This window comes from Enoplosus armatus, chromosome 2, assembly GCF_043641665.1.
Source record: "Enoplosus armatus isolate fEnoArm2 chromosome 2, fEnoArm2.hap1, whole genome shotgun sequence".
NCBI classification, from domain to species: domain Eukaryota; kingdom Metazoa; phylum Chordata; class Actinopteri; order Centrarchiformes; family Enoplosidae; genus Enoplosus; species Enoplosus armatus.
Window position 1 is genome coordinate 2,135,687 of NC_092181.1, and position 110,529 is coordinate 2,246,215.

The following is a 110,529-nucleotide window of genomic DNA, read 5'->3' on the forward strand; positions in this document are numbered from 1 at the left end:
CTGAATTGGAGCCCTAACAGTCCTTATTTTCAGTCCTCGGTTCTCGGTGTCTTGTTGGTAAAAGGGTGATGGACGACATTAAAGAACAGTAATTTAAGCATTTAGAGGTGTGACGTGCCTTCAGGCACAACATGTAGCAGAGAATACAAATGGAAAAATCATGAAGTCAAATATTTTGCGCCTAACACAACTTAATTACACTCAACAGTCAGAGGCATTTCTTTCTAACCTTCTATACAGATACTGAAATCTAAAGTCTATTCATCTGTGCATGTGCTTGACTCCCATTTAACAACAACAGCCCCTGCACCATTTCTCTGATGTTGTATGATTTGACTTGGTATTTTGTTATCCCATAGGGGAATGTCTCTGTCAGGTAATTGCGTACATAAAAAAGCAGCAGTTCAACAAAAAGTACTTAAAAAGAATACAAATCACTGTTGATGAATAAACAGAACTATATACCAATTAAAATAAAGAAATGTCAATGTGCATTAAAAGGAAAAATAGCTGCAGGAACAAAAGAATTTCCAGTTCTCAGTCGCCCTCCAGTGATGAGGAAATTGACTTTAGGAAAACATTTTGCAGCAGTCGATGCGTCACAGAAGCTGGACTGTTTTACACCCCGAGTCTCTGAATGTTGCTGACAATATTGATTGACCTGTACATGTTTTCTTTTTCCCCGAATACTCTCAAAATCATGGTTAAAAAAATGGAATCTCTATTTCTTCTTGCACGCACGTGTTCGTAATGATCAGCTTATTGTCTCTGAAAACTCCAGATATTTATAGACACAGAACCTGATTTGCTTGATGCTTAATGAGCATGGTTGAAAGGACAATGGTTCAACCTGAAATCAAAGCACATTTGGCAGAACCTCACAATAAGTATATAAGTAGGCCTGCAGCCCGATTCTCCAGAATCAGAGCCTTGTGCATGCAGAGGCACAAGGCTCACAAATTCCCACACATACATGTGATCGTCGAGGTGAGCGGTCAAAGTCATCAGTACTGTGCATGTGATGGATGGTATTAATAAAGGAATGGACAGCAATGTTCATCTATGCAGAGGTACAGAGTCACACTGCCGCCATTCATCATGACGGCTGAATATTACCACTTAACTGTAGATGGTGCTGCCGCATGGTGCAGGCCGTAATTCTGCTCTTAGGTCGGTGGGCTGGTGTGAAAGACTGGCAGAGCAACCCTTAAAATATGTCCCTGTTCAGACGACGGTGGCGCTTGATTCATAGTCACAGCCAGCATCATTGTACTATGAGCCTGAGGCAGCAGAAAGCAGAAACACAAATACTACCCTGTTTGTTTTGGTGACGTGGATTGAACACTGCCCTGCAGCTGATTTATGATAAAGTAGACAAACGGCACAAAAACTCATATTTTCACATTAGTATTTTAATTCCAAAATCATTAGTTAGTGATCTATAAAATACAAACACCCAGATCTGTGGGTAATTCCAGTTTCATTTGTGTGCTTATGAATAAAGTTGGGGTTAACATAACTTACTATGGCTGATCTACAGTACCTCACATTGTGGAAGAACGCTTGAACATAAGAACATGCAGGTATACACAGTCGTTATCTGGGGTCGCTCGGAGTCTGTGGCTGTCTTTCTATAAACGTGCCCTTGGATGAATGTGCAAGGCTTAATAGGATGCTCAAGACAGGATCGTTGGCAGGTTGTTGACATCAGTACCATTCCCACGCTACTATACTGCCCCCCGGAGGACACATATTGTAAGGCAACATGACTTGACATGTCAACAGAGCAGGCACAGCACAGAGAACGCATTGTATCACTCAACCAAGGTCAAACTTATCATTGGATAATAACTACAAAGAGTCACAAAACATTACAGACTGCCATCAATGTGAATTCTAAACACCTGAAAACATTTCCATTTTTACTCTTTAGAACATGTTTTAGTATGCAGCATGTGTTTCTACGCAGCAGGTTAGTCGGTAGGAGTCCTGGGATTTTAATAAAGTGCCTTATAAAACAGAGTAGCATCCTGAGTCAAAGTCAGACACGCATTCAGCTAAACAGATGGAAATGCTACATGTACACTTGTACAGTACAGCAGTTCTCAACAGGCATCTCTATTCAAACAGTAAGACCTTTCAGAGATCAAGTGGTCATACAGAAGTCCACTGGGAAAACTAAAAAAGACGCACTGCCAAATGTAGCTTCATCAGGATTTCAACAGTCTGCTCTCCCCGCTTCACAGTTTCCCCACAAACTCCCATCTTACTTAAAAAACACGAGACGAACAAGCTTGGTCCTCTTCTCCAAAACGTGACGACAAGAGGATCGGAATGAAGTAAAGGACAATCAGGTCAAATCTAAAAGACATTTTAACCAGCTAGTACGTTAATTTCCAGTTCTAAAACATTAATTTAGTGAAGAAAAAGCAAACAAATAATCGACTCTTGTTAAATTCAGGGTGGATCACACTTGGTCACCGCTGTTGGGAATGATCACTATGCAATTACATAACAGCTTGTTCAGTCATGCTTTTGCAATGGCTTTTGTGGAAATATCATAGATCGGAAAGAATGGCACTCATGACAAGGCTACACTGTGTTTGTTTGCACTTTGTATTTCTACTAAATCATAAACTATTTATTTGCCTAATATGACACATAAAAAGTGTTATTGAGGACTGATAGCAAACATGTTCCTGGCACAAACCTTTTAAGTTCAACAATCATTAAACACTGGTGTGGGCTCTGAAGGTGCTGTACACCACTGCTGAACTGGGCTTAAGTACTGCTGAGATTAAAACAGAAATCACAAAATCTGATCTGGAATTAGTCAACATTTAGTCTATCGTCAACATGACAGATGAATTACTAAATCTCTATACTATTCATCCTGTCACGTAACTAATCATACCTGAAATTATACTGGACAACTACGTTAAACATCTGCTGAGGCTCATAACCCAATTACAGTACCTTGTACTTAGCACTTATATTTAGCATCTTCATCAGTTTATTCTAGTATTCCAGAAGTTGGTGCTAATAATCAAAATCATTTCGCTTCTAGCCGTGAGATAAGAGGTAGAGCAAAAGGAGAAGGAAAACATGCACAAGCCCATAATAAACTGTACGTGGCTCCCATTCTTCCCCTCGTTTCTTGTAAATGCGAAGAGCAGAGCGATGATGGGGTGTTGTGAGCGGCAGCGTTGCAGAGTGGCTGGTCACAGAGCGCGCTCAGGAGATGATGCGAATGCCGAAGTACTTCTTGAGCTGTTCGAGGAAGATGAAGGTGAGTACTGTGTGAGGAATCAAGCGGATCCCTGCGGGAACGAGACCCTGCAACAAAACGTTGGCATTAGATTACATCTGTCAATTTAAAGCTACTATGCCTAATAAGTACTTTAGCATGAAACAGGTACTTTATCATTAAGATGGATTGCCCGCTACTGTAAATGCAGGTCATTTATCATACTTGACATAGCACCGGCATGCTTTTAATGTCAAGTACAAGTTTGCTGTCAAAAATCATGTTGAAGTGATTTGACAGATTTATTGTTGATATTTTTTCCATTGTTAAAAGTAAGAAAGAAAGTTATTTGGAGCTACACCAGAAATGCTTCTTTAGCATAAGTGAGTGTATATGTGGTTGATTGACAGCTGAGCTGGTAGAGGAGTTGTGCACAATGTAAACAAATTTGCACTGGTAACTGCTTTACAAGCCACCGTCTTCTGTTAGCAGTGGAGCTGAAGAAAAGGAATCATGCCATTTAGCATCTAAATCATCAAAATTTTACAATTGCAGGTACATTGCTCACAGTGCTGCTATATAGCCTGGTCTGCAACATTAGCAGTGTTTGTTTGGTAGCTTGTTCAACAAGAAAACATATGTGTCCATGCTTGTAGATAAGCTTAAAAGGGCAATGAGGACAAATAGGTGTGTACTTAAAGTATGACAGGCGCGAAATTATGAACTATCACAGACCTTCACAGGCTTCGACCTCTGGACCAGAATTCATCTCTCAATTTTTTTTTGTACCTTTCGTACAATTATGATATTCAATGGCATGTTTGAGCACGTTCTAGAAGATATATTTATAGTATTCTAGTAAGATGTATTGCCCTTGGTTGTTATTGACTACTAGTTAGCTACTGTTGTGCCCCTCAGTTATGTAGTTAAATGTCACCTTTGCACCATTGTCAATGGGCATTTGGTCCAGCTTTGCCATTTTATTTATTATTAAAATATTTTCTAAAATTTTAAGAAGACAGCACTCAGTTTCTTTTGAACTTTCAAATTTTGTATGAAATTACAGTCAGATTCATTGGGGTTTTTTTTAATGGTTTTATCCAGGGCAGAGGACTGCTTTGCTGCAGCCAGCAAACAGCTTTAACTGGTCAGTGTGACTCAAATCATACGAGGGTGATGATCCCGACAGTGAGCCAAATAACTGATATGATGAAGTTTAAGTACCTGTCACAAGATCCTCTGATTAAAAGTAGCACTAAATAGCCACAGTGCTGTTAATGTCGAGTATCAAGGAATGCTTTCTTTACCTTGTAAAATGCCAGCGGACCCAGCTTGGCAGTTTCTCGTAAGCAATGTGTCACCCCCTAAAAAGAGAGAAGGACACTGGATTAGAATGAACACTGAGAAATGAAGAAGTTGGATACACACCAACAGAGGGATGCAATGATTAGAAGAGACAAAGAGGTCCACTCACTGTGTACTCTCCCTTTGAGCTCATCAGCCTCGTCTTTAGTACATCCAGAGGTTGACACAAGAACGTAGCACAGCCTCCCTGCAGAGGAACAGTTCATCAGTTCCCTGTAAACTGTACACTGACTCAAACAGGCCTCCAGGGCACACAAATAAAACCTAATACTTACAGCAATGAAGCTGGAAAGAAAGTGTGTGAGCATGTTATCTCCCATCATGCCTGTTCCCAACACGAGCTGCTTGGCCTGGTCATAACACGCCAACTAAAAGGTGGGAAAAATAAAAGGGAGATGTGACATTTTAACGAATAATCTGTGTTGATGTCTTTACTATCTCTTCACTACATAAAGCTGACTGAAGCCCCAATCTTTGATTCTCAACCCAGCTTGACTTCCAGAAAACTGTGTAATGAGCCTCAGAAAATCATGCCAGTACGACTGGCCTCATAAAATTACCTCACTGTGTGCCACCCCTATCATAATGACCAACAAAAACTCCAGTACCCACAATCCCTCACTGCTTTCATAGGTTGTGAAACGTGGCTCAGAGGTCTTCTGGAAGCCGAGAAATCCGCTTTTTAATATAATTTGTGCAGTTGGCAGTCACATGACATTGGTCAAGTACATAACTGGCCTTTATGTATTCAGCAAAAAGCAATGCAATAAGTCAAAAACATAGCACAAATATCCACCTGCCAGTGTCAAATTTAAGGATTTTCCTTTTTAACAATACAAAGATAAACTGACTGGATTATTTAGCATATTGGGTGGTAAGAAATATTTTGAATTAAGACCTCTGTTTAAGAAAAAACACCTATAAACACACGGATCAATCAGGAGACATTCAACAGTACATTTTTTGTTTTACTGTTGTATCAAAACAGTTTGTCACCATAAGTGATATAATAAAATATAAGTCAACATCTTTTTCACATCGTGTACTTTGGTAGTGTCACTCTCCAGATCCTGTTTCTGCAGTCATGTGTCTTAAAGGTCTAGTGATGAATATTGAAGCAGATGAGACTAATGGTTCTGTTGCACTTGTTGTGTAAGATGGATTAGTGGATAGTACAGTATAAAAATGAAGAAAGACGTTGCTCTTCACTGGCCTGAGAATCCCTTTGGTCTCTCCAATACCTGCAGCCATTTAAAAGGACTGTTTAAGATATACACATTTTAGACCTGTGATGCCAAAACAATATTCCTGAAAAGTCCCTGATCATAAATCAGCTTATAACCTAGTACTGCGACTTGCCTGTCCCACAGTGACCATCGCTCCTCTGCTGGAGGCCATGGTGGCTCCTGAGAACAGTCTCCTCACACCCTCTGTGGGACAGGACACAGGTCAGAGGTCAGACATGATGCCACCCTGCGCTTTACATGAAGTTCCACACTGAACGATACTCTGCCTGGGATTTACCTTCTCTGAAGACTCTGAAGAGCCCATCGATGGCATGTTTGTAGCTGAAAACAAGACCCAAAACATTCAGGGTTAAACTATTTAGATTTAGAACATCTAAACTGAAAACTTTTAGCTGAGTAAGTTACAACACTCACTTTCTCCTCAGTTCTGGTGGCAGTTTCATGTCATTCTGCATCCTAGAAGCAATAGTTCAGATCTTTTGAATCCACTACTTGCTATGCTCACGCCAGGGCAGGAAAACCAACCACAGGCGGTTTGCTTGTTTAGAATAAATACATTGTGTATATGCTGATGAGAATTTGAATTGTCATGGCATGTTACCTGACGTTCACCATGTCTGCCGGCGTGCCAACAAACCCACCAGTGAAACCTGTTGGCAGACAAATCCTGTATGGGTGATACTGCACATGGACATGTGTGTGTGAGCGAGAGGGAGAGGGGAGAAGAGGAGCAGAATGTGTGTGTGTGTGTGTGTGTGTGTGTTCCCACCTCCGAAGGCTCCCAGCAGGACCTTCTGGTAAAAGGGCATGGGGCCCTGGCTTGTGCTGCCCATCATGTCCCTCACTGTCTCATAGATGGCAAATCTGGTGAGGGAATAGGACATCTGAGAGGGGAGAGAAGAAATAAAAAGAATGAGTCTAGCAGAGGGCTGTATCCTATCTCCCCACTATTTAACTTTTCTTTTTTAGCCACTAGGAGGAGCCTCTGGCAACAACCAATCGAATATCAAAAAAAGTTTCCAGTCATGTTGAATCTCCTGCAACATTTACAGACCGGTACACACTGCTATCCTCCTACACTTTATAAAACCATCCTATATATTATTATTATCATCAATATCTATACCAGTCAGTGTCTACCTCTTTCTAATCTATACAATCACCCTGTAGGTTATGAAAAAGGATACTAACATCATACATGAGTGTATGAGATGATCATATTTCTATTCAGTGTGTTTGACTACAAGAGAATGAACGTACCCTGGTCTTAGTTAAGGATCTACACACAGACTGCTGACTGCAGAGAGCCATCAGCAAACCCATTTAACAAAAAAGATGGGACGTCTATTAACATTAATGTGGTCAAACTAAGAACAATATGCTGTTTCAGTGTGGATGAAACCCTTCAAACTAAAAATTAAAACGAATGAGTCTGATATCTCCGGTAGAAGAAGTCTCTATGGTAATTGACTCCATTCTTGCGTCTGTCCACCTTTAGCCTTATTTTAGTATTATCATCTGTTTCAATATAGTTTTATCTGTTGTCCTCAATGGGACTTAGCTGGTTAAATAGAAAATCAAATGACAAACTAACGAACACAGAAACACACACAGGCTACAGACACACATACCTGTCTACAAAGGGAGGCAGAAAGGCCGTTGTAAAGAGCCAGCACCCCGTCACTCTTCACCACATGAACAGCCATCCCCACCATCCTCATCTTCACCTCCTGCTGTGTCTGCAGGTGCACCTGGAACAACAGTCATGTAGTAGCATTGATATCATTTTCAATATCAAGTTAGGCACTGCAGTGACATAATAAAGAAAACAAACCTGCAGACGCAGACGATGCGTGCTCCTGTTGGGGCTAACATAGCAGCTTCGTTTTTGTTCCTTCTTGTGGGGTAACGCAGACACCAGCTCACATATTTAGCCAACTAAATGTGTCAAAGGGCTAAAAGGGGTACTCCACTGATTTAGTACTGCACTTTCATTAATGTTCCATAAACAGTGGATCCTACACTTCCCACAATGTAACTCAATACCATCTTTAATTAGACCCCTGCTGCCTTTCAAACTCCACACATCCAGTATGTAACACAGACTTTCTCTTAAAAAATAATCACAGAGGATATCATACAACTGTGTCCACAGAGTTGAACAAACCATGATGAGTAAACTGACCTTCATGTGTCAAATCGGTGGAGGAATGTTTATAATTACCATACACACATTTTCTACATGTCTTAACCCCTGTTAATGTGTGTGTGTGTGTGTGTGTGTGTGTGTGTGTGTGTGTGTGTGTGTGTGTGTGTGTGTGTGTGTTGTCCTTGTCAGAGGAGGTCAGCAACTCTACAATGTGACCTTTGTCCTCTGTTCTAATCAGTATTTGAGTTTGAAGGCCACTAAGCCCTTCAAAACAATGTTTTTCCTGCCTCATCACCAGCCTTTACTAAAGGGATGCTCATCATTCTTTCAGTCATTTTGTCAAGTTTTTGTTCCATCTGTTCAATCACTGGCAAGATTGACCCTGTCGGTCTACACCTACACACTGGTTTCCGCAGAAACCAAGTCAGACAGCCAAGTTACACATTTAGTCCAAATGATGCGCGGACTAGAAAATTGTCTTAACTTCATATTTTTCTGACAAATTTTCTCTCAAAATGTCTGTCCTGTGATTTCAGTGTACACAGTTCTGTCAAAATGAAAACTATCATGCTAGCAGCTCTGTGGGCTTCTATGTAGGCACAGTTGTGCTTTGAGCTGAATGCTAACATTAGCGTGCTAACATGCAGATTTTTAGCAGGTGTAATGTTTACCATGTTCATCCAGTTAGTTCAGCATGTTAGCATGCTAACACTTGCTAATTAGCACTAAACACTAAATACAACTGAGGCTGATGGGGATGTTATTAGTTTTGCAGGTGTTTGGTCATGAAGCAATGTGTTTGACAAATTAAAATACTGACCTGATGATGGCGCTAGATGAAAAGTTAAGGGATCACCAAAGTTATTATAATTCATGCAAAGGAGGACCAAATTTTGTGCTAATCCAGTCAGTAGATGTTGAAATATGTAACTGGATGGACTGAAAACTTTGACCTCTGGGTGGTACCAGATGTAAATTCAGGGGATCACCCAGACATTAGGATTCATCCTCTGGGGAACGTGATGTCTGTACAAAAGTTGTTGACATATTTCAGTGATGGACCATCCAAAAGACAGGAAACTAGCACTAAAATCTCACAAATGTCACTCTTCTAACATTGTTTTTGATAACTGGGCACAATCTATTTCTGAGTCAGGTTTCACACTGAGGAAAAAAAAAGATTTTTACAATAATTTTAGGGACTTTAATCTGGATGTGGACAGAATTGAGGGCAACTCTGCTGTAACTCTGGTATTTCCCTTAAAGCTCTAATAATGGGAACCAAAACGTGTAAAAATGTGTTAAGACAATGTCGTATTGAGCCACATGCAAGCTAATGTGCAGGTGCACGCACACACACTGGTGAAATATTACACCCAGATGAGTTGAAGTGTTGCCTTTTTAGGTGAGGTCAGACAAATCTTGTTCACTGCTGTATCAGTTCAGGTCAACAATAGAGCAGCTTATCTGGTGGTGTAATGGATGTCTGGGTTAACACAAAAGAGGAAATGACTAGGCAATCTTAGCCATGTGATGTGTGTGTTTGGTCAAGCCCTGCTTCCCTGCTGAAAACCACATTCATATATTCTCTCCTCTAAATTACACTCCAGTCCTTCTAGATTTAGAGCATCTAAGGCTGTTCGCTTGAACAGCGATGTGGTAAGTGTGCAGCATCATGAAGCCATTCACTTTTTAAGCTTTGGAAGCTGTTGCTTCAAAGTCACCATCTGCCAATGTTTGAAAAATGCTTCATGAATGAGGAAGGATCTATGGATCATCATCATCATCATCATCATCAGGAGCAGCTCAGCTTAAAAGGTAAACTGTGTGCTAGTTGTTTCATGTCATTCTACAGTGGGTTGCTTTCATGGGAATCACAGTAACTTTACTCAACTGATGCATTTTGGATCATCCAAAGTTATATTACACAAGGGTAAAAAAACAAATGTGGTATTTAGGCTGCATGTATCTGGTTGATACATTCATATTATTGTTCATCACCTTTCAGTAGAATCATCTGGTGATGATTAAACCCCACCACGGCATCATTTTACAAATCTCTGTTGCCCAAATGAATGATTCTATGCAAGCTGTCATTAAAAATTAACAAAATTAGTTACAGAAGTTTTTGTTTTAAACATATGAAAAGCTTGGTCTCATGTAATACGTGACAGTGGAGCACCGATAATTGCTCTGAACATCAGTTTTATTATTTTCTACGAGATTTTTTTCATACGTTTGTGATATTTATCGTAAAACCATCCTTGTTAATATTGTGATAATGATTTCAGCCACATCACACTGTCCATACTGCACAGATATTAACACTGGTTTATTCAGGATGCTAACAAGTATATATAGATAAAAGCACTTTTGTAACCTGTGCTGTATATGTGATTGTTGTTTTTTTCCCCCTTTTTCATAGTTTGCAAATGTCGTTTGATGAAAGTCTTGTGCAAAAACGGGTCAGTTCTATCAGTTCTAGAGGTTGTTTTCAATACTACAAGTAGGTAATGGGGTCACACGGGTCAACAAAATGAAAAAGGACTTCATGAACATTGGAGCAACTTCAGTCCTCTACCACTATAATTGCATATGGCCAACCAGCACGTTAGAGCAGAAATGAAGCACTCCAGAGGACAGTTTTCTACTGCAATGTGGTGATTACCGGCCTTGTCCACATAATCACACACCACATGACTTCCTGAGGACCAGTTAGTGTTATCAGAGTCATGTGCTGCTGTCTTCAACGCAACCAAAGGAGGGGTACAAGTAAAGCGATTAAGGATTTTGGCATTGGGCAGAGGATGTGCTGTTTACTTCCATGTGCAGCAAGGCAACTATTCACAAGAATGAACATGCATGACCACAACTGCGACACACACACACACACACACACACACACACACACACACACACACACACCTGCTGCCAGGCGATGACAGGCTGCTTATGGAGGGGAAACACACATCTTCCCTCTGGTCAGTGTGATCTTATGAATGACCACCATATTATATTCATGTCACTAAAACACCGACTACTACATGTAAAACCAATGCTACATTGAGACATTCTGTGTACTTTAACTTTTACTTCCTATTACTTTGCACAAATGATTAACAGCTGTCACTTGCCAAAACCTGTGCCCTATATTTTAACTGCCTTGAACATCCTTACCCGCCTTACAGCTATGCCCTGGGAGTCATGTGATCCCTCAGAGTATGGCAAGGGCACTAAAAGTCCACTGCAGCTACGGAAAGTCGTCGGGAGGTAAATAACAGCAGTCTCGCCTGTCCTCTATGACCACTGCTGGAAACAGCTGTTGCCTGGTGTTCAGGCCTGCACTCCTCTGCACCCCTGCGGTGGGTTTCACACCGACTGTTCCCTACAACCCCTCTCACCTTGACGAGATCCAGAGGATGCGTGCAGCAGGCGGCCCCGCAGGACGCCAGCCCACCGAAATACCACCGGGACATCCGTTTCTCGGTCATGGTTCCGTGCTCTGCAGTAGTCGTCAGATGCAGCCTTAGCGGTGTTTCCTTCCTCCCAGTCCGCCTCGACACGCTGCCCCCCCTCCTCCGTCGGCTTCCTGGCCTGCAGGCTGCAGCTGGCAGTAGCTTGTGGTCTACAGGACACGGGTAACCTCGTTAATCTTCAAACATTTCGATAAGAGATTGAGCCACGGACCGGGGGACTTTGGGCTCGAGCAGCATCGCGCACACTCACGCCACATGACGTGCGTGTATGCATGTAAAATACTTAGTGTGTGTGTGCGTGAGTGAGTGCACTGTCTGCTGTGTTTCAAGCCAAGATGTGCGGCGCAATAGCAAGCAGCTGTAGACGCAGGAGAAGAGCGCAGCCAATTGCCACCGTGGACCGTGGAGCTGCCTACCCGCCCCGGGCCCCGAGATCCAAAGGTCGACAGCGGTGTAGAAAATGCTAAGAGCTCGGAGCAGCCCAAACTCACACGGCCCACTTTCACCACAGCTAACTGACATGCGGGGTTTTAAAGCGGTACACACCCTCCCTGCAGCTGTGCACAGGGCCGAGATCCGCTCTGTCTCTTTAAGAGCACAATGGGCGACTTTCTCAAAGCAAGCACAAACTTCAGTCAGTTAACCAGGAAATAATCGTTTTGGTAAGATTACTCACAACATGTGTCTAGATGTAACGTCATGACTGTAGACTGTACATAGAAAAATCAGTGGTGTTATTTGAAGGTTAAATTGGAAATTTAACAGACATGAGACAGAAATAAAGGAGCCTACATACTCACTCCAGATTATTAGGAAAATGAATAAATAGTAAAAAAAAATAATAATAATAATAACAAAAGTCATTATTGTATTGATCTACATCCTAAAATCAGAAAGAAAAGAAAATCAATCACCCAAAATTGGTGTGGCGTCATCAAGGGGGCGGAGCAAAGTTGAAACTGCTGCACAGCAAGTGAGATCTGTGAAATCTCTAACTTCTTTAATGCTTAAAATTGTCATGTGAATAACATTTGCCAAATTTAAAATGAATTAAATTACATAAAGCACATAATAACTGTGAATGCCTCACATTTCTTAACTGGTTAATATCTCCATAATTCATTCTTCAGGTCATTCTTCACATCTTTAGCTTGCTAGTTGTTAGCTTAGTTTCATCTTGCTGTGTGGGAAACAGTTTCAGATGCTATCCAAGACACACACATCAGTCTTCATGTTTGAAGCTTTTTCTCATTTAAAAATGAAACACAATGTCTGAGAATACTTAATAAAGCATAAATCTTACATTTGTGTGGCTGGTTTTCATCAGCCACTTTCTTTTTCTTAAAGGATTTTAGTCAGGATACTAAAATTCACAACTGCCTGTACAAAGCCCAAAGGATGCTATAAAATCCTAGCTCATGCCAACCACAGCCTGCTCACCCTGCTGTTTGTCTGTCTGGCCGGACCAGTACATGGCCGGCACCTTAACTGCTAGGCCCCCAGGATGCCCCACGCTTTCCTAAACTGACTCCTGTGCAGTGGTTGTGACAGTTGGCTTGTGTGACTTGTTTGCTGACAGTGGGGGCTTATTCGGGCTGTAAGGACTCGACGTTATATACGTTAAGCAAACAATAAGCTGGAAGCTGCAGAGTGTTGATTCTCGATTGATTCTTTGAATTCAGTGTTAATATCAGAAATATTACGTGCAATGATATTATATGATATAATGATATAAGACATACAGATAAATGAGATGAATCCTATATGTAGGTTTCTTTGTTAGACTCATGAATAGTGTCATTCATGAATATCCACACACTGAAAATACACAGTGTCGCAGTGTTTAAATCACAAAGGCTTTAATCAGGAAAGTTACAGACTTGTTTGTTCTCTTCCAAGAAAGAGGAACTTTTGGCACAGTCCAGAGAGCAGCAGGCCTTTGCATGCCGTCCTTTTGCCCTATGCCCTTAAAAACATGTCTAAATCTGTTCTCCTGTGTTGTGCAGACTTAGCAGGGCAGCTGCAGGCAGGACTACATGGAGACACTGTTGGATATATGTTCCTTTTCTTCAGTGACTGTTGGCACCATGCTGTGTCAGTTTTTTGTAATAATGTCTTATTATTTAACACAGAGAACTCACACCTAAAACCTCTGGATCACTCTGAACAAAATGATAGCAGTTCAACTAGGCACATAGACATGTACTGGCATGTTGGAGAATTACAGCGGTTATACAACGTAATATTAGCGCCTCATCCAAAAACAACTAAGAAGTAATGAAACCCTTACCTTAATCACAGTTGCAAATGTGCAACATTGGTGGGCCATATTGTTCAATTTTGAGAGGTGTAACATGAGGCAACTCGCAGGGCTCTTAAGAGGCCAAATCAGCCATTCCCAAAGTCATAATGTCAAGTACTGTCAAATACTGAATGACAGACATACAGTATAAGGGGTTGACAAAAGCTGCAAACTGGCACTCAAATGTATGGCACTCATATTGGTATCCATGTTTGATAAAGTTAACTTAATTCGAATACATGGCTCTATCTGTAGTGTTTACATTGTCTCGTCCAATACCTGTACAGGTATATGTAAATCAGGGATCAACTTGCTTTGCCCGAGGGCCACATTTGCAAGATGACACGAGGCCAGGGGCCAGTTAATAAACAGACATTAATAAGCCTCAGGCCTTTCTGCCAGAAAGCCTTTCTAACATGTGGTTAACGTTTTCACATGGGACACGAACAGCTGTCTCCTGGGTGAAAGTCGTGTCTTTCTGTCTTTCTTTCACTCGCGTCCCCCGAGCAGGTCAGGTCTACTTGAACTTCTTGAAACCAAGTGTCACCGCTTCTGCGCACTGCACAGTTCGCTGATAGGCTAATATGCAACTTCACTACTCCAAAGTAACAGCTTGGACATTATTGAACATTTACTAATTTGTATAAACATACAAAACAATTCTCAGTGTGAAACAATTTATTTTCATTGTGAATTAGAAAATGGTCGGCGGGCCACCCAGCACCCTATCGCGGACCAGATTTGGCCCATGAGCCGCAAGTTGAGTATCACTGACGTAAATGATCAGTGTTGCAGTGGGTGTCATGATATGTGACGGTTCAAGTTAGAGAGCACATCAGTTACTTAGTGTTTACTGCCCCCAAGTGTATCATGCCTGCTGTCACCACTCGTTGTGGTTAAATAATGGATTGGGAAAACAAAAAAAGATGGCAGCAAACACATCTCTGGTAGATAATAAATGAGATATCTAGAAGAAGAAGGGAATAATCCTGCATTTCATAGTCTTTGAAAACATGACAGGGGGTACACGGATAGTATTAATTCTGCACATAAACACAGAATCCATTCCATCACAGGGGCTTTGTATCTACTGTCTAAAGAAAAACAGTAGTAGTGGGATGCAAACATGTGTATTTATTGTGCCAAGTGAGTATAAATCATACAAAAGACAGTCAATACAAAAGTAAAGGTGGAAATGTCACACTTACTGTACATGTACTAAATAATGTACACTGTATACTGTTATTAAGTCAACTGCGAGGTGGCTAAAGCAAGATGAAACATTATAAGACTGGCTACATCTCTAGACTATGCAATTCTAACCCTGACCACAGCCAACCCTTTTTGTTATGTAGTAAGTGAAAGTCTAAAGACTACTTTTATTTAACGGTGAGAATTTGTAAACTACAGACATAAAGTCAGAGAACAGATCAAAAATGTAAACGCACAGTGACAAATTATTTTTGTTAAACAAAATTCACAAAACTACTGCTACTAGAAATAATAATATTACATAAACATTGAGAATAATTTCCCATTTGTAGGCAAAAGTAACAAGCTTTAAAACTTAGACAACAGGGGTGTGTAAACTGACATCAATAAAAAGGGTATACAGTACAAATAAATATTGCAGAACCACAGTAAAAAATACATGTAAATAAAGAAATAAATGAAAAAAGAAAAAATAAATTATGAAGAATACGTTTGCTCGGAAACCCCAGATACTCAGAAACCTTCATGAAAAGTAAACAAACAAGCATCGCTCTGACTGCCCACATGTTTTCAGAGAACACACATGTACACTGGCCGTCTGTACACAGATCGCCCACACACACACACACACACACACAAACACAAGCAGAGGCAGAGTGGAATTTGAGAAATGTAAGTCACACACATTAGTAAACCTCGAAACATCTAAAATCCTCCCACAATTCATGTCAACTCCCACTCTAAGCTGTTTAACAAGATAAATTCTATTAGAAACCCTTCGCTATGTAGTTTATCATGTAAATATATTAATAAATGTGAAACCATAATTTATCAAAGTGTAATGAAATCCACATTATAATTTAAAGAAGCATACACTAACTCCGGTTTATAAGATGTACAACACCATACAGGCTGAATATCCTCTAATAGATAGTGTGTCTGACGAGGTTGTGACCTCCGTGTTTGTTTGTATCTCACACGTCCAATAAATAATAAAATCATCTCATACAAAAGATTTTTCCTGCTGCTTCACCTCTCCTGCTGCCCCTGTATGCGGGTTGTCCTTCGCTGCCCCGCCAAAAACAGGCAGCGCTCTTCCTCCTGGCGGGGAGGAGCCGACATGTAGCAGAGCGCCCCCCACCAGGAGAAGCACGCAGGCCCCCCAGCCCAGGTACAGCGCTGGCCCCAGCTCTCTCTTTAAAGGCGCTGCAACGTTCGGGTCATAGAAGTCCCTGATGATTGCATAAGCAGTCCAACAGATGGGTATCAAGTAGGCCAGGCCAGCCACAAGGAAGAGCACCCCTGATATCCGGGCCAGGCGAGCCTTGGATGCCTGGTTACCGTCACCCATGCAGTGAGTACACTTGGCCCCGGCCACCCCGAGTATGAGAGCCAGCAGGCAGAGGAGCAGGGAGAGAACAATGAGGCCCCGGGCAGCTTGGGCGGACGTGGGCAGGGCCAGGGTGGAGTCGTAGGTCTTGCACTGGATGTGGCCTGTGGTCTGAGACAGGCAGTTCATCCACAGTCCCTCCCACAACACCTGGGCGATCACCAGCTCTCCACCCACGAAGGCGGACACACGCCACAGAGGAGCCGCGCACACCAACGCCCCGCACACCCAACCCAGCACAGCCAACACCAAGCCCAGCAGCTGAAGACCTGTTGATGCCATGGTCGCTGAAGACACTTCAGAGTGCTCTCAACGTCAAAAAAGATGTTCCTTAGAAAAACCTCAGTCCAGATTTTTTTCTTGTGTTTCTCACTAGGAGGTTACTGCGAGTTGAGCGCTCAGTCAATGAAAGTCAAGTCTCCCCACAGTCATTCAGTGAGACGTCCAGTGATGGTGAGTTGTTGAGACGAGCCCCCTAGGTTTGTACTGTTAAGATTGACAGAGTTTTCAGAAAATCTACGTTATAAAAGCACATTTTAAATCAACTTGTTAAGTAATTATAGATCTGAGCTAATGGCATGGCAGTTAGCATGATTAATAAGGATTAATAATGTGCAATATAACAGCAAAGTAAGAAAAAATTGTAAAAATAAACTTAAGTTTTCTTCAATTCAGCACTCAATTCCACAGTTCCAGCAAAAACTGTATAAGCTCTATAAAACTTACCTTTCAATCATTAATCAAGCAGTCAGACGTCCACAGGCGTGACGATCCTCTGTGTGTTTCTTGGTGGTGGAGCCGTGTGATGTGAGCAGTTGGTGTCTTTCTCCTGTTATGACTGGCCAGTTTGTCTCTCTGGATCTCATACACAGGGGTGTAGGAGGGCAGCAGTGTGTAATACTGCATACTAAATACACTCACACACGCAGCTAGTTATGTATGAAAAAAAAATGACAGTACAAGGACACTTTGTTACAGACATTGTTGATTGCTACCATGTTGTCATTTCTTGGAGTTGGAGTAGTCAGAATGAGGCAATGGATGGAGCCGAGGAGGAGTGGGTGTCGTAATAAAGTACAAAACTGGCCTCTCAGATTGTAACAAATTATAAAAAATGTATTGATTATTCTGACTATTTTAGTGACCTAAACTGTGTGCACACTTTCAGGTGAGTAAATTAAACGTTGCTCTCTGGAGCCACTAGATGGGATTAGATAGACTGCCACCATTTCCACACTGGCTTCAGCGTTCCCTTGTTTTCGGCTCTTGGGTGCAGTGTTCTCATTATTTGCATTTCGCTCGTTGCACAAAGAGGCGTGCCTGTAATCGGCTGCCTGGCAGGATGCCTGACAGCACTGAGGCAGCAGAGAGTTTGGAATCAAAGTGCATTTGGCTTTTGATTTCTGCAATGCAGGCTGACGGGCCAAACCTGTTGACATTTTTCCATACCATCCTTTCTCACAATGTGACACAACTGGTTAAGTAAAGAAACAAAAAACTACCTTTGGATCAACTAGCTTGAAAACAGCATTTGATCCAATCTATTTGTTGCTGAGCACACCTCTGGTTTCATTCTGGTTTAAACCGAGGGAGCGGGTGTAAATGAGCAACTGTTTGACATATAAACTTTATAAGGTAATAATATGTCAGTGTCAAACTTTTACGGAAAAATAATGCTGACAAGCATCCAGACTTGCCACCTCACATACGGCCCAGGATTAAAGGGCTCTGCAGCGGCTGATCGCCACCAAGCATCGTTAATATCGGCGAGATGAGATGCCTCTGCAGAGCCCACGGGATACTAAAGGTCAGCACTTGTTGTTGCTGTCTGGCAAACGATGAAGAGGGATTCGCTATCTTGTCAACTACAGAACAGCTGCTGTCATGTGATACATGTTATAAACATAAAACTACAGACACTGCATCTGTGAATTTGCTCTTGATTCTTTCTTTCTTTGGCACATCCCCCTATCGCTCCCTTGGCACTATTTCTTTGCACTATAACTTTACAGTTAGTGGGTTAGTATGTTGTACAGTATGTGTGTACTTTGTAAATATGGTATAGGTTGTGTTGCAACTTTATTTCTTTATTCTACCTTGTTCTGTTTATTTTTATACGTATATTTTTCAATTCAATTATACAATAAATGTCTTCTTCATACAGTTTCTCTGTGTGCAACATGGAGGGGCGACAACTGCATTTCATTGTGCAATCCTGTATCATGTAATGCCAAAGAAAATGAACCTTGATTATCAGTGACTCATATTGTTGACTGGATCTCTACAAAAGGTGATATGCTGCCAAGTCTCCTTTAAGAGTGTGTGCGAGAAAGAGAAAGGGAGAGAGTTTCGTTTTTCTGGAAACCACTGAGGCAGAGAGAGGGAGGAATAACTGACTCACAGAAGTACAGACGTACTGTGATCTGGGAGAAAAGTTTAAGACACGCACAGACAGTGTTTCCTGGTGTTTCTTTCTCTACAACAAGATGGGTCTAAGCTCAGCTGAGGGTGAGTGTCTTTACTTGTGTGTAGGCACGCATGCAGGCTTACATTCCTTATGTGAGTTCACCCGAAACCCAAGAATTCAAACTGTTTCACTGTGTTTTTGTCCACAGACTCCGTGTCTCCAGTTATCAACGACCTGAGGATTGTCCTGCTGGGGAAGACTGGATCGGGAAAGAGTGCAACAGGGAACACCATCCTGGGATGGAAGGCTTTTGCCACAGACATTTCTCCATCTTCTGTGACAGAGGCATGTAAAAAAGAGACCGGCCACTTTGATGAAAGAACTGTGACTGTCGTCGACACCCCTGGGGTCTTCGACACGTCGGCCACGGAAGTCCAGTTGAAGAGTGAAATAGAGAACTGTATCATGCTTTCTGTCCCAGGACCCCATATATTCCTGCTGGTGATCAGTCTGGGTGTGCGGTTCACAGAGGACGAGAAGAACGCCGTCAAGTGGATCAAGAACAACTTTGGTGAGGAAGCCTCTAAGTATATACTGGTGCTTTTCACCAGGGGAGATGAGCTCAAGGAGAAGTCCATTGAGACGTATTTAGACAAAAGTTCTGAACTCAGGGAGCTCATCAGTGGCTGTGCAGCTGGGTACACTGTGTTTGACAACACTTGCATGGAAAATCGCACTCAGGTGGCTGATCTGTTTGAAAAGATAGACAATATAGTGCAGTTAAATGGTGACCATTACACCAGCAGGATATACAAAGAGGCCCAGAGAAAGATGCACTCGCAGGAATGGTGGAGGAAGTTGGGAGACACTATGAACACTGTAGGTAATCAGCTGATTGTGGCATCTGTCCCTGTAGCTGGTGGTGCTGCAGTAGCAGAGGAAGTAGCAGTTGCATCTATGAGACCGCTTTTAATGCTCGCAGGTGCAGGCATTTCTAAAGCCATCGGGTGGTGGATGAAACCTAAAACAAACAACAGCTAAGTCGTGTCAAGCCATGACCCTTCAAGCAAACTTGGAAAGTCATTCCATTTATTGCTTATTCATACATGAGCTCAAAGCCCACAAGCTTCATATTTGACTTTTGTCGTCAAGATTTGATTGCATTTTGTCATTTCATCCATGTACATTCATACATATTAGTCACAGCTTGCCTGCTTTGAATAATAAATGAACCTATTACGCCAAATCTTTTAAATATTGATGCTGTACACTCGCACATTTTGTGTGGAGAACACTATCGTAACTTTTCTATACTATTTGTAAGAATGAAATAAAACAATGTGATGACAACAACAAAAAGTGTTTTTCTGTGATGTTGTATCAAAATCTTTACAACATGGAAACCCCAGTTCTGAAAGCAGGAATTCCCACAAAAGCTTCCAGGGCTCCACACTGTTGCTTGTTTGAGATTAACCCAGTCAGGGTGAATTGATAGAGTAAACTGGTACTGACTGAATCACTGTAGGTCTGATCTAAAAACAAAAAAAGAGATATATTTAGCTATTTTCCTCTGGAGTTAGTGGAGACGAAAACAAAGCTGAGAGGACAGTGAATGTTGGACTTACGTTAGCCGGGTGGCCAGAAACAGAACTCCATCATATTCTCATTTTTGAATTCTCACATGGCTCGTTGCTTGACCTTTTCACCCCATCTCTCTCAATCTGGAGCATCTAAATACACAATTTACACAGTTCAAAACTGAAACCAGGGAATGCGTACTTAGATAGATAGATAGATAGATAGATAGATAGATAGATGGATAGATAGATGGATAGATGGAAAAGCAATATTGTTTTTTGTATTTTTACAGAGGCAAAATAGCAGGTTTATTGTAGAGTTTAACTAACAAAATTATTTTTCACATTTCATCTGATAATGGAAATATATACATGTTTATTTCTGTGTTTCTAAACTTCACTGATGTCATAAAAAATACAATGAATTGCTTTTTTGTGCTTTCGTGAGTTAAATGAGCAGGTCGACACCTATCTCATGTCTATATGGTTTATATGAAGCTCTATATCTATTGACATGACAGATGCAAATCTGAATTATTTTTACATGTGTAATGAAAATACTCTCTTTAACTTACCTACTAAGAATAGTTCATTTTTATTCATTTCTTTTTTTCTTTCCCGTTGTGTATTACCATTATGTATGAAGACTTAATGACACAGTACCTTGTACTATTGTCACTGCAGATTTGGGTTATACAGTCTGAAACAAGCTAACCAGTGATTAGTGCATTTAAGTGCATACACCCACATTTTCACATTACTGAAGGTATCAGCGATTTAGTGTTTGAACAACTTCCTTTGTCACTGTGTTGTAGATAGCATGTACTGGCAGGGATGGCAGTATAGTGAGGGGTTGCTCTGTTAAGAATGTTTCCTCACTTAAGTGTGATCGGTCGGGCGGACATTTACCATTGTCTCTCATTTCCTTTCGGGAAGTGAACTCGTAATGTTACTAATAATAAAGCATGGAAACGCCACGTCATACTTTAAATAATGAACAGTAATTAACCTGCATGAATATCACATTTGACCAATCATCATGATTTATGAAAGTATAAATTGTGCAAAAATATATTTACAAACTTGATGACAGTTCTAACATTATTTATTATGGTTTCGAAATGGTTCTCATAAGTAGAATTCATGATGTGGGTTTCATATAGAAGCTCCAAATAATAAATGAGTGAAAAGAAAACAAGCATTTCATTACGTTTGTTTACTGTCAGCATTAAATTCACATGCTTCTGCTATGTTGTGTCAAAACGTTTGGAAGCACAATGCAGAAAAGGCCAAAACAACATCATTCACTGATTAGTTTCAAACAGTAAATAGTAGCGTGTGCAATACTAATACTGTTCATTCAGTGTCACATACTGCAGACGGATCAACATGTCCTTGGCTCTAGCCTTCGCCTAGTTATACTGGAACATCTGCTTTGGCTTTGCATCTTATGCCCTTCCATATGCAAATGGCAGCTAAACCACATAACATTCCCAGGACGAGCGCAGGAGCTCCTAGAGCCAAAGCCACTGTGGTGCCAGCTCCCACTGCTATAACCACCCCAGCTGCCACCAACACAACAGCAGCAGCCGAGGCCACGCGTATGTTCTTTCTTCTAAGCTTTTTCTCCTTTTCTCTCTCTTTCTCTTTCTTCTCCCTCTCTGCATCCCACATTTTCTTCTCCTCCTCTTTCTTCTCTTTCTCCTCTTGTTTTCTCTGCTCCTCCTCCTCTCTCAGCTTCCTCTGGGCTTTCTCGTACATCTCATTGGTGTAGTGTTTCCCCCCGTTATCCTGGATCATTTCCTTGATCATGGTGATCAGCTCTTTGACCTGCACTTGGTCGTCCACGTCCTTGTTATTGAAGGCATGGTATCTGCGTCCAAATGTAATTGAGAGTCTTCGCAGCTCCTTGCACTCTTTCAGAGCATTGTCAGCTTTAGCCTGATCTTTACATGTAAACAGCATGATAGTGTACATGGAGGCATCGTCTCCAAAGTTATCCTGGATCCACTTCACAGCATTTCTTTCCTCCTCTGTGAACCTTACTCCGAGCCTGATCACCAGTAGGAAGGCGTGAGGGCCGGGCACAGACATCTTGACACACTCCTCTATTCTGGTTTTTAATTCTTCCTCTGTGATGGCTGTGTCAAACAGACCTGGAGTGTCAGTCACCCGGACCAAAGTCCCGTCCACCTCCCCGGTCTGTGTCTCACAGTGCGTGGTCACAGACACAGGGCTTGGGTCCTCTTTGAAGGCAGCTCTCCCAAGGATGGTGTTTCCTGTCGCACTCTTCCCTGATCCTGTCTTGCCCACCAGGACAATCCTCAACCCTCCAGACAAATCCAGAGCTGTAAAAGCAGAAGCAAAATGAATGTATAGAACAAGGCACATCAGTCTTTTGTCTGAGTCACCACTGGGTTGCCTAGGTTTTGAAAGACCTATTAGATATAAACCTCCCTCCAGAATCTCTTTGAAGGTACTCTGTTAAGTTTTTGACCACTAGATGCACTACGGAGCAATGCTTTTATGTGTTGTGCGCACGCATGAGGACGCACATGAACGTTATTCCACTGATCGACATTTGGCGGCAGCAAGGTGCAAAGAAGTGAAGCAATGCTGCAAAGCTCGCAAACATGGATGTAAACCATAGATGTATTCAGAGAGCTGGATACAACGCCGCCAGTCAGTCGTACTGCCAATTTTCCTCAGGTGGCCAACTGCAGTACTGCAACTTTAAAAAATCCCCTGCGGCTCAAAGAGTTTTGTAAAAGAGTAAAAATGTTGACAGACCACTTCAAACATGAAAAAACATTTATTGTTAATCTATCTATTTTTAAAACTTGTAAACCATTTCCCAGAGCCTAGAAAAGATATTTTTATGTTTGTGTATGTAAAGTCTATGGGCCGAATTGGACCAGGCAGGCGGGGCCGGTGGGAGAAACATGAATGCGTACGTGCAGCAGCAAATCAGGAAAAACCAAAACTCTTTTGTTTATGTGCTGGGAGAGCTATTTTCATTCAAATGACTGCGACTGTATCCACTTCTTATAATACATTTATGATGTAAACGTTGCTCAATTTAAAATATTAATATTTTATATTTATAAGTAAGGAAACACATTCAACACATCTGCTAGACCTCAAGGATACACAAAGCGTGTTTTGTGAGAAGCCCTGAATGTAAACAGCTTTAATCCCTCAGGAAGAGCATTCAACAACTTACTCTCTGGGAAAAAGTTGCAACTAGAATCAAAATCTGTAAATAAACCATTTATTAACATTTACAACCACAGACTTATGTTTTATTGTAGTGGAGGAGCCATTTTACTAACTGACTAAGCAACACTGATCATTCTAGTCCATAGATGTTAGAAAGGCATTAATAAAGGATCTTGTTTCTGATAAGCCATCAAAATAGAGCAGCTTCAAAGAACTAGTAATAGTAGAGAAGAATAAACACCAGGAAAAGGTATTTTTCACAACCTAAAACCCCAAATGTGTTACTGATCTAAAAGCAATAATAAACCATATATTAACATAAATAAAGTCGTTAGTTTAACTTATGACGCCTTTATAAAGTGTTAATTACCAGAAAGTGGCTAACCGATATATTCATGTCTAATTATACTGAGTGGCTTCATGAGAGAGACAATGAATGAACATACCGTCAAAGTTATTCAGGCCACACCCATCAGACCGAGGTAGAGTTTTCTGCTTCTTTTCTCGCAGTGGGATTGCTGTGATATGAAATTATGCCATTGAGACACAAGAGAAAATTAGACTATGAGTCACTGACATCATTATCAAGGTCTACATTGTTTTCTATCTCCCTCTTTCCAGCGTCACAGTTTTACAGTAAGTGTCATCTTGCAGTAATCAAAGGATCAATGCTGTTTGTTTTTTAACAGATAGTCTTGTCTTACCTTCAGCCATTACTTCGGATTTTCCTTTTCCAGTTCCCAAGTGGCCAAATGCGTTGTTCCAGCCCTGAGTAGTGGACTTGGACACGCTCTGTGGCTTGACTTTAGACATTAGTTATGTGGGAAACTTCTGGAAGCCTGGCCTATGCACAGGGCGCTTCCTATTTCCTTGTATTGTCTTTAGTTTACTTCTGAAAATGTGCATCCCCACAGAGTCTGTCCACCAAAAGGTTTGTGTATGTATGGCTGGTATGTTTTAGAAAGTGTAACAGCAACATGAGAACAGCATTTAGGCTCCTTAACTGATAAACATTAGGTTATCTTACTATAAACATATAATGCGGCCTTGTTGTTTAAAACAAGAAAACCTCGCATCCTCCCATTGTTGATGTCTCCTCCCATCAAAACTAAAACCAGTATGCTTTGGTTCAGTTAAATCCATTCAATAGCTTGAATATATCAGTACAGTGCCAACAAACTAGTAATGGATAACTTTTTGAAATAGGTAGACCCATCTGCCCTCAGATGTATATTTGACTTCTCTCGTATGGTTGATATTTGGTGTCCTGACTGAGCTCCAATCTTACTTTTAAAATGGGACTTGTTTGTTTAAAATGAGGATCATGTATCTCCACATTTCTTTCTGTGAAACTACAGCCTAGTCTGACTCACATATGAATAAATTGTCAACTTGCAAAAAGCCACCGAAGCTATGGCATGAAACAAAAAAAACAAAAAAGTAAATAAATGAAATTAGCGGAGCAGTAAACTGAAGTTCAGACTTTATTGAAAATATGTCCACACAATCACATAGAGAAACTGATGTATGTAGCGCATTCCTTATTCCCAGTGACAAACAAAGCATGAACACTGACATCTCAGTTTAAGACTAAGTTAACAGGCATCTTAGTAGAGGCAAGGAGGCCTTCTTGTTTCAGGCTTAGCCAATACTTATTGCCGTTTCCATATTTTCTTTTTGTCACCGGTCCCATAACTATGTAAACATATCTGTTGTGCAATTATAACGTTGAGTGAGTGCAAAGGTTCCGCCCATTACGATGGCAGCAAGTGGGGGGTAAACCATTCCTGCTCCAATGGTTCCCACAGTAGTAAGACCTAAGACCACTTTACACCAAGCAATCCTATTCTCCTCCGCTCTGATCCTCTCTTCCTCTTCCCTCTTTCTCTGCTCTTCCTCCTGTTCCCTCCTTTTCCTCTCCTCCTCGAGTTTCCTCTGGGCTGTCCGGTACATGTCATTGGTGTAGTGGCCTCCTCCATTGGACTTCACCATTTTCTCTATCTTCTCTAGAAGACCTCTGACCTGGACCCGGCTTTGTTTCTTGTCATTGATGAGTGAATGGTATCTTCCTCCGCACTGGTTTATCAGTCTTTGTAGATGTTTGCTCTCTGCCACAAAGTCTTCCACAGATTTACCCCCTAACAAATCAGCATGAGTAAACAGGACTATGGTATATATGGAAGAATCTGAGCCAAAATTATCCTGGATCCACTTCACAGCTGCCCTCTCCTCTCCGGTGAATCTTGACTTCAGACTGATCACTAACAGAAAAGCATGGGGTCCAGGAAGCGACTGTTCAATACACTCCTGAATGTTTACTTTCAGCTCGTCTTGTGTTTTGTTTGTGTCAAACAGTCCCGGGGTGTCGATGACAACAATGTTCCTGTCATCACCGTTTGCCTCTTCTCTGTGACAGCCTTTGGTCACAGACTCAGGTGACATTTCCTCTTGAAAGGCATTTCGACGCCACAGGATGGTGTTTCCTGAAGCACTCTTTCCTGTTCCAGTTTTTCCAACCAGAATGAGTCTCAGTTCTTTCAGATGTTCAGAACCTGTGGACAATTAATAAAACACGGGTGTCAATAATTAACATAGTTGATTTCAGGAGGTGTGTGTGTGTGTGTGTGTGTTTAAATGTTAAAATATTTCCAATCATTTGTTAAGAATTCCCATTCCCTGCACTGGCTGGTGTAGGTTTGTGATGAAAGTTAGCTGAAAGTGCTAACCCACCAGTGCTTTAATTACAGAGGCCTATATAGCAAGGCACAAATAATAAAAAAGTGAAATTAGTTTGTGAAAGATAAATAGAAGAGTAAAATACTGCAAATTAAATTTGTATTTATTTTATCAATAGATTTATAGATGTATTCAGTTACATTTTTGACTTGTCTAATTTTGTCCATTTAAGGGATCCAGTTCTTTTGTTCTTCTCTCATGACACACCTGCAGTGCCAGTGACGTTGCTTCCTTTTGTATCACGTACCTTTGTGTTGATGTTGGCAGTGAGCAGTCTGACCCCACAATGTGACCAGCACAAGCAGGGTGCAACCTGGGATCCAAGCGTTTCCTCGCAACATCTCTGTTACAGCAATCTCTGTCAAAAACTTCACCAAAAAAAGAGAAAATCTATCAAAACAGGTAGAAATTACATGTTTAAACGGAATTGAGCTCTCTGATATGTCGACAGGCAGAGAGATTGTTATATAGCACACTGCTCAGAACACACCCACCCAAAAACACATCACTGGATTTACTTTCATTTCCCTAAAACAGAACTTAAACCAATGACAGAGACCCAGTGAGCAGGCTGAAAGAGGAGGGAGCCATCCACTGGTGGCAGGAGGAATGGCATGTGTGTGTGTGTGTGTGCTGTTTTGTTTCCATCATCTGACTGGGCTTTTTTTTCTTCACTGAAACCACATAACATAATATAACCAATAAACAACACACACAAATAAATACATACTGAAAGGGTCTCTTTTACCACTCATGCATCTCAAAGATTTGTATTTGCATTTATGAATGAGGAGCTTTGCCAAAATAATTAGATTGTTTATGAGAAATTCAACATCACTGTTTATAAAAACCAATGGAAATTTAACATTTTCTAATGTAAAAATGTGACAAGTTCTCAATTATAGTATTAATCCAGGCATTTAAGTGGGACACAAATTTATAATACAAGAAAAGAACTAAACATTTTTATCTCTATAATTATATCTCTATAATTTATATCTCTATTGCAAAATTGACAGGAATTACAGTCAATGTTAAATTTAAGTCTAAGAAATTCTGAGGCTGAGGGATGGGGAAATAATTATTTTATATATAATTTCTCCTTAAAGGGGATGGATTACTTTCAAACATTAGTTTCTGATAAATGTGTTTCACATGTACATCAGTGTTAGAGGAATGCAAGAATAGATAAATGAGAAGATGAGAAGATAAATACCACTCCCACGTCTGTCCGTTAAATCCATGCTAGTTACAGCCAGAAGAAGAAGGTTAGCTTATCTTAGCATAAAGACTGGAAACAGGGTTACAATTCACGATTCTCATCTGCATACAACTAACAAACAGGGGCGCATCGTCAGGAGAGGCAAACCAGGCGAATGTTTGGGCCCCCCTAAAGTAATGTGCCGCAAGACATCTAGTCTGCCGGAAATGCAGAAGAAGAAGAAGGAGAAGAAGAAGAAGAAGAAGAAGAAGACTGGCAGTGGGCTATTAGTTTTAGAAAGTTAACTGTCAGCGCAGCACAATGCAAAGAGCATACCTCTCTGGTCACCAGAAACAAAAGAAAAAATGAGAAGACGATACTTCTTTGCATGGGGGCCCCCAGAGTCTAGGTTCGCCACTGCTAACAAACTGACCTTGTGTCCTCCTTCAGGTACTGGACTTGTGCCTGTGCATTACACCATTGTTCTTTGTGTTATATTTCCGTCTTCCCTACATTTTTCGGTCGACTAATGTTCATCTCTTTAAGGACATGTCTGCTTGTACTCAATTTTGTTCTACCATTTACTCTTTTTGAAATATCTTTTTAAAATATTAAGCTGTGACGTATTAAAATGTTTTATTCACCTTTTACACACATACTAACAAACAGACATACACTTCTTACGCTTCAGATGTACTACAACTAGCTCACTTTAATGGATACTGAGTAGCTACACTTTCAAAAATACAGCTTCAAACCATTGCAGAATACTGCCTTTTTCAGAAAGATGTATATAAAATAAGAATTCCAACTTAGCACCACGTCGTGTTTATGTACACATAGATTTTACACTTCAGATGACTACTTTTATTGCCACTACTGTTTCAATTGTTTTCACTCCTTACAGGTTACAGGTGACAGGTTGTATTTCCTTGTAAAAAATTAAAAATTAAAAATTAAAAAAAAGGCCAGATTTAAATGCATTCTTTTGCAATGGTTTTAAATTGTATTTCTGAGAGTGTAGTTACTCAGTTACACCACAAGAGGGATCTACTAACTTGAGATCTAGTTGTAGTGTTTAGGACCTGTCTCCTTTTGAACTGGTTTTGGTAGGCTGTTCAATAGCAGAGTGTTTAGAGCACAAGTCAACACACCTTGTGGGAACTGCAGGGTTGGTGGTTTGACTCTGGAGTGTTACATAGTGCTTCACATTTCACATTTCTTGCTGTATGCATTACATCTGTGGACATACAAAACACTTTCCAAGCTGATGTAGGCCTATTGAAAAATAAACAGACAGTGAATACCACGACTCTTAAACTGAACTTAACACACTTTATTCGAGAATATTGAGAGTCCACAATCAATTTTATACAGAAAAGAATTCAAGAGAAATTAGGACACGAAGCACATTCTAAATTCTCAAACATCAATTTCATCTTATTTTTTTACATGTTGATCACTGCATCTTACAGTAGTAGAATCTACTGAATGCCATTTAATAAGTATATTTTTTCAAGCACTTTTTTAAAAGTACATTTTAGGTTTATGCCGATATTAGACACAATAGAGAGAGGACATGAGATGAGGGGAGAATGAGATGGGGAACGACGTTCAACAAAGGTTCCCAGCTGGAGGTGAGGCGAGAATGTTGCCAGTCAATGTCACTGTAATTGCACAGAGGATTTGCCAGCATAATATGACCAGCACAAGCAGGGTGCAACCTGGGATCCAAGGTTCTCCTCATATCATCTCTATAACTGTAATCTCTGCAAAAACCCTGTGAAAAGATAAAGATTAAAGTTTAAACCTCCTAAGACCTGGCATCCACATGCGTGGACATCACATTTTGGGTTGTCTATACCTTAATACTTAATTCTGCTTAACGGGGGCCCGATGTCCACAAACGAGTGAGAAAGATGATGCCTAGTTTTTATACTTATCGGGTCCCAATAAGCCTAAATTGCAAAGAGAAATTAAAAATGCATACCAAGCAAGAGCTTGGGTCTTAGGAGGTTAACTCTAAATGCAAAGTAAATAATGTCAATCCAATTACAATTAAACATTACAATTAGAATGAAAATAGAAATGAACTAAAAATTGCCCTAAATATGTAGGCAAAGCATTCTTCTTACATTACAGCAAAATATATACATTTAACTTACCTGTGCAAGTGTTTCCTCAGCTGTCCTATCTTATCAGAGCCTGTTATAGCACAACAGCCAGAACACACCCAACTGTCTAATAACAATCATGCTAGGCTGTTTAAGTTTCAGGTTTCACTACAGAATCACTACGTTTTGTTTCATTTTCTGGGAAAACAGTACTGTTTGCATTTAGGGCAAACAGCCGCTGAGCAGGTCAAACCAGAAGAGAGGAGGGAGCCATCCACCGGTGGCAGGTGCCTGCGTGTGTTTGTGTGTTCCATCGCTATAATTTCAAATCTCTGTCATCTAATTGCGTGACAAGCCAACTGCCTCCGTCCGTCCTTATCTCCTCGACATGATCTCGCCCCCAGCTGCTGTGAACTAGTGACTGATTGGACTGTTGACAAACACAACTCTTCGTATACTAGGTGTCGACGGGCTAACATTACCACCTCGTGTTTAAAGTCACAGAAAGTTAGGACATGATGTGATGACAGCAGCAGTGGACGCTCTGATCCTACTGGTCCTGTGCATTCAACATCAGGAGATCTGAAATGATAGCAGAGGAGGTGAGGTGAGGATACGTTTACATATTTGTAGACAAGCCTTGTCCTGGATGAGACCTTTACAAACTGGCCAGACAAGTCAAGTTCATTTGTATGTGTATCTGGTATATGTGTCTCTTTTTAGATATCCATAATAGCATTTGTCCAAGTCAAAATTGTATTGTCACAAATAGTATTGTATCTACAACTTTGATTGTACCAGTCGAACAAAATTTAAATCCTTAAAAAGTATAAGTGGCTGTTGTAACATTTGATAGTTTGACTGGCAGAGACGAGCATTTCTCCTGGTAGAAATTATATTCTCATTAGTCGGAATGGCAGTTGGAGATATCTGCAATGACATTCTTACTAGCAGAAAATACATTTCAAGATATCTGTAATTCAATTCTTCCTAGTCAAAAAGAACATTTCAGATATCCACAATGACATTCTTCCTGGGACAAATGTCGTCACTTCATGGTCTATTCATCATTCATCAACTCAAATAAATTCAACTGAGTCAACTCAAATAGATTAAATTAACTGAAATAAATGTAATTTAATTTGAATAAATCAACTCAAATATATTTGATTGTGTCAACTTAATTAAATTGAATCAACTCAAAAACAACATTTTATCAACTGAAATAAATTAAATTAAATCAACTCAAATTAATTAGAGTGAGTCAACTCAATCACACTTATTGGATTCAAACATATCTGTAATGCCATTTCCACTAGTCACACTGTGTTTTGAATATTCAAAATGATATTATGGATATGGTTTTTCATTTTAGATATCTGAAATTATAATTATGACTAGTAACAACTGAATTGTAGATATCTCAAATGGGAACTGCTGCAGATATCCAGAATGTTCATTCTAGATATCAAAAATGTAATTGTGGAAATCTGAAATTGAAAGCGCAATACACATGAATGGCAAAAGTGATGTAATCTGTCCTAGGAAGAATGACGTTGTGGATATCTGAAATGACAATTGTGGATGGAAACGTTCCAGATATCCATAATGTAATTTTGAATATCCAAAATACATTTAAACTAGTAAACATGGCATTACAGATATTCACAAATGTAAAAACTTAGATGGCCTAGAAACAAGTTTGTCTGTGCAAAACCAAACATCCACAATGTGTGAATAACAAAATGCAAAGCAATGTGAGGGGTTTGTAGAAGTGGGGGCTTATGATTGTGAACAATTGCTCCAGTGAAGGACAAGGATGAGCAGAAAAACAGCATCACGTTTCAGTAGTCCATGCTTAGAAGCAAGCCTGTTATCCTTTGTGTGTGTGTGTGTGAGTGTGTGTGTGTGTGTGTGTGAGTGTGTGTGTGTGTGTGTGTGTGTGTGTGCATGTACCTGTATGTGTGTGTCAGAAACAAGACAGACAGAACAGCAGGAACGTATGTGAATCCTCCCACGTGCAAGCAGAGGCAGGCGCATCTGTTCAAGTGTTTGGCTGTGTGTGTTTGTGTGTGTGTTTGTGTGTGTGTGTGTGTGTGTGTGTGTGTGTGTGTGTGTGCGCAGTGATTGCATATGACAAAGAACAAGACAACAAGTGCCCCCGCACGTGCAGTAAAGTCGTTGTGGCCACACGGGAGTGAAAATGGCAGCAGTTTCCTGCAATGTGAACTTCTTGGCACGCGACAGCAGAAAGGCAAAGTCCAGACTGCCTCACCACAGAGACAGAAAACACAAACAATCAATCAAACAATGTTCAATTTACCAAATCATTTCCATGAAACATATTTTCACTTGCAAAATGTTTCTCTCATCATCAATCCTTTGTTGGTATTACATTTTCACAGATTATTGTTGCCAAAACATAACATTTCTACACAGTGAAGGACAACAACATCACCTGTACTGTACGTGACAGATAAATAGCTATCAGTATGTCAAGAAACAATAACTCATCAGAAACATCAGCGGCTTTGTCCAGCTTGTTATTGGATTCGGGGACGTTCACCACCTTATTATCAGACATAGTGTTAAACGTTCACCAAACACATTGCTTAGTCTTCAGCCTAAAGGTCTTCACTCTTTTACTGTTTAAAAATGCTAGGCATGAAAGCCAAGCAGCCAGACAGAGTTATGTTTGAACGAAATAACAGTCTTATATTACAGGACTAGCCAGCTCTGCGGTTCTACATGGACCATTAAGTGGTGAGGATGCTGACTTTTGGCCTTGGATGTGTAGCTTTAGTCTCAGTGTTTTCCAATCCAAGCCATCAAATGCATATTAGACCACTTTTAGAGTTTTCTCGTTCTGGCGACATTAAAAGTTCAGCCAGAAAAGGCGTTTTAAAGCTGCTTGGAATGAGAAGCCTGTTTTTGTCTACCTCTGTCTGAAATCAAGGACCCATTGTTTCAAAAAACATTGTGGTAAACGTGCCCGTTATCATTGCATAGCCCATGTAGGAGAGCAGAAAGATTAGAAGGCGTAGCAACTGTAACTAAGGGGGCCGGGGGCTTAGTGAACAGTCGATTTCCATTTCTTTCTGATAAAATATTATTCTTTTTGGTGAGTTATAAGACCTGTTGTTGTTTGAAGACTCCAAAGCAGCCGTATGGGGAACCGCTTTCACCATTTATCCCTTGAATGGCATGATAGAAGAAAATGTTATAGGTCTATAGCCCATTGAATATTCAGTTTTAATGGATATTAGCCTGATTCTTCAATACATGTGTTGTTAGGAGCAATTCCTTTTTCTCAAAAAAGAGGTTTTGTATGTGGTCCCTGATCTCTCTGAGCCTCGGCACAGACATTGTTCTGAGGCTTTCAGGCGTCATGACTCACATATCCACACCACACATCTTTACAATGGTACCCAATTAGAGCTCTGTGAGCAAGGAAACTACTCTCTCACATGTTTTCTTTTTCAAGGAAAATACACATGGGATCACGGCAACAACATGGTGTGATTATCACATTTAATGCGTAAAGAAGAGGTTTGAGAGTTAGCACTACTTGTAGGAGGCAGCGTGGGAAGGGTGTTATTAATCCATTTATTACTGAAGCAGTGTCATTTCATTTAGCTTGTTACAAATGGGCACACAGGAGAAAAAACTGCCAGTAGGTAGGGCTCATGTGAGGTCTGTTGTAAATGTAACATGTGAATGGTGAAGTCAAAAGCAATGCCCATGGAAACACATGTACAATACCTCCAGCATGAGGAACTACAAAGAGGCTGATGTGTGCAAGGTGTCCTTGTAACTTTGATTTCTCACACAGTATTTCATCTAGCTTGGTGAATGGAGTTGCATGCTGGTTGTCATGTCTTGGTGCTACCCTGCTTCACTTTGGGAGATGAGATGTAGACACCCTCCCATCCATTCTCCCTCATGACCGTAGACTGTATAATAGAAGTGGACGCAGCCACCGTGACGTTCCCCATTGGTTTGTGGACTACTGTTTTGAAGCCTTGAGTTGGACGCCATCTTGTCTTTTTGTAACCAGAAGTGACCATATTTGGACGAGAGGGTGGAGGTGGGGATCTGAGAACTCGAAGACAATATGAACACCTACCTATACCAGCAACCTGACCTACCTGGCTACGCCCTGCGGTAGCAACTTGACAATCACGAAGTAGCCGTGACATAAAGCATACCCTGCTTTATCGCCCATTTTATTCTAAATGGGACCATAATTTACAAAATGAACATCATGCTGTATTGAAGAAGACTTGCAACCAGCGATTGAGACCATAAACACATTAGGAAAATGTTTACTGAGGTAATAAATCAAGTGAGAGGTAGGGTCATTTTCTCATAGACTTCTATACAATCTAATTTCTTTTTGCAACCAGTGCAGTCGCCCTCTGCTGGCCATTAGAAAGAATGCAGGTTTAAGGCACTTCCACGTTGGCTTCAGTTTTCATACGGAGGTTGGTGATTGCTCATGACTAACGCTTTTTCCGATGGCTTCCTCAGCAAAATCAAGAAGGAGTGGACAATCATCATGGACGTGAAAGCTAAATAAGTTGTGTGGACTCATAGTTCTGGCATTAAGGGCCCATAGAGAGGTCGTTTATAGAGTAGCGTAGGATGGGAAGGTATATGCCAATCGGAAACCTCCAGCTTTGTTTAGGATGTGTATGATTCAGGCTGTGGACTTCTGGCAATCACGACTCCAGCATAACACACACACACATACACACACACACACACACACACACAGGAAAATAGAAAAGTGTAGGCGAGAGAAAGAGTTGCTGTCTAATAGATTCCTGAATATAGGTTATGCAATAGTCATACAATAATCAAATCAAGTTCCTGACTCAACATCCTCCCACTTCCCCCTTCACAGTTGTGTGAGTGCACACACACACACACACACACACACACACACACAGAGAGACATAGATAGATAGATAGATAAACAAGCCATTATGCTATTAAAAAATATTTTATTTTGACAACATCATCTCAAGTGCATGTATTTAGACAACGATAATACACGATGCTATGCTTAAGTGAATATCAGTGCTGTAAAAAAACTTGGTCTCATACTCTATTGTCCCTCACTGAATCTGACATTTTTCCAGCGCTTTGCCTGGTTTTGTTGCTTTATGTGGCCCGATGACTTGTCGGAGATCCGTGCTAAAACTAGGCCGGCGGGCCAGCGGGTACAATGCGCCGCAGGGATCGTCGCGCCGCGGGGTCTGCCCCTCCCTCCCCGGCACACGGCCTGTCCGCATTGCCTGGTACGAACGGAGGGAGACTTTGCGGTGCTGTGACGGGCCAGTTTCAGTCGGAAGCCCGCCTCGCTTTGCCAAAGTCTCAAAGAGTTTCTCTAGATTTGTGTTGTCCTTGGCAGAGGTTTCAAAATAGGCACAGTCATCGCCGAGGGCTCGGAGCACCTCTGCCTTAGATATCCCTCTCTCAGACTCCAGGAGATCCACCTTGTTGGCGCAGACCACCAAGGGAACCTGCGGCTGTGCGCACTGCTCTGGCACGGAGGATTTGGTGAGCTTGGATTTAGCTGCCAGGATCTCCGTTCGCAGGTTGCATAACTCTTCCAATGAGCTCCGGTCATCTAGACTGAATACTAGAAGGAAAATGTCTCCTGCAAAAATGTCAAAATGGAAAATAAATCAGTTATTTAATGATTTAATATTGTTCAAGGGAGATGCATTCACGCATGCACCTATCACTTGCAGCTATTCTTCTGTTATGAACAAAGAAAAGAAAAAACTGGCAAGCAATTTCAAGTTTGTGCAGGACAGAGAAAACTGAGCCAATACGCACCAGTGAGGATAGACAGCCGTCGCTTGGCTGGGAAATCCCTTTCCCTGGACGCGTCCAGGATGTCAATTTGGTAGGTCTCTCCGCGGATACGAAACAGTTTCCTTAGGAAATCCTCGGAGGTTGGATTGTACTCCTCCACAAATCCGTCCCGAAGGTATCTTCTTAGGATGGAGGTCTTGCCGACCCGTGGCGCACCAAGAACCACGATGCGCTTACAGTTCTGCCGCTTGGTGGAGTGAAGGGGGTCTTGTCGGTGCTCTTGGCCAATCTTGGGCTGCCGGGTTTGACCGTGGAGAACCAGAGCTGCAAGCTGATCCAGTGGGGATCTCTTGCAGGGGTGGCTGCTGTTGGCAGTGGACAGTTGCCTTACGGCTGCCCCTGAGCGCGTCTTCTTCTCCTGTTTCCACTGAGACGTGGCCACTTTAAGTATCCCCAAGCCCGCTTTAATTCCCGACGAACTCAGGTGTTGCGACGCGTTTTTGTAAGCCAGTAAGACTTTGGAGGACCCGGCACACTGCTCATCCATATTACCATGAAACTGGGGACCGTTTGCGGTGGAGCAGCTGAGCTGGTGCGGAGCAGGGATGGAGGTGGTCTGTGCGCCGGTAGAGACGCTGCCCATTTCCATCGTCGCAAGATGGTTGTGGCCCGTGGTTCCGCGCAACAAAGTGGGCAGAATCTGTGGTCTGACGTTGTATAGTCACTACTCAAGCTTGTCTTTGGCTGATGTCAGTTGTCTTTATATAGGCCATCCTCAACCCCGTGGTTCACCCGCGTCATTCTGATTGGCAGAAGGGGTCGTTGTGTTCTTCAGCAGAACACCGTGAAGGCTGTACCACACTTTGATCTTCTGATATATAACACCTCAACATGTTTCTGAAGCCCCCTGATAACTTGAAGTGTGCGACAAATATGATTCTATGCGTAATTGATCATTGTTGTTGTTGTTGTTGTTGTTGTTAGCCCATGTAGTAGGCTACCTACATTTAAGTCTAGTCAAGTCAGTTTTATTGATATAGCCCAATGTCACAAATCACAAATTTGCCTCAGGGAGCTTTACAATCTGAAGACAGCATCCTCTGTCCTTCAGATACGGAAAAACGCCCCCAGACTCAGAGGAGGGACCCCTCTCCCTGGACGGACAGACAGGCAGTAGTCGTCGTGTGTACTGAATAGAAGAACATAATAAAACTAAAGTATGGGCAGTCATTTAGTAAACTTATTGTACTTTTGTTTTTTTATTCCAAATAGTCTCACTTCATGTAAAGAAAATGTCTGCTTGATTTTGTTCTGTCTCAATATCGAAGACCTGACAGCTGTATAGTGATAGCCTGTCAAATATCTGTTGAGTTGTCTCTTGAATAGCTAATTAAAAACCTACATCGCTATGCTCGTGTGCCCTTTCTTCTGCTTTCCTCATACAGTAGGCTAGAAACTCACATTTGTGCCAGATGTTTTATTTAATTTTCTTATTTATTCATTTCTTTTGTCTTATTGTTGTTCCCTTTCTTATCACTTCAGGGTTAGGAAACGTTAAGAAAGAAAGAAAGAAAGAAAGAGTCTTTGGTCGTCCATTGTTTTGGGGCGTCCGTTGCCTTGGTTACGGTTAGAGAACCCATAGGCTAACTGTTACTTGAAGCGGAAGTTAGCTTGGTTAGCACTGCTAACTAACGCTACACTAGTTGTCCGTGACTGCTGCTTTCACTGTGGTTAGACCAAATGAGCCGCGGCGAGTCACCGGAGAAGGAGTTGAGACCTTTAAGTCACTCAGGTCAGTTACAGCCGTCTGTGTCTGTCTTTCACCTGTCTGTCTCTTCCCCTCCTTTTTAACTGTAACTAACGTTAAGCGTTTACTGGGACCTCTCCACCTGTGTTAGGAAGTGAAAAGCCTGCTATATGAAAGCTAAAGCTAACCTAACCCTTTTTATATAGTGGTGGAAGAAGTACTCAGATGTTTTACTTCAGTAAAAATAGCAATACCACAGCACAAAAAGTCCTGCGTTCAAAAAATGTAGCTTGCTCAATTAAAAGTACAGAAATATTAGCATCAAAATATACTTAAAGTATCAAAAGTAAAAGTACTCGTTATGCAGACTGGCCCATTTCAGAATAAAATATATTATTGGATTATAATTATTGATGCAATAATGGCTGCATCACTGTACTGCTGCAGCTGATAGAGGTGGGACTACTTTTAGTAATTTAAAAAAAATTAAGAAACTGCCAAGGGCATCTCTTGCCAACAGCAAAGCAAAGCTCTTGTCTGAAATAATGAACTGAGTCTGTGAAAGAAAACATGGAGGAAGTGAAGTGAAACACACACAGAAGCCGAGGACTAATAATTGTTGTGGTCATGGAAACTAACTAAACTAATCAGGCACTGTTGGATTAAGAGAAATTAATAGAGTTGCATAACCATGTCATTGCTCTAGCGTAATCTCTTTGCCTGTGTATGTGAGCACTTATGTTCTTTGCTCACAATGAAGTAGAACATGTTTTTAAAATGTTAAAATCAGGGCCTCACTAATAAGCAACATTAATCATTATAATCTGTGTGTGTAGAAATTACAGAGAGAGAGAGGCAGAGAGAGAGAGACTATACTTATTGTAGCAGCCAGTACAAAACATAGCATTACGCAAACACACACACACACACACACACACTGCTGTCATTTTCTCGGCTCTCCTCCAGAGATCAAGACGCTAAAAACAGAGGATTTGTGCATCTCGGATGATGACCAGTCCAAGATCCCTACTCTTAAAGGAGGGGGTACCCAGGCTCTGGCCTTTCACCCACAGGACCTCAATAAAGTAAACCCACTCAATCCATATACATTATTTACCATTAGTTGGAGAATTACTCCAAATAAAATACAAATCATGTGCATGTGGCATCAAGGTACTTCCATTTTAAAGAGTTGCACGTGTAACTGAGTTTGTGATTATGACTGCAGCTTCTTATACCAAAGCCACCCAAGGGCCTTCAAAAACCAGTGCTGATGGCTAGTGTGCGCAAGAGACAGCCAGCTGATGAAGTTAGAAATGCTGTGCGAGGGGCAGCGGCACATCCAGTGAATCTGGGCCCTAACTCTCAACCTCTGGACTGCACAGGTTAGTTGTATTCCATGGACAAAAACATACTGCTTATTGAAAGTTTTCCTGTGGCTATAAAGAGATCCTCGTCCTAATACGCATCCTTAAGGATAAAATTGCCATTTTTTCTGTCCCTATACTTTCAGGGTCAGAAGGGCTTCGGTTTGATGACCAAGGGACGGTTCTTCCACACAGCATCCTGGGTAGTTTAGAGGATTTCAGGAGTTATCTGGAGGCTAAAGGGGAGACAGAGGTGAATTCAGAAAAAATATATAATAGGAATACATGAAAGGAACATTAATTTACAGTATTTAAAACGTATCAAACCAAAAGCTGCCCATGTTCTGTAAATTAACAAATCCTATAGAAGCACCTTAACGGTGCAGCATTAGTCACTTCTGGTTCCATCTATCCACCCTCCACCATCCAGTTGGTGAAGCGAATACCAAAGTCCCAGAGAGATCTGCCATCTGAGGCCCCAGGGAGGCATCACTCTGAGGCTGTCGAGGATGGGCGTGGGATCCCCTCAGGCCTCAGAAACATCCAGAGTAATGCCCTGCAGCACTGGGATACACATATGACGCAGCGCAGACGGCAGCAGGGCTTCTTAGCTGGTGAGCTGATTAGAGAGCACAGTAACCTGCACTGGAAAGAGATCAGATTGTATCATTATTACAGCCTTAACCTGTATACAACTGCAGGGATGTGAGAGAAGCCACAATTAGCTTGCTTACCTGCATTTTTATTAACATTAACAATAGACCAGTACAACAACAGGCATTATGTTATTAAAGAAAACATACTTCAACCTGAATAAGGTCTTTATAAATGAACAAACCTTATGCATGCATGATCTAAGATGAGGTTTCTCCTCTTTAGCAAATTAAAGAGCAAGATATTTGCTTATTTTAAAACAAGTATTTGATTTCCGACCTATGCATTAACGTCTCATCTCTGCCTATCTATCTCTCCATTCATCTGCTGCTCTATTCAACTCTTTCAAGACTTGCTGGACAGGCCAGTCGAAAACTTATTGATGAACCAAGCTAACCGTTTCAGAGAAACTCAGGAGCAGAGGGAATTGTTAAACCAAGTCATGCCACTCGTCCACTCTGGATATGTATGACACTTTGCTTTCTCTGGTCTACAGTGTCTTTAGTCGTCTGTCATACTCATATCTCATATTTGTTTTAGTTCTACAATGACTAAAATCTCTAAAGTTCTGTTATCACTTCGTCATTCATGTGTGTCTTTACTTCTATGTCTCAGGGTTACCGTGTGGGCAGTGAGTTTTGGAGTCTCCCCCAGCATTATGGAGATGAAATGAGTGGCATCACAGCCACTCTGACTCAGACGGAGCAGGGCAGACGGGAAGCTGTCACACATGTAGGACAACCGAGCAGCATACGCCAAGAATCAGGTACACACAGACACCCACAGTATGCCGTGTCCCAATTTCTCCCTTCAGCCTTGTTCCTGACCCTGTTCCCTCTCGTTGTGCATTCACATGAAACATAGTGGTGTCGCAAATAAAGAAAAAATTGCTCTGTGAAATCATTTGGGGCGATTACTCTAAACTCATACAGACCTGTATTCTCTCTGTGGGAATTTGTTTCATCCTCTAGGGATAATTTGTGCTGAAACTCTGCGTCCAGCCTCTCGGACTTGGGACCAGAGTGCATACCTGCAGCACCGGTGCCAGGAGCTCGGAGAGGTTCTACGGGACATGGACATCAAAAAGCCGGTAACACAAATTTAGTCAACACATGCTGCTTTCCAGACTTAGGCTTTGGCTTAGTAGCACTTCAAATTAATACAGTGGGTCCTATTGTACCTTTGCAATAGGCCCCCTGCTCCTTCTGATTTGCTGTTTTAAACTCTGATATGTCCTAATGAGTAGTTAAAAGGTAAAAGGTTTTTAACTAGAGCTAGTGCAATAGACAGGCATAATTGCTGATACATTAGTATCAGGTCAAATGCCTGTTGATATTAATCTACCTTCATCAGGCAAATTTTAGATCCCATATAGATTTTTATCAGCTCTGCTTTATGTAGGATCTAAGTAAACGTATAAACATGTCGAAGTTAGAGGTGTTCATTACTTTTGGGTATATTGGTGATTGTATGATGCAACACCATTAGATCTGTAATGTATGTTGCCCCCAGGGTATCTACTGGAGTATTTATCTAATCCAGGAGTTTTCAAAGTTTACCACTGTTGGCCCCCCATCAAAATCAAGATAACTGCACCCCACCTATTTTAGCCTTTATGTGTTTATAGTTTGGCAAATTGGCACCATTAAAAATGTGGCAAATTATCTATTAGCAATTCCTGTTTGCAATGTACCAACAACTGTACAGACAATACATGATTTCTAAGCACATTTATTGATCTTTGTTTGAGATGGACATTAGGATACTGATATCACAACTAAGTGTAAGTCATACTGAACCTAAAAACATGGGTATTATGTCTGTGTGTTCAGATTTGACTCAGAGAAGGGGTGCTATTTTTGATGCAAATTGTGGCAATTGGGCAGTAAGGGTAAGGGCTATATTAATGCCTTCATTGCCTCCATGGGCAGTGTGTCACAGCAACTGCTGACTGTGTTGGTGAGCGGGCCAAATCTGCAGTCTAAACTACAACAATTAACTTCCCCTTGTTTTCAAAACACTGGCACCAAACACCCGTCCCTTCACCTCCCTCAGCACCTCTCTTGCAACTCTCCCTTGCCCCTCTGGGGAGGCACGCCTTCCAGATTGAAAACCTCTGATCTAACCTGAAAGCTGTGGCGCCGCTATCCAAATCATACATTATTCACATTACAAGAACCTAATTTCATATGCACAGCACAGCTCTAGATTGGGCATTCTTTGTTTCAACGTGAAAAACTTCATTATTGGACCGCTTGTTGTCCAACCACACATCCCACTGAAGCTGCTCACACCCTCAGGACACTCTGTCTCTAGCTGCTAGCTGCTCATGATCAGTCTGTATCTTCACAAGCTGCCTGAGATCATCCAGTCTTGGGCACACTGTTCTGGGTTTTTTGTACGAGCACATGTACACGCACGCCCACACAAATCCACATATGCATTCAGGCACACGGGCATAAACACACACAAAAACTATTCACGTACCGTTGTGCAAATATGTGCTTCCATAAACATGTCTGTCTGTTCACATATATGCTAACACAGAGACAATACAGTTATGAAATCTGGAGCGTGTCCAGCCATAGAGTAGCACAGCTGAGATCCGTGGGGTGACAGATCCCAAAAAAGGGACCAAACGTGCTCTTTCTGCATTACAATTACTAAACCCTTAGAGCCAGTTCCCATTTAATCCTATTAACACCATAAGTAACAGGTGCTGATTATGGGTAGGTTTATTCAAATTTGATTTTTTTTCTGGTCTCACTTGGGACCCCCCCCCTTCCTCCTCCTCTCCTTCTCTCGCTCCCTCTTTCCCACACACACACACACACACACACACACACACGTGTGACGTAAGAGAAAACAGTAGCAGTGTGTTCTGTCGTGCTGGAGGCTAATGCGATGCGGAGGTGATTTTGGGATCTGAAGTACCTTCTGACAAACACAGAGAGACAGATCGTCCTTGTCCATGGCTTTGTGACATACTTGTAAAGGGAGAGAGAGATGCTGGGGACAGGGAGGGGTTATTAAGAGAGAAAAGGAGAGAGAGGAAGGTAGTAAGTAGTAAGGGAGGAAGGCGAGAAAGGAAAGCCAGCCTTCAATGTTACTTAAAAGCATGGAGAAGTTTAAACTACAGAAGGAGGGAGGGGGAGAGCAATAGATTGCATTTGCATTGTTTGTTTCACAAAGCCTATCACATAATATAGCTGTCCTCACTAATAAGTTCATGGCAGCATTCAGATGCGTAATATTGTTAGGGGAAGGTACATAAAACTTTAGAACAAAATATGAATGTAAACGTTTCACTCAAACAATTGAGAACTGGACAGTGTGTTCCACGACATCCCGTCCTGAATTTTGTCCTCTCTGGCTTGTGGCCGTACTTTCTGGATGTGAGTGGACAGGACATGCATATCTATTGATGTTGGAATGGACTTCCTGACCAGTGTCTCTTTGATTACAGGACATCTCTAGACTGGAGGTGATTGGCTCTGGCAAGCCATTCACTTCTGCCACAGTGTGTCGTAGTCCCTTACTGGAGAAGGAGGAAGAGGAGAAAGAGCACAAGAAGATGAAGAAGGAGACCCTGTGAGCAAAACAAAACAGCTTGCTCTGCTTCACTCATTTATTAGATATTTGCCACATTACCAAACCAAAGTCCAACTTTTTCTAGACTGAATAATTCAAAAGCAAGCCTGCAATGCTGCCCTTTTTCAAAGGCGTATCCACAAGTCATTTATTCAATGGTGCATCCAACTCTAATTAAGTCGGGAAATGCCATGTGACCGCGTTGTGTTTACAGTTTATTAGCTCAATCGCTGCTAAACATATTTCATCCAAACTGTAATGGAGATAATGGAAACCCGGCAAAACTCCACTGTTTGTTTGTCCTGCTGTGTCATTGTCTTCCACAGTGATCCACTGGCACAGTATGATGATGTTCGGTCAGATGCTCTGCTAATTCCTGCCTTGAGGTTCTGTGGTCAGCTTGCTAGCTGGACTGGAAACTCCACCACTAACCAGGTACAGAAAGGCCTTTACACAGTATGTTGGTCGTCAAGTATAAATTTCAAACCATGACTTACGTAAGTTCTCAAATATTATTACTTACCTCAGACATTTTTCCTTGTTTCCCCTTATCCCCTTTTAATGCAAAGTAAACACTTCCTCCATGTTTACCTGTTAAATAAATTCATTATAGTGTCCATTTTCGCAGCACTAATTCCATCAGTACTTTGTTTCCCCAAACGATGGTAAGCCACCATGAATGAAACTCTCTCCATAAATTTCATATTAAAAGCCCCTGCAGCCGTCCCTTTATAGGTTGGCTCTTGTGAAAAAAAAATCAGGAAGTGTTAGGTTTAGCTGGCTGTAGCTCAACATTGATCAGGAGTACAGCAAAGAAGAAACGACTGGAATCCATTAGCGTTTGAAAACATTATTTCAATTAAAAATACAAACTGAGAGCAGCAGAGTGGCAAGTATAACATGACTCTGCTGGTGTGCTGATGGAATTAGTGCTGCAGAAATGGACATTATATGGAATTTACCATGCAAGCTGTTGTTGTAGGCTCCAGGTAATTTCACCCCCTTCAATGTTTTTCTACCCGGCCTTTATCAGTGACCTATATTTGTTCGTGCTGGCTATTATTTGAGACTCTTGACATTATTTGAAAACCGGCTTTAATATGAGAATTTACACATACACACACAGTTTGTGTCTTACAGGTGACAGCTGTCCTAATCTGTGTATATGCAGCACACGTACTACACACACATTGATAAACAGATGGCTCACTCTCCAACCCTCATTTGATCAGGGAGAAGTAGGAATCAGTAAAATAATCATCTTTGAGGCCCTGACTGGAGAAAGAGTCTCATCCCACCTGGAGCTGCACAATGAGGGCATCACAGCCATCTTCTACAGCTGGCAGCAGCTTCCCGTGCCACACAGCTTTCCTAACCTGCGAACACAAACAAAGAGTCTGCACTTCTACTTCAACTCCTCCTCTGGTACACACAAACATAATCAGACACCTGCTGCCTCCACTCTTACGTCATACACTGTTTGTAACCATGTCAGCCCATCATACTGTGTCTTTCAACCAGTACTCAAGCCAACTTTCTGCGTTCCATTTTGCTTCCCCTCCCGTCCAGGTGTGATCCTTCCAGGTGACACCCAGCGGGTGGAGTTCATATTTAAGTCAGAGGGGCCAGGCATCAAAACTGAACTGTGGCAGCTCAACACCCACCCTGTGCTGCTGCGAGGAGCCTCCATGCAGGTCACTTTGAGGGGTGTGGCTCTGTACCAGGACAAAACCGCAGACCAGAGGCTTTTCATAGAGGTGGTGTAGAATTAAACTGCGTCTGCAAGTGAGACAGAAAGACGTATGGACATATGGCACTTTTCATAAACAGAAACCCTTTTTTTGTCTGTTTTTCTGTTCTGTGTGCCCGAACAGATGGAGCTGGAAAAGAGAGTGATGGTAAAACTGTGTCGTTCGGTTGTGTATGAGGTGTTGCGGGGGGTCCACACCCCAGAGAGACCCAGCTCTCCTGCAGAACTCTATGTCACTGAAGAGCAAGAGTTTTTTAGGAAAAACCCCAAGGTAAAACCAAACAGGTCCAGGTGTGATCCTTCCACATCCACATTTCCTTACCACATCTCACACTTTTCTTAGTGATCAGTGAAGTTGTGTGTGTTTTTTGTACAAACCCTCTGTAGCACGTCAGTGTTGCCTAAAGAAAATGATCATATAACAAATTACATCTTTGTACCATATGTATTTTGTGACACATTGCTCATACATCAGAGCGGCCCGATTTCATGTGCCACTGGTGTATCAGACATTCTTCTTTGTACAGCGTGCTTTTGTTCATGTTTGGCTCAGACTGACTCTCAGTCACACCACCTCATTCAGTCTGAGATGACCCGTTAATGGACCCATTCATTGTGTTGGTCTTTTTGACATTTCACTGGCTGTAGCCACAGGTATGATCAGCCCATTATGGCTGCCTCTTCCCAACCTGGATTTTATGTTAGTCCCTATTCATTTTGTACTCTACAGTTATATTATTGCCATAATTCATGGTAGCTCATTAGCTAATAATAGATCATAACTGCTAATATCTTAAACCAGTCACTGTTGCCGCTACACTGTACAAAAGAGGATATGTTGCCATGGCAGTGCAATAGGAACCTGGCTTTAACTGGGTTAATTGGGAGGCTGATTCAGTGGGTCTAGTAAATGTGGAGCATGACTGTCTTAAAAGCTATAATAGCATTAGACATGGAAGGGAATGGCTAGCAACAACAGTGGAAAGTGTAACCAAACATTGATAGGGAAATATTATCTGTTATTATAGGTCATCTTAGTCACATCTGTCATTACCACCTATCAGGATAATTACAGCTCTCTTGGCTTTTCACATGGTCACATTGTATCACCACAAAGGGTGGCACACATATTTCTTCTTTTCCCTTGAGGAGTGATGATTAAAAATGATGACATGTATCACAGTTGTTAAAGGAGGATAACTCTCAGATTATCAGCCTGTGTCGCGTGACACAAATTTCTCGTCATGGGAGTCTCGTGGTCACATGTTTATACTTTCATTACTGCTCCATACATGGCTTTAGTTGCAGTACCTTCATCAGCCAGTGGAGGACCTAAAGACGCTGTGGAAAGAAGTGAATCCAGGACATGCCTGGGACCTCTCTGTTGATACACTCCGACAGGTAGAGACATTATGTAGTGCTATATGCTATAGTGCTAAGAAAGTGCATGTAGCAGTAAATATGTAATGTTATACTGTGATGATGCCTCAAACACATAACATATTTGTCCATTCATCTGTTCATCTACTTAAGGTTGTGCTGTCTCTGCCCGAGCATGAGTCGGCGCAGGAGAAGAGCCTAGCCCAGCTCAACTCTCTGCTTCTGCAGCTTTCTGAACCCTCTGAGCAGAAACACCACCGTCTAACTGCAGCTGCTGTAGGGTGAGGCATAAACACTCATGAGTCATGCTGTAACTCCATCATAGCATCTTGGCTCACCCACACTCCACACCTGCACAGTGAAGTAAGCCTACAGGTTATGGTGGTGTGTGGTGCCCCCTGCAGGCAGCAGCTGTGGAGGGAACTGCTGGACATGATGGCTGTTGAGGCCATGGGGCTCAGGAACCTGCTGGGCCTTCCAGAGAGAGACACACGGATCGATAAAAAGGAGAAATCCACAATCTCTGATGCTGGTGAGACTCACAAACTTTCACTCAGACATAGATTGTCGAAGTATGGAATTCGTGCTGCATACTTTTACTTCATACTGAGTTTCTACATCACAGATGTGGCTGATAACAAAGATGAGAAGAGTGAGAAAAAGGGAGGAGCAGCTGCTAAAGAGGAGAGGAGTGGGGTGAGGTCCAGATTTAAAGGTGACAACAAAGGAGAGTCCAAGTCAGCAACGACTGAAAAAGTGGAGGTGAGGGGGGGGGGGTTTGTGTAACTCACTTGCATTTGTCAATAAATAACAATAAAACAATAAAATGGTTTGCCACTCAGTGGCAACAAATTCAACAGTGTTTTGATTATGAGCATGAATGAAGCATCGTGTTTTGTAAGACATTACATACACATCACTTCAGCTGACTTTCAGCTGATCCAACCATGAGTCACCTTCATCACTTCAAACAAGCTATCAGTTCATCATTCATTCATCTGACTTTCAACAAGACAGCTCTTGTTTTCTTGTTACTACTGACTGCCTCCACACAACCCGGCCACCTACTGCCTGCGTCTCAGTAATGCATATTACTGCATACAGTATTATGTTCTATGGGCTAGCTTCTTGAAACACTGTATTAAAATGTCATGGTGTGTGTGTGCTGGCTTCTGCTCTCCACTGAGTCTTGATTTCATTTATAGGAGGAGCACCTGTGCCACTAAGTACGACCAATATTTTTGTATTCTTGACTAATTCAAACTCCTTTGTATATACATATTTGTGGGCACATGTGTGCCTTCCTTTGTGTGTGTATGTGTACATGATGTGCTAACCATCTCATATGTAGTGTTAAACCAGCCATTCCACATTCAGCCTTTCAGCTAAATGTAGGAGTCTATAATGCTCTCCATCCAGTGTTTTCTCCCCCAGAGAAGTCATTACAGTAGCTTAGCAATAGAATATGGTAGTGGCCATTCATGCTTTTTGCAGTGTGACTGGTCGGGTGAGATAACGAGTCAAAAACGTCACTTAGCACCCATTCATTTTATTGCAGATGATTGTTTTCCTGCTCCCATACACCACGAACCAGTCCTCATTATACCCAGCCACTTTGTATCGTCCGTATCTGAATTTCAGCAACTTCTCATCGTCAGCGAAGGGATTGAGAACCCCGTGAGGATGCTGACTGTGTTGTTCAAATATAGACGAGATGCTGTGTCCTGGTGGCTCAGTTGGTCATCACATAAACAATGTTCTGGGTGTGAATCTGGCCTGGGACCTGTACCATCTCTCTTCAAATGGTTCATGTCTCCATTGTCAGCCATCAAAGGCCAAAGAAAAAAGCGCAATTTAGAAGTAGAATAGAGACACGGTCTTGTTTGTACGACTGTATATTTTGCTGAGTGATTTTCTCCTCTGTGTGATGGTTGAGTCATACGTAAGGTACAGCCTATTACTCACAGGGTACCATGGTAACAGAACACTGTGTGAAAATGTGCACCTGCTCTCCAATTGGGTGCCCAGGGTGTGAATTAATAGCACCTGGACCAGTCCAAGCCATCTGTGATAACACACACACACACACACAGCTATACGTTAACTCAAACAGTACCAGTACAGGACATCCAATATATTAAACACCATGAAATATGTGGGAGGTCGTTTTCCATGACGTAAGATGCATACAACCACTCACCAGCCTCAAACTCATTGTGTGTGCGTGCTCAGTCATTCATCAGTAATTTATAGTAATATCTTTCTCTCTGTCTAACCCCGTCTGTCTTCTATCTGTCCACTCTGTGTGCAGGACAGCAAAAAGAAGGGGAAAAGAAGGGATGAAGTGGGGAAACACACTAGGGAAAAGCTGACTGACACCCATCCAGAGAGCGTCGGTCAACAACCTCCTGATGACCAAAATGTAGAGCCGGAGCTGGTGGACATTTATACAAGGCTCCTGCACAAAAAGGCGAGTCTTTATTAATTATCTGTCCATACAGTTTTTTAGAGGGGCGCTCCACAGTTTACTCGTCATGAGGACTAACCTACGACTCCACCTGTGAAAACGGTTGTATAATATCTGCTTTGTCTCTGGAGGAGTTTTTAACAGAAAACCTGGATTACAAACTGGAAGTGTGGAATTTGAAAGAAGTGGGCATTTTGGGGAGGGGGTACAAATGAAAGACACTATCCAGTTTATGGGAAATGTAGGATCCATACTAGGGATTAAAAGTCAGGATGGCCTCTGCTGCTTTCATTTTGACCATTCTTTTTTTTTTTTTAAATCGGTCTCTCGTGAGTCCCCCAACTTGATGGGGGTGCAACACTGAATCACTCCAGTACCCTTTTAAGGCCTCCCACAGTCCTATGTACATCCTATGATACATTAATCCATATATTTATCTATCTGGCAGGTTTATACTCTGATGGAAGACCTGGTGGACAGCCTGTGTGACGTGATGGATGAGCTTAAGGAGGGAGATGAACAGGGCACACACACCACCAACACATGAGGGGCTGACAGGAGCCCACTGAATATAAACACAGCTAAATGTGATGAAAACGTGTCACATAAGGTTATCAAATCTATGTTTTTGTATCTGTTTTTGTTGTGAACTCAATAAACATAGTGTTCTTCTGGCACAGTGGGCCTGGAGTAATATTCACTCTGTCTCATTCACTCTTCCACACTCACATCAGCGGATGATAGTAGGTTAACAGTACCGCTGACTCTGCAAACGACGCGCCCCCGTCCCTGCCTCTCGTTTTACGCTCCCCGTTGTGACCGCGCTGTGCGTGCGTGGCCTGCCATGGGTGCCGTGTGCGTGTGTGGATGAGGCTGCCGGAGTGAGAGAGGGGAGTGAGTGAGCCGTGTGCTGTGGCTTATCCTTGTCCTATGCGGATTTCACCACTGACTGGCTGCCCGAGCGGCTCGCTTCATCCAGGGTAGGCCGGGTTTTAGACGCTAGACTTTCCCATTCACGGGTTCCCCCAAAACCCCTCACTGTTCGGCTCCTCTCTCGCGGTTTTTTCTCCCGGGTATAGGTGCCGGGGGATCATCGTGGTTGCCCTGCTTTGGCGGATCCCGGCGGAGGGGATATAATCGGGACGTGGAGAGGAGGCAGCAGGGAGGCGAGGATGCCCAGTGGACAAGGCGGGAGATGAGCGATGGGCAAGGTAAACGGCGTGTTGTTGAAATGTCCGGAGGTCGGTCTGTCCCTTGGCTTTTTCTCGGCCAATAATTCTCATTATATGTGGGTAGGCTACATATACATGCAGTCCACAATGCATTGGGCTATGTTGCCGACCTATATGTAACTCCTGTGGTGTAGCCCTGCACGGGGATCTGTGCTACACATGGCAACCCGCACAGGGAGTCCACCGCAGGAGTGTGTGTGAATGTGTGGGGAGGTTGGGTAATGTATTATGCAGACCCACCATGGGCGCCCTCCTCCTCCCCATCGCCACCTGAAACGTACAGTACACCTGCCGCCAGCACGCATGCGCATCCATAAGCGTGGACGACGGGGTGACGTAGGTTCTCTGTGTTTGAGCAATTTGACGCATGAGACCGGACCATGTCAGTTCAGAAACTGCTGTGACAAAGGTTGAGATTCACCTGATTAGGGACTACAGCTGATGTCACCCTGGAGTCGAGCGTCACGACTTGAGTTGATGATTTCATCCAGTGCCTCTTGTTGGTGTTGGTCCTTCTCCATTTAGTGACTGTGGCTCAGAGTGAATCTGTTTAAGTTGTTAAACCCACATGAGTCATTTGAATGTAGAGTTTCTAGCTGTGGATCAGGAAATGTGCCCAGTAAAACCACCGTTGTGTCCACGGAGTTGTTGCATTATTCACAGAGCAGCTCCACACTTTGTCCCTGGATGACTTCATCACCACCACAGTCTGTGTCTGTGCTGCATGAGCCTCGGATCAAATGCACACATTCAAACTGAGCTGGATGATATGCTTGCTGTAATATATTCACTTTTTCTTAAGTCGCTTATTGGCCTGTCAAATAAGCTTATTAAAATGAATGTTAGTGTTGTTTCTATCTGATGTGGCCTGGACTGGTGGGAGAGGATGGCAGTGTAGATAGTACAAGTCAGCAGGGGTGGAAAGTAACTAAGTACATTTACTCAGGTAAATTGTGGTGTGAGAAAACTGTGAGATACTTGTACTTTACGTGAGTATTTCCAGTTGATGGTACTTTATACTTTTACTCCACTAAATTTACTTAACAGCTATTATTTTACATAAACACATCATCAGTTTGTAAAATATGATGCATTGATGGAATAATAAATTGCTGACAGGCCAGTCTTCGTAATGAATGCTTTTGCTTCTGATACTTTGATAACATTTTGTTGCTGATGCTTCTACACCTTTACATAAGTACAACTGTGTAATGGAGTATTTTTACAGTGTTGGATTGCTTTTAATTAGATAAATGATTTGAATACTTCCTCCACCACTATCTGTCAAATAGTGACTGTTAGCAGTGTGGGGGGCCAGCAGCACATGTGTGGTCCAGGCCTCACAATAATGCAGAAATGGGGAAATTCCTTTGTTACCAGTGTGGATGTATTTTGAATTTGGGATTATAACTGCACATGAATAGCAACATAAATTCCTCTCTTTCACACACTCTCACTGAACTGCTTCCATCACCTGGGATTCCTTCCTCTGGTCCTCTCAGTTTTCTATCTATATTTATGAAAGATCCTATTGCACTCAATGTGAATTATCTGTTGTGGTCTGAGAGTCAGATAAAGGGATAAAAGGAGCAATAGAGTCAAACACCTTATACAGTAGACAGCAGCAGCCTTTAATAACCTTTGTGTGTGTGTGTCTGTATCCGAACACAAAGCTGAAGATGATTTTGCAGAAAGGTGATACTAGTTGAAGTTGCTGAGCTTCACTTTCTTCTTTATGCCCTTCATTCTCTCTCTCTCTCTCTTTCTGTCTGTGTCTCTTGCACATGCACAAACACTCTCGGACTCACCCTCCTCTCAGAGTGATCTGTCTGTGTCCCTGCTGTGTGCATCTCAGTTCCACTGTGCTTCTGCTGATGTTGGCTTTTCGGCCGGATGAGGCATCCTGTGACTTGTCTCAGCGTGGCAGCCTTTTGTGAACTGTGATGGAGCAGCAGTGGACAGTGACAGTTGAAACAATTTAAAAAGAATGCACAAGAGACTTTAAAAAGTCAGTAATTGTTAAATATAATTATTATTGTTTGTAGTCATGATTGTAGCAGTAGCAGTCTATTAATAATGTTCTTGCTGAACTAGCTTACTGGGCACAAGCTTAAGGGCCCAGGGGACCCGTAAGACTGTTATTCATTTTGTTTTCCCTTGGAAAGTAAAAGGGTTCAGTCAAACGTAGGGGAGTCCTGATCACATTTTTTGCATCTGATCCCAGTTCTTTAATACTGAGCCATACTGGGTCTGATCCATTGTTTATTTTCTATTATATTTTTGTTAATTTTTTCAAATGTTTGTTCAAATGGTAAACTAATAATAAAATGATGAATAATACAAGCAATTTAAATGTGTGGATGATTTCCCCTTCATCTCCAGTATGACATGAAATAATTTCAGGTGAAGCAGCTCTTTTAAATTCTGGTTAACCTGCAAAATGTTGCTTAACAAGATGCCAGAAAAATGTAACAAATACTGGGAGCTGAGGGAAAGCCTTTTTACGGGTCTGTGCCCAGGAGCCCTTTTGTCTCATAATCCGAATGTGGCATAAAATGAATAAAAACAAAGTAAAATACATCAGATTATGACATTATTGCGTAACCATTACTGCAAAACAGGATTTAGTTTCCATTCTCCTCACTCTTGTGAGTCATTATTATTACATCATCAAATAAAAAATACACTGCACACTTAATGAAATATTCATTGATATACCAAAACAGCATGTTATTGTATTATCTAGTAATTTGTTAAACAAATGATTTTCATCCCAGTATTCAAGCCATACAGAGAGTTTTTTAATACTTTTCTAGTAGACATTATAGCCCGTCTAATGCTGGATTTTGTTAAGGCCAATACCAATATCGATATTTGAATTTAAAACATCCGATGACAATATGTCTGCCAATATTTGTCTTTTACATAAACACAAAATATAAACAAGCATTTCTGATAAGGAACCCCTACATTTTTAATGAATTCTGAGCAAGTTTTGTACTTAGTGGCCAACTTACGCAGATAACAAGATATACTGTATGTGATAAGCTAATATTGTCCGATGACACTATTGATTGTTACAGACTTTGTAGTGGTTTAGTCTTGAATAAAACACTTTTGTCTTTTGTTCAGAAAATTATCAGAAACACAGAAACAAGTGACTAAAGTATGTACAGACAAAACTCTCCTTGGAGATTTTGTTAGATGCAGATGATGCACTCAGGCACTCAGGAAGAAAATCTTAAGAAACAGAACAGAGATCAGAAGGATGGTCGATCTGAAAAGTATCACTGTCTTTAACAATCTGGCAGTTTAGTGAGCCGACGACTGGTGAGAAGAGGTTTAGTTGACTGAGGTCACCCTAGTTCAGCTTTGGTCGAGTGAGTTAAGTATGTTTTGTGTCACCGACAGCTTCGTCACAGGCAGAGGGAGAAGTATCACAGAAACCCTTAATGATCAATTCCCTTGTGTCCTCTCTGAAATATGAATTTGGAAGAGAAAATGGGTTGTGTGTGTGTGTGTGTGTGTGTCTGTGTGCGCACAGGCAGCTGCATATGTGTGTGTGTGTGTGTTGGCCTGAATAAAATAAGCTACCAAGAAGCTTCATCAGACAGCTGAGTGCCAGAGCTTTTGTGTGACCTACTTCCTGAGTGGGCACCAATTATGAGCCGCTCATTCAGTCTCTATCATCAGTCATTGTTTATACTGTTTATTGTTTTCATATTTGACGTAAATAGCAAAGAAATGAGTCAGTGAGTGCATGCCTTTACCTTGACTCATTGCTTTTAGCCACGCTAGCGACTCCCAATGGATGGCAATGTCGTTCATGTTTCCCTCAGGATGGTCCGTAATAACTTTAGTGGTCCCATAACGTATCATATAGCGCCACCATCAGATCAAAACTTCAACTCGTCCAATACTTTGATTTATGACCAAATACCTGCTAAACGAATGGCATTCCCATCTGCCTCAGCTATAGTTTGTGTTCAGTGCTGATTAGCAAATGTTAGCATGCTAATGTGCTAAACTAAGATGGTGAACATGGTGAACATTATACCTGCTTAACATCAGCATGTTAGCATTGTCATTATGAGTCAGAAATCATAGAAAAAAAGACGCCTCTTAAAAATCCAGAACTTGCGTTTTTAAGTTTCCTTCCGTATCAGAGTGATCCAGTGTTAGCTGTCTGTACAGACATGGGTACATCCTAAACAGTAACTGCTAATAGATAATTCAGCAGACTTTTAATGGTGCCAGTTTGCCAAAATGTAAACCAATATAGAGTGAAAATAACAGGGCTCAAGTTGTAGCCCATGGCATTACTCACTGAATCCAGAGCAACATTGTGCTTACTGTTTATGGGATTTGTAGTTCCAAACATTACTGAGCCTCAGAGTGTGTTTTTAGTCATATACTGTCTTTATCTCTTTCTTACAGGGGCGTCCTGTAACTCCTGACAGAGAAGAGGAGCCTTCATTGCCATAGCTGCCGCTCCTCTCCTCTCCTCCAGTCCACGTTCCCCTTTTCACCCCCACTCCTCACCTGTTGAGCGTTTGTTTTTCACGTTCTATCCCTACTCATCCTCCACAACCTGTCGCCATGACAACCTCAGCCCTGCGCCGGCAGGTGAAGAATATTGTGCACAACTATTCAGAAGCGGAGATCAAGGTATTATAGATGAACTGCGCTTTCTCCAAGTGTCATTGATGTGCAGCAGCTTTTATGTGTGAGGAAGGGTAAACTCCTTTAAATGCACTGATGTTGAGTCATACCAGATCAAAACACGTCTGAACAAAACTCTCTACTGACTTGACTTGGAACTTCTCTGTTGTAAATATGCTTTGACGCTTGTAATCTCTCACGTTTTGATGGTACTGCTACTCTGGATGAGAAAGGACGTTATTGGCGTGATGATTATGTAAGCATGAGGTATGTGTGATGTGTAGGTTCGCGAGGCCACCTCCAACGATCCATGGGGCCCGTCCTCGTCTCTCATGTCAGAGATCGCTGACCTGACCTTCAATGTGGTGGCGTTTGCTGAGGTCATGGGGATGGTGTGGAAACGCCTCAACGACAGTGGCAAGAACTGGAGACATGTCTACAAGGTGACCTCATGAAAGACACACGTTTCTGTTTCATATAGCTTACTTTAGTACGAACTGTTTCTTTAGCTTCCCTCTTCCCTCCCTTCACCTTTCCCTTTTTAATCATTTATTTAACATTTCTCCTTCACACTTCTGTCTGCTGCTCCGGCCTTGTCCTTTGTTCACATGTTTGTCTGAAAACCTCAGCCACTTTTCAGATGGTTTGCCGTGAGTATTTGTGCAGACATTCATGATCGCCAGAGGATGACATTGCCGCTAGCGTGGCTGTAGACTCTTAGCCTTGTTATGCCATGGTTTCCTGTATCCATCTCATTGCACATATCCCTATACAGCAGTTCTATTTAAAAACACTCATGTATTCTGTCTATATATAACTGAGATATAACGAAATTGGAGTATCAGTGTGGTAATCAGCATTTGCCTCCAGGCGCTGACTCTGTTGGATTACCTGCTGAAGACAGGATCAGAGAGAGTGGCCCAACAGTGCCGTGAGAACGCATTTACTATTCAGGTACTGGACTGACACTAGAACCTCAGCAATCTGAAAGCATCAGGAATAGAGTTGGTTTATTGTTTATTGATCATTTGGATCTTCACTAGTTGTTACCTTGACAATCACTACTCTTCCCAGGGTTCATATTCATGAAACAATACAGTATAATCAAAAAAACAACAATAAAATTACATTCAAACATTGAACAAAACAATTAACAAATAAAAAAAATGAAAGAATACTTATTTTTTACTGGATTCTTGAGATTAAAATTGTCATTTTCAGAAAACTATCATTTCTTAATATATACTCTGAATGTATTTATTTCATTTGATATATACACTGAATTTATGTTTTTTTTCTGATCGCTGGAGATCCGATTATTGACATTTTCCTACATGTTCATAACCACAGCTTCAATTGTGCATTGTTTTAAAAGAAAAAAGAATCTGATCTCTTAAAGATTGTGAAAATGTCTTTTGTCGATGTGTGGTTCAGACGCTACGTGACTTCCAGTATGTGGACCGCGACGGCAGAGACCAGGGGGCCAATGTGAGGGAAAAAGCACGCCAACTGGTGTGTCTCCTCCGGGACGAGGAGCGGCTCCGCCAGGAGAGGAGTCAAGCCCTAAAGACCAAGGAGCGAATGGCTGGAGGAGGCAGCGGAGGAGGAGGAGGAGGAGGCGGAGGAGGCGGAGGGGGCGGGGGCGGGGGTGTGTATGGAGGTATCCCCCCATCTTACCACCCAGGCAGGCGAACAAGCCAGCCCAGCATGGCTGTGCTGTACGGGGAGGAGTTCAGCCGCTCCAGAGGCTCTCCTTCCTCCTTTAACTGTGAGTATTGTGGGTATTTAAACCTGCAATAACAGATTTTTTTGCTACTTGGGGACAGTGGAAACAAGGCAGTGAACACAACATTGACACATCATCACCTTTTAACTTGATGGCGAACTAGCAAACAGTTGCTTATTTACACATCCAGCAGTTACAGAGCAACATTATTATTCAAATCCAATATGCTCTCTCTTTTAGCTCTAAATGCTCCACTGTGTTCACCAGCTAGTCGCTAACTGTGTCTGTCTGCTGTTTGGTGCTGGACAGGTAGTGTACTGTGGGCTTTTATAGCCCCGTTTGTGACTGTCTCATCCCCTGCCTGGGAAACAGTTGGGAAACCACAAAAATGAAAACAACATTGTTTGATTGAAGCGTTAACTTGTATTCAGGCTGACCCTTCGTAAAATGCATTTTATGCTGTAGTCCAGCTCTTTGCACGATCCACCACATAGATTATCAATACTGCAGCGTAGGCCAGAAAATATTCAAATCAGCCCCACACTTCCTGTGCTCCCCACGTCAATCTGACCATTATTGCTTCCTCCCTCAAACTCCCTCACTTGTTCCCTCTGCAGCCTCGTCTTCGTCTCCTCGCGCCGCCTCAGACCTGGAGCAGGCTCGACCCCAGACCAGCGGGGAGGAGGAGCTGCAGCTCCAGCTGGCCTTAGCCATGAGCAGGGAGGAGAGTCAGAAGGTAAAACAACACACACACACACATTATGGTAATGCGTAATCTCCTTGAGCTCCTCTAGTGTGACAGTGTACACGCTCTTGTCTCATTGCAACATGATGATTAAAATAACGAATATTGTGTTACAAACATTCTGAACATTCGCCCCCTTCATCCAGCTAGCCCTTCCTTCCCCTGTTACCATAGAGATGGATGAAGACATACAGCTACAGCTTGCTTTAAGTCTTAGCAAAAAAGGAGCATGAGCAGGTACACACACACACACACACACAGAAACACACCTCACTCCTTACATTCGGTGTCCACATTTATTAACCCTCTAGTGTCTTTCTGTGTATTTGATGATGCGGCTAAAATGCGTCTCTGTGGCCATCTAATCACTTTCTTCCTAACTTTCCTTCCTTAGTTTCCTTCCTCTCCAGGACCTCTGCTGTATCTGGCTCGCAAACTGTTCAGATTTTGTTCTCATCATCTCTCCTCCTTTAGCAGTGCTCCAATTTCCACTCTCTCTCTCTCTCTTTTCTCACACAAGTAATGTTCAAACTCCAAACCAGCCTCTGCTCTTTGTCAACTAAATATTTCAACAGCACAAAAAAGCCACCAGTGCTGCCTTTGTTTTCGCTGGGCCAAAACCACAGACTGTTTCACTAACGCTGGGGTGTATGTGAGTGTGTGTGGAGATAATGTTGATGATGTCATGATGGCGCCCCTGCAGGAGCAGTGCTGTCGCCAAGGAGACGAGTCTTTGTTACAGAAGGCCCTGGATGAGAGCAGGAGAGAGAGCCAGTCAGGGACACAGGAGGAGGTGAGTTTAAAAACTTGTGTGTGCGCTGTACTGTATGTGTGTGTTTGTGTGTGTGTGTGTGTGTGTGTGTGTGTGTGTGTGTGTGTGTGTGTGTGTGTGGGTGCATGCATGGAACATGAGTGTGTGTTTGCATGGAGAGGTGGGCGGGTGCATTTGTAGGTGGTTGCTGGCAGGCATTTAGAGACTGAAGTGGAGTTTATAGTGCAGACTGTGATGGGGAGGGAAACAGGACGAAAAGACGTAGATCAGCATAATGAGGGAGGTTTGAGAGAAAAAATGCAAGAGAGCTGAGAGAGGAGGAAGAGGTGCCTGCTGAATGATAATGACTTTGTCTTGTCTAACCTTGAGCTCAGCATGACATTTTCCTGAGAGCATACTCCTTATCTTGTAGCGCACCAGCTCCCTCACTCATTGGCCTGATAACAAGCCAATCAGAGTCACCAGCCTCCTTAAGTAAAGGTCCCCATGGCTTGTAATTAGATATATTATGTTGCTTATTGTAGAAATCCTAGTACTTTCAAGTGCTGCATAGAAGAAAAAAAAGCATGGAAATAAAATTGAGCTTCTCAATGGCTCTCTGACATATTCACGAGGTCAGACACACGTCATAGATCATCATGTCTTGTGTCATCACACGTTCAGAAACGACATGTCATTTGTGGCCCTTAGTACAATTTACAATGGCTGTCACAAGATTCAACCCATGGTTCCCAACCTTTTTCTTAAAAAGGACCCAGACGACCCACACTGCCCCCCACTGCCCCCCACCCACATACAACTACAAAAAAGGGAAAAAAGTAGCCTACTTCTTTTGAAATATCTTTATGTGCATGCAAAGTGTGGTAAATACAATTTCAATTAACAATACTTCAAAACAGTATTAGGTGCCCATTTTTTTCATGTACTTATTATGTGCTATGAAATGAAATGAATGAATGAATGAAATTGCCTGATAATGTCACCACTATTCTTACTGTATATGACTCCACATGAGCAGTTCTTATGTTCTCACGTTTCCAAAAACCCACTTAACATGTCAACAGAATGCATGATGAGCATAACACGCTCACATGATGATGTCAACCTCGCATATGTTAACACATCCTGTGATATGTGAAAGATATTCTCTCATGTGAAAGTTCTTGTTTGTGTTTAAATCACCAAAAGGCTTATAACTGATGAATTAAGGCTGCTGCTGTGTTTTGGTTTTAATTATATCGACAGTTTGTCTATACTGCACTGTGTGTGCACCTAGTAAGGATCCCTCAAATGTGGATGTCAGAGCGTTGTAACAGTGGTACCATATGTGCAGGGCATTTCAAAGTTTTCTGAACAGACAGCAGTGCAAATGAGATGCTGCTCTGCCAACTGCTGCAGAATAATCCAACAGAGTCCAGATGCAACCCGAAAAACTGTTTCTGAATTACCTCAAGCACCTTTCACAGCATTATGTCGTGTAATCTCGTTGCAGACATACACACAACACCAAACAAAAGATAAATATCTGCCAAGCTGAAAGTCTAAATAGTGTGTCACATGTATTTTATATCATCACAGTGACTGCGTCAGTTCCCATACCGTCCTCCACAGCAAAGATAGGTTTTGTTTGCATGGTTCAAAAACCCAGCCACTAACACAAACCTGAGTTTGGCAAAGATTCACAGAAAGCCTTCTTGCTCCCTCTGTAGTCAGCCATGCTGGACCTGGTGGACATATTTGGCCCCTCATCTGATGCCCCACCTCCGCCTAGTGACCCTTGGAACTCTGCCCAACCCAGTTGTGATGTCACCTCTGACCCCTGGGACTCTGTAGGTGGGTGGCTCATCGCAGACATGCCTACACATCCACACACACACACACACACACACACACACAAAGAACAATGTGATGCTAGACCTACTTTGCCATCTCTTCGTGTCTTCTCAGATCCTGTGAGTTTGTGTGTTTTAACCGCTTCACACTGAGGTTCGTGTTTTTTTCCGTCTGTCTCTCTTCACAGCAGTCCACTCCAGCACTCCTGTGATTGGTAGCCCTTGGACGGCCCCTCCCTCATCCTCCAACGCCTCCAATCCTTGGGCTCCATGCGCCGACTCACACACAGACCCCTGGGAAGCAGCGCCTGTCTCCTCCAGCCCTGTCAATCATGAGTGGGACAGCCCAACAGACGGAGGTACCTTTCACGAACACCAGCCTCATCAAAAAGCGTGTACATTGTAGTTTTCAGTGTCGGCCCAAATATTTGAGATTTTTCAGTTTTCAATTTGCCATGCAGGTGGTGATGGGACAGATCCGTTCAGTGAACAGGAAGAGGAGAAGCCTAAACAAGAGGTCCCTCAAGTGTCCTCCCCTCAACCTGCTAGTCCCACAGGTAGCGTAGTACAAGACTGCCAGACATACTGTGGATTGTACTGTTAATTTGGATCTTACAGAAGCAATACGTCTCCTGCATTGACAGTGGTTAGAAAGAACACAATCTTGATCCAGCGTGAGCCCGTGGACAGCTGGTAGACTGACTACAATATAACTTAGTGTATGTACACAGTGCAGTAAACCACCAAAGGTAGTTTTATTAATTTACATTCAGCATGTATTGTAATGCATTAAATGTCTCAGGGATGGACACAGTAACAAGAACACTTGTACAATTTAATGTAATCTAATACTACAGTGCTGTAACAAATGCCTGTATTACCTTTGAGAGACTTGTAATATTACATTTTATTTCAAACTGGTTTTAAACAAACATTGTTTTGGTGTTTTTGACAGCATTGCAGTGGCTGGACAAAATGAGGAGAACACCTTACAAAGTACTGCAGTGAAGTACCAAAAACACAAACTACAAACACAACGCCTCGCTGAACCAGTCGTAACAAAAACTGATTATAAGCATCTCACAGGCAGTTAATTTACAACTATAGTTGCATAGTTTTGCAGATTGCATTGTAATGTACAGGAAGGAATCCTTGTCATTGCATCCACTTGCTACCTCTTATCTTAAACAGATGGGTGACAAAAAGCCTGAATAAAAGAATGAAGAAACATAACAAATTCATAAGCTTCCTTGTAGGGTGCGAGGGATCACTGAGTGGCAACGTGTTAGACAGCACCCTCCACCACCTTCATCAAAACACCAAATGAGTGACAAGGAGCAATGAAGCCGCTTCCTTTAATCGTCACCCATGCGGCATACAACATCACACTGCATCATATCCTCTCACTTTTTTCTTTTCCTGATGCAGACGCAGAGCTGTTTGGGGTAAAGGCAGACGCTGACCCATTTGCTGAAGCAGATTCTAAGCCCGATCCGTTTGGGACTGACCCTCCGGTGAAGCCCCAAGTCAACGGACGAGAGTCGGCCAGCCCAGAGATGTTTGACCTGTCCCGGCTAGCACCCCCGCTCAGCGCCCCGCCTACACGTGTGTGTCGAACCCCAGAGGCCTTCCTGGGACCTACGGGGGCCTCCCTGGTCAATTTAGATGCTCTGATACCCTCCAACCCCCCGAGCAAGATGCAGAACAACCCCTTCCTCTCAGGTAACAAACAGCTTTTCAAGAACTCACATGCTGTACTTACAGAAACATTGTTGTGATATTACTCAAAAGTTTTCCCAATTCTGTCTCCGCAGGTCTGAGTGCGCCGTCTCCCACCAACCCCTTCCACTGCGACCAGCCACGCCTCACCCTCAACCAAATGCGACCATCCTCTACATCCCCACTGCCCCCCCACATGCTCTCCTACAGCCCGTCGCTGCCCCTCCCCCTGCACCACCATCCGCCCATCCTCCCCTCCTCTCTCACGCAACCTCCTGCCGGACTCCTGGACCTTCCCTCCAACCTCCCACAGCCCCTGCTCCCCCTTTCTCCACGTCCGGCGCACCGCACCCAGTCACAGACACAGACACACAGCCACAACCCCTTCCTCTGAGACTCCCGCGTCTTGTTCAGACTCTGGCCTGCAGAGGGAGACGACCGGATGGACTCTTTTTGGATGAATCTATGCTGACTACAATGAGACTAGTTTAAATTAGCCTGAACTGGACTGCGGATCCTGGTCTGATTGTGCACACTTGAAGCGGATCAATCTTGGACTGGATGTATTTGTGTCTGTCTAAAAGACACATCAGCTGCTAAATAACCTGAACTCTTGAAGAAAAGCGAACTCACGCGCACACACACACACACACACACACACACACACACACACACACACACACTCAGGACACAAACATGCACACACCATCAAACTGACAGGGTGTATCTCAACAGTCCCTTCGATGCCTTTTTTCCCATCAACAGTGACAACTCCGAGCACCCTTCGACCACAGAGACAGACCTGCTCCTTTAGAAGACTGGGTTGAAGCCACATGCTTTGATTGTCCACCAAGATTCACAAGGATTCTTACCGCTGCTGCTTCACCGACGAAAGCATGAATGCATCCCACCCCCGAAACTCCAAACTATTCTGTCCTGCTGAGCACCTGACATGAGTTCTTCAACTAAATCCTCTTTAACTGATGAGTCAAATAGTATCTTGAGCTTCAATGGCATGATTGAATCACTGGAGAAGGCCCACATGTGCGTTACTGTCAGATTCAAGACTTCATGCCTTCAGCAGTGTTCAAGAACTAATTGACTCAGGTATTCCTTCCCACATATACACGATGATATCTTTTCTGCATTGCCTTGTTACCTTGCAAGCTCAGTAGCTAGCATCTGGTCCTAAGTTAGTCACGTTATTTGTCCTTTAAGGCAAGCAGCCCCAAAGGGATCCAGGTGGATTCAAAACTGGACTAAACCAGCCTAAACTAGACCTCACTGTCTCAATCTGGACCTAAACTGATCACTGATTGTACCCTATCGGACCCGCGTGCCTGTCTCTACAGCTGACCCACAATGCATTCCCGGCTGGTTAATATTGGCGCCATTGAGGAGGACCTCAGGGAGACCGCTCTGTCCCTCCTCCAATGAGATTCAAGCTTAGTGAATGGAAAGGCATTTGTCTACAGATAAAAAAAAAAACACAGGGAGATCAATGAGTTTATTTCAGCATAAAAATGAGGGATGAAGAGATAAAGGAGGAGGGAAGGAAAGATGAAGATAGAATAAGGTAAAGTGATTAACTGATGTGTTGAGCAGTAGCTCCTCTCCTCTGCTCCTCGTTCACGTCTGTGTTGGGAACAAAAGAATCAGACAAGACGAGATGTTTGCTCATCACTGCACTGAACCTGGACTTGAATGTGAAATGCCTGCCTAAAGATACACACAGGCTTAGTACATATGTATTCAACAGAATGATACCTATAAAGTATTATGAAATATTATACCAATAAATGAATGGTGTTTGCATTATAATTTATGAAGTGTTCATATGATTGATGAGTTATTCATTCATTTTTTTCATCCATTACAGATACAGATAATTGCTGCGTACACTTGCACAGCACACATTGGCTGCAGCTCAGCAAAAGTGACACAGTCTCACTTTAAGGGACCACTAGAGGGTAGTGTTGACACAGTGCACAACTGTTTTTGCAGCCTGCAGGTTTTCTTTTCAGCTGTTCTGGTCATAAACGATTATTTTACACCTGGAATACAAAATGCATACAATTGTACGTCTGTTAGTGAAGCAAACCAGCAGTCAGCACACTTTAGGTCCCAAGAAGTAGTGCTGTAGACAACAGCTATACCACAGTGATTACTGTTGAGTTGTTGCACTGTAACAGGTGATGTCCAGTCGTGTGTGTGTGTGTGTGTTTTCTTTTATCCAGCCAAACACTACAGCACTACATTTTTCTTTCTAGCAGGTAAGTAAAAAATATGTTCACATCTAGCATTTCTTACATTAAAGAGAAGCCCAGTATCTTGTAAAACTGCTCTTAAGACATTTATTAAATCAGACTAACGTTTCGGTCCCTGGGACCATGGAAGTTGGGCTTATAGTTTCCCAGATACCTTGTAATGTTCATGGCAGTATGGCCAATTGTTGTGGAGATTTCTTCCTTCCTGCTGTGGCCCCTGTAGCCACCCACAGCTCATAACCTACAGTGTGTCTCCTGTCTGTGTGTGTGTTGCTGCACAAGATACATTAAAACGACCACAAACTCACTCAAAGGGTCAAATATGCACAATTCCCAAAGCGAAACTAAATGAATGAAGGAAATCCAATCATTCCCATAGCTCTAGACACACTCACACACACTTCCCCTCTCTTTAATGTCTCAGGCGTTTCAGTCCAAACAAAATCAAGTGCAGTCTGATCACAGATCTAAACAGCTGCAGTCTCAACCTCCAGATACAGCGACTCAACTGGTGTGCACGTCTGAAATGCAACATCTCCATGTGGCGTCGATTTGGTGGAGGAAGGGAAGTAAACGGTGGCAGAGAACCACTGTGAGAACAGATGTGGAGAGTGAGCGCAGAATATTTTCTATAGCAAAAGTATATCAGAGACCCAGTGGACCTGCAGTGCAAGGAACTGTGCAAACACAGCCACAGCCAGAGCAGACTCAGACTCATAACCTCAACCTGAACCTCTGAGATTGAAACATTTAATAGTAATATAATTGTATATTAGTTAATCATGCATGGCTGTCTGCTACTATCAATCTCTGTTAATCAGAAATTATTATTATTATTATTTTCATCACATGCCCAGTGCAACACTACAGCGAGGATAAATGGATAGTTTCTCGAAAGACAGCAACACAAACATGTTTTTATCTTATTCTTTTATCTTTTACCTTTATATTTTTACATGCTTGTTGTCTGTCAGATTATATGTTATATGTTAAAAAAAAATGTTGCACCATCAGACAAATTGCAAATTCCTTGCAATGTATGTTACTTGGCAATAAATAGTTTCTGAATTCTTCTGAATGTAATTATTCCTTTGTTAGCTACGGTTAGCATACAGTATTAACCCTAACTATCCTGTTTAGCAGGTGTGTGTGCAATGTTGCATCTGTACAGTCAGATCCCATTTACCATGCTCTCAAGCATGAGAGAATAATTCCTGATCTTGGCCCTGGTCTATCGCCCCCCCCTCTGGAGCTGTTGTTCCTGGCCTGCAGTGAGACATTCATCCAATTTAAAGATGCATTCAAAGCGACAAATTAAGCTTAGCCTGATCAAGATGCTGCTGCAATGTGGGAACAATTATTCTGCAGCGCAATCTCCAAACTACATCCTGCCTGAGTGGTGCCCTGATTAAGGAGGACTGTGTGTCTGTCTAATACAAATTCAGGACTTTGTTAAAACCATCTCAGGACTTTAGGAAGAGGAGGGAGAGTTTATGTGTTTCTAAAATGAGTAACACAGAAGTTAAGCAGCTTACGTTCCTCCGGGCTTTTGTCTTTTTTTATTGCTCATGAATCGTTTTGTCAGGACACAAACAAAAAAGAACACATGAGGATTAATATGACAGGAACAGATGAGCTGGGCCATCTGTACTCTGGAAGTATTGTAGATGTAATGGGTAACAGACATTTGATAATCCAGGACTGATGTTGTTTGATTCCTGACTCAGATCATGACTTCTTCAGCTGTGCTGTAATGTTTCTTAATTTTGTTGTTGCAGTAACTCTGGTCATTGTAAATTTAAATACATCTTAATCACTGAGAACATCTCACATACTGATACGACACTGGTACTGGTGAGTCTTTCTCTGTCTCTCGTTATGCGTTTACTTTCCTTTCTGACAGAAAATGAAAACGATGGTCAAAAACAATATTTCAGCCCATCCTGTTTTTCTGTCTGCTCACCAAGACAAACTCCCATGCTGCAGCTGCCAACGTTAACATAAAAAAGAAACACACACACACTGATCTGGTACCCCATTCAACACAGCAGGAAAGCTAGAGAGAGCTGCACCGTTACATGTGATCAGAAACTGAAAATTAAGTCAAAAAACACTACAAACATTAGCAGATCAATTGACTCTCATCACACTGTCCCTCTGAATAAGCCAAAGGTGTGGTGTTGCTTAACCAGAGTGAAAACAATTTGTTGCTATATTTCCCTGAATAGACTTCTTGCTGTTACTGTTCAAACAATGTATAAATCTTAATTGAACATTAATGATTGAGAACAGTTTTGGGAGGGATATACTCCATATTGTGCTTACTGTTTTTGTTTTGAAATGTTCAGTTGTTATTGTTTTAAGAAAGAGAGAGAAGTAGGAATTCGTTTTTAGTAAAAGCCACAACAGCTTTTTCCTAGAAATAATCGAAGCCAGAGAGCTGTTTTACACACAGTCAGAGACGTCACTATTCCAGATGATTGACGGTGAGTTACAGCGAATCCGGTGTCTGTCCGTGTTTTGCACGAGCCAATGGGCGTCTAGAATTCATTGTTTCCGGAAGTTGTGAGGCTGTTATCCACGCTGCAGTCTCGGGCTACACATTTAGCTAACATTTCTACTTTGACCGTCACTAAAATGAACAGAACAGCTTTCAGGGGACGTCCCTTGTTGACGTGGATACATTTCACATTTACAACAGTGACAAAATGAGTGTTTACTGAGAGGTTTGTTCACGTGAAGCCCGCGTGTGTCGCTCCTCTTCACCGACAGTGTTTCTGAACGTCCATCCGGTTTACCTTCATTGTTTTAATCCATTTCTTACATGAACCGAGGTCAGGCGGCGGCTCACGGCTGTTTCGTTCTCTCCGATCAGAGGGACGGGGGGTCAGAGGCTGACATGAACCCACCGAAGCGGCTCCGCACCACAGAACATGAAGCGGAAGCCCCGTCGGGAGGGCCGGAGGAGGCGAGGAGTGCAGTGGATGTGGTGGGTGACAGACCGGCGCTCTCCCGTACGCAGCTAACACTGCTGGGAAGGAGAATACAAAGCAGAAGGGGCAGTTTTTTAGTGTGAAATGAAGACTTCTTATGTATTCCTGTCAACACTGCCATATTGTTGATTATAACTGCTATCTGTAATATTAACTTGATGACTTTTCTGTGCACCCGAATGTAAACAGTCTGTCACTGCAGCAGTTTTACTCATTTTTCCAAATGAACTCCCTTAATATATTTTATTATATATTATTGTTGATAGGGTATTCATGGCTGATTGTTCATACATTCAGACTGTAAGATCTCTCTGTGTCTTCTGTGCTCAGAGTATTGTCATGCCAATGCACAATGCGTCCTGTTGGCTGGATGAGTGTCTGCAGGCCATTTTACACCAAGACTTCCCTGGAACCATGGAGCTCTCTGTCTTTGACGACGCAAGCACTGTTAGTTTTTCTGTTTCCATATTTACACGTGAATGTGCAATTTGTCTCTGAATATGAGACCTCGGTCGAAGTTCATAATCTGTGTGTGTGTGTGTGTGTCTTTTAGGATGACTCCAGGAAAGTGGTGGAGGGTTGGAGGGAGAGGCTGGAGGCGAGGGGCATCTCAGTTGTGATGGCCGGCCACGACTCTGTGCAACCCAGAGGAGGTCAGTAGACTTACAGGCTGATTAGCAATCAGTTCCCAGCCCTGATTGGGTTATCTTGTCAAACCGCGACTTCAGCGGTTCATTTTATATGTGAAGCCAGATTGGCTGAATGAAACAGGAGACAAATGAAAGGAATTGACCAGGCAGTTATTTTTTAGACATTAAACTTAAGTTACAGCGAGATTGTAAAAACGTTTTAATGTTTATTTTTATAGTTTAGTTTTATATTCTTCTGATTAACCAGGGGAGAATAATGTCTGACAAATTAAAACAGCATGATGAACACCTGTCTCATGCATGTGACTGGCATGGCCCTTTACTGGTTTTTTTTTTGGTTTAACATTTTGAAAATGACATTATGTTATTTTCAATGTTGCCACATGTTTATTGGTTGAATATGATAATTACTACCACATGGCCAAATGGAAATATTTAGCAGACAGAGGCACATAAATACACTGTTCTTTTCTCTTTCAGTGGGATATGCAAAAAATAAGGCAATATCTCAGAGTGGAGGACTATACTTGTGCTTTCAGGATGCGGTAAGTGTGTGTGTGTGTGTGTGTGTGTGTGTGTGTGTCAGACGGAGCATGTTTCATTTCACTGTCCAGATGTCTTTCATAACACACACAGTAGTGAGTCAAAACTAATTAGATCATATTGGTTTGTCCAAATATACACTCTGTACATAGACACATTCACGCAGAGACCCCAGCAGCTCATCGACTGTTTGACAGACCTGTCAGTACACAGGACCATGTGGACTATACACAGTACATGCGTTTTATGTGTGTATGTTCATATGAGTGGCAGCTCTGTCTCTGAAGCAGTGCTTTGTAGTTGCTCGTCTGAAGGTAGAATTATCAAAACTACAAATCAGAGGCCTCAACATCTGAGTTTGTGAGCTCTGTTCAGATTTGCTTGAGTCATACAGTATATCAAAGACTCTTTCCTGCTAATAGACCAACGTGGCCAAAATGAATGACTCAATGGCCATTAGATTGCTTTCTCAGAAAACTGTCAACTTCTTCTGTTTGTTCTCAGGCATTCGTTTCTGTTGTGCTGCTCGACACTGTTCACACCGTGGTGCATCTTTTCCTCTAAAACCTTAAATGAAACTTTTATCTGTTTAATACTCTTTTGCGTTCTGTGTACATCAGCATTCTTTCTTCCCACAAAGTCCAGGAAAATCATACTTTTTTTTACCAATCCTCAGATAACCAGTGTGTTTGTAGAGCACAATCTCATACAACCAATTAAAAGTTATTCAGAGAGACAGCGCACATACAATAAGTAAAAGAAGGCAAAGTAAAACCTAAACTGAACAGATAATTAGGATATATAGATAATTAGAATTAGTGTGTATTTGTTGTCACATGATACTCAATACTACAAGTAACATGTCGTATGTGTTTGAATTTATATTTTTTGTACTCCAGGATGACGTTATGTTGCCCCAAAGAGTTCGTCTGCAGCACGAGTCGTCTGTCCTCCACCCAAACTCTGTAAGTTCTCTCTCAAGTATTTGCTTACTCACTTCCTTCCCTCTCTGTTGTTGCACTCTGCCTTCACCCCTCCTCCCCTGCCTTCTTTTCTCTTCACATCTCTCCCTCCCCTTCCCTCTCTCTCTCTCTCTCTCTCTCTCTCTCTCTCTCTCACCATCTGACCAACCCCTCCCTTCAAATCAAAAATATTCACATTGTTTTTGTGAGTGTGTGTTTCCATGCAGTTGGCATGCAGAACAGTGTGCGTATCCGGTGTTGATGCTTTCTGTGGCCTGCCAGGTCAGAGGCTAAAGGTCGTGTGTGAGAGGGAAGTGAGGGAGACAGCAGGCTTGCTGCCCTTCACAAACAACCTGCCTCTTTCTGTTATGTTTGTGATATTTTATGGTTCTGGATTAAAATGTGGTCCTCTTTTTTTTTTCAGTTCTGTATAACCTGTATAACTCTCTCTTCTTTATGTAACCAGCTCTTTACTTCTCATTGACCTCTCTCCTCTGAGAATTGGCCTGTATATGTCAAAAAGCATACAAGTGATATTATTCAAATACACTTTGGACCGATATTTTGTCATATAGAAAACTGCTATACATAACTACAGCTTGTAACTAACTATTATTTTTATCATTGCTTATCCTGCCAATAATCGATTAATTGTTTGGGCTATAAAATATCAGAAATATTCCCATCACAAGTTACCAGAGCCAAAGGTGACGTCTTAAAAATGTCATGTTTTGTCAGGTAAACTGTCCAAAACCTTCAGATTACTATCATACAAGACCAAGAAAAGCTGCAAATATTCACATTTGAGAAGGTGGAAGCAGCGAATATTTAGCATTTTTGCTTTAAAATTTAAGTCGTTGCAAATTCGCTTTCTGTCAATCATCTGTGGTTGTCAAACTGTTGAAGCTTGAATGTACCTTTATTGTGAAGGCTTACTACTGAAACCAGAAGGGAACTTTGCAGCTTAAGTCTAACCCATGAAAACAAAACTTGCTAGTTACTTCTATGGCAGCATTTTCCCAAAATTGCTGCAAATGTTTTCAGTTGTTCCTGAAAAGAAAATATTTGTCATGCTCACATGGTGCCTGTGTGTTTTCATGACAGCTGATTGGCTGTAAAGTTCGGAGGGTTCCTGAGGGATCTACTGAGCGTTACACTCGCTGGATCAACACAGTCACACAGGATCAGCTCATCACACAGGTAAATACCCTGTACAGCCTGTGTGAATGCTGCATACTTGCTATGTCTGTGAATGTGCGTGTTGGTGTGTATGTGAGAGGTCATGTGCCAGGCAGCAGCCAGGTCAGACAGCAACAGGATACGTACCTGCCGTTCACAGTTTCCACGGAAATGTGGCAGTGGACTGGACGGTGGATGCAGCATCACTCGTGACCTCTCTGTCCATTTCAGTCCCACCAGAGGAAACAGGTCCCCCTGCCAGCTGTCTGCTGAGGGTAGTCGATAGTGGAAACTGTTGGCCGTGGAAAAGTTCAATTATCTGTAAACACTGTGAGCTTACAGACAGTTTCTGTGTCAACTGATCCTGCAGTAGACATTTTTAGATATTATGCTTATTGTACGGCACAATATGTGGCAACTTTCGCTGTGTGGCTGCTGTTCCTCTAGAGCAGGTGGAGCTGGAGTTTCCTGCTGTAGCAGATGGTGAAATGAACGGAGATGGCAAGTTGTGAATGGTCAGGATCCAAGTGTCATCTGCCGTGTCTCTCAGCCAAGTCACGGCAGAAATGTGTGACTCTATTATCACCTAATTAGACCATCTCAAATAACAAAAATAATGGTAATGTGACCCAGCAAACTGATAATATTGTCCCTACATTGGCACAGCGTTGGCATGCTAACTACAATCATATGTATTATACTGCAGTACCAGAATGCATTTGGCAGTTCTGATGTTGATGATGTTTTACACATCAGAAAAACCCAGATATAAACTACTTAAAGGTGCGTTACATACCACTTTTACTGCTAATACTTTCGCCATATTAGATAGTCACATTAATCACTAAATGATAAGGGAGCCAGTGATGTAAAAGTAAAACCACTGGCAGTATTTCTATTTATGCAGAGATAGAAGTCAACTGTTGCTGTCTGAACAAAACACACTGTCACCAAGGATACAAGACAACCTGGACCCACTCTCGCTCTAACACACACACACACACACACACACACACAGTCTGCATAACTCCTTAGCAGACATTCCAGGATATTTATGTGATATTAAGTTTCATGGAGCATGAGAATGAGATCATACATTGATTCTGCAGGCTTAAAAGCAGCTCCTTTTCCTTCCCCTTCTCGTTTCTTCACTTTGTCTGCCTTTACTTTCACTTTCTGGGTAAAGGAACAGAATCCAACTGAGTTAAACCAGAGATTTACTCAGGGTGGTGCTCGTTTAACTTGATCCAGAGCTGAGCCCTCAGTGTTCATATGCAGGGCATTAGATATGGTTATCCCAAACCTTCCCTACCCCACTGACTTCTCACACACCGACTCTCTCCCTCTCTGCGTCTCCTGATTTCCCAGAACTTATCCCTATTGCTCTTATTCATGCTTTTGGCCACAGCTTGCATCTGCGAAATGTTGCAATATAACAACAGAAGGGAGAGGAGTTGTACGTAGGTGGACACACACATACAAACACAGCTAACACACACACACACACACACACACAGCAAACACACACACACCCTCACTAGATTCTGTCCATCTGTTCGACCGCCTGAATCCAGATGTTTCTCACAGTTTTCTTCATCTGCGATGCATTTCAGTTCTGCAGTAGTATTCCACTTCAACCAACTAACACACACACAGTCACATATATACGCACAGCGACGAAGAAACCGATCAACCTGGAATGACCCTCAGATTCCAAACGCAACAACACTACTGTAGAAAACACACACAGAGGAAAGGAGGAACAAGAAGGGGTGGGGGTCTGGAGAGAGGGGTGGGCGGCAGTGGAAGGAATGAGTTGGGAGTAAAAAGAGAAATACAGAGGCTCTAATGTCCTGGTGTATTAAAGAGGTTGTGGTTAGAAAGAGAAGGACAGGCCAGAACAAACATTAGTCAAAGATCATGTGCACGAGGATGGAAGTGTGCATCCTTCCCCTGCACACTTCAGGAAGCGCACACTTCTGTAAGAGAGCACACGCGGCTGCACTCCAACCTGTTTTGTTTGCAGGATCAGAGGTTTTGCAGAGTCCTTCTTCAGTTGAGTGTTTGTTCCTGAAAGCCAAATGGGAAATATCCCCGATGTTATGTTATCTCACGCGACAAGAGGTTCCTTTTATTTTTAAAGTCCAGCTGAAATAAAATGCTGTTTCCTGCATGTGTGTGTTTGTGTGAGAGAGAAAGAGGGAGAGCTTGTTGAGAGATAAACTGCAGGGGATGAATCTAATTACATGTCCTGGTAATTCTGGCAGGATTTGATTGGAGAAGCCCGAGTGCACGCTTGTTTGTATGTTTACATTAAACACGAAGATATATTTATATGAATATAATAAAACTTTATTTATACACTCACAGCATCTAAGACTATGTTTTCAGGTGTTCTGGTCGTGCTGCAGTTTCTCTTTATTTCTCACTTCTACTACCTTATTTTGTCATATTTTCTGTTCCTCAGCGCACTCCTCAAAATTCACTGTAGAATCACAAAGATATTCAACACCAGATCAGTTGAAGTGTTTCATAGTTTTCAAAATAAAGCTTGATTCTACTCTTATTCTCATCTCTCTGTGCTCTCCGTGATTTAAGCAAAGCTTCTCATCTCACAGTCTGCTCACTAGTCGATATTTGGTCAGAACATGTTTCTCATTTCCTGACTGTAATTCACATTTTAACCTCTGACATATTTTCTCTTTAAAATAGAGCCAAGCACATACAAATAGAGTAAGCATCTCCATGTAGCATGTCAACACATTCATCACTGATCTTTTAGGGTTTGACAAAGTGCCACAAAATGTTCTTTGTGCGTTCACAGTGTCAAGTCACGGTTTTATGTAACTGATGACATGTGATTTCTGGGTTGTATATGTGTTACAAGTGTTTGGTGTTATAGTCTGAACTGTTGTGTCCCAGGTGTACACGTCTCATGGGCCCACAGTCGTCATGCCGACATGGTTCTGCTCAAGGAACTGGTTCCTGAGAGTTGGACCGTTTGACGAGGGAGGCAAGGTGAGAGTTCACATCCAAACTGTTTCTTCTTACTTTTCCACACGCTCCATTTTCTGTCCATGTTCATTTTCAACAATTAAAACATTACTTTGAACATCTAAAATGTTAGCCTGGTTCCAGACCTCTGATTTGTTGGTCTCACCAGGTTTGTTCTGTTTCCATCAGTTAGAGAAACAATTGACCAATCAGATCTCAGTAAGTGTGTTTAAGAATAGGGAGGTCATCGTCCTATAACTATATAGGCACACAAAAATAGCAACAAGAGTGGATGAGAGTTGTGGTGAGTCGACTTACGATATAACAACTCTGAAAAGAGTATTTAGCATTACACTCCTGTAACAGACTCACAGTGGACAGTTATAATCCATGCAGCAGAACCAGACATTGTCTTTTCTTATTCCATTCATTCTTCTTTATTGTCAAAAACTGCTTTCCGACTCCACACCGCCAAATTTCTTCTTTCTTTCAAGCTTCAGCTTTGCAGCTCTCTCTGGACTACATATGCAGCAGTGCTCCCCACGACCTGTAAACACACTTTGATTTGTAACATTGGTGGATTTCTCCTAAGCATTTATTGATCAATGTGAAAAATGGTAAGTCAACTGCTATCACAGCTTCTCTGTGAAAATAACAGAAACACATGAGTTTCTACTTCTGGTTAGGGCAAAACAAAACAAAATGTCCCCCTCCTGCCAACAAGAGAGCGGCTGACATGAACACAATGTCAATGGCAATTCAGTTTATAATCATGCTACTAAAATGTTCATTTAAACAACTACATTTTGGACCCGCTCTAACTTTACTTAATTTATATTGTCTTCTAACGTAAGCGGACCCAGCCACCGTCACCAAATACTGAACCAGACCTATAAAAGTTCTGTCTGAACTTGCCTGAGCCCATCAGCACCATATAGAAATGTATTACAGCTTCATCTCTAACCATTACTTCACACTCTTCTTCCTCCTCTCCAGGGAGTCCCGGAGGACTTGCTCTTCTTCTACCAGAGTATTCGTCAGGGAGGGGGCGTGGCCAGAGTCGACCAGTGCCTGCTGGTGTACCGTTACCACGAGAAGGCCGCCACACACTCTGTAACGGAGTCAGTCTCGCCGTACACCCCTTCCCCTGCTCAGCTACATTCACATGCACGCTTGGACACCGTGTTGATCCTGCACCTACTCACAGCTGCCCACTGGCATCCCTCATTTTCTCAGAGCTCAGGATACTCTTGCACAAAAATATGCGCACACACACGCATGTTTTCGTAATCTTGAGTTTTTCAATTTTTGGAATTCCAGACACTTTCCCAGCATATGAATCAGGAATTTCAACCTCTTCTCTGTGGAATGTTCAGTATCTCTCAGACACAGTCGGGAGGGAATCGGATCTTGGTGTGTGTGTGTGTGTGTGTGTGTGTGTGTGTGTGTGTGTGTGTGTGTGTGTGTGTGTGTGTGTGTGTGTGTGTGTGTGTGTGTGTGTGAGGCATCTGACACTCCTGCTGTTGCCTGTGCTTCGGCAAGGTCATGTAGAGTCTGCAGGTGTGTGTGTGCTTCAAAATATAAAACACACCCAAGAAGGTCTTTCCTGCCTTCCCTCCCCCCACATCTCCCCCCTTTCATCCCCTCTTTCCTGTTATCTGTCCTTCTTTTCCTCCTTCCTTCCTTCCTTCCTCCCCTGCGTCTGTCCGCTGCTCGTATATCTGCCCGTGTTGACGCACTCCTTCACCGATCATCCTCCTCTGTTTTCATCTGTCATCTGTCTATTTTTGGACACCTATTTCAAGCTTGCCTTGCCTACTTTCCACTCTCCCCCACTTCACGTCACCCCTTCCATCCACAGCCTACCTACTTCCTCTCTTCAGTCAAATGAGACCATCATCTTCTTTCACGCACATGTAATTGTAGACACTGTGTTGGTGAGGTGAGAAGTGTGTTTTTAAAAAAAGTGAAGATGGTGCCAAAGAGTAACTGAGATGAGAGGCTTCTTAACACAGAAAGGCTGTGTTTATAAATGTGAGTGTGTGCACCCGTTGTGTACGAGTGCGTGAAAGTGTGTTTGCCTTTTGATCTGCAGGGTATTAAGAGGATGAAGGCTTCAGTATATGTATACAGATACAGTTTATAGTAAATCTCTGCCATGTTTCGCCCATGTCTTGGAATCAAAGCCTGTATAGAGAATGTACAGAAAAGCAAACTGAAGACCACCCACACTCTACAGTGGTGGTGGGTTTGGGTTTGTTTGTCATATGAGGCCCACTTTTAGACCCAGAAATACGCTCACATCAGGGCATGAGATTGAATGTGGCCATATAATTACTCAATATCAGTGCATGCCTGTGTGTTTGTGTGTGTGCGGAGGAGGGGGAGTACTCATGTGTGAGTAGAGCGTGAAGACATATATCTGAGTGTAAAGGTGTGTGTGTGTGTGAGAGAGAGAGAGGCCTGTGCACAGCTGTGCCTATCGGTCAAGGTGCAAGCAACAGGAAAACAAGCTGATTTAAAACAGGCGCAATTTTTCCATCCACTTAAAAAATCAGACTGTAGGTTTTCAAACTCCAGTCATAGCTTTTGTTTAATGCAGTGAATGCTTTGGAAAATGAATTTAAAGAGAAGATTACAGTCTGGTACTGAGAGGATAAATCCGATTTATTCGTATTTGGGTCTTATTTTTGTAGTCTTATCTTTCATTTCTTTCAGTTGTGATAACATTATGCTCATCAAAGTAAAAAGTCTGACGAGCAAAAAAAAAACAAAACCTTTGGGTTAATTTTCTCTTCCAAATACGTTTGTCCAACCTGGGCATTTACTTAAAACTTCTTTCCTGTTCCTTGCCTCGTCAGACATCTTTTTAGGGATGTCATGTTCCCAGATCTCAGCATATTTACTTGGTAAGTACAATTTTATTAAGTACAATTTTACTTATTACTGAGAGAAATGATGGCCAAAACTTTGAGAATAAGACCCAAATTGTAATTGTAAATTTCCTTTAAAGAAATAGTTTCACACTTTGGGAAATGTGCTTATTTCTGCCAATATTCCTTGATATGCATTCCCTGTAGGCTTGTCATCAACGAGAGGTTGCCAGGCAACCAGCAGAGACTACAGGAAGTCAAGAAATAGTCCAGCACATAACGCCCCTAAAAGCACAACTTGTTGTTTTAACACTCCAGTGTTGGTGGAGATTAAACAAACAAGACATAACTTGATGATTAACGGACAGAGCCAAGCTAGCTGTTAGCTAAGCTAAGCTAACCGGCTGCTGGCTTTACAGTACAGACATGAGAGTGGTTTGGATCTTCTCATCCAACTCTCGGCAAAAAAGCAAATACAAGTGTTTCCCAAAATATAACAAAAAACGAACAAAAAAAGAACAGTGTCTTTGAAGTGTGAAGCCCTTTTCTTCAATATCCCCTTTACAGTATGTGCCTATGTGATTAGTTAAAGACCCCATTTACACCTCAAACAACAAAATAGGATCTGGGTATGAATGCATGTTATACAGTACATCTGTCAGTGTGTCCGTAGGAGCTCCTCTTTCTCAGACAACTTAAATAGTGTTTACTAAATACAAATAACAATCTTGACTCAGGCCTACAGACAGCATCTGTAATTTTAAGCTTGTCATCTCCTCTGTTTCCAGGGAAACCATTTGGAAGCTGCGAGTGGACTTCCTGCAGGAGAGAGTTCTCAGCCAATGGGAGAGCTTCACCATATGGAATGCTGGGAAACAGGGCCGGAAGCTGTTCCGATGCCTGAGCTCGACCAATCAGAAGAAGGTACGTCACCTCCAGCTATGCAGTTGTATGTGAGACACTAGCAAAATTTGTTTGTTTTTTTTACTATTTTCCACCTATTAGTGGAAAGAACTGGTGGAAAACGTCTTGGCGTGGTAAGTGAGTGTGAGCCAGCTTTCATCGCCATTCTGATTCATTCATCAGGTGAAGGCTTTCTGTGATGTCGACGAGAACAAGATCCAGAAAGGCTTTTACACGTATGAGGAATCCAAGGTGAGATCAACTACTGTGGAGAGTACAACAGGTTTATTGTGATTCAGTAGAAGCAGGGCCAAGGATAGTAGCTTTAAAGCTATGATTCAAGTGAATGGTCACCGAACAGCTTTATTCCAGTGAACTGGATTTCTATGAAGCTGTGACCAACAATGATAGATGGTTTGTGTATCTCTCTTTCTGTTGACATCCCTCCAGCAAAGACCTAAACCAAAAATCCCAGTTCTGCACTACAAAGACGCCTCCGCCCCCTTCATTATCTGTGTTAAACTGGTGAGCAGAAAGTGTTTGTGTGTTATATGTTTGCTGTTTCTGACCGCCTGTCCCTCAGGTCTGCAATCTAAGTTAACGACATAATGATCAAGGGCGTGTGCCCGGCACAGGACATAACACACACACATGCACACACACAGAGGGCAGTCAGGAAATGGGTCGAGACAGCAGCCTGATCTTTGATCACATGATGCTTGTACTAACATCTGATGTTTTTTCCCCTGTTCAGTTTTGTACATTTTGTTCTCCAAAATTCTGACAATACTCATAACTATTGCACAGGCCTTTCCTAAGATAATGAGATTCTCTTTTTATTCACTTTGTATTGATATACAAAAACACACGCACAGCTGTTCTGGCAAATCACTAATTGCCTATTTACCACCTAGCTAGACTCAGACATCAAATGTAGAGTGACCCCACCTACGGGGGCTTCTAATTGCTCAATTATGGGAATTGGGAGAGGTAATCATAGTCAGAGGACAGGGAGACCTGGACTCAATCATTCTTGCTTTCTCTCGTTCTCTGTGGCACACATACACACACACACACACACACACACACACACACACACACACACACACACACACGCGCATAAACACCTGGACTCAATCACACAAGCTTTTTATATCCACATGTCAAATAACTATAATCAACAAATATACAATTCATTTGAACTTTCCATGTATCTCTTTAGCTTGTATATAATCTTTGACTTTAGTTCAGTTCAGTTAAATAATTCTTCTTATAATGCTTTTTTTTTTTGGTGTGGAAATTGTGTTGTTTTTTGTTCTTATTTCTCTCATGTTTCGTCTGTAGGACATGACAGGAGGCGCTCTGGAGGAAAACCTCAACTCTTTGCTGCTAAAGGAAGGAATAGATTACTACCATTTCAACTGACTGCTCAGAGGGATGGAGAAGACAAGAGGAGCTGCGGCTTTAACAGGCTAAGAAGAATGCGGAGGACTGGATTACTCACACACATGCACAGAAAACTGAGGGATAGGCAGCTGATGAGAGGAAAAGGGGGAACTGAAGACTGGGTCAGAGTCAATGACAATAACAAGACAAGGGGAAGAGAAGGTTATAATGTATTTGAAGTGTTAAAAGAGTTTTTATGTGTGGGAAAGAGTGTGAAAATGTTCAAGTTCTTGAAGTTTTACTTGGCAGAGCAGAACGACTTGTAAAGGCACAACAGAACATCCCAGCCTTGATTTCTCTGCCTACTGGGACAGTCACTGTTGTTAGATGAGGAAACAGATACCACTCTTATGTCTGTTCCTTAGACATGAAGCTACAGCCAGGAGATGCTTAGCTTAGCACAAAGACTGGAAACAGCTAGCCTGACTCTGTCCCAAGGTGAAAATCATCTTCCTACCAGCACCTCTAAAGCTCAGTGATTAACACGTTATATCATGTAACTAAATGTAAAAACGACAATTTGGGGGTTATATGCCGGACTATTTTTTGGTCGGGTACACTGGTCGGTTTTTGTACAGATTAAACTAACTGCAGTAGATATAACATGTTAATTTGTGAACTTTAGAGGTCTGATGGATTTTGTTACCTTTATATTGAGCCAGGCTAGTCGCTCCCCCCTGTTTTCAGTCTTTGTGCTAAGCTAAGCCAACCATCCCCTGGCTGTAGCTTCATATTTAACCGACAGATATGACAGTGGTGTTGATCTAAATAAAGGCAAGAAAGCAAATATGCGTATTTCCCAAAGTGTCTAAATGATGATTGAACATGGCTGTTTCGGCTAATATAAGTAACCATAACCTGACCTAGAGTTGAAAGATACGGCAAGAAAGAAAAAGTGGAGGGATGATTTACATCATAATTGAATTACAAAGAAATGAATATATTTTACACTTCGGAGGACAGCTATTAATCATGAAAGAGGACATGATGATTGCCAGTGTTGACCGTTGGAGGAATAAATTGTTTCTGTGTTTTCTAATCCTGTGTGGACTGAGACTGAAGTTGAAGGACGTGAATGGAGTCAGCGCGTCATCACAGAAGGTTCAACTTATAAAGGGTGGGATGTTTTGTGACCAGAAACGTTCACTGATTTCTTAACAGTCTTCTCTGGTGCAACCATGCAAAATCAGATACACGCACACATCTGTTACAAATGTACAAACATGGATACTGCACATATTTGTTTTTCTTTCCCTTGGAGTCTTATGAAACCTAAAGAACAATAACCTCTTTAAGAGAGCACAGTTCTGACACATAAACATACACAAAAAGTTTATTTTACCTCACAGAGTGTGGAGTTTTTCTGTCCAAAGGTAAACAGACCTTTCCCCACAAAATCTCCCCCGGTGTTTCCTGGGTCGGCGAGGTGGTCTGCCTTACTGTAAATCTGGCCGCAGCAGTTTGTAGGGAAGCAGCAGTGGCAGTAAAAAAAGAAAAACTGGAGGGGGGGTCTTCTACTCTGCCAATGTTTTATTTTCACTACCTTTGTTTGTTATCATAGCCTGAACATATAGTTGCACAGTGGTGTGAATGCACAGAATCACTAACATACTTGATGTTCGGCTTGAATTCATTGTGTTTGATGAATTGCAAGACTGTTTGGACCTGATTCAGCCTGGGGTTTGAGGTGAAAACCCCAGGCGTCTGCCACCCACAGTACAGTGCTGTGCAGGGGCTGAGAAAAATATCACATCCACTTTGCACTCAGTCTCCACCTAGACCCCTCTTCCCTCTCTGTGTTTCTACACAAACACTTAAACAAGAAGGTGTCTTCCTCAGAGACATGATTCTTTGCAGTAGGGCTGAAACTAATAATTATTTTCATTATTGATTCATGTGATGATTAGTTTCTTGATAAATTGTATAAAGTATAATTGTCTATAGAAAGGAAGACATTAGTACAAAATGCCCATTGCATTACATTTCCCTAAAACCCAAGGTGACTTACTCAAAAAGCTCCTTTTGTCTTACCAACAGTCTAAAAGCCAAAGATATTCAGTTTACTGTCACATAAGACAAAGACAAGTAGTAGATTTTGCATGAATGCAGAACTTAGAACGGGGAATAATTGGCATATATGTATTAATCTGTCATTTACTGTAAGTTTGTTTTTGTGTATTCACTTTTTATGCACACTAGCAGGCTAGCAATGGCAACCACATGTATGGCCTGTCACACTTTGGTTTAGACTGAAATATCTCAACAACCTGCTAAACTAATGACATCCACATCAGCCTCAGCTGTACTTTGTGTTTGGCGCTAATTAGCAAATGTTAGCATGCTAACACACTAAACTAAGATGGCGAACATGGTACCCGCTAAACATCAGCATGTTAACATTATCACTGTGAGCATGTTAACACACTGAAATTAGCCTTTAGCTTTTTTGGCTTTTTAATCCATCACATCTTTTTGTTGAATGCACACTGAATATATTTATCACCTCTGCTCGCAGTGCCTGTTGCTAAATATTTGTGAAACAGCAGGCTTGACAGTTCTTCGCGGCCACTCATAATCAAAGTGTATGTAAGTCATTGAACTATAAGGTGCTTGGATAAATGTCCACCAAATGGAGTCCATATATTTTAGAACGTAACGAACCAAAGCAGTTTGTTTAAGAAAGACCTCGCTCTGTCTAAATACGTCCTGTCTCCTCTACCCACTCTGCCCTCATGATAAAGCACTTGGTAGATGATCAGAGCGAGCTCTAATGGAGAATCTATGAAAGAGACTCAGAAAGAGAGTAAACAAAGCTTTACTCAGTGTTTACACTCTGTCTCTCTGCAGACATCAGACCTGATAACACACACACACAATAAATGACCCTGACCCTGGAGCCTGCTTGCCCTCGCTGGTCAAATAAACCTGCATGTGTGCAGGAAAGAAATGCACACACACACACACACACATGCACACATGCACTTACACAGCTGCATGTTCTCTGAAAGTGCAGCTGATAAAAGAAAGAGATAAGAGTCGGGTGTGTTTGGGTGAAGATAGTTGACAGAGGTCAGACTCTGAAGGCTTTTTTATTCACCTGGAACTTAACCACATTCCTCTGTTTCAACATCTCTCTGTCTCTAGAAGTAAGATGTGTGTGTGTGTGTGTGTGTGTAGCTGGTTTGTCATTGAAAAGGAGAGTTTGTCACTGGCTATGCTGCCCTGCAAAGCCAAAGCACATACATATTTTGTCAAAATTGAGTTAAGACCAGAATCTTACTTCTTGGCATCTGTTTTAATGTATAAAAATGTTTATGCCATAGAAATGTATAATTTACATTTACTTGACATATTTTTCTCTCGCTGGGATCTATAATTGAAAAGGATCCATTTATATGAACAAACATCTTGGTAATTCAGTTTGTTATCGTAACTAAATAAAGCAGAAACTAAATCAAACCACGATGCTCCTGCTAAAGGTAACTAGCTCAGCAAAGTAGCAGCCACGTCAGCTTAAGTGAAATTCATATAACTTGGTGTAGTTAAACTACCCTTAAGATGTTTTAAATTGTTGATTCATTTATTATTGATTTCAATATACTGTAAATATTTAAAGTAAACTGGCAGGTAGGCACTAGCAAACAATCAAACTAGTTCAAATGGACAAGAAAGCTCATAGAACTTTGTAGACACTGTGTTTCCTCCTGAAGACCATCCAGACACAGTCCAGTATCTGCACTTGTTTAGGTCCTATGTTCGTTGTATTGCAGTTTTTAATCAGCCTAAACAGGTTTGTAATGAAGGCATTACAATATTTCTGCTATGTGCAGTTAGCCGGTCAGCCTGAAAAATGTTTCACTGCTTTTGTAGTTACTGCCTTCTTCCTTTGTTGGCTGAAGTTGTCAGTGCTGCGACTCTGAATAAGTCTACCGTCGAGCTGCCCCCGAGCAAGGCACTCAACCCCCCCCCCAACAGTGGAGCTGCTCAGTTGGCCCCTGTGGGTAAATAAAGGTTTTTAAAAAGAGAGAGGAGTGTGCTGTACGCGAGTAGTGAGGAAATAAAGCTCATGAAGATTGAAATCAGAGATAGAGGAATGTGTGTGTGGCTCCATGGGGAAGCAGTGTGTGGACAGATGGAGCGTTCCCCCTGTCAGGACGCTTGAGAAGAGCCAGGTGACGGCAGGGGGGATAAGGGGAGCAGCAGGTCAGAGGCTCTGCTGCTCTGTAAATACTTCACATGGTGAAGGAGTGCATGGGGTCAAATGGCACATCAGCAGCTCAGACTTCCTCTGCTGCGGTGACAGGATTAGATGCGGGTCAGACTCCCTCTGCAGCCTCCAGATCTTTGGGCTTCACTTGTGTTTATGGAGAAGCTGCATCTTTTTCAAATCCAGGGACTGGTGTTTTGTGCAAAGAGACAGGGGGGTAGTGTAGAAAATCACCCTACCTGTTCAGAGGAGGGATAGTCAGTAAACCTGAGCTCATTAAAGTCGTCTTAAAGTCCAAATTGTTTGAGCGGCACAGGAACTTGACGTTAAAAGTTTTGATTGACAGCAGAATCATGTATCCTGGATGCATTTATGTAAGTTAGACATTATCATTTTGGGTACCCCTTTCTAATAAGTCACCTCTTATGAAGGGTTTATAAGTTGTAACTAAGGGCTTCATTCATGGTTTATAAATCATATGCTAATACTTTATAGATCAGTTATAAGCCACGGATAACAACACATTTTGGGATGCCAGGTATGTGACTAAACTCTTTTTGCTGGTGCTCATCCTTCATTTGGTAGTGATGCAGTTATAAATGTTAATCCATTTATAAATGCTTAACGAGTTGTTGATCTGCAGCCCTTCTCCAGAAGGTAAGTGGTCACATGGTGCATTAATGTCATGAATAAAGCCATTAGTTGCAACTGATTAACCCTTTGTAACGGGCGCCTTATTAGAAAGTGTTCCCAGTTTCCACTTTTTCCGTTCAGTTTGAGTATTTTTCAGTTAAGCCGAGTTGTCTCAATCAAAAGGGGAACATAATATAATCTGACATTTATAATCATACAATGTCATTTATATACATAGAGACATAATGGAAGAGGGTGTGTGTGTGTGTGTGCGGGGAGGGGAGGGGAGATGGGGGTGTGTGAGGGAGTCTGTGTTTCGGTATTTCTCGAAATGCGTTACATAGCTCTGGCTGTGTGGGGGAATGTGACGAGTCAGTAACATGCTTGCTGTTCCGACTGTTTTCTCACGGGAAAGAACCAAACAGGCGTTTAGAGCACATGTGTGACTTTTTGTTGTCAGGGCCTTTCTTTTCCCAAGGAGGTCCACTGAGATAACACAGGGATGACACAGGGACATTACCATTAAAAAGAAGATTAGAAAGATCACGCCACTGAGGATTGTGTCCGGTAACGTGGCACGAGAATAAGCACGTCCCGCGGTGTTAAAGACACCGGCACTGCCTGCAGAAGTGTTGTAGAAGTCACTGTACGCTGCTGCTCCAGAGCTGCATGCTGCTCTCATTTTCACTGCGATAATATGATCCATGTGTTTATAAAGCACGACTCACTCACACAGGCTTGTACTGTTGCTCTCTGGCAGTGTAGGCGGACTTATACACAAGGAGCCGATAAGCTGAATCCAATAGATTACCGAGGAAAGCTTGGCAAGCAGATACAGAGCTAAAATGATTCAAATGAAATGTTTTGATAGCAGGTCATTGGCTCTTTGTTTACAGCCTTGTTTTGACTTGGATGCGCTTTTTATTTGTGCTCATTGTAAAGTTGCTGCTTCCCTTTATTAGGTTCCAGTGTCACGAGCTCTACAGTGGCTCTCACCTAATTTGCATAAAAGTTTTATGCATTTTGTTTTGTGGTGAGATGAGAGCTCGAGGGCTTTCTCTACACACATCTCGCGGCGGGAACGTGTGGGAGTGGTTTGGAGCGAGCGCTCGCGTGTCACTCAAGCGGAGTCTCGAGCTGCTGGCACGCGCCCCCGGTGACGCTCACAGCGAAGGTTTTTTAAACAGTGTGTTGTCCTGCGGCGCGCGCACGGTCTGCATGTTTCCTGCCTCGGCTGAACGCGCCATGTAGCCTGCGCGAGCCGAGCGGAGCCCCGGGGGATATTTCACTGGATCTTGCGGTGCGGGAGCAGCAGAGCGCGCGGCTTGCTGGTCTGGTGTGCGGGACACGGTGATCGCCGGGGCGGACGGGCCACCATGCTCCGGCCGTGGGCTGCGCGCTGGATCACAGCTGTGCTCCTGTGTGGGGCGGTGGCACAGTACTCCAGCGACCAGTGTAGCTGGCGAGGAAGGTGAGGATGAGGATGAAAGGACTTGTGGTCATCTCAGTTTAGGAACAGATATAACAAGCAGTCGATTATAGCCAGCGATTGTGTTGTTATCACAGGCGACACAATGAACAGCCAGCACATCGGCCTGATGAGGAGCGCTGTCGGCGTGTTGTTGTCATTATCTTCTTAAAGAAGTCCATCAGGAAATATAACCCTTCTTGTAAAGTGATCTTGCACTTTCATGTGGGCCACTTTGGACTGTTATCTATGGATATTGAATTTTGGGGGAGTCATGAAAGGAACCTCAGTCATGTGTGAGAGGGAGGTTGTGTCTTTGAACTGGTTCTGTTGTGCATTACTCGGGATTTCAGCGGGCTCAGAGGAGTAAATACACGCATGGATGTTTAATTAAGATTTAATGTAATCCACAGGAGGTGCACTGGGAGGTCAGAGTAGAGTAAATGACTTTCAGACTCCGGTGCTGATGGAAACTAGTTAAGGCTTAAGTTAACTTATTGCTTGTGGTTACTACTCAGAAATCGTATGAAGTCAGATCTCAGTAATTCATATGAACATCTTTATTAAAATCTTTATTACACAATCATTCTTCTCAGAGAGGAAACGATTCACAAAACGACAAAAAAAAAACAATTATATGTGGACAAGAAGTGTTTTAATTTGGTTGTGAAGGACTGTTTTACAAAGTTCTGCATATCTAAGATATGCTCCCTTTAAGATGAAGTGCACTTAAGATCAGAGGAATGTCTGTGCTCCAGTTCCTATCTTGAGTACATACAGCTATATGGCCCCTTTGATCACTCCTCCAAGTCCCCAAGTCATAAAGAATGAAAGCCCGTGCTCCGTGTTGTAAACTTTACCGGCCTCAAACTTCTAACAACTTAATAGCCCAATCAGTTCCTGGTGTTGAGGTAGCTTATGCACATCAGAGACAAGCGACCACATCCGCCCAAAGTGACAGATTTGTTGGCAGACAGCTGCACCAGAGTTAATGAATGTTGTAATACCATTAAATCCCTTCCATATGTTTCTCAAACCGTGTGTTTCTAGCATGTCCTCGCGGGAACATTTTCAGGACACTTAAGCCCTGGATCCAAGTTTCCTCGTTGTCAGTTGCTGGTCATGTTGATGATTTTCGGCATTTGATCTCATGCCTCACTCTGGATAAGAGAGTAAGCTACATGCCTGATGTGAAAAATGTGGGAAAAAAAATGTGTCTTCTCATTTGCAGTGGTTTGAGCCACGAGTCCCATCGCAGAGATGTGGAGCAGGTCTACCTGCGCTGCTCTCAGGGCTCTCTGGAGTGGCTCTACCCCACAGGAGCCATCATTGTCAACCTGCGGCCAAACACAGAGCCCTCGTCGGGACAAATGGCAGGTCTCCATGTGTGCATCAAACCCTACACTTACTCCCAGGTAGAGTATGACACCAATAAATGAACATCAGGCCAGAGCTGTATTCATTTGCAGGCTTAACAATCTGAATGTTACCACTGCAGTATGATGCATCGGATGGATGGAGCTTATATGTGTCCCCCGTGTTCAGGGTTCTCATGTGTACCTGGAGCGTGCCGGGGATCTGACGCTGCTGCTGGCAGAGAAGGACCACGCTCTGGGCACAGTGCACTGTTTCAGCCTGGCAGAGGGGGCTCTCTTTGTGGAGGCCGTCACTCAGACAGACATCAGTCGGAGGATCACAGCTTTCCAGTATGAGCTGGTTTCCAGTCAGGGGCCTGGGGCACACATGTACCCATACCTGCACCCTGGTTTAGGTAAGAGAATGCATGCATCCCATTCTTCAATATATATGCTTTCTCACATGTAGGATAAAGTGATCCAGTCTCACTTGTGTGTTATGTGTTGTGTTTTTCTGTGTGAACAGCAATACTGAGTCTGTAGTTTTCTACTTGCCTCATGCAAGTTCTTAAAAGTTCAAACAGTATTCAGCTTCCCTGGTCACTTACATGTTCATAACATACAGTATATTATAGTATGCTATTCAAATTTTAAGTTTCCCATGGCACAAATCTTAATACTCATCATAATAGTGGTGGTACTAATTTTCCAAACCCTACCACAAGTTTTCAGACTGATCTTTATGTCATAATGAAGTTGTGAGCAGGAACCGTTTCAAAATTCACCATCTGTTGTTGGAAAGTCATGTGTAGAAGGTAAATTACAAGTGTTGTACTTAAGTACAACTTTAAGATACTTGTACTTTACTTGAGTATTTCCATTTTATGCTACTTTTATTGCTTTGTCCACCCTCAGTTGATGTTTGTGAACTTAAACACACCCACAAGCAAATGTTTCCTAAACCGCTCATGTTTCCAACTTCATTATCACCAGAAGAACTAGAAATGTTTGAGAAAAGCGTAAATATAATGTGTGTATAAGTGTGAATATACTCTTGAAGAGTTCTTTCACGCTGTCTGTTTTTGTGTGAATTGATTTAACTGGTTTAAATGGTCTGCTCAACTTCTCATACCTGACACCGGCCGTCTTCTCACTGACATGAAGTGAAAGTGACAAAAGGCCACGTTACTGTTTCTTCATCTCACCTTCACGCTGCCCCTCTCTGACGCCCTCTCCTCCCCCGCTTCCTCTCTCTAACACTCCCTGGTCTCAGCCAGACTTATGAAAACAAGCAGGCCAATCAAAAGGTCACGATAGGGTCAAGCACAAGGGTCAGCCAATCGTTTCTCAGCTGTCAATCAAGAACAGACCTCCCCCCAAAAGCAGGGAATTTTGGGTAGTCCACCCATATGAGTAAGGCGGTCTGGTAGAGGGGGGGGGCGCTGGGTGGAGAGGAAGGCTGGACTGCACTCCTAATGAGACAGAAGAAAGCCTGTCCCAGCCTGTCTGTGTGTGTGTCTGGGCGTTTTATAGCAGTTTTTATAGCTGACAGGGTCAAAGGGTAATTCTGTCATTACGTCTCTTCCCTCACCTGCTGTTCTCATTCACATACTTTCTTGATGTCTCTTTGGTCTCGTAAGCACCAACCAACACAGAGAGAAAGAGAGAACAGGGAACATGCTGATACAAAAGCTAATGAGGAATAATGGATCGTGATAACAAGAACTTCTGAGGTTTCTTATTTCAAAGTATTTAATGTTTTCTTTTTTCATGTTTTCCTTTTTAGCGACCTGTAAACCCTGCTCAGATGAAGAGGTCCTCATGGCTGTGTGCACCAGCGACTTTGGTAGATACATACACACAAACGCACACGCAACCATTAAAGGAATAGTTTGACATTTTGGGAAACACGCTTATTCCCTTTCTTGTCCAGAGTTGGATGAGAAGATCGATGCCACTCTCATGTCTGTGTGGTAAATATGAAGCTACAACCTGCAGCTGGTTAGCTTAGCTTAGCATAAAGACTGGAAACAGGGGGAAACTGCAAGCTTGCCTCTGTCCAAAAAGAAACAAAACCAGATTACCGCAACTCTAAAGCTCAGTAATAAACACTATTTCTTGACCGGGACCAGTTACCAGACAACCAGCGGAGACTTCAGGAAGTTACTGTCTTCAGTCTTTATGCTAAGCTAAGCTAACTGGCAGTTGGATCCAGCTACATACTTACCGTACAGACAAGAGAGTGATATCTTCTCCTTCTCTTCTCACTTTTACTGAACTATTAGGGCCACAAGTTGCAATGACAGGATGGTGGCACATTGAATGTTCCTACATTTCCCCAAATTCTCTTGATTCAGTTTCTTCATTATGTGATCTGACTGAGCTAAAACGTAGTGTAACAGTAACACAAGTAGAGTTAGAAAGTCAGCAAACTGACTCAGTTGCACATCACTATCTATCTTAAGTTTGCTAACATTAGCCACCATTAGCTACTGGTCAAACAAGACCAGGCTGTGAGTGTATTGAATTGAGTAAGAGTAGGTTTTATTCCTTTTTTAATTCAACTTTTGATCTGTAAGAGGAAGACTGTGTTATGCCTGTTTTCAACAGTTACATAGTCTTGTTTTAATTCACACCCTTTCATTATAGCTATCCTTGATTCATTGATTTAATCTCCTCCTCTTCATCTCGCCTCTTCCCGTCTCTGTAGCTGGCAGTGGCATCTTTCGAGGTGTGGCATCAGGTACTAGCAACCACTCCCCTGTTGTGGTGACTCTGAGTCGGCTGTTCCGTCAGAAGAGCAGCCTGTTTGCTTGGAGTGGGGCCAGAGGGCGGCGTTGGAGTGGACGTATCAATGTTCCCGCACAGTGCCGCGTGCTCACTGGAGGGGACGAGTACCTTTTGACTGGCTCCGTTCATTTTGGCGAAGCCTGGCTTGGTTGCGCACCTCGCTACAAGGACTTCCTGAAGCTGTACGTCACAGCGCAGAAAGCAGGAACAAACCCCTGTCAGATAGACACAGACTGAGGGATCTCGTCATGGTTCTGGGTAAAACAGGGTGGAGCGCCTCTCAAAACAGTCAGTGAGAAAGTACACAAAGAGACACAGAGAGATAAGCAGAGTTATAGACCCTTGGCCATCATTAAAGGCTACCTCTGCCACTTTTCAATGCTGTGCAACTTATTGTTGCCTTGCAGTAGACAAGATAGCTGGACAGTTTGAACATTTTAGTAGCCAATGTGCTGCCTAAACTAAAATGTCCCCATTTGACTGTAATTGTATACTGTGTGTGTACATGTGTTTGTGCAGTGAGACAACGAATGAATGATGAGCTTAAATTAACTTTGTGCCTAACAGGTTAAAGTTTTTAATATCATGACAATAACACTTGTGCGATCATTCTTGAAATGAAAGTGTGCTTTTGTAAAAAGCTTTCTGTAAAATTTAGGAGTCTTCTGAGAGAAGTGTACAGTATGCAGCTCTGTGAGTCTTTAAGTACTAAGTGTGTGTGTGTGTGTGTGTTTTGCTAATGAGTTCAAAGGGTCTATATATTTACAGAAAATAAAAACCCACCCTTCAGCTTGCCCCTCTGTTTAATTCACGAAATGTATGAATTTGAAATATCCATTTCTCTGTGAGTGAGTCAATAAGATCTGTATGTCCTGATATAGAGACCCTGCCTTATATTTTATAAACAAACCTGTCCCTATGCGTCGCATACTGTACGGCTGTAAGGCAGATAATTAAAAACAAATGGCAAATGAAGTTATTAGTAGGACCAAAAAAGGAAGGACCAAAAGTTACCAGCCTCTCTGTTGGCCCACATGGAGGCAAACAAAGAGATATTGTCCACCTAACTCCCCAAAAGAAAAAACCATTATGAGTGTTCAGTGACCATTAGCTGGCAGGAGAGCAGCAGTGCGTCAGCGCTGGCGTAGCTGCTCCTGTGGAGCTTTGAGGAGCCACTGTTCTGGTTGGCATCCTCTTTGCCTTTGTGTGTGTGTGTGTGTGTGTGTGTGTGTGTGTGTGTGTGTGTGTGTGTGTGTGTGTGTGTGTGCTCATGCATTCACAGTTGAGAGAGAGAGGGAGAAAATCAAGAGATGCAATTATATTTTCCAACGTAGCCAACCAGGTCCAATTCAATATCGAATGTGCTAATGTTTTTCCCTTGAGTTTCAGGAAAGTCGACTCCTGTGGCCTGAATTATCATATTAGCTTGAACTATGAGCACATATGCAACTCAAATCAACCTCCCTATTTTCTCACAGTGGCATTTACAGCTGCAGTTACTGTAATTTCGGTGTCACATTACAATTTGATGTCAATAGTCAGCTGGTAGCCAAGCCACTGTGTGAGGAGCCACTGATGCCATGAATTAAGCAGCCAGCAATGTTTTGTACATTTATTTCAGGACAAAAGGTATCGTCATCTCAGTACTGCTGAGTGGGGAAACAGACAGCCTTTAAAGAGTTGAAGTTACAGGAAATTTGTAGTAAATGCTTTGTTGAAGTTCAGTAATGTAGCCTGTTAGCAGCAGAAACTTGGCTGTCAAATGGGTGGAGAGCTGAAAGAAGAGGCGGATGTGTGAATGACCTTAGAGGGGTGAATGTGCACCTCTCCCTCCGCCTGCTGTCAGCAGTTGTGTGTGTGCGATGCTTTCCCTCTTTCCTCAGGAAGAGCAAGTATGGATGGAATGCAACTCCCACACACACACACACACACACACACACACACACACACACCTCTATCTGCAGAGACAAACCATGTGTGCCAACTACTGAATAAAATTCTTTATATCTGACAAGAATCATTTTCAGCATGCGGGTCTGAAACTGGTGTTTTTCTTTGTCTCCGGTGTGCAGTAATGCCACCATTAGAGCACATAGAGTGAGAGAAAAATGCACAGCATGAATGCAAACAAGCCCAAGCACTTGCAAAACACTTAAAGGGGCACTCCGGCAATTTAGTATTGCACTTCCATAGAGTTGGGGGACTCACAAGAGACAGGTTAAATAAAGAATGGTAAAAATCAAAGCATGACTTGTAAGGTTTGTTCAGACAGCAAATAGAGTTTTAGAGGCGGCGAGACTGCAAACAAGTTAACAGAAAGACGTGAGTAGGCTCAAATTCGGCACAAGGACGAGTCCATGCAAGCTGAAAATGTTCCAACAGGACCATCATTTACGAAATGAACATCATGCTGTGTCCAAGAAGACTTGAACTCATTAGGAAAATGTTTACTAAGGTAATGAATCAAGTGAGAATTAGGGTCATTTTCTCATAGATACATCGGACCTCTTTTTGCAACCAGTGGAGCCGCCCCCTTCTGGCCATTAGAAAGAATGCAGGTTTAGGGCCCTTCATTTATCAGATCTGGAGGTTGCTGCTTGGGCTGAACAAACCTTTAAGTATTGGAGGCCCAAATTGCTGAATCCTACACTAATTTGCGTATTTTGTTAGATCCTCCTTGCCTGGTAAACACCCAACAACTTGAAACTCCATGCCTTCAGTTTGTAAAATAGAGTTTACAATTATAATAAAACAATTTGTAGCCGTTGACGTAGATGTCAGTTTAGTGAAATAAAATTATTTTCTCTCATGTGAATAAATCTAGAATTACGAAGACACGAATGAGTGAGACAGAGAAGGCAAGAGAGTAAGACGAAGAGGGAAACATTAGCACATAGCTTGAAGGTTTAAGATAGACCCTAAAGACTTGAGAGGGTCGCCTATATATAACAGTCCCTTCCTCCTAAACACTAAGGGTTTGTGTGTGTGTGTGTGTGTGTGTGTTTGTCTTGGGTTGTAGTTTGACACGCGTTCTGCGCACTGCCGACATGCAAACAGGCCACACTGCAGAAACCCAACCCACCGTAGCAACACCCAAAACCCCTTGGAAACCTAACCTGGCAACAGCCCAGCTCAACTTGGCATCCTCGCTAATTCGGGACACACTTATCCCTCTGCACAGGGGTCTTAATGTTAACCTTTCAATGTGAGCGTGTGTGAGATATGGAAACAGTTTGTGCTGCAGTATGCGAGAGGCACAGCTGAGCGGTCAGCTGGAGTCGAGGGAATGGCTGAGCGCAGGGAAAATACACTTGCATGCTTTCACCCACATATACCACCACTGGCATTTTATAATGCACTGGCCAGGGTGGGGTCAGTAGTTTTAAATGATAGCACAATAGTTTAGGTTGTAAGTATGTGTGATTTCTAAAGGGTGGTCCAGAGTAAAACAAACTGTGACATTTGATGAAGCTGTCTTCATAGACCGATGAACTGCATGAAGTTCACATATAGACAAAATAAAAATAAATAAAAATATAGATTTTTAGCTGCAGATCTTCATTTTAATGTATACTACAAGTTTTTTGCTTGAACTTGTCATTGTGAAGTAAATGTTGATTGTACAATGTATTGGCTGTAAAGACACCATCAGCGTTGAGATGGTTTTCGCTGTGCAATGCTGTCTGCCGCCGAGTACGATCTCCCGGGAAAATGAAAGCTCCATTCATGGCACAAAGGAAGTGCGTCGACCATTGAGCAACCAAAACAGAAAGATGATAGTGCTTTCACCATTCCCTTGATACATCCATGGCTTTTATATAAACTGTTGTAACCTTGTTGCGTAATTGTTTCAATAAAGTTCTTACCAGGCAAACGAAAAAGAGCCCAGTTGACGGAGGAGGCAAAGAAGGCGAAGAGGGAGAGTGACATGCATCTTTCTCATCTCTTATTGTGATGTTGATCATTTCTTGATGGAAATTTGGAAACAAAAGCAGTGTGTCCTGTGTTTTTAGTTGCTAAACTCTGAGGAAAACGGGAAGCAATCCAGTTGTCTTTGTGACAGTGCCGCAAACAGTAATACTACTTGGAAACGCTAGCAGGTAAAAGTTAAAACGTATGATGTCATGGTGATGTCATCAGGGTTATCGCAGCTTGAGTTTGAAGACTACACATTTATAACAGAAAGCCTGTGTTGCTAAACAGGGGGGTTTGAAAGATGTGGGCATTTAGTACAAAAAAGGTGTATTGAAAGATTACTATTGGTTGCATTATGTGAAATGTAGGATCTAGCATTTTTGGAACTTGGCTCATACTAGGGACTAAAAGTGAGACTATCTCTGACAGTTAAAATTAACTGAAAAAGATTAATTATTGTCATCATACTTGAGTTTTCACACCACGACTGTGAGAGTATCAGCAGGTTGCTTAGTAGTTAATACTTGAACAGATCTGTCTTTTGGGGGTTTGTGTGATGTAATGTTGGATATGTTAGTTATTAACTGATTTCAGAAATTAAAGGTGTACAACTGAAGGGTGTTACTGTCTGTTTTTCATGTAGGCTACTTTTTCTTTTTGAGTACCTTCTGAAAACATTTAACCCAGCTTGGAAAGGCACACAGTAGACTGAAGTTATACTATTGTAAAAAAAAAATAAGCTAGATTTTCCGTTTACATTTATTTGAACCTGTATTATTTGATACAGATCTGAAATAACTGTCTTTCAAAAATGAGATGGTCATCCCTCTAACCTTGTGTATTATAAATCAGACATAGTCATGTGTGTTGAATCTCTTTTATTTTGAAAGTGACATGCAGGTGAGAGGACTAAATGCTCAAAAAATAAGGGAGAGGTTCAAATAAAAATATATCCGTCAAACAAGACAAAATATTGAATTATTAATATTAAGCACAGGACAGATTTCATAACATGATTAATATCAGATGAGGATAAAAGTTAATGTACTATCCAGCTGCATTCATACCATGTACCCTGTCAGTGTATTGAGATATAAGGTTGAATAGAGTGCCCCTTTGTGGTGGTAATGGTCAACACTTCATTATTTAACTTCTATGGCAAATCTACCAACTGTAAACTAAAAGGAATGGAGCCTAATTTAAAGCCCACAAGGATACAGAAATTGAATTCGTCTGTCGGGCTGTTATCTACTGTGGGCCGGAGAAGGTGTAGTCTGAACCCGGTATTAGAGTCAGTCAGTCAGTAAACAAGTCAGTCATTGCAAAGTTTCCATAAAACAGAAAATGAATATGTCGTCACAGATGCAACTCTGGGATAGTTCAATGTTGATTGGTGATCTAAATGCAGAAGTGAAAGGATTCAACATTTGCATGACATGCTGGCACACACTGTGTTAATATAGGACACACTTCTTTTGGAGTTTCTGTTTCTTTGCAACAGAATGAAGATGTGGTGCCTTCAAAACCAGCTGTTCACCCTGTGCAGTAAGTTTCTTCGATTTAATGAGAATATATCTGTCTTTATGCAATATAGAAGAATACTACACCTTGATATTGGTCTTGATAATTTCATTATACAGCTGTAACATTTATGTCTACATGATTCATGTGTACATGCTCGATATGTTCAGTGACAAATTGATGAAGAAGCTGCATAAACCTAAAATAAAGAAAACAAACATGCAAAGTTGTAGTGAGATGTAACATTTCCTTCTTCTTTTTTTCACATTTCATGTTGTCTTCTTTTTGCAGTTGCTCTGAGCTGTGTCAGCAGTGCAGCAGGGATGATCCAGGTGTCTGAATATGAGGGGAAAGATGTTAATGTTTCTTGTCCCTATGGAGTGGGTTATGAATCTTATGAGAAGTATCTGTGCAAGAATGACTGTGGCAATGATGATGTTCTTATTACAACAACAGAAACAAAGAGGAACAGATACTCCATCTATGATGACAAAAAGACACGAGTCTTCACAGCGACCATCTCTGATCTGAGTCGTACGGATGGTGGGAATTACTGGTGTGGGGTGACCAGGAATGGAAAGGATATTTACACTGAAGTAAAGCTGAAAGTAGGACAAGGTGGGTAAATAAATAAACCCCAGTGCTGAATTTCCACATTGTCAAGTAAGATGTATTTTTTTGTTATACTTATCTAGACCTTGTTGTTTAATTGTTACAGGTTGTCCCCATAATGAATTATAGGTATGACGCCATGGAATCAGACAATTAGACTAATTTACAGTGGTAAATAAAGTAACTAATTTGTAACTATTTTATTCATATTTTATTTGTTTATACTTCTACTTCACTACATTTCAGATGCTAATATTGTCCCTTTTACGCCACTACATTTCTCAGACAGATAGAGATTACTTTGCAGATTCATTTTTATATGCAAAACATATGATGACCCTTTAAAATAAATGTATTCATGAAATTTGATGCAATGTTGTAGATTAAATGCATCTGTAACAATAATCCAGTAGTAATACAACACTTTTACTTTTGATGCTTTCACTATTTTTAGCTAACACTTGTGTATTTTACTTAAGTAGAATTTTAAAATCCAACATTTTTACATTGTGATGTCTCTGATGTTTATTTTACTGACAGACAGCTGCTGTGACCTATCCACCAAAGTCCAAAGTTATGAGACAGGTTCAGTGCCCATCAGTTGTCTGTATGAGTCTAAGTACAAGAACAACCTGAAGTACATCTGCAGAGGAAACCAGCCCTCCACATGTCTGGAGGAGGCAGTAATCACCTCTGACAACGAACAAAACGGACAGTTCGGACTAACTGATGACAAGGTGTCGAGTAAATTCACAGTGACCATCACCGGTTTGACCCAAAACAATTCTGGGTCATACCTTTGTGGTGTCCATAGAAACGCAGACCTGGATGTTTTCTCTGCTGTTGAACTAGAAGTCAAAGGTGAGAGCTCATAGTTCACAGTGTGCAAACCAGCCAGTAAAATACATTTTGACAAAAAGTTTCTCAAACAAAGATTTTTTGTCAAATTTGTCAAAATGTATTAAACATTTTAAGGAAAGCACATCCGTTTCTAATCTGACCTGAATACCGGCTGCAGTGTTGGCTCAAACGTCCTTCTGTTTGACAGAGTGGTGCTGTGTGAAGTCCAACAAACTGAGCGGCATTGTGGGACGTCCAGTAACTATGCAGTGTCCTTATCCACCACAACACTGGGATAACAGGAAGTTCCTCTGTAAGGGAGACCGCCGCAACAACTGCACAGACATGGTAACGAGTCAGAGCAGGTTCACACTGCAAGATGACGTTTCTTCCAGCTCTTTCTCTGTGACGACCACAGAGCTGAAAGCAGGTGATGCTGCGACATACTGGTGTGGTTCAGACTCACAGTGGAGTCCTGGAAACTACACCAAGATTCAACTGTCAGTAGGTAAGATTATGAAAAGAGCAACAGATATTACAGCTGAGTATATGAGAGTAACAATGAATGTAGCTGTAAGTTATATCCAGGTTTGATCCCTGCTGTATAAAGTTTGCGTAAAACAAGGGGCTGGACAAATTGAAAATTTGACCTAATGATGGCACTAGATGAAAAGTCAAGGGATCATCAGAGTTATTACTTTTTATCCTGAGGGGGACATCAATGCAAGTGCAAAACTACATGATAATCCATCCAACAGTTGTTGAGACATTTCACAAAAGTCAACCTCAAGGTTGGGCTAGAGGAAAAGTCAGGGGGATCACCAAAATCAATAAGATACAACATGTAGGATCCATGAATGTCTGTACCAAATCTCATGTCAAACCATCTTATATCATCATATACCATCCCCAGAGCCCCGCTGGCAGCAGGGCTAAAAAGTGTACTAAAACCTTTTTCCTGACAGTCTTTCCACATCAGATCTCCAGTACCACCGTGGTGGAACCTGTCGGATCACAATCAACACATATCACTGGCAAACATATCAAGAGTACGTGTGTGTGTGTGTGTGTGTGTGTGTTTGCACATGTGGAGAACCAACAGTTAGGTTAAAACACACACTGACCGTTGATAGAAAAGGGAACAAGAAAATACTTAATGTTGTGAGGCCACAGCCCTGAGATTTGATGCTACTTGTGCTGTTGTCTTTGAGATGGTGCCACAAGATGTGATGAGTGTGCTGCTGACGTGCTGCTCAGGAAGTGCATATTTTTACTCTGTTCTGTTCTTGTTTCCTAGATGCAGCGCTCTTTCACCCTGTGGTTTTCATTGTGCCTGCTGTACTGCTCATACTGACATTTGCAGTGGTCATAGTTTACAAGTACAAATGTTACAAAGTGCAAGGTATGAGCATGCGCACTTACGCACAGGCAAACACACATGCACATGCGCGCAAAACAAATTGTGTAACCATTCCTTATGCTTTGTGTTTCCAGGGACCAGAGTCAACATGAACAGAAGCAAAACCAAGGCAGCAGAAGCAGAGGAAGTGATCAGTGTGGCAGATGTAAGAAAACAAAAGTCCAAACGAAAGTTGAAGCTGCAGTGTTCAGTTCAGTCCACATTACAAACGTGAGGGAGATCTAAACTTACTTCAGGATCTAAAAATCTAAAAAGTCAGGAAGGCTTGCAGCGTGACTCTAGGGATGGCAACGTTGGTCCACCCCTTCAGTCCAGACTGAAGTATCTCAACAACTATTGGATGAATTGCCATGAAATCTTTTATCTGTCTCAAGAGGAGGAATCCTAAGTTTGGGGATCCCCAGGCCTTTTGTCTAGCGCCACCATCTGATCAAAATTTCAATTTGTCCAGTACTTTGGTTTCTGACCATATATCTGCCAAACTAATGACATTCCTGTCAGCCTTAGCTGCTTATGTTTAGTGCTAATTAGCGAATGTTAGCATGCTAAGATGCTGAACTAAAATCGTGTATGGTAATCATTATACTTGCTAAACAAGACAAGTTAGCATAGTCATTGTGAGCATGTTAGCATGCTGACGTTAACATTTGGCACAAAGCACCGCTGTGCCCATGTCCAGCCTCACAGAGCTGCTAGCATGAGTGAAGACTCATACTCTTTCTTGGTCAATGAATACTTTCAAACTAAATGTCATAGCAATCTGACCTGTGAATGGAAAGATGTCTTGCTCTGGACCAAAGTACTGAGGAAATGAAATGATCAACTAACTGATTATTCTGCCATTTTTAGGCTCCGTTGCTACTGCGGCAGAATGTCGTTTTTAATTTTTGACTGATAAGTGGATTTCGAAAGATATGCACAATAACATGAATTTTCATCTGTGTAACGTCGCCCTCTGATCTGTTTGTGTTTTTTTGATTCATTTTTAGATTTATGAAAATCAAGACATTGTAGCGTGCTCCAAACCTCAGAGCACCTGTGACCACTATGATGACGCAGATGAAGACCAGTCTGTGTACCAAAACTTCGACACAACAGATGATATCTACTGTAATCAAATTTACATTAAAGCTAAAGCTAACAATAAGAAATGAACAGCACATATGTGACCTTGCATTTGTGTGTCACATTTGTACCCAGATGATCCTGTTTGTAATGTCTCAATTAACAGCTGATCAACATATATTCCCATACCGCTGTGGTCCAAACCTCTCCATTGCCTGACTGAAAACTACAGTTATATCATTATATGTTCAGATTTGTTTTATATTTACCATCAGATATATTTTGTTCTTATATTCATTGCTTTAACTTTGATCTTACATTTTTGCTTTTACTTTACACACTCATTATGATTGCTTATTGTTAATATAACAAACTGTTTAACACACCTGCATCCCTTGTAAGAAATGGTAAGCATTTCAGCCAAATAGCCCAAATGTCAGTTACCTGTATGTATATATGTACCTTTAGTAAATGTGAATAAATAAACAAAACCAACCTTTACACACCATAGTCTTTATTGAAACAACTCATCGGTTATTTAAACTAAATCTTCACTTAAATCTAAAACTCATCACTAAAAACAATATTGCCACATTGTCAGTCACTGTCAGTTCCAGACATTTGATGAACTGAAATAAACAAGTGATTTATCTTATTGATTTAGAGACTGACAATATATCCCAGTGATATTCAGAGAGAGAAAACACAAACACACAGACTGGTCACACTGATGCTGTGTATCTGGGCTCATGTTACTGCATCTTCCACTGTGGTCATCAAAGTTGTAGTCCTAGTACTTATCAGACCAGTCCGACTCGGCTTGGCCTCTCTGTTCATCCTGACACACACACACACACAGACACGAACCAAAGGATGGTAATTCAGTTCTCGGGCGAAAAGAGCTTTGAACTAAAGAGGACATTTTATAAGTGGGTTTGCATGTTAGTAGCTTAACTGTCAGCAAACGGGGTCTGACATCTGACCGACAACCTGAGCTGTAGTTCTCTTCAGAAGAGCCTGGACGCTCCTGATCAAGTCCACGTCCTACAAAACACACAGTCACACTTCATGTTAATGTGTCACAGTGAGCCCTCTGCTAATGCTGTTTACTGTTACACTTAATTCAGTATGAGGCACACACATCCTCAGCCTGTTACTACAAGAGCACAGAGGAATCACTTTAATTCATCAAGATTCTACCCATCTATTTGTTAAAACAAATGAATGACCCACAAATGTTATGATAATGGTGGCTTCAAACTTTTCAGAGGGAATTTCAGAGATGTGGTGTTCATTGGATACTCATGGAAAATCTTTGTTGGTCTCCTGTAACTTTGGGAATAAAGGTAAAAGGTCCATTAAGGCTTTGGGTTGGTGGTATGAAAGATACCATAAAGGAAACTGATGCCTCTCTCTGTAACGTAAAGTTGTTTTAATCAGCATCATTGAATCAAAGAACCATGAGTATGTGCAAGAGGAAGTTATGAACTCTCAGAGAATCTGACTCCGCAGTCCCACTCAGCTCTAGCATTTTAGCGTCTTTCAGCTCCTTGTTTGGCTTTACAACCCACAACTTTATTAGTGTCATTTCCATCACAGCATGCAGCTGTTATCAGTGAAAAAGCTCTAAAAACTCACTGTACACTACCTGTCTACCACCGAACAGTAGAATTAGCGACTAGCTGGTGAAGATAGTGGAGCATTTAGCAGCTAAAGAGGCAAATATTTCCCTCAGGAGTTGGTGGAGACTAAAACAGAGCTTAAAGGAGAGTGTTACTGCACTTACAGGTGGATGTTAATGTTGCTCTGTATCTGCTGGGTGTGCAAGCAAGTAACTGTTTGCTAACAAGTTCACCGTATCAACTTTAAAGGTGATAATATTCCAGTGTTGTGTTTACAACTAATTTCCAATATACAGGTAAGTCTCAGCACCTCAAAACTGAACTTGAGTAACGCGATCAGTGCAGTTACAAACTGAGAAGTTTTGTAGTTCACACATAAGGAAAATAAAACCCATGTTGAATGAAGACCTGAGTTCCCACACACTGCGATCTTACCCAGTTCTTCTGTGAGGTAGACCATTAGTTTTTCTTTTTCCTCTTCTGTTTTGTGCAGATTATCGTTTCCCAGCACCTGCAAAAACTTATGACTGTCTGTGTGTCCACTGATGATTGAAGTGTCTTCTCTTTGCACTTATGATCCAAGTGTCTGAATACATGGGGAGAGAAGTTTAAGTTTCCTGCCCCTATGAAGAGGCATTTGAGTCTTTAGAAAAGTACCTGTGCTACTATGATGTTCTGATTAAGACTACAGAAGCAACGAAGAGCAAATACTCTCTCTAAAGAAACACATCTTCACAGTGACCATCGCTAAGCTTCGTCTTATGGATGCTGAGAAATACGGATGTGGGGTGAACAGAAGCCTTTGTACTTTCTCTGTGCAGAGCGTTTAGAAATAAGAGATTATTCAAAAAAAATTATATATATATATATATATATATATAGTAGATAGTAAGCAGCAATAGATAGGCCTAACTGTGACAGCCAAAACACCACCACCAGTTAAATGCATGACTTATCAGATAATCACCCACTGAGCATTTTGACATTGAAAAGACATTTAATAGGCAAGATGTGTATTATTATTATTATTATGAATAGATTTAGGAGGATCTGGTTGTGTTGGCTGTGCAAAAAAAGATTAGAAAAACAGTTCCAGTGTGCTCTGGTGACCTAAAGGTTATGAAACCATGACCCGCAACTTTCCCAGTTCCTGTCCCGCTTTGGTCCTTTGATGCATGTCATTCCCTATTATAATATGTGTTATCAGATTCTGAAATAATTCTACTCAAACGTCCTTCTGTTTGACAGAGTGGTGCTGTGTGAAGTCCAACAAACTGAGTGGCATTGTGGGACGTCCAGTAACTATGCAGTGTCCTTATCCACCACAACACTGGGATAACAGGAAGTTCCTCTGTAAGGGAGACCGCCGCAACAACTGCACAGACATGGTAACGAGTCAGAGCAGGTTCACACTGCAAGATGACGTTTCTTCCAGCTCTTTCTCTGTGACGACCACAGAGCTGAAAGCAGGTGATGCTGCGACATACTGGTGTGGTTCAGACTCACAGTGGAGTCCTGGAAACTACACCAAGATTCAACTGTCAGTAAGTAAGAGATAAAATGCAGCTGAATATATTTGAAATTAAAATTCTTTTCTTATTTTTGTTGATGTGGAAATAATAAAACACATATCCCTGGCAAACATATCAAAGGTGTGTGTGTATGTCCCCATGTGGTCAACCAACAATGAGGCTAACGTCCTTATTCAACATGAATGTGAGGAGTGTGCTGCTGATGTGAGTTTTCTGGAGGTGTACTTTACTCTGTTCTGTTTTTTCAGATGTTACACACATTAACACAGTGGTTGTCATTGTGACTGCTGATACTGGCATTTGCCCAGGTCATAGTTTATAAATGCAAAGTGAAAGGTATGCATTACACACTACATGGGCAAACACACACATTCATACACATAAAACTCTGACCAGTAGGCGATTTGAGGGGGTGGGGTGCCATCCCCCTTCTTTGCAAAAATGAATTACAATGCATCCCCTTTGTTAACCTGCCTGGATCATTTTCCACAAGTCTACAGTAAGAAATGAATGAAGGACAGAAACACACATGCTGTGTACTAAAGTTCAAATGTTTGAATTGAGTGCAACAGTTGTTTTTTCTGTTATATTTTACAGGTCTGACTTGAGTTTTAGTGGACCCCAGAGGTTGTTATTGTTGATTTCATTATATATTATATTGTGTATGTTACACTTAGTTAATGGCTGCCCTTTAAATCTCCATCAGCTGATAAATTTGTCACCTGAGCTGCTCCTGCCAACATGTGTAACCAGGCAACACCAAACAAACACACAGCTTGGTCTCCTGCAGGACTGTACTGCAGCTGTTCACCACTGATGCTGCTCTGAAACTGATCGCTGATCGTTTCTTCCCCTTCGACCTGAAATTTAATTGTAAAAAAAAAAAAAAAAAAAAGATGAGCTCTGAGGTTTTAGTGTCAAGGCCACACTATGACAGCAGAGCTGTGGCTCAGGGGGTCTCAGAGAAAGAGCCTCCTGTGGAGATCCCGCAGCCGTCCGCAGGCTCAGCCACAGCGGGGTACCGCTCCGCTAAATACACGCCGGCTGAGTGGTTCTCCAACTACCACACCATCCTTCAGCAGGCCGGTACCGACCGCCACGAAGCCCGGAGCATCCAGCGAGAGTCCAAAACTGTGTACCAGCACACCGAGTCGGCCACTTTGAAGACACAGGCCGACGGAACACGTCTTCTGGGAGAGAGACTACAGGAGATCCACCACTGGAGGTCTGAGCTGCAGCGGCACATCGACCAGCTGCTGGCCGACACGGAGTCACTGCGGGCGCTGAAGACGCGGCTGGAGAAGGCGCTAGACGCCACCGAGACTCCGTACGCCATCGCCACCGATAATCTGAACTGCAGGGCCAGAAGACCGGGACCAGACCTGGTCAGGGACACTGTGGAGGAAGAGCTGTTAAAGGTGACCACTGACTTTAAGTGTTAAGAACTTGAACTTCTTTGTTGCTCACCAGAAGTTAGTGAGCACCCTTGAGGTCTAACAAACATGCTGAAAGTATGTCCTTCCTCAAAACATTAACAATGTAAAGGCCCTCCTTTCTTTAATCACTATGATGATCAGATTCAAATTTAGAGTCATTTAGCTTGTGTGGACCAAGCACCAACCCCCAGGTCAGAAAATGAAGTCAATGCAAAGTGCCTTTAACCTACAGTGTAATGGCCAGCAGGGGGCGACTGCACTGGTTGCAAAAAGAAATTAGGCTGTGTAGAAGTCTGAGAAAATGACCCTACTTCATTACCTCAGTAAACATTCTCCTAATGAGTTTATGATCTCCATTGCTAGTGTCAAGTCTTCAATACAGCATGATGTTCTTTTAGTAAACTATGATCCCATTTAGAGGAAAATGGACAAAGCAGGGTATGCTTTAGGACATGGCTACCTTGTGATTGAGACGTCGCTACCACAGCAACCTATCGAGATAACGGTTGTCCTAAAAAGACTTTTCCCCAGTAAGTACATTTACAAACCAACTTTGCCCAGCACAGCCAGGTGCAGTCAGGCTTCTGGTCTAAGTAGGTGTGCATAGCATCCTCAGATCACCAGCTCCACCCTCTTCTCCAAATATGGTCACTTAGTCATTTGAACATGTCACCATTCCCTGTCCTCATTTGTGCATTCAACAGATGCTCACTGTTCCACAGCACCAACTTAAGAGTTACCTTTAACTCTTAACTGTAACTGAACAGCCCCAATAATACTGTGGCCTTTAGATTCAGGCACAATAGGCAATGTCAGGCCACCAAATACATGTTTGTGCTTCTTTGTAAATGTAAACATGCTAAACTAAGGGGATACCGGCTGATCATAAAGTAAGGCACCATGTTGACCTGCTAGCATTCAAGTAGAAATACCAATAAGCTTCAGAGCCATCAACATGTCTTGTGTACAATGCCTAAATAGCACCACTCAGAAGTGTTGTGGGGATCTCATTTTCACTGAGTTATACTAGCCAACCCCAAAGATCAAAAAGTGAAAATTTACATTGGTGAAGTCTGCATGGCTGTTAATTTCACTTTTCTGCAGTTATTATTTTTAAAAAGTGCAATTTCCAGCAACAAGTTAATATGCCAGCATTTAAATCAAAACCACCAAGAAAAGCCATTGTGAATGCTACAGTTTATTAGCATCTGGTCATTAACAGAGTCAGTAATGGTCATCTGGAACATGAAACCTACAAAAAGCAAATACATTAGTGAGTCAACCATGAGGTAAATAGTAGATTGATTAGATAAGAGTTGTGCCTTACCAGAAAGGTCTTTAGAAGCCACCTTTGGGTGGAGCTTTAACAGGACTGCTTTGCTTTGAAGTTTTGCTGAGCCGTCTGGACGCTGGCATGGGTAGGGGAACAGGCTCTCCTGGGGTGTAGCGGGTTTGAGCAAATCTTGCTCTTCCTTGCTGGTAGCTTGAACGAGAGCTGAAAGAGTAGACTGGCTCCAGATTAGATACGTCACTGAAGACTGGCTCAGGGTTTTCGTCACTGGCACCATAACCATTAGCAGATCCAGAGCTCCAGCTGTCATCTCGCGGGGCCACAATAAACCCGTAAGAGCTGTCCCCTACATAAGCACTAGCGGAGCTACCATAGCGGCCATCTGGAGCACTGCCGTCATATCCAGCGGAGTGAGAAGCTGCATAAGCAACCCCATATTCACCGACCTCAGGGCTGTTAAAGCCTTTATTCCCAAAACTAGCATAGCCACTATCAAACTCATTAGCCGCAGCCATGTTGGTGCTGCTGTAAACATCTAGAGAGCTGCTATAACTGCCAGGGCCAGCGTTGGAAAGGGCATCTTGAGGAGTAAGTTGTTCAGTAGCTTTGTCAGAGTTTGGGTAGGGTAGACTTGGGAGAGGGGAGCTGCTGCCCAGGTTAGAACTCGCCCCTATTCCACTGGACCAATACCCAGAAGAAAATGGTTGCCGCATGAAGCTCATGTCACTGTTTGTACCATATTCTGAGGAGAAAAACAAGATGGATTACTTTAATAACCAGCATTCATTCAAGGAAAGTAGTTTGTCTTACCTTTCCCCACAGGGCCACAGGTAATGCTTCCAATCAGGAGAAATGAAAGCCACACTCCACTAAAGAAAAGAAAAAAAAAAGTTTTAAAGTTGTTCAGTAACCATCTAAGAATATACAGTAATTTACTCACCTCATTGTAGCACTGGTAAGTGAATAAATTGCAGATATGGTTAAGGATTTGTAACCTCTCATCAAAAGTCTGCACATTCAAAGGATGAGAATAAAGTTTAAAAATTCTAGTTATCAAAGACATCACACCAACAATGAGAGATAAAACAATGACGCACAAAGGAACCACGTAACAAACCTGCAGATTTTCCCAACAGGAGCCTCTCTGTAGTGGCTTGAACCTACAAGAGCTGCTTTTAAATGATCCTCAATGCTGTGGGAACTGATTGCTCAGTAGTGACAGCTGGTGGTAAAGGACACCTGTCGAGGGGTTAATTGACCTCCTTGTTAAAGAGTGTTGGTCTCTGCTCTCCTGCCTCCCACTCAGAAACTTAAATCCCAGGTTTACTCTAGTCTCCTGTTTCACCTTGAAAATGCAGAATTCAGTAAAAGTGAATATGAATTTCTCCAAAATGATCTATTATCCAAAATATCTTTTTAATTGGCACATTACATAACCTCAAAAACGCCCAATGATGTCTCACTGGCTTCTTTTGATGTTAAGAGTTTCTACACAAGCATTCCTCATGATGGAGGTCTAAACGCACTTCAACATTTTCTAAGTCAGCGCCCTGCTGTCAAAACCCAGCACTGAATGCTTGTTGGATCCAGCTAACTATGTACTCAATAGCAACTATTTTCATTTTCTAACAATTCTCTATATGGGTGTGTTTGAAAATAACTGTTCCAGTCAACCTGCTTTTTTCAAAAATGTATTGTACAAGAGATCAATTGATGGCAAGGTGTTTATACTGACCTATACTGCAAACCTACTGACAGGAAGACAATCTAGAGGGGAGACAGTTCACATCCAAGGTCCCTCATTAAGAGCTTGCCTATAAGCCAATTTAATCTGGCTCATCGGAGTGATCGGAGAATACATTTGGAGAGACTTGGGATAGGTTAGAACCTGTCAAAGTGAAAGAGTAACAAGAGCCGGTGGCCGTGTGGCTGGACTCTTCAGTGTTTGTGAGAGGGCTCACTGTGACACACATTAACATGAAGTGTGACTGTGTGTTTTGTAGGAAGTGGACTTGATCAGGAGCGTCCAGGCTCTTCTGAAGAGAACTACAGCTCAGGTTGTCAGTCAGATCAAGTGAGTGTTGAACCCTGTTTCCTGACAGAAAATGTCCTATTTAGTTTGAAGCTGTACCATCCTTTGGTTTGTGTGTGTGTGTGTGTGTGTGTGTGTGTGTGTGTGTGTCAGGATGAACAGAGAGGCCAAGCAGACGTTAGAGTCGGACTGGTCTGATAAGTACCAGGCCTACAACTTTGATGACCACAGTGGAAGATGCAGCAACATGAGCCCAGATGCACAGCACCACCCCAGCTCAGCCGCCATGCAGGACCAGTGAGTCTCTGTGTGTTTGTGTGTGTGTAACATCATTTTAAAAACTTAGAAATACATTAAATGAATAACTTTTAAACAATTTGTCGTCTGGTGTGCTTCAGGGTGTGTAACTGCACATCGTGGACAAAGTTTACACAAGACAACCTGTCCAAGGCCTTGCAGGAAGAGCAGACCACCAGCAGCCTCAGGTCAGTGTGTTTAAGCTGCTGCAGAATCAGGCTGAGCTCTCTGTGATGTCAGCTAAAAGTGACCTTGTGGCACGTCATTTCAGTAAACGTAGTGATGTTGTTTGTGTGTGTGTGTGTGTGTGTGTGTGTGTGTGTGTGTCAGAGTGCTGGTGGAGCGAGTGCTGCAAGACACCACTGAGGATCTGAGAGTCCAGTGCTCCAGTGTGGACCGAGCCTTCAGCCAGCGTTGTGTGGAGCTGATAGAGGCCAAGACCCAGCTGGAGCTGAAGCTCGCACAGGTAGACAAACTGGCAGACAGAGTAATTGACTGATTAATTGATTGATTAACTATTGTATGATGGTGCGCGTAGACCTTGGAGCAGATTGGGGCCCAGGAGAGGAACATTGTGGCTCTACAGCAAGCCATCCACAACAAAGAGGCTCCACTGAGAGTGGTTCAGTCCAGACTTTACCTCCGCTCGCTCAGACCCAACATGGAGCTCTGCAGAGATGAACCCCAGCTCAGGTACACACACACATACGCACCCTGTCTCATCTTATTCTATCGCTCTATCTCTTTTCTCTCTCTTCATTTTGTTTGCTTCCTGCGTCGGCAGTTTGGAAGGGGAGGTGAGGCAGATCGACGCCACTCTGGCGTCTCTGCACCAGCAGCTGAATGAAGCCAGAGGCTCGCTGTCCCACCTGGAGGAGTCACGGATTACCGTTGAGAAGGACATAAACTGTAAAACCCACTCCCTGTTCATCGAGAGAGACAAGTGCATGACTCACCGTAAACGATACCCAGCGATCTCCACACTGTCAGGATACTGAAGACAGTGACTGAGTGTTTGTGTGGAATTTGCTTTGGTTTTGCTATTTTTAAAAGTCCTGGATTGTTTCGTCTCTTGTTTTATTGTGCTGTGTTGTAAGGACCAATGAGACGTGTGATCAAGAAAACTCTGTAGTAAAGAACATATTTAATAGTATTTCAACTCATCAAATGATTAAAAACTGACACTGAGGAGTCCTTGAGCAAGACACTGAACCCCAAATTGCTCCCGATGGTTGGCCAGCACCCTGTGTGGTAGCTCGCTGTATTCATGTGATACAGAAACAATACAGCTGTGTTGCTTCAATGCTTACTGATCTCCATATACACTGGTTCTGATAAATTTAGTGTCTTGACACTTGACATATGCGTGAGTGTGAAATCCATGTGTATGTCCACATGTGGGACACTGGTTCATGAGCTCTTTTGACCATGAATGAAAAGAGGAACATGAGTCACAACATGCTGTGAAGTCAGTCCGGATATTTGATGCTACTTCTGCTTTTCAGTGAGATTGTGACCCCAGAAATGTGAAGCGTGTGTGTGAAGTGTATATTCTTATTACATATCTGTTTTCCACCAGATGTTGCATCCATTCACACGGCAGTTCTGCCTGCAACCCTGGCTGCACTGGTGATACTGACGTTCATTCAAAACATAAAAAAACGTAAACAAAAAGTCTTTCAACTAATTGTTTGGCAGTTAGGCAGCTATGGAAATGAATAATTTGCGACACGAGGCAATGCAACAAGACAACGATCTGGGAAAAGTGACGAATTCATACTGATATCAGTGTGTTTTTCATTCAGCTCTCCTAATGGCTGTACTCACAATTAGTACAGTATTTATTTATGTAATACTTCACATCCAGCTTTGCGTCAGTGTAGATATCCCTAACAGTCCTGGTCACCCCACACTGGTATTTCCCAGCATCCATACGACTCTGATTAGAGACATGGTCGCTGTGAAGACTCGTTTCTTTTTGTAATTTGTGGCGTGGCAGTGGCACATTGGCTGTGTTTCATTTAACAGCATATTGATGTGTCCGGTCCAGGAGTGTGTGTTTGATCCAGTGCTTTTGAAGCTTTACCCATTTTAGAGACTAAAAATCAGGATATCTCTGCCACTGCATCAGTTTTTACTGATCTAAATTTCCTGTAATCTCCCTCTCACAAGTCTCCCAGCTTTACGGAAGTGAAACACTACAATAAACTGCTCTTAACTTGTGTGTATGACGTGCTGCCTGTCTGTATTTGCTTGTCTTTTCCAAATTTACAGCTTTCAGCTTTACAGCAGTCTTTAGCCTGCGTATTGATTGTCAACTTGGTGAATGCGTTTCTCATTTGTTTGCATTTAATTATTTGCAGCATTTTAGGGTTTTTTTTCTAAACGTGACATATGTCAAATTCGTGAATACGTTTTGTTCATTTGTTTGTGTTTTGTCTGTTTGCCTGTGTCTTCTTAATGGTCCCATATTGTGCTCATTTCAGCTCTATATTTTTATTGTGGGATTGCACAAGAGCAGCTTTGCATGATTCCCCTTTTTAAAAGAGTGGTTCAGTAACTTAGACAGACTGAGCGGGTGGATGAGCGTCCCTGTACTTTGTGAGCATGCTATCATTGGGGCAGATGACCTGTTGGGTGCTGTGACTGTATAGTTGTGACCTTTGAGTTGCAGAGTGTGTCCAAATGAATGTCATGTTTGCGACCTCCTGGTGACAAAAATGGCCACGCAAAACAACTTTGTGGGGTACAGATACATCTTCAAATCAAGTAGGAGGAAGGTCATTTCAAACTACAGTATTGCCATGTTTGAGGCAGTTGCTCCACTAGAGGGGACTCTTGAGCCTCAATATCTCATCTCCGGTCACGTCTCATTACAGGTTGCTGCCTTCCACCACAAAAGCAGCGTAAAAATATAGTTTAGGAATATTTTACTTGTTAGTGTTAAATGTTAAACTCATTAAGATGTTACAGTAAGTTTGATATTTGTGGCATAGATATTGCTGTGTATATGAAAAGACCAGCTATCCATTGAAATCCCTAAACACACGTGTCATGTTTTCTCTCTGCTAAGCTGCACTAAAACCTACATGATACTGACGAAGGTAAAGATCAATAAAATATTCCAACAAAAGGGACAGTGAAACACAGGCCTACTCAATCAAAAGAAGCTTAACCTTTAAAGATATTTCTACCAAATCACATATCACTGTGGATTCGTGTTTTTATCACATATTTCATTTTAGGTTCAGTTCATTGAGTGTTAAAGCATTGTAGCCTTAAATATGGAGCCACCATCCGTCTCTATTCTTAGAGAGAGCTTCCTTAGAGTGAGGAGGTGCCACGACTGAGGATGTTATGAAACTGAACTTTATGCAAAGAGAAAGAGTTCAGACAGGCAGCTCCGCTCTTACATAGTATTTATTTCATGACACCACTAACTGTGGGCATGGTATGGTGCCAGCATTGTGTGTGTGTGTGTGTGTGTGTGTCTGTGCATGACTTTCTGCATTTCTGCATATGACTTTACCATTGTGTGGTAAAGTCATATGCCTTTCAGACATCAGAGGGGAAAGTAATTTTTTTTCCTTTTGTTACATTAATGGTCACACTGAGACGAGACTGAGGATCGGGTCTCATCTTCAAGACTTTGATACACAACATTCAATACACAAACAATAAAACAAATGTGCATTGAGTGTGAGAGATAAGGAGAGAGAAAAGACGGAGATTTCATGAAATAATGGTCTTTTATAAGTTGAGTCCACGTGTCCCGTGTATCCTGACCATGTGACCAGCCTGTGAGAAAGAGGCTGCAACATACTGTGTGTAGATAAAACAAGTGTTCACAAGTTTGTGTTGATGCACAAATTATTACAAAAATCTTACATTACAAAACGTTGTTACATTTGGATTGTCTTTCCTTTGGGTTTTCATTGATTTCTGTCGTCAGTTTTTTCTTTTTCTACATTTCCTTTGCTAGGTGATGGAAAAAGGACAAATGTGACCCGACGAAAAGGAGAAAAAAAAAAGTTGCAAAAACAAATGAAGAAAGTGGGAGGGAGGGATGGAGAAGTGGCAGATCTGAGGGAGTGACAGAAAAAGAAAGAGGGAGGGAAAAGAGGAGAATAGAGAGACAGCAGGACCAAACTCACTGCCTTCTTTCCCCCCAGTGCTCTCTCCCCTCTGTGACTCCAGGCTGAGATCAACAGATAGGTGAGTTCAACTTCAGCAGTTTCCTCTTTCCTCTCTTCACTTCAATTCTTCAATAATTCAAGATTTCATCCCTGCAGCTGCCTGAACTCTTCTCTCCTTTAATTCAGCCCTCATTAATCTGAGGTGCTGCTTTTATGCACATGTATTTGCTTGAGCTGATGTATGTATGCATGTATGTGTGCAGGCATGTGGAAGGCAGAATTTGACTGAGTCTAAGGTCTCTCTGTCATCCTCCAGGTCTCCTCTCCTCTCCCTCCTTATCTCTCCAGTTTCTTCCCCTCTGTTAGAAGAAAAGGTTTTAGGGGTGGTCGGATGAATTAATCATTGCTCATTAACCAAAACGTCTCTCTCAGGCA

The 110,529-nt window shown here is 42.1% G+C and overlaps 12 protein-coding genes across 12 annotated transcripts; 7 read left to right on the forward strand and 5 right to left on the reverse strand.

Annotated features, from left to right (window-relative positions):
* Positions 1-1,391: 1,391 nt before the first annotated feature.
* slc25a10b (solute carrier family 25 member 10b) lies at positions 1,392-11,910 on the reverse strand. The gene is made up of 11 exons (XM_070916158.1): positions 11,410-11,910; positions 7,491-7,610; positions 6,629-6,743; positions 6,461-6,509; positions 6,274-6,315; positions 6,137-6,180; positions 5,972-6,042; positions 4,888-4,980; positions 4,722-4,799; positions 4,555-4,611; positions 1,392-3,336 (listed from the first exon to the last, which is right to left on the reverse strand). Exons 1-11 carry the CDS (start codon positions 11,497-11,499, stop codon positions 3,235-3,237), a joined length of 861 nt encoding a protein of 286 aa, XP_070772259.1. The 5' UTR covers positions 11,500-11,910; the 3' UTR covers positions 1,392-3,234.
* Positions 11,911-16,001: 4,091 nt separating this feature from the next.
* LOC139291993 (claudin-9-like) lies at positions 16,002-16,670 on the reverse strand. Its single transcript, XM_070914098.1, has one exon. The coding sequence runs from the start codon at positions 16,668-16,670 to the stop codon at positions 16,002-16,004; it is 669 nt and encodes a 222-aa protein (XP_070770199.1).
* A 2,050-nt stretch (positions 16,671-18,720) lies between these two features.
* LOC139291985 (GTPase IMAP family member 4-like) lies at positions 18,721-20,136 on the forward strand. The gene is made up of 2 exons (XM_070914086.1): positions 18,721-18,896; positions 19,004-20,136. The coding sequence occupies exons 1-2, from the start codon at positions 18,875-18,877 to the stop codon at positions 19,834-19,836; spliced, it is 855 nt and encodes a 284-aa protein (XP_070770187.1). The 5' UTR covers positions 18,721-18,874; the 3' UTR covers positions 19,837-20,136.
* A 1,540-nt stretch (positions 20,137-21,676) lies between these two features.
* Positions 21,677-24,305, reverse strand: LOC139299390 (GTPase IMAP family member 4-like). Its single transcript, XM_070922294.1, has 3 exons — positions 24,296-24,305; positions 24,038-24,109; positions 21,677-22,720 (listed from the first exon to the last, which is right to left on the reverse strand). Exons 1-3 carry the CDS (start codon positions 24,303-24,305, stop codon positions 21,789-21,791), a joined length of 1,014 nt encoding a protein of 337 aa, XP_070778395.1. The 3' UTR covers positions 21,677-21,788.
* Positions 24,306-25,062: 757 nt separating this feature from the next.
* LOC139295614 (GTPase IMAP family member 9-like) lies at positions 25,063-26,784 on the reverse strand. The gene is made up of 2 exons (XM_070917832.1): positions 26,575-26,784; positions 25,063-26,143 (listed from the first exon to the last, which is right to left on the reverse strand). The coding sequence occupies exons 1-2, from the start codon at positions 26,666-26,668 to the stop codon at positions 25,287-25,289; spliced, it is 951 nt and encodes a 316-aa protein (XP_070773933.1). The 5' UTR covers positions 26,669-26,784; the 3' UTR covers positions 25,063-25,286.
* A 7,978-nt stretch (positions 26,785-34,762) lies between these two features.
* Positions 34,763-36,117, reverse strand: rasd2b (RASD family member 2b). The gene is made up of 2 exons (XM_070920921.1): positions 35,490-36,117; positions 34,763-35,307 (listed from the first exon to the last, which is right to left on the reverse strand). Exons 1-2 carry the CDS (start codon positions 36,115-36,117, stop codon positions 34,763-34,765), a joined length of 1,173 nt encoding a protein of 390 aa, XP_070777022.1.
* Positions 36,118-37,208: 1,091 nt separating this feature from the next.
* On the forward strand, positions 37,209-49,114 carry mycbpap (mycbp associated protein). The gene is made up of 19 exons (XM_070920212.1): positions 37,209-37,260; positions 38,182-38,300; positions 38,444-38,600; positions 38,729-38,835; positions 39,013-39,196; positions 39,587-39,702; positions 39,852-40,002; positions 40,208-40,326; positions 42,703-42,827; positions 43,154-43,262; positions 44,060-44,252; positions 44,397-44,584; positions 44,702-44,848; positions 45,880-45,978; positions 46,111-46,238; positions 46,362-46,489; positions 46,583-46,719; positions 48,269-48,427; positions 48,873-49,114. The coding sequence occupies exons 1-19, from the start codon at positions 37,209-37,211 to the stop codon at positions 48,969-48,971; spliced, it is 2,517 nt and encodes an 838-aa protein (XP_070776313.1). The 3' UTR covers positions 48,972-49,114.
* Positions 49,115-54,255: 5,141 nt separating this feature from the next.
* Positions 54,256-61,506, forward strand: epn3b (epsin 3b). Its single transcript, XM_070924138.1, has 11 exons — positions 54,256-54,324; positions 54,603-54,761; positions 55,189-55,272; positions 55,753-56,086; positions 56,662-56,780; positions 57,493-57,582; positions 59,271-59,394; positions 59,582-59,752; positions 59,855-59,950; positions 60,822-61,115; positions 61,208-61,506. Exons 1-11 carry the CDS (start codon positions 54,256-54,258, stop codon positions 61,504-61,506), a joined length of 1,839 nt encoding a protein of 612 aa, XP_070780239.1.
* Positions 61,507-66,161: 4,655 nt separating this feature from the next.
* On the forward strand, positions 66,162-79,050 carry b3gntl1 (UDP-GlcNAc:betaGal beta-1,3-N-acetylglucosaminyltransferase-like 1). Its single transcript, XM_070919927.1, has 12 exons — positions 66,162-66,368; positions 66,703-66,819; positions 66,926-67,025; positions 67,503-67,567; positions 68,465-68,530; positions 69,632-69,727; positions 72,629-72,724; positions 73,697-73,821; positions 76,362-76,497; positions 76,660-76,728; positions 76,927-77,001; positions 77,821-79,050. Exons 1-12 carry the CDS (start codon positions 66,204-66,206, stop codon positions 77,899-77,901), a joined length of 1,191 nt encoding a protein of 396 aa, XP_070776028.1. The 5' UTR covers positions 66,162-66,203; the 3' UTR covers positions 77,902-79,050.
* Positions 79,051-83,950: 4,900 nt separating this feature from the next.
* On the forward strand, positions 83,951-89,164 carry metrnlb (meteorin like, glial cell differentiation regulator b). The gene is made up of 5 exons (XM_070921107.1): positions 83,951-84,233; positions 85,462-85,645; positions 85,776-86,001; positions 87,372-87,431; positions 88,296-89,164. The coding sequence occupies exons 1-5, from the start codon at positions 84,139-84,141 to the stop codon at positions 88,610-88,612; spliced, it is 882 nt and encodes a 293-aa protein (XP_070777208.1). The 5' UTR covers positions 83,951-84,138; the 3' UTR covers positions 88,613-89,164.
* Positions 89,165-93,798: 4,634 nt separating this feature from the next.
* Positions 93,799-96,617, forward strand: LOC139302760 (polymeric immunoglobulin receptor-like). Its single transcript, XM_070926462.1, has 5 exons — positions 93,799-93,835; positions 94,103-94,429; positions 94,964-95,284; positions 95,472-95,767; positions 96,561-96,617. The coding sequence occupies exons 1-5, from the start codon at positions 93,799-93,801 to the stop codon at positions 96,615-96,617; spliced, it is 1,038 nt and encodes a 345-aa protein (XP_070782563.1).
* Positions 96,618-101,643: 5,026 nt separating this feature from the next.
* tekt4 (tektin 4) lies at positions 101,644-106,956 on the forward strand. The gene is given in 8 exon segments (XM_070925581.1): positions 101,644-101,691; positions 101,694-102,320; positions 105,633-105,703; positions 105,815-105,958; positions 106,060-106,146; positions 106,289-106,424; positions 106,497-106,651; positions 106,743-106,956. Coding segments are annotated over 8 exon segments (1,482 nt in total).
* Positions 106,957-110,529: the final 3,573 nt, after the last annotated feature.

What these genes read in the sequence shown, in the direction of transcription:
- LOC139295614 (XM_070917832.1), bottom strand. Translation starts at nt 26,668, where the DNA reads ATGTTGCGAGGAAACGCTTGGATCCCAGGTTGCACCCTGCTTGTGCTG. An exon ending in CTGCCAACATCAACACAAAG is followed by an intron (nt 26,144 to 26,574) that starts GTACGTGATACA and finishes AATTGTCCACAG; the next exon opens with GTTCTGAACATCTGAAAGAA.
- rasd2b (XM_070920921.1), bottom strand. Translation starts at nt 36,117, where the DNA reads ATGGAAATGGGCAGCGTCTCTACCGGCGCACAGACCACCTCCATCCCT. An exon ending in ACGGCTGTCTATCCTCACTG is followed by an intron (nt 35,308 to 35,489) that starts GTGCGTATTGGC and finishes ACATTTTTGCAG; the next exon opens with GAGACATTTTCCTTCTAGTA.
- LOC139291993 (XM_070914098.1), bottom strand. Translation starts at nt 16,670, where the DNA reads ATGGCATCAACAGGTCTTCAGCTGCTGGGCTTGGTGTTGGCTGTGCTG.
- mycbpap (XM_070920212.1), top strand. Translation starts at nt 37,209, where the DNA reads ATGAGCCGCGGCGAGTCACCGGAGAAGGAGTTGAGACCTTTAAGTCAC. An exon ending in TCAACCTCTGGACTGCACAG is followed by an intron (nt 38,601 to 38,728) that starts GTTAGTTGTATT and finishes CTATACTTTCAG; the next exon opens with GGTCAGAAGGGCTTCGGTTT. An exon ending in AAGATGAAGAAGGAGACCCT is followed by an intron (nt 42,828 to 43,153) that starts GTGAGCAAAACA and finishes TGTCTTCCACAG; the next exon opens with TGATCCACTGGCACAGTATG.
- b3gntl1 (XM_070919927.1), top strand. Translation starts at nt 66,204, where the DNA reads ATGAACCGAGGTCAGGCGGCGGCTCACGGCTGTTTCGTTCTCTCCGAT. An exon ending in GCCACACACTCTGTAACGGA is followed by an intron (nt 73,822 to 76,361) that starts GTCAGTCTCGCC and finishes CTCTGTTTCCAG; the next exon opens with GGAAACCATTTGGAAGCTGC. An exon ending in ACACGTATGAGGAATCCAAG is followed by an intron (nt 76,729 to 76,926) that starts GTGAGATCAACT and finishes ACATCCCTCCAG; the next exon opens with CAAAGACCTAAACCAAAAAT.
- metrnlb (XM_070921107.1), top strand. Translation starts at nt 84,139, where the DNA reads ATGCTCCGGCCGTGGGCTGCGCGCTGGATCACAGCTGTGCTCCTGTGT. An exon ending in ATACCTGCACCCTGGTTTAG is followed by an intron (nt 86,002 to 87,371) that starts GTAAGAGAATGC and finishes TTTCCTTTTTAG; the next exon opens with CGACCTGTAAACCCTGCTCA. An exon ending in TGTGTGCACCAGCGACTTTG is followed by an intron (nt 87,432 to 88,295) that starts GTAGATACATAC and finishes CCGTCTCTGTAG; the next exon opens with CTGGCAGTGGCATCTTTCGA.
- LOC139302760 (XM_070926462.1), top strand. Translation starts at nt 93,799, where the DNA reads ATGTGGTGCCTTCAAAACCAGCTGTTCACCCTGTGCA. An exon ending in CCAGCTGTTCACCCTGTGCA is followed by an intron (nt 93,836 to 94,102) that starts GTAAGTTTCTTC and finishes TTCTTTTTGCAG; the next exon opens with TTGCTCTGAGCTGTGTCAGC. An exon ending in TGTTGAACTAGAAGTCAAAG is followed by an intron (nt 95,285 to 95,471) that starts GTGAGAGCTCAT and finishes TCTGTTTGACAG; the next exon opens with AGTGGTGCTGTGTGAAGTCC.
- epn3b (XM_070924138.1), top strand. Translation starts at nt 54,256, where the DNA reads ATGACAACCTCAGCCCTGCGCCGGCAGGTGAAGAATATTGTGCACAAC. An exon ending in ATTCAGAAGCGGAGATCAAG is followed by an intron (nt 54,325 to 54,602) that starts GTATTATAGATG and finishes TGTGATGTGTAG; the next exon opens with GTTCGCGAGGCCACCTCCAA. An exon ending in GAACAACCCCTTCCTCTCAG is followed by an intron (nt 61,116 to 61,207) that starts GTAACAAACAGC and finishes CTGTCTCCGCAG; the next exon opens with GTCTGAGTGCGCCGTCTCCC.
- slc25a10b (XM_070916158.1), bottom strand. Translation starts at nt 11,499, where the DNA reads ATGACCGAGAAACGGATGTCCCGGTGGTATTTCGGTGGGCTGGCGTCC. An exon ending in CTGCCTCCCTTTGTAGACAG is followed by an intron (nt 6,744 to 7,490) that starts GTATGTGTGTCT and finishes CTCCCCTCTCAG; the next exon opens with ATGTCCTATTCCCTCACCAG. An exon ending in GCTCAAAGGGAGAGTACACA is followed by an intron (nt 4,612 to 4,721) that starts GTGAGTGGACCT and finishes CTCTCTTTTTAG; the next exon opens with GGGGTGACACATTGCTTACG.
- LOC139291985 (XM_070914086.1), top strand. Translation starts at nt 18,875, where the DNA reads ATGGGTCTAAGCTCAGCTGAGG. An exon ending in GGGTCTAAGCTCAGCTGAGG is followed by an intron (nt 18,897 to 19,003) that starts GTGAGTGTCTTT and finishes TTTTGTCCACAG; the next exon opens with ACTCCGTGTCTCCAGTTATC.
- LOC139299390 (XM_070922294.1), bottom strand. An exon ending in TGGCCTGAATAACTTTGACG is followed by an intron (nt 22,721 to 24,037) that starts GTATGTTCATTC and finishes CTGCTTTTACAG; the next exon opens with CTCTGGATTTGTCTGGAGGG.